The 144179-nt window shown below is 41.3% G+C and overlaps 2 protein-coding genes across 2 annotated transcripts; one reads left to right on the top strand and one right to left on the bottom strand.

The window, feature by feature from the left end:
• Positions 1 to 38019: 38019 nt before the first annotated feature.
• Positions 38020 to 96483, bottom strand: LOC126267715 (putative gustatory receptor 28b). The gene is made up of 2 exons (XM_049973017.1): positions 96369 to 96483; positions 38020 to 38633 (listed from the first exon to the last, which is right to left on the bottom strand). The coding sequence occupies exons 1-2, from the start codon at positions 96481 to 96483 to the stop codon at positions 38020 to 38022; spliced, it is 729 nt and encodes a 242-aa protein (XP_049828974.1).
• Positions 96484 to 108094: 11611 nt separating this feature from the next.
• LOC126267714 (gustatory receptor for sugar taste 43a-like) lies at positions 108095 to 108628 on the top strand. Its single transcript, XM_049973015.1, has one exon. The coding sequence runs from the start codon at positions 108095 to 108097 to the stop codon at positions 108626 to 108628; it is 534 nt and encodes a 177-aa protein (XP_049828972.1).
• Positions 108629 to 144179: the final 35551 nt, after the last annotated feature.

The raw sequence follows: 144179 nt of genomic DNA, 5'->3' as shown, positions 1-144179 counted from the left end.
TAAATATGATAGCGTGTGTGTATTTCGAGTTTATATGCGCTGAACGGTGAGGTTCTCAGCGCTCGTGCACGTACTGAAAGAAACGAATTTGGATAAAATCGCTAAAATTGTTGCACACAGTGAGAACGAAACCTAAAACATCTAAAAAATCGCGTTCAGTCACACAATCACTCTCTCTCTCTTAAACACGATTTAAAACAATGGGGAAAAGGGAAAAGGTGCCATACCAGGGAGTAAAAAGTAAGTAAACCCACAGAGGAACTTAAACGAAAGGAAATGTGACTGGCTGATCGCTCACAAAAAATGTGGGTGAGCCATTCACCCTGTTAACACATTAAGACTATCTCCCTAACATTTGACGAAACATATCGGACAATGCAGAAAATCTTAAAAGTCATATCACATTCGTTTGAAAGTCACTGAAAACAGGACAGATCTGTCGGCAAATCTACCGCAGTCCTCTTGTCCGAAAATACACAATGTTCTGTACGCCACAGACACCACACATTGCAGGGTCCCCCCTCCGGAGCAGATAGCCCTACGTCACAGAGTAGTGGTCTATGCGAAGAGAATGAGGACGACGTCAACCCCTTTTCGTGGCTGAATGGAGGGAGGTACGACGTGGCAGCGTAGTGGGCCTTACAAAACGCAGCTTATTATCTGTCACTTCCGCCCTTAGCCTTCTCACCGACGCATGACTCTATACCCAACTAGATATGATGACAAACAACTCATTTACTAGCACTAGGATAGCGGAAGATGAAGAAAAGAATCTTTCTTTTGTTAGATAGCTTCAACAAAGGCTGTACTATAATTTTCCATGTTCCTTAAACAGAGAAAGTTGTGTCTTGGCAATAAGTCTGCTTAATGTTATTCCCACAGATTCCCATTTGGAAGATAAACAGAAATCATCTATTGTGACATTTTGTAATAGCACCAAAAGTGAAGTTGCCACTTTAGATAAACTGACCGCTTCGCACAGTATTGCAATATATGTGCTCCATTGTCCCATGCTTATATTTTGTGCAATGAGCTGTATGAGTGGAATGAGTGCACTAATAATTAATTTTTCCGAAAATTAAAATGGTATCAGGAGACAAGAATTTCTGAAACAGCTAACTCATGCAAAATTTTACTTTATTCCGATTCGACACCTCATTTGGGTACATCATCCATTCATACGTATCTTTAACAGAGGGTAGCATGTACAGAAGAAGCAAGAGACGGACGCAGATTTCAAGAAAATGCAACTCGGGTTGAGAGGAAAACGTGTAATACCTACACAGTGAAGAAAATACAAGTGTTGTTAAGCCTCAAAAACAAACCTATTTGATGTACACTGAACTATTTCCTAAGACTGCTGCAAAATTCCACATTTGTTAGCACAGTCCAACCGTGATGATTAGACATCTGATTACTTAATATTTCTACTTTTGTTGTGCTCTTATGAAATGTTTCTGTATCTGTAAAAATATTTGCCATTCATAATGTGTTTTGTTGGTGCACTTAAATAAAAGAGCAAGTGAAAAAGAGATGTAATGAATTTTGTACATCACGCCTGATCTACTTGACGAGAACACCACTCCCAAAGGAAGGTTAATTTACACTGAGTAACCTCCATTGTTTCTGTACCTACTTTCAAAATTGAGATTTCTTTAGCTTCATTAATATTTTGGGTAATTTTCCAATTCTCAGTGTTTCATTTAACGATTACAGAATTTTTTGATTGATCTAGGAGCCTACAGTACAGCTTAAGGAACTCAAAGTACTTTCCATAAAATCCAGCAGCTCAGACTCTCGAGTTCGGCGCCAGTATGAGTTCACGTATATTAAACTCACGTGCTTATATCACTAGGTGACTTCTCATATTGCATATACAGTTCAACACATTCCTGCGTCCATACAAGTGCGTATTGGCATCGAGAAGTTCTTGGAATGAACATTTTGGGATAAGATTTTAGAGTACCCACAATTCTGTCATAATTGTAGGCAGAACACAATACAGTATCATCAACCCCCATTTCATAGTGGCTCAGGCTGCGTGCGACTACCGACGTTTTGGAACTGAGGCAACAAGCGGAACTGAATTTTTAAACCATACTAGATATTTCCAGTGTGAGATTTTCACTCCGTAGTGGAGTGTGCGCACACTGCACTCCAGGGTAAAAATCTCATTCTGGAAACATGCACCAGACGGTTGCTAAACCATGTCTCCGCAAATCGTTTCTTCCAGGAGCGCTAGTTCTACAGGGTTCGCAGGAGAGCGTCTGTGAAACCTGTAAGATAGGAGACGATGTACTGGCAGATGTAAAGCTGTGAGGGCGGGGTGTGAGTCGTGCCTGGATAGCTCAAATGGTGTGCTGGCACGATAGCTCAGCATGTGCGGTCAGAGGTTTACCTGCTCTATGTAATAAAAAAAACCTGAGTTAATGGATCAAAGATAAACCTGAACAAGCGTCACAGGACGTCCGCCCCAAACAACTACAACGACCCATTACGAACAAAACCAGAGCAAAAAAAAAGAAAAAAAATTAAGGTAGAGCACTAAAGGCAAAGGTCCTCGAGTTCGAGTCTCGGTTCGGCACGCGGTTTTAATCTGCCAGGAAGGATCATACTGGATGTTTTCTATGTTGGCTATGGGGAAACGACATAAATACTCTCTTCTCTCACACACTTTCATTGACAGATCTTCATAATAACAGTGACCAGAATAACCGTTTTGCCGTCTAAAAAATGTAAATGTACCTGGACGTTTATGATTGTAATCAACATTAAAATTGTTCACTTCCACCCAATCCCTGAGAGTGGTTGTACATCCATCTTCTCCCGTAATTCCTCATTCATGCTTCAGGATGTTAAAATTGTCAACAAATAACATTGGTTGTCTGACAGACCTTATTGTGGAGCATGGCAGGCTTGTGGGTATTACCCGCAGTTACTGGGAAATTCAACTGCAGGAAAAGTGTATCTACTGTTCTTAAGAGTTGCTATAAAATCTGTGTGTAGTGTATTAAGACATGTAGCACTTCCATACTGCTGCTTTTGATTCCCTCGGCAGTAGTGTAGTCATTATTTTTTCCTGTCTTCAGCAGGTGTCTCCTCAACTGGTGTTACATCAACACCATTCTCCAGATAAAGGTATGTTAGATATTCGCTCTTCCTTGGTGAGATGTACACAGTATTCAAGTAACAGATTCGTAAATTGCCAGCAACATTAAACGAGTAATGCACTGTGTGTCTGATTAGTTCTGGTGAGGACTACATATAAACGTGTTTCGTTGCGTATGCTTCACTGCTGTGAAACATCGTAGAATGGCTTGAATCCATGGATAGTGCTGTTCATAATTCACGTTGACAAATTGTATTCAGTGGCATGGCCTACCAGGTTAACGAACAAATTCATCAGGCCACACAGGAGAATGCATGAATCTATCAGAGATAATTACCATTTATTAATAGCTTTCAAATTTACATCTAAAATTTAGTCAGCAGAAATTGATAAATATTAATAAATAACATAAGAATCAATGTCTCCTTACAAGACTCTAAATTTAGTATATTTGCAAATAAATAGAATTAAAATATACAAAAATATGACTTGTAAGAAAGCAACTTCTTTCCAACCTTTAATTAGTAGCTTCAGCGAGATAGTTACTGGTGTTGTTTGACTGCGTGCAGATATCCGACAATCCAAACTGGACCATAACGACCAAATAAGTGGCAGTGGTGGCCACGGCTGGCTTCACCATTGACAGGTCCAGCGAGAAGAGCCCCGCTGCAGTGTAGCTGACCAGACTCCCAGCCAGCTGCTGGGCAAACAGCTGAAGTTCTTCAGAACAGCTGCAGTCGCCTTGTACTGGCAACAGCTGCAGCTTCTTCACCAGACGGTACGTGCGGCCAGATTCTCGTTTTACCGCCTCACTGCTGTAGGCAATGCTGCCGAGCCACCAAACATTGACTGTAACCACTAAAAAGCACAACAGTATAAGGTGAGCTCTTCCGTATGCCGACGTTGATATCTTTAATTGCATAATGTTTACCACAACTGTGTATGTGTATGACAAGCCACACACAAAGCAGCTAATTAGCTGTAGGAGATTTTGTATGCTGAAGAGGTTGTTCACATTTTGGCTAACTTCACAGAGAAGGAAGTGGACCCGCCGTAATTGTATTAGACGCATAAGACTGTTCGCTGTTGTCACTGGTGTGTGAGATGATAATTTGCTGCTACTAGTTCTTCTGATCGATGTGACAGTAGATTCTGCATTTCCAAAGAAGAATTGTTCTCTTGTGTTGGGCTTTCGGGCTCTCAACGTAGTGTGTGAATCGGAGAAATTACTAAGGGATGTTGCCACTTTTAAATCTAATTCTTCTTCTCTCGATATCCGGAATGCTTGTAACAACTTCTCATTAAGTTTCTTAAACCTCTCTCGTAATAACTGGTTGAGGGTGAAAAACTGTAGAATAGTACAACTTCTGATAGTGTCTATACCGATCGTTGGTATCAGCTTGTAGAAATTATAGATTCCTGGTAATATCCATAAATAGTTGCCATAAACTGCACCTAATAAAATATACATTCCAGTAAACATGAACCAGAGAAATGATGCAGAATCAGTGCCACGTTTCGTACGCTCTTCATACAATAAAGTATCTACTGCAGCTATTTTAACAAACAAAGAGTCTATAAGTTTCTGCTTCACTCTAAGACTGCACAGTACTGGAGCAAAAGCAGAGGCTATGCAGAGCATGTCGCTGCAAATATCAGAATATTTTGCTATACTGTCTGTATAACTATGACTATGCAAGACTGATGAAATTTCAAGATAGACGGGAACCATTAACAGCAAGCTCACAACAGTACTTAATAGTTTTCCTGCAGTAGACGCAACTAGTTTCACATTTATGTAATCGAAGGAAAAAGGAGCAATGCCTATAGCCCTGCTGAAAAGGAATAAGAACTTCAGCACATCACACATTTTATGGGATACGTCTGTTTCAACTGAACGTTCTTACACGACTTTTCTGTAATATAAAAGGCTGACACCAGCCACGACCTTACATGCGTTGCGTCAGTACATCGATTTTGTAAGCAATTATGGCTATAACTGGACGGATATTCTACGGTGTCACTTACTTATGATGAAGCAATTGGAAGTTAACGAGTTAACAATGTCTAAGCGTATTTTTTATTATTCAGTAGGGCTATTTTTCATTGAGAAATTAGCTACAGAGTGTAATTCAGAAGGAGAAACTAAAGTGTTTAAAATCAAAGTGCTTCTTTTGAATTTTGCGATCCAAAACCCGGTGCATACGTTATCGTTTTCTCAATAGTAGAAAAGACTTCTACATATTCCTCATTTGGATTCACCGTGTTATATGTAATAAATAATAGCACCTTTATTCAGCTTGTTAGAAATAATTAGATTTTTTCTCCAGTTCTGTTTTCAGTTATATAACGTACATACAAGCTTAAAAAATGTTTGTTTGCTTCAGTTAGTAGACACGACATACAAGCATCTCAGATAAAATTATTTTAGCAATTGCGCTCCTCTTACTGAAACTTATTTAAAGTCCTAATTCTTAATTTTAAGTATACTTAAACTATGTATCATTGTGTGACCGTCATTAATTACCAAATAACAGTTGTATGTAGTGTAGCAATTCTCGCTACCAAACTGTTTTTCAAGAGTTTCACGTAATTTGTTATTATAAAGAGTAATTATTCTTCCACTAAGATTCTATTTGACACCCTGAGTTTTAAAACAGTTGAATGTATGAATGCAGAAATCATGAAATGATAGTGTAGGGGTGAGCGAGTGAAAACTTTTAATCATTGAGTACTTTCAACGATGAGAGAAAGTGCGAAATTCATTTGCAGAAGTGTGCAATGATTTTATTTCATAACTTGATCATTATCTTTATTCTTATTTTTTGCCATATTCGTTGTCGTTACTGATTCGACGATTTTGTGAACAAATATGAGAAACTTTGTCTTTTCTTGTCTACACTCCAACAAGATGCTTAGCAAAATTTCTCTAATTCGATAACAGCTTACCCATTTCTTCAATAGGCACAATTCATATTTTTTGGTCTTGAAATGCAATTTCCGTTTCACTCTGAATACCAAATTTGAAAACTGTTATGCTGTATCATTTTGTACTTATGTTATATACTTCGAAAAATTTTCTATAGGGCTATCTGTGACATATTATCATAACGCGTCATTATCATCGCATGTTTTCAACCATATGAATGGAGAAATATCTGACACCGTGTTTAGAGGTGGGAACGAATTTCCATATAGTATCAAACACCCTCAGTCTGGGAGTAAGATTAAATTATTATTTATAACTTCATATGCGCCTACACTGAACATAAGCTACTTTTTTTTAAAAAAAAAAAAAGTCTCTTCGGGTTTGCTGCCGGATCCTAAAATCAACTTCTCTCGATATTTCGACGATCCAACTGTTCGCCATCTTCAGAAAATTCTGCTTCTGAAGATGGCGAACAGTTGGATCGCCGAAATATCTAGTCAAGTCGATTTTAGGATCCGGCACCAAACCCGAAGAGACTTTCAAGACTTATTACGCCGGGAAAGTCTACGTAATCAAGTCAGCTACTTTGTCTGACACAAAGCTTAATACTAAGATAAGAAGTTTTGTGGATGAACCATGATGCTACTGATGCTACAAAATTGTTACTATTGGGGTCATATTAATCTGACACATTCCTTCCTTCGTTATTGTTCTATGTTACTGGTGTACAGTTTCCAGTGGAGTTATGGTTTTTGATTTTTATTTTGTTGACAAGTTTATGTCATTAAATATTTAGGGTCTAAATATGTCACAACTCAGAGAGTCCACAGAATTTCAATATAAATTTGAATGTCAGGGAAGAATAAATTACACTGCTATTATTACATTTCACATCCAGTTCAAACCCATGACGAGACTCCAGTATCGACGTTTTCAATGATTAAAGTAATGTTGACTACGCTATCAAAATGAAATGAACTGTTTTCTCCATATTGATAAATGTTCCACATTTGGCCACAGCATATTTTTTATTTTCGACGTATTGGTTATAAAGATTTGCAAAATACTATCGCATGTGTGTATGCCATGATTTTCTATTAACTTGTGGCTTGCTCCATTTACAAACGAAACAAGATCTGAACCCAATTACGAAAAATATTATTGACTAAAGTACGTTCATGTCAAACACTTTACCAAAATCACTGGTGTTGGATACAAAAACACATGAGTAATACTTAGTTTCTTTAAAGTACGATGTGAACTTGTTGTCCCAATAATTTTATTCTGTCTTTATTTCATTGCTATATCGTGCTTTCAAGTGCATGCATGTGAAAGATTTGATGCTGTCGGCCAGATGATAGGAGCTTGACATTAAAAAACTATACTGGTGGATTGCATTCCTTATATTTATGTTATAATGAAATCTGCACCTTTCGCACGAGAGAGTTGCAAAATCCCCCGACTGGGATTCGAACCCAGGACTTCCCGCTCACATGGCAGACGCTCTATCAGACTGAGCCACCGAGTACACAGACGAGAATGCGACTACAGGGAATTATCTCTTCCACGCTCCCTGTGAGACCCACACTTTCCACCTCCCGTCCACACACTGTATTTGTAGGGCCCCTTCCCACCATACTCAATACTCACGACAGTCAACCCTTTGAGCTATGACTGCTGTTGCGTGGAACTTAAACTGACTATTAAGAGCCGCCGCGGTGGTCTCGCGGTTCTAGGCGCGCAGTCCGGAACCGTGCGACTGCTACGGTCGCAGGTTCGAATCCTGCCTCGGGAATGGATGTGTGTGATGTCCTTAGGTTAGTTAGGTTTAAATAGTTCTAAGTTCTACTGGACTAATGACCACAGCAGTTGAGTCCCATAGTGCTCAGAGCCATTTTTTGACTATTAAGATAACTGTTTTTCAGCCTAAATATTGTTATACTTGAAAGGGATTTCACCGATGAGTTCAGTGGAATAAGTAAGTATATAATTGGTGGAATTCCGTTGTTCTATGATCTGTCTATTGGTTTAAGATTCCCGTTGGGGATTTTGCTCCAAATTAGATGGATTCCAGAAGTGGAATCAGAGTTCTGAGGTTGTGGGCCAAATGTCAGTCAGAGGCAAAAGAGAAGGGCAATCCGAGGGAAACATTTTCGGAGGGGAGAATTGAAGGTCAGTGGAGTTGGCAGAGGACTGTGTGTTGTCCCAATCAGACCGAGAAGGAGAGGACGTGAAGGGGATTGGAGTGAAAGCCCCAAGAAGAACAAGGGTAGAGGAGAGAGCAGGCTGATTGCTTGACAGCCAGCGTGTGGAAATTGGTGCTGCGTGGGCCAGTGGAGTGCAGTCCTGTGTCAATGAAACCGCTGCCGGAACATACAGAGGTGACAATGGATCTGGTAATGTCAGAGCAGGGGGTGTCAGGGCAGGGGGAACTAGAGTAAAGGGCGCTGGGGTGGAATGTGCTAAAAAAGGAGGCACTACAGCAGGAGGCACTGGAGTGGGGAGCACCAGAGTGAGACATGCCACAGCAGGGGCCACCAATGTGAAGGGTCCCACAGTAGGGACAGGAAGCAAAAGAAGTGGACAAATTCACTGAACCAGAACAAGATGTGCTGGCTTGAATCAGAAACAAGGTAAAACACAAGAAGACAGGAAGCGTGGGGTGTGAGAAAGCAAAATTACGTGGTCGAGCACAATACGCTGGGAACGAGGTCCTGGAATCAAAACAGTCGTCTCTGAGACAAGAGCAAGACAGAAAGAAGAAACATTTTCCCTATTACCGCACCGTTTTGTGGGGCATGGACACTGCAAGACGATAAATGCGCCCAGGTAGCTAACAAGGGAACCTCCCCATCGCTCCCCCTCAGATTTAGTTATAAGTTGGCACAGGGATAGGCCTTGAAAAACTGAACACAGATCAATCGAGAAAACAGGAAGAAGTTGTGTGGAACTATGAAAAAAAATAAGCAAAATATACTAACTGAGTAGTCCATGTCTAAGGTAGGCATCATCAAGAAAAATGTGAGCTCACGAACGCCCTGGTCCCGTGGTTAGGATGAGCAGCTGCGGGACGAGAGGTCCTTGGTTCAAGTCTTCCCTCTCTCGAGTGGAGAGTTTAATTTTTTATTTTAAGACAATTATCAAAGTTCAGGCACTCACACATAATCAACTTCGCTCTCCAAAATTCCAGGACATGTTCCGATTTGCTTGGACACGTGCAGGATTTGACGGTCTACACACGGAAGCATTTGAAAACGTAGAAAACATATGTTTTGACAGAGCACAGGGAAAACTGTACGGCTGTGAAACTGTTGCATTGATTTGTTGCAGTTTATGTGACAAACTCTTATGTTTTCATCATTATTTGGGAATGATTATCACATCCACAAGAAAACCTAAATCGGGCAAGGTAGAAGAATCTTTTTACCCATTCGCCAAGTGTGCAAGTTAGGTGGGTCGACAACATATTCCTGTCATGTGACGCACATGCCGTCACCAGTGTCGTATAGAATATATGAGACGTGTTTTCCTGCGGAGGAATCGGTTGACCTATGACCTTGCGATCAAATGTTTTCGGTTCCTATTGGAGAGGCACGTCCTTTCGTCTACTAATCGCACGGTTTTGCGGTGCGGTCGCAAAACACAGACACTAAACTTATTACAGTGAACAGAGACGTCAATGAATGTAAGGACAAATCGTAACTTTGCGAAAATAAAGAAAGTAAAATTCTTACTCGAGGGAAGATTCGAACCTAGGATTTCTTGTTCTGCAGTTACTCACTGTACCCACGAGACCACGACGCTCCTCAACTCACATTGTCCTCAATGTTGCCTGTCTTATACATGGACTAGTCAGTTTGTATATTTTGCTTATTTTTTCATAGTTCCACACAACTTCTTCCTGTTTTCTCGATTGATCTGTGTTCAGTTTTTCAAGGCCTACCCTCTGTGTCAATTTATAACTAAAGCTGAGGTAGGTGCGATGGGGAGGTTCCCTTCTAAGAACCAATGTCACACAAAGTACACAATGATTTATAATTCTAGCTAGTCTATAACTACGTGCCACAGTAATTATATGTAGACATTTCCTCCTTGTTTACAGATTAAGCCTAGGATTCAAACGCTTCAGTACTTTATTCACGACTAACTTGGTTGTCGATTATACACAGTATTGCTCTAGCGTTCACACATGACGCAGCCACTGCAGTCTATAGTGCCACAAAGAAACATTGCAGTAGGTAAAGTGTCAGCAGTGTCTCAGGCTTCTATTGGGTGCCCTGTACTCTGACGAATATACTTGCAGACTTGCGGTGGAAGGCGTTGAGCCTGGAACTCTCACTGACTGTCAAGCAGCTGGGCGGTGCCCTATAAAAGGCCACCCAGAGGAGGAATACGGGATAGTATTCTAGTATCATCCGGCTCGCGGAAGAGAGCTCGTGCCGGCTGTATCAAGAGGATACGGCGCCCTGACATACTGCAACGGCTTTCGCAGGCGCACTACTGAGTTGCAGGCCACCTGACAGGGCAGCAGCTCATAGCAATCTCTTGTGGGTGTCTGGCTGGATCCATTCGCACCAGCCACTTGCCTCAAGAATGATATTTGTGTGTAAGATTGAATTGCTCTTTTCATACTATTAACTGAAAAGTTCTACACATGCCTTTGCTCGCGTATCATGTCGTTTTTGGAAACCCGGAATCTACTCTGTAGGAATCAACATGGATTCCGGAAACAGCGATCGTGTGAGACCCAACTCGCTTTATTTGTTCATTAGACCCAGAAAATATTAGATACAGGCTCCCAGGTAGATGCTATTTTTCCTTGACTTCCGGAAGGCGTTCGATACAGTTCCGCACTGTCACCTGATAAACAAAGTAAGGGCCTACGGAATATCAGACCAGCTGTGTGGCTGGATTGGAGAGTTTTTAGCAAACAGAACACAGTGTGTTGTTATCAAAGGAGAGACGTCTACAGACGTTAATCTAACCTCTGGCGTGCCACAGAGGAGTGTTATGGGACCATTGCTTTTCACAATATACAGGGTGTCCCAGCTACCTTGTCGACGCAAAATATTGGAAAACGACTTTCACCTGTATCAATGTAGGGCTGGGGCCCATGAATGTACATATTATGAAACATTCTAAAACGAAAGCATATGTGTTTTTTAACACAAACTTATGTTTTTTTAATGGACCTCCTATATTTTTTCTTCAGCTATCCACAGCATGATATAGCACATACACAATGGCGTTGATTGCATCGCAAAATTCCCATTACATCCCGAGATATTGAGACACGAAGTTGACGCTTGAAACACCCGACATGCGCTGCTAGCGCACGTCCTGAGGCTCAGGCGTGAACCCCAAGCTGCCCGTAATCGTGATGTGATTCACAAGTAAGTGTCCCTCTTCATAAGTATGGAGGTGTGATTACACATGTCAATCACATCGCGATTACGGGCAGTATGGGGTTCACGCCTGAGTCTCAAGACGTGCGCTAGCAGCGCATGTCGGGTGATTCAAGCGTCAATATCTCGGGATGTAATGGGAATATTGCGATGCAATCAACGCCATTGTGTATGTGCTGTGTCATGCTATGGATTGCTGAAGAAAAAATATAGGAGGTCCATTTAGAAAAATATAAGTTTGTGTTAGAAAACACATATGCTTTCGTTTTAGAATGTTTCCAAATATGTGCATTCATGGGCCCCAGACCTACATTGATACCGGTGAAACTCGTTTTCCAATAGCTGTTATTGTTCCAGAGATATTTTGGGTGGACAAGATAGCTGGGACACCCTGTATATAAATGACCTAGTAGATTGTGTCGGAAGTTCCATGCGGCTATTCGTGGATGATGCTGTAGTATACAGAGAAGCTGCAGCATTAGAAAATTGTAGCGAAATGCAGGAAGATCTGCAGCGGATAGACACATGGAGCAGGGAGTGGCAACTGACCCTTAACATAACCAAATGTAATGTATTGCGAATACATAGAAAGAAGGATCCTTTATTGTACGATTATATCATAGCGGAACAAACACTGGTAACAGTTACTTCTGTACAATATCTGGTAGTATGCGCGCGAAACGATTTGAAGTGGAATGATCACATAAAATTAATTGTTGGTAAGGCGGGTGCCAGGTTGAGATTCATTGGGAGAATCCTTCGAAATCGTAGTCCATCAACAAAGGAGTTGGTTAACAAAACACTCGTTCGACCTATGCTTGAGTATTGCTTTTCAGTGTGGGATCCGTACGAGATCGGATTGACGGAGGAGATACAGAAGATCCAAAGAAGAGCGGCGCGTTTCGTCACAGGGATATTTGGTAACCGTGATAGCGTTACGGAAATGTTTAGCAAACTCATGTGGCAGACTCTGCAAGAGAGGCGCTCTGCATCGCAGTGTAGCTTGCTGTCCAGGTTTCGAGAGGGGGCGTTTCTGGATGAGGTATCGAATATATTGCTTCCCCCTACTTATACCTCCAGAGATCACGAATGTAAAATTCGAGAGATTCGAGCGCGCACGGAGGCTTTCCGGCCATCAAGCGAACCATACCCGACTGGAACAGAAAAGGGAGGTAATGACAGTGGCACTTAAAGTGGCCTCCGCCACACACCGATGGGTGGCTTGCGGAGTATAAATGTAGATGTAGACGTAAAACTCATTGCAAGAAATCGTACGAATCCTTTTTAATCTGCCGGCGCCACAAAGAAATGCAGGTACAGGTACTTTCAGCATTAATTGGTGTGAACAGCTGCACTGGCTGGCTCCTTGCTGTATGAGTTATACTAAGGTGGTGATCGCAGAAAGCCACTGGTAGTCCATACACGCTTGTGAAGTCTACAACTACGTGCAGTGGTAATTATATGTAGACATTTCCACCTTGTTTATAAATTAAAACCAGGGTTTATAAGCTTCAACACTTACTCAAGACGAACATGGCTATCATTTATTGACAGTGTCACTCGTTTCTTCGCACGTGATGTAGCTCACCTCTTTATTCGTACTTCCTCATATCCGCACTGATACTAACAATGAATGTTACCACAGCTACAATAATGTAACGGAGTGTTGCTGGGTGCTATCTGTTATTTCTCGATAAGAGAGAATTTTGGTAGCTAAGATCGCGTGTTTAAAATATATTTATTTCCTGAATGACCTGTTTCGATAGTCTGTCATCTCTGCAAATAGTTCTGTCGTTATGGTTGTGCGATTGATGCACAGTAATATTATTTCCAGAAGATCTGAAGATGACAGCTACATCCTGTCGAAACCGATCGTTGAGGTAACAAAAATATTTCAACGCTCGATCTTGGATGAAGAAATTCTTAAATATCACCGAAGTAGCATAAATTATTAGAAATGACCAACAGTTAACATTTATACTGCCTCCAACCCAATAAAATTAAAGTTACCAGAATTCTGAGTCGCCATAACAGAGTACAGTATAACCGTGATGCGCAAAAATGTGACCAACTACACAGGATAGGTGTTTCCGCCTCTTTTGATGCTCACAACAGCTTAAATTTTTGTGCATATTGCTGTTATGGTTTTTAGCCGCTCATTGCCTTCTCGTTCCCGACATACACTACTGGCCATTAAAATTCCTGCACCAACAAGAAATGCAGATGATAAACGGGTATTCATTGGACAAATATAGTGTACTAGAAATGACATGTGAAAACATTTTCACGCAGTTTGGGTGCGTAGATCCTGAGAAATCAGTACCCAGAACAACCACCTCTGGCAGTAATAATGGCCTTGATACGCCTGGCCATTTAGTCAATCAGACCTTGGATGGCGTGTACAGGTACAGCTGCCCATGCAGGTTCAACATGATTCCACAGTTCATCAAGAGTAGTGACTGGCGTATTGTGACGAGCCAGTTGTTCGGCCACCATCGACCAGACGTTTTCAGTTGGTGAAAGATCTGGAGAATGTGCTGGGAAGGGCAGCAGTCGAACATTTTCTGTATCCAGAAAGGCCCGTACAGGACCTGTAACATGCGGTCGCGCATTCCTGCTGAAATGTAGGATTTCGCAGGGATCAAATGAAGGGTAGAGACACGGGTCTTAACACAGCTGAAATGTAACGTCCACTGTTTGAAGTGCCGTCAATTCGAACAAGAGGTGACCGAAACGTGTAACCAATGGCACCCCATATCATCACGCCGGGTGATACGCCAGTATGGCGATGACGAATACACGCTTCCAAAGTGTGTTCATCGCGACGTCGCCAAACATGGATGCGACCATCATGATACTGTAAACAGAACCTGGGCACATCCGAAAAAATGGTTTTGCTATTCGTACACCAAGGTTCGTTGTTGAGTACGCCATCGCAGGCGCTCCTGTCTGTGATGCAGCGGCAAAGGTAAGGGCAGCCATGGTCGCCGAGCTGATAGTCCATGCTGCTGCAAACGTCGTCGAACTGTTCGTGCAGATGTTTGTTGTCTTGCAAACGTCCCCAACTGTTGACTCAGGGATGGAGACGTGACTGCACGATCCGTTACACCCATGAGGATAAGATGCCTGTCATCTCGACTGCTAGTGATACGAGGCTGTTCGGTTCCAGCACAGCGTTCCGTCATACCCTCCTGAACCCACAGATTTCATATTGTGCTAACAGTCATTGGATCTCCACCAGCGCGAACAGCAATGTCGCTATACGATAAACCGCAATCGCGATAGGCCACAATCCGACCTTTATCAATGTCTTTGACGTGATGGTACGCATTTCTCCTTCATGCACGAAGCACCATAACAAAGTTTCACCAGGCAACGCTGGTCAACTGCTGTTTGTGTATGAGAAATCAGTTGGAAACTTTCCTCGTGTCAGCACGTTGTAGGTGTCGCCAGAGGCGCCTACCTTGTGTGAATGCTCTGAAAAGCTTATCATATGCATATCACAGCATCTTCTTCCTGTCGGTTAAATTTCGCGTCTGTAGCACGTCATATTCGTGGTGTAGAAATTTTAATGGCTAGTAGTGTATGTGAAGATGTTCATCAATGAACGCAGTAAATTATCTCCACTTTACAAAAATTATAATTGGATGCTAGTAATACAATAGCTTGACTGCTGTCATACAATGCTCGTTTTCATGATAGTTATATCTCTGGTGGTATTTCTACTAGGCCGTTTCCTAAGGTGAGTCTCAGCGTCCAACGTTTCGTCTCCTTTCAGAGGCTATATAAGCGTAGTTAATTGATTTTCGAACATCAAACTATTTCAGCAAGCAGAATTATTTATACGCATTCTCTCTACAGTGGGGTCGTGAAATTATCCAACGTTTAGCAAATGGTCTATAAGTGTGCAACGACTACTGCAAAATTCTTGCCAACGGCTTTAACAGTCGGCTGCGAACAAGAGGGTCAGTTTTAAGCCGGCAAAGTAAAGACGTGATCCTGATTTGGCGTCGCCACCAGAAGACGCCAATGTAGTGCTCTTCGGGCAGTCAGTTCAATGGGCCAAACCGTCAAAATCCCTGGAGGTCTTCTTAGATAAAATGCCCACATGAAAGAGCACGTTATTCATATGCGTAAGCTAAGAACCTAGCAGTAAGGGCACTCAATCCAAGACACATGGGAAATCTTGACAGTTGGTAGACTATGGTTTCTACAATTGCCAAATGAGCACTGTGACAGTCATGAAGTAAGACAGAGACGTCTGAAGAACTGAAGCTACTAGCCATGTCAGTCTACTAAAGCCCACTCAGAATAATGTAGCTAGAAGGGTGTTCCACGTTGCCTTCAATTTGGCGATAAACTAACTGCGTAACGCATCTGGTGAGTCGTACTTCTTCAACAAGCCTCAACGCTCTGCGAGAAGATTCTGTACCGGGTCTCGTCTTTCACAGAACCCTCCCTTCTGCAGCTCAGATGGAGGAACGAGGACTGTGTCCGCTACAAACAACAAGTGGCACTATTTCGTCGGTAAGCAGCGTCATCTGATGTTGAATTAACCTCAAATTCGACATGCCACCAAGACGATACCACACTAGCAACAGGTATAACAATGTAATGTATCACACATATACAATAGGTACAGCTGTCGGATGAAGTCCACGGCAAGCTCTATCTGGACTGAACGTCCTAACTTGAAGAATCATGTGTGACTCCCTGCCGTCGTTTTGGTAACAAATTCTTTGAAACAGGAATTGGAAATCTGCTGTAGACAATGAATAACAATTTCAAGGAAATTTTAATTACAAATTCGGTTATTGCTTACAACATAGAGGAAAATCATGCATGAAATATGGTGTAAAAACAAAGAGGAACGAAATATAACCGAGACTATAAGCGAAAACCAGCGAGATACGTATAACGAAATTTATGTCCATGGAGTGTCTTAGTAAGACATGAATCACCTCAGAGCGAGAAAACTAGGGTACATTCACGGTTTATAGAAAAATATTATAGGCCTTTGTGGATGAGATCAATTTAAATCCAGGTTGTTAGTACAACTATTGCATGGGGGCTTAATTAGAACGCAATAATTTTAGTAGCTGTGTATCCGGTTACGAAGTTTCGTAACCACTTGGCCCTGACTAGTATTAGAACGCAATCTGACGGCATAAAATAACAATAAAGAATGGAAGGAAGTTTCCTTTAACACAATTGATTAATTAAGTCCTCTGCAACTATAAAAGCTACGAAACAACAAAGCACAAGTGTAACAGTTCTGTATGTGGAAGTGTGATTCAACGTACATATATCTGGCACAGTTCTTCCTCAATACGACAAGATATTTTAAACACCATTTACAATGAACTAATTGAAAAACCAGAAATACTATAATTGCACATATAAACCAGAATTACAAGTCTAATTCATCAACACTAGCCAGGTGCTTTGTTGGCTGAACCTGTGATTAAGAGGCATTGTCATTAAGGAAATGTGAAATAATTTTTTTTTTACCTCCATATATATTGACGAAAAATACACTGTGATCATTGCAACATCTTCCATCTATACATTACACCAACCGAACAGCATCTACTGTCTCGCCCAACAGAGATACAACTGCACACGACTCGCTCTCACTAGCACTGCTCTCGACATCCTCTCAACAAAGACTGCCCACGGCAACCTCTGAACTGCTACTGCACCAGTGGAGGCGGCGGAATAATAATCATTGGCGCAATCTCTGGCGCTGTGGCTCAGTGTAGCCACATTTCATATGCCCCTCCTCCACGGGCTAGAATTTGATAGTATTTTTGCCAGCATTGGTGGTGAAAATACCACCAAATTCGTTGAAAAAATACAGACAAAAATAAAAAATGATATTAATAAGTAAATATCACATAAGTAAATAAATTTTGGCTTTGCACTGACCCTTCAAAGACCTAACATATAAAATACAGTAAGGAATACAAATGCTTGCATGAATGTGATTTTACATAATAGTTTACACAAGTATCATTTGTCGGAGTGGTCAAACAATTCAATCAATGGGACCAGAAATGACGAATAGGTACAGGCAAAAGTCTCATAAGATTTCATAAACAGTAAATACACAAAAAATCTGTTTACACAAATATTCACATACAGTCTTTTCAATAGTTCAATAAACAAGCAGTACTCCTCAGAGTAGTTGACAGTTCCAACAGTAGGACCCAGCAACTGTCAAGAGGTGCAAATAGCAGCCCCATAACATTTCATCAGCGGTATTTAAACAGCTCCAACAGTGGCACCCAGCAATGGCGAGCAGGCGCAGACACCAACAACTGACATTATCTCAGTAGAAGCTGTTCCATCAGTGGCACCCATCAATGGTGAGAGGTGCAAACAGCAGAAATTGACATTATCTCAGTAGAAGCAGTTCCGTCAGTGCCACCCAGCAATGTTGAATAGGTGCAGACAGCAACAAGTGACATCATCTCAGTAGAAGCAGTTGCAAAAGTGGCACGCAGCAATGTTGAACAAGTGCAGGTAACAGTCCATAATATTCACTATCAATAATTAAACAGTTCATCAGAGTTCATCAGCAGAAATTAAAGATTTCCAAGTGACACCCACTAATGTTAATAACTGTAATCACGAACAACAATTTGAATGCACACACAATTGCTTTTACAAAATTATTCTCAATGCTCTTACACTAAACATACAAATTATAATAAACACACAAATGATATCAGATAATTGTCACACAAAAATCAGTAAACCTATAATATTTAAGGGTGTCAGTGCAAATCACAACAAACAAGTAAAATAATATTTAGGAGGTAGGTCGGTACCAATTATTTGGGATTAAGAAAGGAAAACATGCACAACACACTCACTCATCTTTGTAATTGAATAGTGTTAACTGTGTAAATGCAATTCTGTCTAAATTTGATGTTCAACAAGTGTATCAAGTAGTAGTGGCAACAGTGTATAACAGTCAATAATAGTTAGTCAACATCATAGTCATCATTTCAAGACCAATGTTTGCCAAGCCAAATCAAAATGTACGGTTGCTGAAAAACTGTCAGTGTACCAAGATATGCAAATACTTCCTCTCTCCAAAAAAAGTGTATACTGCTTACTGATTTAACAAAGTGTGTGTGTAGCCAATCTTCCTTCCACTTGAGTGTTCTAGTCTGCCATCTTCATCCTCCTTGTTGCATATAAACCAACAACAACAACAAAATATGCTCCTCACTTACTTTACCTCTTATCCAGCAAAACTCCAATAATCATCAGCAACACATAATCTTAATACTTTCATAATACCTCTTATGTTGATACATATAAACCTTATCACCAATATCATTTACCTTACCTCTTGTCCACCAAAACTCCAATCATGAACTTTACACAATCGCAATACCTCAATAACACCTCTTCAATACGTCGATACATGTAAACCTTATAACCAATATCATTACATTTCCATAACTACTCTTTCCTCTAGTCAGTCTCCTCGAACAAGTACAGATAAAATCCTAGTGCAAACCTCAATTCATCATCCCATAAATCCAAAGACACAATGTCCACACACAAGCTCTGTATCCACCTGACCCAAATCATTATGAATTATAAAAGACATTTTGGTTACCTTGTCCAACATTAAGTAAAAGAAATGCGTATGTGACCTCTAACAGCCTTTAGTTTGAATAACTTTCAGTAAGTAAATGCGTGTACGGAGTATGAATGATTACATAAGACTGTGAGTGAATAAATCGTGATATTACACAGTGTGTACAGCACTTCAAGAATCATGGCAAAACAGAAGCAAACATGTGGAGAATTTTTTTGTGTGTCAAGTGTCACTTGCTATGTCAATTTCTCACGAGGAATGTAGTGTAATAACTGTCAATGGTGTAAACTTAGTGTTGGTATTTCATGTCGATAGCTTCCTTTCTATTAGCAAAAATTTATACAGCTTCCATAAAACCTCCAGCTCATGTGACTTCAATGAAGTTTCTTGTACCAATATCGTTCGTAGAATGATAGCAGTTCATTTTCGTATCTTAAAATATAAAGCACTGAGCGTAAGCAAAACATGCAATAGCGAGTAAATATACCAGTAGAGAACAGAATGTCAACCAGTGGATGTTGCACAATCCCTACAACGAGGCTTCCAAGCGAACAATCTATAATTAATAGCATAGTGTGACCTAAACTCCATGTTCGTACACCGTACATCAGCATTTCTATATACCAAATTAAAGAGTAGTTATGACAACAAAACAGAAATATGTGAATATGCAATCCATACGCAAAGCAGCAAGTATATATCTTACATAATAAACAGGTAATTAGCATCATATCAGCACAAGCAAATAAATGTTCATATGTAATCTTAATAAGTAAACATGAAGGCACAAGCAGATAAATCACAAAGTATAACTTACATACATAACCATATCAGCACATCTAATCAAGTGACAATTATAATTTAAATAAATAAGCACAGCAGGCACAAAATAAAAAAATATGACATCAGTGAAAAAGCAGAGCAGCCAAGTGATGCATAATATACATAAGTAACAACCCTGTTAATTAATCAATCATTGTCAAAATCAGTTAACACAAGATAAAAATTACGTAATCGCGAGCAGCAAATTACGTATAAAGTACATACCGAAGTAGAAATATGTTACCTGAAAAATAAACTCAAATACTAGTTGCCTTTTTCAGTTTATTACTTTCTTATTCAAAATTACATTCTTCCTGAAATTTTCTCGATAGCAAGTCCTCTTAACGTCGGACACACACAGAATTTACCTGAAGTTCTTAAATGTTTTATAGAACTGTATCCTGAAAAAACTGAACGTTAATAACATACTTTAGGAAATCACTATAGCTTTATATTGAATTTAATCGGAGAAATTAGACTGAGCGCTCGATCAGCTGTACGTACGCGTGACGTAGGAAGTAATTGTTTGCGGTCAACGACTGCCTTGTGCGACGCGCAGACTTGACTGCCGCTTTGAGTATGTGCCGCGGCCAGAACACGACACGGTATGCTTGTGTTCTCTGCGTGTTTACCTGTAACTGTTAATTTCTCAAAAGTATGTTTTTCCACAAGGATTTTAACGTTCGATATATGATGAATTCCCTTAGAGCGCCGTGATTTAAGATTTTCTACTTTGGCAGTGTTATCATGAATAATTTTGCGAACTCTATACGGACCGTTATAAAGCCGAAAAATTTGCGACACAAGCCTTTTCCTTTGTGAGACAAACGATGAGACTTAATTAACACCTTCTGACCAACTGACAAGGTTTTTAAACGACCAGGATATTTAGCTGATTTCTCTCTTCTAGCAGCCGAAGGTGCAATATTTTGTAGAGCCAGGTTGACAACATCAGAATGCCACATTTTCCGTGTAGGCGGAACAAGAACGATTTCAGAAATGCGAGTTGTCGGTGCTTTATTTTTTTAAGATCAATATAGGCGGTAAAGAAGTTGAATCATTAGGGAGTTCATTCAAAATGTTTTGAAAAATATGAAGATACTGATCCCACGTTCTGTGATTCTGATGACAATAACGACGACACAATTTATTGATTTCCTTCATCCATCTCTCTGAAGCTTTAGATTGAGCGTGAAAAATTGAAATGAAAGTTGGTTTAATCTTACGACGCCGTAGAGTACGAAGCCAAATTTTAGAGCGAAACTGTGATCCATTAACTGATATAACTTTATCAACATGACCCACTTCTCTAAGAAAATGTTTGATGAAAGCCTTAGATACTGAAGGAACTGTTGCTTTGCGTAAATGTGTAAAACACACATATTTTGATGTCAATTCCACTGCTACGAAAATGTACGCAAAACCATTACTAGAACGAACCACTGAGCCGAACAAATCGACTGCATCTCCTTTAATTTCGCTGGAATGATAGGAAACAACGGTGCTCTGTGACGAGGACCTACCGCGTCTGCCCCAGTCCGAATGTCGATTATCGTCAAGTTCACGCGCCTGGCGCTCTCTTGCTGCATCTCGTAAATGGGTAAGGTGTCAAGCAAATCCAACACCTTCCATGAAAACCCTGACATGATAAGCAAATCCAGTAGTATGTCACATAGCTCCGAACAAATCGTGATATTAAATTAACCAAAGTAATACGAGTAACGAGTGAACAAATCGAACACCACAGACTAACACAAGAATGCCTAAATGCATGTCATACCTTCCCACCGTGAGACAGACGCAGTTCCGAGAGGAGAAACGAGAACAGAAGCCGAGAGCAGAACCGTGTTAAGCTAGAAGGCCCTACGATAAGGGACGGACACCCACTTTCCAGCTGACCGCTAGGACCACCCCCGGTCTATGTTAAAAGCTAGAGCCCTCCAGAAAAACAGTATAGATCTTACGATAACACTAAAAGGGCCACCGCAGCCCCAAGTTTTAGCGTGAGACTTTTTCGCATCTCTGTTACGTCAGGACCACCCCCCAGCCCATGTTAAAAGCTAGAGCCCTCCAGAAGAACAGTATAGATCTTACGATAACACTAAAAGGGCCACCCCAGCCGAAAGTTTTAGCGTGAGACTTTTTCGCATCTCTGTTACGTCAGGACCACCCCCCAGCCCATGTTAAAAGATAGAGCCCTCCAGAAGAACAGTATAGATCTTAGGATAACACTAAAAGGACCACACCAGCTGCAAGTTTTAGCGTGAGACTTTCTCGCGTCTCTGTTACGTTGCAAACTTTAAAAACATTGCCCCACCACGAAAAGTATAACGTTTCTCATTGGATGGACAGAATTTTTGTAGGCGGAGCTTAAGGTTAACATTGAGACCCTGATTGGTCACATGAAAACAAAGCCAGATAGTTTTTTAAACCAACTTCGGTAAATTGTAGTAAGGAGAAGTTAGGAGAGAGTTGCTTCCGAGACGGCGAGATGTGAGGAGCTGCGCCGCCCTGACGCAGCCTAAACACCGACAAGGTAATGAACGCACGCGATGCCGCATTTTTGAGCGCATAAGGCTTCACTCAGAACTGCAGAAGTCTCATCTGTTACATCCCCGTTTTGTGTAATACTAGCGTCGATCGTCAGTTAAAGTTGATGGCATTCACATTTGCTACATAAGTTAAACTCCGAAACGCGATGATTTTTCTGTCATATAGTTATTGAGAAGCCACATCAGCCACTGTAATTTACGACAAGTTAGATAAGTAATTAAAGATAATTGAGGGTCATTGTAGACCGTTTTGATAGTTTTCTCTTTTGTGAAACTTAATTTAAACCTAGATTATAGATGTGATATGGCATAGGTCATCCTTCGATCCATTGTAGAATTCGGAAACCCATTCAGGGAATATTCGTTCACATTTTTGTTCAACGCAGTTGGTTTTTACCATCTTGTATTAAAACACTTCCTTATAGCAATAGTGCAATTTATAAACAATGTTTTGTGAGTAGAATAAAATTTCCAATGGTAAAATTAACTGCTTTTTCGACGTTATTTTACCAGCTAACTAAAAATAGGAAAGCCTTGAAACCCTTCCACTAAATTTAGTTAGTATTAAGATTCTTTTACAGGGAGTGCAGTGGAGCTGACGCTGAAATCATTAAGTATTTGTTTATATCATCGCTAATCTCACTGAACTCTTCTGAACTCTACATGTCATGTGTGGTCTGAGGTATCCTTATCAGCAACAGGTCGCAGGTTCAAACTAGTTAATTCCCTAAAAAACATGCTCAGAGCGTCGTTGCGCGAAAGTGGTAGGGAGACACGATATAGAACAAACAGACACCACGCACAATGTTAGAAATGAAATAAATTATTTTCTTCAAAACCCGCTGCTATCGGTGATTTCAAATATCTTCTACTGTCTTTTGCTACGATTTCGCTTTCAATTCGTTTAACTTGCTTACGTAACGCCTCAAATTCCCTTTTAACGCGTTCATTAAATTTTCCCTGATTTTCAACATGTTTATTTATATTTTGGTACTCTTCTGTTTCTGCAAATGGCAATGGAGCTATATTATCTGAATCTCTGTCTCTATTTAAACTAAGATTTGTCAATTTATCTGAAATCTCCTCAACTCTTTCCGATAAGTCACCTATTTGTTCTTTCTGTTTATTTATGTCATCCGTATGTGTCGCGTCTCGGGTTGCAGTACTGACACATTTAGTAGCTAACTGTTCATATTGTTGTGTTAGGTTATTTATTCTGTCATTTGGTACGGATTCCGCGATTCTTTCAAATATTTCTTCCTTATCGTGTGCACGTTGAAGATTTAACTCTGAAAATTTTTGTACTATTACGCGATCTCTTTCTTCCTGTTTTCTATCCTGTTCTTTTTGTCTAATTTCTATTGAAATTAATCTATTATTGTGAGCATTCAAAATTGGTTGTACTTCTTGTCTAAATTCTTTCTTTAATTCATCTTTCATGGTTTTAAAACATGTCTCTATTCGTGAGTCTAACCATGTTTCCATTGTTCCCATCTCTGTTTGTAATTGAGATCCTAACTGTGATCCCAAATTTAATATTGCACTCATCAACTGCTCCATATTAACTATTTCGAAATTCTTTTCGCCCCTAACATTTTCCTTGAAACTAACTTCCTTCGTCGTAACTATAGAGCTATCTGTTTTCGATACTATTCCAGAACGTTCTGCGGATAATCTCGTATTCTGTGAATTTTTTGACTGAGAAAATTTTTGGACTGGTTCCGGACTATTTTCCTGGCTTTTTAAATTGTTTCCTACTTCATTATTCATCATATTGTTCTCTTCTGTTGGCGAGTTCGCCATGTTAACAATTTCGTTATTCTGACTATCCATCACTTTTGCCTCTTTCATCGATCGCGTATTCATTTAGAAAACATACAAAAATCGTCACCATACGAAAATTACACACAATGTAACACTTTATCACCAACAATATCATTCACACGAAATGCTTCCCGATAAAAGCGATTAACGAACAATTAAAATCTTCATAATTGCACAAAACTGTCAAACCCGTATACAAGACATCAAAAATTAGATTTTGCAAAAGTACCATTAGAAGAATGACAGGACAACAACAAATGTTAAATTACCAAATCTACACATTCAATATAGACTACAGTTACTAAACTACAAATTACTACAACAATACTACTGTCTCCTGTTTTTACTGTCAAAAGAATTCCAAGGGACGATCCGAAGCAGCGGTCACCACGTGCATGGAGGCTTAATTATAACGCAATAATTTTAGTAGCTGTGTATCCGGTTGGCCCTGACTAGTATTAGTACGCAATCTGACTGCATAAAATAACAATAAAGAATGGAAGGAAATCTCCATTAGCACAATTGATTATTTAAGTCCCCTGCAACTGTAAAAGCTACGAAACAACAAAGCACAAGTTTAACTGTTCTGTGTGTGGAAGTGTGATTCAACGTACATGCATCTGGCACAGTTCATCCTCAATACGACAAGATATTTTAAACACCATTTACAATGAACTAATTGAAAAACCAGAAATACTATAATTGCACATATAAACCAGAATTACAAGTCTAATTCATCAACACGAGCCAGATGCTTTGTTGGCTGAACCTGTGATTAAGAGGCATTGTCATTAAGGAAATTTGAAATAATTTTTCTTACCTCCATATATATTGACGAAAAATACACTGTGATCATTGAAACATCTTCAATCTATACATTACACCAACCGAACAGCATCTACTGTCTCGCCCAACAGAACAACAACTGCACACGACATGCTCCTACTAGTACTGCTCTCGACATCCTCTCAACAAGTACTGTCCACGGCAACCTCTGAACTGCTACTGCACCAGTGGAGGCGGCGGAATAATAATCATTGGCGCAATCTCTGGCGCTGTGACTCAGTGTAGCCACCTTTCACTATAGTAAAAGGAGCGACCGCACGGGAATCTCATGTGAGAAAGATCTTGTTTAAGAACTGCCTATTTGTTCATAAGTGTAAACAGAAGGGCCACAGAGTGTGGCGGATCGACTACGGTGTGTGTGTCACACTCTTAAACTCCACGTTGACCCCTTAAGAACTACAGCTGGGTTTTAACCTGTGAGTAGTTAAGCTTGATTTAAATTGTGCTGTAGAAAGCGAAATCTGTTAAACTTGTTTGAATGTGTCATTATTCATGTGTAATTGTGAAAGGCACAGCGGCATCTGTAATGTTGCCATGAGTTGTAGTACATTCATTTATTTGAATGACATGGATTAACACGTTCTTAATAATTTAGATTACGCCTTAAAACTCCTGCATATAGTAGAACTGATATTGATTTACTTCAAGATCTTATGCCTATCTACTGGTCTGTGACAATCGACATCGTTAATAGAAGAGAGAAGCTGGATGGGTGGTTTTGGATAATGACAATAGACAGTGTTTTTGTTTATTGCAATTTAGCCACACACTATACGGTCCCAATACTGGAAAACATTGGTCACCTCCCACTGGGTTATAACAGGATCTGTCATAAGGCAGGGTTTAAGGAAGAAGCCATCTGCAGACAGTAGTTACTATAGGAGGCTGATCCTTGGCGCCAGTTAATAAGGGATAATTCTTCAACGAGGGTGATGCTACACGGGAAAGAGAGTGCAAGAGAACTTATTTATGAGCAGTCCTTTCCAGAATCAATCAAGCATAAAACACTCATCATTCACCACTGGAAACAGTTTACGTATATCACTTGAACGTTGAAAGGATTTCGTCTGAGAAGCTTCATTATCTTTCATGCTTGATGTTTCAGCATGCAGCAAATGTTACAGCAACACAGGACACTCACACCAAAGTTGAAACAGTTATATGCAGAAGAATAAGTATGTGAATGGATATATTCTCGGTGGGGCCATAGATCAAGATCAATAAGACATTGCAGTGTATGTAGGATTCTGTTTAGCTGATTATGAATTAACTTATTACGGCAGATCAGCATTTGTCTTTGATTTGGCTATAGCGAGTGTCAATACCACTGTTGTCAACATTTACAAATCTCCACAAGCCACTTGGCTAAATGTTCCCCTAAGGTCCTGTAGTCACCCAGTTAAGTATGTTGTTGATTTAAGAACCATAGAAGCATAGTCGCTTTTTGTTGTATCAGGAAGAAGTCTATTAGCCTTGTTGAGGTAATGATGCTTTTCATTTTTATTTTTGTCACTTCAACTTTTTTAAATATTTGCTTTCTCTTCATTTTTATTATGTACGATGAATAAACAATTAATATATATATATATATATATATATATATATATATATATATATATATATACATTGATTACTAGCCACAAAAATGTGAACTGTGTGGCCTATACTCAGAGAATAGACTGTAACTGTGAAGAATGAATAAATAAATATATAAATAAAAAAATAACATGCTGAAGACAACAACGGATTTATTCTAAATAAATAGATAAGTGCAATCTCCAGCTTGTGTACAATGCTGTAGATCCAAGAATGTTTTGACATGATAAATGGCTGAAAGATAATTCTCCTGATTTTTGCATGATATTGAAATGTTGAATAGCCTACACAATGAATGGTCTTCAAGTCTTTCTCACTGAGACAGTATACGCCAGTCATAATTAATTTTGGTACTTGCGACCGGAGAACGATTTTAGGAAGATCTTCACTATACTATACAGTCGATTAATGCTAGGAAATACGTTCTATAAGTGTTTCGGAAGCAGTGCGTTGCTGGATGGTCTGAAAAAAGCAATGAGCTCTGTGATGAAGAACCAGGTACTCACAATGACTCAACTGATCACTTCTTGAGAGTTGTAAGAAAAGTCAGAAGGGATAAATGGCATAAAACAACGTCAAGACACGACTTGCCAGTTCTGATGCAGACAAACTAACGAATATTGCTATAACTAAAATTTACAAGCCGCACACACTGTAGCAAATCGCATTGCAGACAGCTATCTCGATTAAATCTGACTGAATAAGACTTTGAAAGTAAGACTAAATCGCTGATGATAAGCGTCGTCTTTGTCGATATTATGCCTGTGAAAATCCGTCGGATTGCTTATTGCTGAACTACTGCAACATTGTGATTTTTCCTCTTTCATACCAGTCACGCTGATAGAAGATTGTGTTATTCCGGTACCTTGAATTCTACTGCTAAGTAATAATGCCACTTGAAATGTTTCATTATTATTCGGTAATATAATGGATAACTCTGCTTAAGAGCCATAAGCGCTCTATCGTCTTCTCATTTCAACATTTGTAAGTCGAACTTGCAATCCATGTTTTTTAAACGAAGTTTGATTATCATTATTATCATGCAAACTATTTATTTGCATTGACAATTAACAACAACACGGTTGCATGTCAATGACGACTTCTTCGCCTGTAGCAAATTGTTCCATCTGAATGAAATCAATCATGCAGTCGAAACTTCCTGGCAGATTAAAACTGTGTGCCCGACCGAGACTCGAACTCGGGACCTTTGCCTTTCGCGGGCAAGTGCTCTACCATCTGAGCTACCGAAGCACGACTCACGCCCGGTACTCACAGCTTTACTTCTGCCAGTATCCGTCTCCTACCTTCCAAACTTTACAGATTCTGCAAGGTTCGCAGGAGAGCTTCTGTAAAGTTTGGAAGGTAGGAGACGGATACTGGCAGAAGTAAAGCTGTGAGTACCGGGCGTGAGTCGTGCTTCGGTAGCTCAGATGGTAGAGCACTTGCCCGCGAAAGGCAAAGGTCCCGAGTTCGAGTCTCGGTCGGGCACACAGTTTTAATCTGCCAGGAAGTTTCATATCAGCGCACACTCCGCTGCAGAGTGAAAATCTCATTCTGGAAACAACCCCTAGGCTGTGGCTAAGCCATGTCTCCGCAATATCCTTTCTTTCAGGAGTGCTAGTTCTGCAAGTTTCGCAGGAGAGCTTCTGTAAAGTTTGGAAGGTAGGAGACGGATACAGGCAGAAGTAAAGCTGTGAGTACCGGGCGTGAGTCGTGCTTCGGTAGCTCAGATGGTAGAGCACTTGCCCGCGAAAGGCAAAGGTCCCGAGTTCGAGTCTCGGTCGGGCACACAGTTTTAATCTGCCAGGAAGTTTCATATCAGCGCACACTCCGCTGCAGAGTGAAAATCTCATTCTGGAATCATGCAGTCTCTTACAGATTCTCTTAGACGCTAAGAAAAGAGTAAAACAACCAATACCTTCTCTGTAATTTTGTAGCTACATGTTTTCTTTTCTTATGGCAGTCTGACGTGTCGTTACATTGATAACAAATTTAAGTTGACAATATCCATACTGCTGAAGAAAGGTGATAATTACACCAGTAACTGTTTTACAGGACTATTTAAAAATAATTTCGGTTCTTTTATATTGTTACGCATTGTTTTTCACGTATTAAATGGAAACTGAAAAGTACTAACGAAATCGAGCTGATGTCGAACAAAACTACATCTTATTAAAATAAACGATATTTGGTAAGAAAATTTCACTTTATGAGTAAAGAGGAAATGAATTAATTTTCTGAGATTATTTATATTTCTCACGATACAACATACGAGATGAGGACAGCATTACTTATTGCCATCGCATAGCATACCATAATTTTTGCTGCTCCCATTAATACTTCATAGCTCATTGTTTGTTCAACGTTTAAATATTGGAATTAGTTTGTAGTTTATTGCAAGATACCAAGGTGTTGCACAAGGTGCCTGACATGGTGTCATATGAGAGCGTCATGATACACCATTCCACACATTAATTTCTTGTTACTGAACAGTTCACATTCTGCATTATTATTATTATTTCTGTGCGTTATTAAATTAAAATACGTAACTGGCTCAGGTAATTTCAAGTAGTCCCGTGTTATACTAAAAATTAGAAAATACTCAAAAATGGAATCAGAAGGGCACGATGATGTAGACTCATACGCCAAAGCTAGCGAATTCGATGATAAGGCTTCAGTAAGGGAAATGGAATTTACGGCTGGGAATGAATAAGTTTTTCCACCAAACAGCCCCGCTCAAGTCTTATTTACAGTACCGTGGCAAATAAAAGCACCCACAGCCGTCCTTATGATTTTATTTTGTTTTGTTGCTACCAGGTTCGACACTTCATTGCGTCATCTTCAGGCTGTTTTGATAGGGGTACAGGTTGATATGATACTCATGCATAACTCATCAGTTGCCAGCACTACTGGATTCGCAAACAGTGTGAATAATCAGAGTGTAGGCTCTTATTTGCTAGTCATACGTGACGAACTGCAGGGAACTACACGTGATTCAGGCGATCAAAATACCATAACAAAATCAGATTTAGTTATGAGAGATGCAGGGTAGTTCTACAGGCCGAAATAATTTTGTCTTTTCCACTGTCAGTAATAACGCTACATAATGAACATTATCTCAACTTGATGATATGAGAAAATCAAATAATAAATGATTTAGAAAATCCAGTGACTCAATTAGACAATCTAATAATGAGTTTAAAAATTTTAACTACGAACTTCGTGGCGAGAGCAAGGAATCCAGTAGCAAACAGGAAGAGAACTTCAAATTGTTTTGGGATGAATTACTAATAACTTAAATCTTAAATCTGAGGAAATTTAAGAACAGTTCAAAGCTCAAGTAAGTGAGTAGCACCAGTCTGATACTAGTAATCTTGAGTCCAGATTTGATGATGTACAGCCTGTTGATATTGTTGAGATGAGACAACAGACCTCACAACAAGACATGCAAATAGAGGAATTAGCACAAAAGTTCGAGTCATTACAGTTACAGACTAACACTGAAGTTTCAAAGACGCATGATCAGTTGATGACTGTTTCAAGACGTGTCGAAGAAGTATCCCGAGAGAGTGACGCAAATGAAGAATAATTCAGGTAACTCGGTGGGTTCTGTTCCCTTATACCGAAGAATTTCAGTGTCTGCAACGTTTTAAAGAAGGATAGGTGACGATTAATCTGCAGAATAAAAGTGTAGTAAGAAAGATACATAAACAGCTTGCCAATATCAAAGAAAAGATTGGTCATGGTAACGACAGCAGTAGGTTCAGCAATTACCCAGTTGTAAAATCACAACGAACATAATGCTTGTGGAAATGGTAATCACTTCTCTCGTGAACGTGATATGTTTCCAGTACACAACTACTGGAATGCGAATTACAGTATGAGAGAAAACTCATAAGTTCTGAATAACTATGGTTCTGATTACAAACATTCTCTCGCAGTTAAATTACGTGATACATGTTACTTAAAGAAGATCTTGATGCGAGATATGAACATTGTTATTGATTTGGGTATAGAAAGCTATTGCAAGATCCGCTTGTATAGCACTCGTAAAATTTTATTTTGAAAGAAGTAGAGGATGTTGGCAAACTAATTTCTGATAAAGATCGACAATTTCGATCTAATGCAAGCGTAAAAACTTCTAGACGTAGAAGAATTAAACCAATATTTATCTCGCTTTTTATGCCATCTTGCAAGCCGTTAGAACGCATTATGAAAAAATAAGGTAAACTTTACAGTTTGTATTGTTCTCGTCAGTACAGAAATTGGGATTTACACCTATCTGATTTTCAAAGTTTCATTAACGAACTACCGATTGATTCTACAACTTTGCCTCAACTCCTTGTATTAAAGAATAAACCACAAACAGATCGTATAAACTAGTTAGTAGTCTTCCCTACAGAACGACGTTTAAGACACCGTAAAATAATTAATTTACCATTGTAAAACATCAAGAAAGCTGCAGAGAAAAGGAAGAAGCTACAGAATCCACGAGTGAACCCCAAGAATTTACAGCTAGGTCAGAGAGAGTGTTGCTCAAACCGCATCGTTTATCCCATAAAGGAAAGACTATAAGTAGCGAGTTTTCTCAGTGTATGAAGGTCCTTTCCGCACACAGCGAAGAGCACATGCAAATACTTGAACCATACGCACACGAAAATCACAAGGTCTTCAACATGTATCGAATATCAAAGTATTCAAAGAATAGCACCGTAGGGGGATTAGTGCACTTTGATAAACATATGCAGTGGCGAACATAGGTACCCCAGCTGTTGCAGTGCATTTTCTTACTAGCTTCTAGTACTGTTTCATACTCTTCAACTAATCTTATTGTCAGTCTCCTTAATAGGGAATTTTAACGAAAAGTGATGACCAATGGTTTGTGTTATGTGAAGAGAAGTACTCTGAATTTGCTAAGTATATTCTGAGAAGGTGATAATACAGTGGAAATAGACAATTCTTTGCCTCTATATTTGCACTATGACAACATGGAATGGTAAGCCATCTGAGAACAATTTGTATTGAGCTAGTATTATTCTGTGTTTTCTGGTGCAATATGTGATTAAAATATAATAGTGTTATCATATTCCATGAGATAAGAACTTTTGCTCTGAGAACTTGGTATAGCAGAGTTGACTTGGTTTTGAGGTTCTAAGGTTCTAAGATAATCATTCTTTTTCTTTAGGACGATAGTTTTCACATATAATGAAGTTTCTTGTTTCTTGTGGTAACTTCTTATGTACATTTTGCTTTGCCTTTACCAGAGAGAATGCTGTTATTTTAAGGAAAGTACATGAGATAAATTTTCCTTTAGATCGTGAATTTTTAAAGTATAACTGATTAATTTATTTTGAATAAGGGACTGTATGTGGGTGGTTCTGAATTGAGAAAGATGTTTCTGATGGGCAGTGGATTAAAAAGGAACATTTGTGACTGATGCTTGTGCTGATAGTTAGTAAGTAATTCGACGAGTGATAATTTCAGAATTGTATCCATTCACACGATGAATCTAGGCAATACTGTGCGATATACGCTGAAGCGTCAAAGAAACTAGTATAGGCATGCGTATTCAAATGCAGAGATACGTACGGTGCTGCAGTCGACAACACCTGTATAAGACAACAAGCGACTGGCGCAGTTGTTAGACGATTACGGCTGTTATAATGGCAGGTCAACAAGATTTAAATGAGTTTGAACGTGGTATAGCAGAGTTGACTTGATTTTGAGGTTCTAAGGTTCTAACATAATCTTTTTTTTCTTTAGGACGACAGTTTTCACATATAATGAAGTTTCTTGTGTCGTGGTAACTTCTAATGTACATTTTGCTTTGCCTTTACCAGAGATGGGACACAGAATCTCAGAAAGAGCGATGAAATGGGGATTTTCCAATACGACAATTTCACGAGTGTACCGTGAATATCAGGAACGGGATAAAATATCGTAGCTCCGACATCGCTGCCGCTGGAAATAGATCCTGCCGGAACAGGACGAAAACGACTGAAGAGAATCGTTCAACGTGGTAGAAGTGCAACCCTTCCACAAATGGCTATAGTGCTGGGCTGTCAATAAGTGTCAGAGTGTAAACCATTCAAAGAAACGTCAAGGCTATGGCCTTTCGGAGCCGAAGGCTCGCTCGTTTACCCTTGATGACCGCACAACACAAAACTTTACGCCTCGCTTGGACCATACGACTTCACCATTGGACTATTGATGACTGGAGAGATGTTGTCTGGTCGGACGGGTCTCGTTATAGTATCGAGCGGATGGACATGTACGGATATGGATACATCCTCATGAATCCATGGACCCTACATGTCAGCAGGGGGTTGTTCAAGCTGGTGGAGGCTCTGTAACGGTTGGGGCGTGTGCAGTTAGAGTGATATAGGACCCCTGATACGCCTAGATACGACTCTGACAGGTGACACGTTCGTAAGCCTGCTGCCTGATCACCTGCGTCCATTCACGTCCATTGTGCATTCCGACGGACTTGGACAATTCCTGCAGGACAATACGATACCGCACCCCACAGAATTCCTACAGAGTGTCTCCAGTAACACTCTTCTGGGTTTAAACATTTCCGTTGGCCACCAAACTTCCCAGACGTGAAAATTATTGAGCATATCTGGGATACCTTGCTGTGTGCTGTCGAGAAGAGATATCCAACCCTTCCCCCTTACACTGACGGATTTATGTAGTGCGCTGCAGGATTCATGGTGTCAATTCACAGCAGCACTACTACAGACATTAGTCAAGTCCATGCCACGTCGTGTTGCGGAACTTCTGCATGCTCTTGGGGGCTCTACATGATATCAGGTTGGCGTACCAGCTTCTTTGGCTGTTTAGTGTAGGTATGGAATGTGACGAACAATTTTGCTTTAGGATTGCCATGCGAGACCTTTGATCTTATTATGGCGATTCTGACATCATACAATTGTGACTCCACACGGAAAATTTCTGACATTTAACATTTGATGATATTGACCTTGTTTGATGATTACCATATAAACATCACTATGATTTAAAAAAATGAAATAGTTATGTTGTAATAATAAGGAATAACTTCTCACAAACACAGATCCATTACTCAATGACCCAATTTGTAATAATCTATGACAACTAAAATGAATATGCAGTCATATGAAATGACATTGTTTACTAACTTTCGTTGAGTGGACCTCAAGTCACATATATTTCATAAGAAGGAATTGCATGTATACTCACTTTTTTCCTTCATTGTCTACCATAGAAATTAGGTTATATGACCCTCATACTTTTATTACTTACCTGTAATTTTACTGTGTATATGAATGTATCTTTGAGCGATGATGATTTTCTATTGCGCAACAATTTAAATTACATATAACTACTATTTAGATATCAGCACTGGGATCTACGATTAACTGTAAATTTTTTTAAAATAAATATGGCACGATTAGTGTCTTTGGAAAAATCTGAATGTCATTTAATGCTGTTATATGTCACACATTTTGAATGTTGTAGATCAGAAAATGTTCTTCGTGGTATGCTGTGAACTGTACCATCAGAATACGAATTTATGTAGGACAAGTGTGCCAATATGTGATTGGCCTAGACTTCATATTTACGACTGTACTTCAAGTAACATACACATACTTACGTAATTCTCTTCTGTCATTATATTTTGAGCCATTTACTGAGCAATGAGCGTAAGTGACTATTCTCACAATGTTGACTTTTATATCCAAGTGTATATAACTTACTATTATTCACTTATTCGCTACAGTTCGTCCCTGTGATTGTGTGATGTATGAGACTTTTGGTCTGCTTTGTCAGTTAGGAGAACCTCTTATCTCAAAGGGAATGCAACATCAATGCTTTTATGATCTTCATGAATTCTTTGGTACTACAGAAGGTATTCTGGTGCCTTATATTATTACTACTGATTCTGTAGAGTGTCTTTATCTGAATTTGAAAACGAGAGTAACACTAAAGCATTATCGTGCAGTTGTTAGTGGACATGGTGTATATAATGGGTCGCTGAGTCTGCTTACACCTCAAACTTGTGTGTCATCAAATGAATATATTAACATTTATGTGTGGTTGGCAGTGGACAAAGTGTCAACTCTCCCAGAATCTGCTGCACCTAAAACTTGTGTTTCTTTATCTGATATTCGGTTGTCAGATGATGTTTACTTTTTCAAGAACTCTAAATAACATTTGTTATCTTGTGAAATGAACCATCGTCAGTGTCATGCAGATGTAAGTGCTTACCTGCTCAGTCATACTTGTATACTTATTTTCTCTCTCCTTGCACTATTTGCAGTTCTACGTAATATTAGTATCCACACAACCGAAAGACATTTTTTACACACTAGGAGAACAGCAAATTATATTTTTTTATCCTTTCAAAGGAAGTACTATCAATGTCAGATGGAGATGAGTACTTACATGCACAAGATGACACTTGTATGTTATTTTTTCTTCACTATATTTTACAGCTTATCAGTTTCCTATTATGGACATGAGTCACATAATCCTATGATGATCTTTTGTATTCTGTCACTTTTATTATGTACGAATTTAGCGTTTGATCTTTGCCAAGATGTTAGGCAAGAATCACACCACAAAATTCATAAAAGTGATGGTGGGGGTTATGAAAGTTGGACGTTAATACTTCTTTGCAGAGTTGACCACTGATTGTTGACCACTGATTCTGCTGCGATGTTCACAAACAAACTCTGAATCTGAGATACTAATATCGCGAGAAGCGAGCCAACCATACTTCAGAGGAGTCGCAAGTTGTTGGATGCAGCCTGTAGGGAAGAGAAGCCGTGCGACTTGAGAGGCTGCAGCCTGGCGTGATTGTGCTAGTAGCGCCAGAAAATACTTTGATATTTATTGAGGAGTTTTGGTAATTTGTCCTTTTGTTGCACGTAGTTATTGCTTGCTTGTGCAATGGAGGGATTTTGTAAGATTTGTGTATACCTAAATTGAGGGTAGTATTCATATCTTTGTTGTGGCCAGAGACGTGTTTATTGAGTATAGACATTGTGGATTAATTAAAATCTGTTTCAAGTTCGTCAGTGTTTGAACAATCTATTCTGTGAATATGTTATCTGAAGTCTTTATTAGTTTCTTTTCATTTTTCTTTACTCTGTTTAAAGCTACTTGATAAAATCTCTCCTGATAATTCAATTTCTCCACATAAAAAAATATGGGTGTTGTTTTTGCATTTATTGTGACCATGCATTGCGCTTTGCATGGGTAACATTAGTGTTTTTGAAATATTTTTAACATGTTGCTGATCACACTGCTGCAGTGGGAAGACGACGAAAGTTGTCCATTGCACACAGGAGCACTGCAGAACAGTTGTCAGGAGTTCTTAGAGAATATTTTAAAACTCGCAGTTAGATACTTGAGAATTTATTTCCTCATGATTTGTAGAAAGAACTATTAATTTCTGTTTTCTTCTGTTCTCAATCAGAAGTCTATTATGTCAGAGATGTAGTGTGACATGTTTCTGTACATCTTTCTCCAGAACAAATAATAATTAGAAATATATGCAACCTAAAAAATAATTACAAATCAGTTTCAACATAAAACCCAGTCTAAACAATTTATACATTAAAGGCAATCACAGTTACAACTAAAGATACAACTGATGCTGCTTAATTCAATAAAAATATGAAGCAACAGTAAGTCGCAAAGTGCGCAAGTTTCTTGACATAGAGTTTAGGAAAAATTTTAAGACCAAAATATGCAACAAATTTCAAAAAATCTAGAATCCACATATAATGTACTGAAAAATCTCAGTCCATCTTTACAAAGGTTGTCAAATACAATGAACCAGTTCAGTGAAAGTAAGAGACTACATGAGAAACACATGACTTCTCTGACGCTAATAATATTCAGTACGTAAAAAGAGACCTCACAATTTCAAAGTAAAATTAGTTAGCACATAGAGAAGAAGTATAGCCTCGCGATTGTCACTAAAAAGAAATACACCATATGCTTGAACCCTAACGACCCCACTTAAGAGTGCAACAGATAAGGAAATCACATAAGATCATAAGTCATCTATATAAATAGCCCATCATACAAACTATGACAGATACTAAGCAAAATACTGGCAGAAAATTGTACACACGAATAACAAATTTCATGAAAACACAGCATGGCATTACCTGTAGGATGAAAGCCAAAAATTTCCTTCAAAAGTCACATTATTTGTCACTAGAAACTGCCAGCTTTCCATTCATCATATATTCACAAGAAGTTGTAGCAGTCTTCTAAAGAACCTTAAAATGCTTGCATACACTGAGATTCCGAATTTATGGAACTTCTCAAATTTACCTAAGATACAATTATTTAACATTTGGTGAAAATATTTATAAGGAGCCACGTCATCTAGTAAGGGGATTGCAAACATCTTTTACCGTAGGTAACATATACAGATATTGTATAGCACAAAAACTGTTTAACAGCCAAGACCTAAGGAAAATTGTGTTTAATAGGAAATACGTAGATTACAGATTGTTCCTACTTAAAGCGGATGCCAAAGATATAGTGGACATTCCAAGCTGATTCAGTAGTTTACACCAGATAATTAAATTTACAGTGAAACATGAATAGCACAATACACAACAATACACGCACATTTAAAATTGGATGAAAAGATGCAATGAGCTACACCACAATACCTACAACATTGTGTGAGCAAAATGTCCAGTAACATTGAACAAATCGACACTTCTTACATCAACAATATCACGCCAAAAAGCCATTACAAACGAAAAACTCAAATCGAAACCATATCCACTCTATGTCGTGCAAGAGATTAATAGAAACAGCATTATAAATGACAGCTAAAACAAGTTTTTATATAAACAAATCCAAATTAATTACAAATTTAGTTTAAATATAACATCAAAGTTTATTTATATCATACAGGTCTACATTGTTATATCTTGTGAGCAAAGATGTTGCAGTGAAACTTTATCATTATTTGTTCGTGAAGTTATTTAATATTAATAAATAAATGGACTACAGCTTTGAGAGACTAATTTGCAATACAAATAACTTTTGCATTATCTTATTATCTTACAGTTCTAACAATGTTAGTGTCTACATAAAATTTTATACTGCATATGTATACCATGGATGCTATCTGCATAAATGCTGGTAATAACGGTATATGTCTACACATATCGGTAACACCACATAATTTGATAATCTTACACAATACCACATCATGAGTTTACTTGTTCTTATGGAATGGCTATAGAAATTGACTTCTACAAGTACTTACAAAGATATCACAGCGTACCGCTGCATATTACTTAACAAAGGCCCTTGCCTTCTTTACACAGATCAGATGTACCGAACTGGACGAGGATCACGAGGTAGGTGGTGACTGCAGCCACACAACTTGTGAGTAGTGACCTGTCAATGGAGAAGAGCCCTGCAGCGCTGTAGCTTACTCGGTTGTGGCTCAGCTGATGAACGAACTTCTGTAGACTGTAGTGGAGACCGCAGGTACCCGGTGGAGGCAACAACAGCAGCAACTTGGTGACCAAATATTCAGTACGGTTAGCTTCTCTGATGACTGCATCACTACTGCATGCAATGCTGATGAGCCTCAAGGCTGCCATTGTTGACCACGGCATGCACTGTAACAATAGCTCCCAGGTCGACAGAGCACTCGAGAGGGCTGCATTCCCAAGATAGTGAGACAACATTAGGTATGTGTTTGCTACAATATTAAAAAAAGAAAATGTTACTTCTGCAACATTCTGCACGCCGTATGCTGCACTGACATTTCCAGCCAACTGACGAAGGAGGCAATGAACTGTCTGTAAACGAGACACAGAAAGGCATCCTTCAGAGTCTGGCGCTTCTGGTGTAATAAATTTCACGTTACGTTTAATCCTGGGTTGTGATCTCTTGCCGTTTGCTAGAAGACGAGAATCAGAAACGATTAAATGACATGGAAATAATGAAAAATAACTTTTCGAATTTGTTTTCAGTGACACTGTTATCAAGGAGTCTAAATTGTCCTCTGAATAAACGCTGAAAACATTCAGCAAATGTTCGTTCAACTGATAAAATCGTCTGCATATAATCATATTAAGAATGAAAAACTGCAATATGACAGTATGCCTTACAAAATAGCAAAAATATACCGGAATCATCAAATCCAAATGCAATGGGGCGTTTGCCAGACATGAATATAGAAAGTACGTTAAAACAGAATAACAAATCACCGCAAACATTGCCCGATGGATGAGAGAGCCTATTTTGGAATATTCTGTGGCATCACTTTTGTACAGGAGAGCGTCAGGTGTAAGTACATTCCTCAAACAGACGTCAATGTTTCTCTCCTTCGCTGCAATACTTCGTAATAATGAAATAATGCATGTGACTTCTCCCAGAAGAATATTGCAGTTGCGAGTGTGCCACACCAGACTGTCCATTTTACCATACAGCTTTGATATTCGCCGAACAATTCCATAACACGCCCCAAGTAGGATCACTATGGCAACAGTGATACAGTAGGATATTCCACCAACAGACACAGTAAATTTCTCATTTTTCTTTTGGAAGGAAACTGGTGCAGTACCAAGAATTTTACAAAACATGAGAAAGAAGCCGACTGCACTAGGCACCTCCATCTTGACGAAGGTCTATTACGACATCCCTTCAACATAGGTATGACCAATAATAGGATTACAGAGGAATGTATAGAGCCACGGTTACTTGGCTAAATGACGTTTGGTTAGTCTAATAACAGCTTGAGCCGAGATATACGCAGTTAAGAAGTACTTTCTGGAAATCGATACAAGAACAACAAGTAATGTAAACACTTAACGTTTCGTCTTTAATTTGTTAATGGAGATTATTGAACTTGATTAGTGAGAAGAACGTTGGTTATTATTATCTGAAGCTCTCAATATAACGAGTACATAGGCCCCTGTCTCCATTCAGAAAGCAAGCAGAATGAAGCACAAAAAAAAAAAAAAAAGGTTCAAATGGCTCTGAGCACTATGGGACTTAACATCTGTGGTCATCAGTCCCCTAGAACTTAGAACTACTTAAACCTAACTAACCTAAGGACAGCACACACATCCATGCCCGAGACAGGATTCGAACCTGCGACCGTAGCAGTCGCGCGGTTCCGGACTGCGCGCCTAGAACCGCTAGACCACCGCGGCCGCAACGAAGAAGCATTAGATCAACAAATACGTAACATGTTATTGAGAACGTATATCAGAAAACAAATGCCACACGGTATTGCCAAAAAGTGCACGTTTTATCCCCAAAATGCATTGAGAGTGAGAATACGGTTTAACACAACTTTTTTCAGTGAAAAGGTAAAGGAAATTTCGGTTCCTACAGTGAAACAAAACAACACACATAAGTAAACGGACAAATCACTACGATATTCTGAGACTGATTTACGAATACGATTTCAAAGAACATCAAGAAGAAGCCTTTTACTGTCACAGTAAGTAGGAGACATCACGATGTGAGGCAGGAAACTAACAATCGTCCCAGATTGACATTCACATATGGAGTGATACCTGAGATCTCAGGCTTTGCAGTTTACATTATCTCTGTCACCTCACCCGCATGTCCAGTAACTTTAGCAGGCAGTAAATCGTTCAGCAGCATGATATCACCGCAGAGAAAACTTTAGACACAATCCAACAAATAGAAAAATGTATGTGGGTTATGTTATGCGAGGACAGGTATAAAAGTACTAGGATCATTTAACAAACTAAAATGGAAGACGTTGTCAAAACTGTGAAGAAAATGAACTCTCCAAGGGTAGGGTATCTGACCAAAGAATGGTTAATTGTTAAACCGAGAAAGTTCATTTACAAGCAGGATATACCAACTGTTTTGCATCAGACATCAGCCCTCCATTAACTAGCTCAGATGTTCTATACAATGTCATCTCATTTTCATCAGTTAGTTCCCTGATATAGTTCTATCATTTCCTGTCATTATATGTAAATCCCAAGCTACGGTCCCGCAGTGGTAGTCAATTAACAGTGTTCAAACGATTTTCGCTTTTAAGGATTGTGTTTCACTGCCTATGATCAAAACTAATCCAATACACAGATTGAACATTTTTAGACCTACATTTTCATCAGTTTTTTTCTTTCGTTTTCACTCAATCGTAGACTGAAAACTAAAACTTATTAACTGATTCTGTAGTTCAAGTTTTTATTTATTCAATTTTCTCTCGTTTGCCGCCATTTTATTTCATTTATCTATCATAGTAATTGCAGTTCAACAGCTGCATTATGATATGTTCAAAAAGCAAAGCTCTACCATATTGTCAGCAAAGCTATAGAAATTCGTATATCATCTCTTAACTTGTATACTGTCTCCTGTGTTCTCACTTCAAGCATCTGAAGAATCATCGTAGATCTGCACAGGAACGTTTTTGTGGTTTGGATTCAGATAGTTATAAAATTTCTTATAAACTCTTTCTTTTAGGTGAAGAGTGAAATTAAGGGTTGATAACATTTAAAAGCACATATAATAATCTATAATTGCGTTCTGTGTATCTAAGGGTGTTAGTTTCTTGACTGTGGGAAATCACTGTAAATTAGTGGAATTCTTAGTGATAACAATGCTTTCATCGTTCCTGGTACATTCTGTGAAACTATACAACACGTATGATATCTCATGGATGTCCGACATCAAGTAGACACATGCACATCTATAATCAGTTGTAGGCTTAGTTTCAGGATTTTCTAAACTGACAACGTTAACATAGTCGTGTCCGCTTAAAGTTCCTTGAATCTTAGTCTTTACAACTGCTTTAAAAAATCTTTTTCATTTCTTCAGTGGCACCTAAATGTAGTATAATTAGTTCCTACTCATAGCTGGACGTGTCTCGTCTATCAATTCTGTACAAGATCCCGAAAAGGCCACAATTTATCATCAACCTAAAGGTCGTTTGAGAAATAGAGCTATTCATTAATGCCAAATTGTATTTGGTTATAGAGAAAATTGACGGACTTTTATTGCACCACCAAATAAACTCAATGCTGTACACCTGATTAATAAGTTGATATCCCTTTAAACTATGACTGTAACATCCAGTCTGTTTTCAGATGGAATATTTGTGAAAAATGTAATCATTTATATAATTACTTTAGAGAGGTTAGACACTTGTAATTAGTCACAGGTGTTGTTGACGTTGTTCTTTTCAGTGCAAAGAATGCTTTCATGCAGCTCTCCATCCTACTCTAACCTGTGCAGTACTCTTTATCTCCGAATAAGTACTTCTACCTCTATCCATATGAAACTATGCACTGTATTCATCCCCTGATACCCCTCTAAAAGTTTTATCTCACTACCACCACCACCACACATTTTTCTTCAGTTATAAAGTGACGATTAACAAATATTTCAGAAAGTAACTCATTTATCAGTGAAGTTTGTAAGTAGGCTGTTTAGGTTTTCTTATTGGTAACGCCACATAGCGCTCTGTATGAAAAATCACTGGCTGTGCTGTGCGCAGTCTGTGGCTAGTTTGCATTGTTGTCTGCCATTGCAGTGTCGGGCAGCGGCAGCTGGATGCTAACAGCGCGTAGCGTTGGGCAGTTGGAGGTGAGCCGCCAGCAGTGGTGGACGTGGGGAGAGAGATGGAGTTTTGAAATTTGTAAGAATTGGTGTCATGAACTGATATATATATTATGACTATAAAGGTAAATACATTGTTTGTTCTCTATTAAAATCTTTCATTTGCTAACTGTGCCTATCAGTATCTTTTAGTTAGCTGGCAGTAGTGGCGCTCGCTGTATTGCAGTAGCTTCAGTAACAAAGATTTTTGTGAGGTAAGTGATTTGCGAAACGTATAGGTTAATGTTAGTCAGGGCCATTCTTTCGTGCGGATTTTTGGAAGTCAGATTGCGTTGCGCTAAAATATTGTGTGTCAGTTTAAGCACATTCGTGTGTAATTGTTCAAAGAGGACGTTTCACATAGACCAGTCGTGTAAAATTGTTCAAAGGGGACGTTTCAAGTTGAGCCACATATTTCTTATTGCCCAAATTCACTTCAATACCTCCTTATTAGTTACTTGGCCTACCAATGTAACTTTACAGTATTCCTCTGTAGCACCGTATTTCAGAAGCTCCTGTTCTTTTCCCGCCAGAATCGCTTGTCTTCCATGTTCCATTTCCATAAGGACTAAACTGTGGACAAATATTTTCAGAAATTGCTTTACAACTCTTAAATGTATATTACGTATTAACAAATTTCACATTAAAACAAATGCGTTTCTTGCTAGTGCCCATCTGCATTTAGTATCCTTCCTCCTTCCGATACAATCAGTTACTAAGCTGTCCAAATAGCAAAATTCAAGTACTATCTTTAGTGTATCGTTTCCTAATCTAATTACACTCCTGGAAATGGAAGAAGAACACATTGACACCGGTGTGTCAGACCCACCATACTTGCTCCGGACTGCATTTAGTATCCTTCCTCCTCCCGATACAATCAGTTACTAAGCTGTCCAAATAGCAAAATTCAAGTACTATCTTTAGTGTATCGTTTCCTAATCTAATTACACTCCTGGAAATGGAAGAAGAACACATTGACACCGGTGTGTCAGACCCACCATACTTGCTCCGGACACTGCGAGAGGGCTGTACAAGCAATGATCACACGCACGGCACAGCGGACACACCAGGAACCGCGGTGTTGGCCGTCGAATGGCGCTAGCTGCGCAGCATTTTTGCACCGCCGCCGTCAGTGTCAGCCAGTTTGCCGTGGCATACGGAGCTTCATCGCAGTCTTTAACACTGGTAGCATGCTGCGACAGCGTGGACGTGAACCGTATGTGCAGTTGACGGACTTTGAGCGAGGGCGTATAGTGGGCATGCGGGAGGCCGGGTGGACGTCCCGCCGAATTTCTCAACACGTGGGGCGTGAGGTCTCCACAGTACATCGATGTTGTCGCCAGTGGTCGGCGGAAGGTGCACGTGCCCGTCGACCTGGGACCGGACCGCAGCAACGCACGGATGCACGCCAAGAACGTAGGATCCTACGCAGTGCCGTAAGGGACCGCACCACCACTTCCCAGAAAATTAGGGACACTGTTGCTCCTGGGGTATCGGCGAGGACCATTCGCAACCGTCTCCATGAAGCTGGGCTACGGTCCCGCACACTGTTAGGCCGTCTTCCGTTCACGCCCCAACATCGTGCAGCCTGCCTCCAGTGGTGTCGCGACAGGCGTGAATGGAGGGACGAATGGAGTCGTGTCGTCTTCAGCGATGAGAGTCGCTTCTGCCTTGGTGCCAATGATGGTCGTATGCGTGTTTGGCGCCGTGCAGGTGAGCGCCACAATCACGACTGCATATGACCGAGGCACACAGGGCCAACACCCGGCATCATGGTGTGGGGAGCGATCATCCTACACTGGCCGTACACCTCTGGTGATCGTCGAGGGGACACTGAATAGTGCATGGTACATCCAAACCGTCATCGAACCCATCGTTCTACCATTCCTAGACCGGCAAGGGAACTTGCTGTTCCAAGAGGACAATGCACGTCCGCATGTATCCTGTGCCACCCAACGTGCTCTAGAAGGTCTAAGTCAACTACCCAGGCCAGCAAGATCTCCGGATCTGTCCCCCATTGATCATGTTTGGGACTGGATGAAGCGTCGTCTGACGCGGTCTGCACGTCCAGCACGAACGCTGGTCCAACTGAGGCGCCAGGTGGAAATGGCATGGCAAGCCGTTCCACAGGACTACATCCAGCGTCTCTACGATCGTCTCCATGGGAGAATAGCAGCCTGCATTGCTGCGAAAGGTGGATATACACTGTACTAGTGCCGACATTGTGCATGCTCTGTTGCTTGTGTCTATGTGCCTTTGGTTCTGTCAGTGTGATCATGTGATGTATCTGACCCCAGGAATGTGTCAATAAAGTTTCCCCTTCCTGGGACAATGAATTTACGGTGTTCTTATTTCAATTTCCAGGAGTGTATTTCACGTGACTGCGTCCCATTCCCTTGTTTTACTTTTGCTGATGTGCATCTTATAATCGCTTTTCGGGATGCTATCCATTTAGCTTAATAACTGATTCGAATCCTTTCCTGTCTCTGACAGAATTAGAATGCCACCGGCAAACCGTAAGTCTTTATGTCTTCGCCACGAGCTTTAACTCTTTCATCATTTCTCCTTCCCTTCCATCACAGCTTGCTCAATGTACAGACTGAGTACTATCGCAGAAAGGCTACAATTCTGTCTCACTCCCTTCTAGTCCACTACTTGCTTTTCATTTCTTCCTCTTCATACAGCCGCTATCTGATTGTTATACTACTTTCTGCTCTCTCCATTTTATTTCTGCTTCCCCTCCCCCCCCCCCCAAGAACCATGGATATGGTCGATAGTGGGGAGGCATTTGTGTCTCAGTGATACCGATACCCATACCATAGGTACAATCATACTGGAAGGGTAACTTTGGAGAGGCCAGACAAATGTTTAATTCCTGAAGAATGTCAGCAGCCTTTTCGGTAATTCCAGGGGCAACAGTGTGGTTGACTGACTGCTCTGGCCTTGTAACATCAACCAAATATTCATTGTTGTTGCGTTACTGCGAACTGCTGAAAGCAAGGGGAAACTAAAAACATAATTTTTTCAGAGTACATGAAACTCTACTGTATGTTAAATGACGATGGCATCCTCATAGGCAAGGGTAAAATATTCTTGAGAAAGAATAGTCCCCCATTTGGATATCTGGGAAGGAAATACATACGAGGATGTTGTCATCAGGAGAGTTTACAGTTACATATTGTGGGAGTTTCGGACGTTGGTAGGCAAGTGGAACTGGAATTTTGGTCAGTTGAATACACGGGTATAAAAACAAAATCAAATAGGGGTAATGTCGATGTAGGTTTAATAATAAATAAGAATGTAGGAATGTGATAAGTTACTAAGAAAATTCTAGTATTGTAAACAAGATAAACATGAACCCCACGCTCACCTGAGTAGTACAGGTTTTTATGCCAGCTTGCTCCGCAGATGATTAAGAGACTGAATAAATGTATAATGAATTTAAAAAAAATAAATTATTCACATAGTTAAGGGAGGGGAAAATTTTATAATGATAGGCAAATGGAATTCGATAGTAGGAAAACGAGGAGAAGGAAAATTGTAGGTGAATATGGACTTAGTGCAAGGAATGAATGAGGAAGCACAGTTTCATTAACACATGGTTTAAGAATTATAAAAAATGCGTGTACTTGTGGAACAGACCCAGTGAAACGCAGAGAATTCATGTTGACTATATAATGGTAAGACAGAGACTTAGGCACCAAATTTTACATTTTAAGGCTTTTCCAGGAGCAGATGTGGACTCTGACTACAATTTTGTGGGGGATCGAATGACTAAAACGATTAATTTAGTTACAGGTAGGAGTTTTGCGTTATTGAAGTTAGTTAGAATGTGGAGGAATATTGGGAGCAAGAAGTTGTATCCACGTTACATTCTGTTGAACAGTGGTGTGGTAACGTGACGCAAGTGTGATCAGTGGAGCCCCGAGTTAATCAACACGAAGGAGAACACTGTGTCACTGACGAGGTCTGACAAAAAGCATCTCACTCCATGCCAGAGTTTCAACATCGAGGGCAGTAACTGGGTCGGTAACGCCATCTGAGTAATACCAGAATATTCCGCAGACCTACAGGGGAGAATGAACCGCAAACATCAGTTGCAGAAAGGCGTATTTAAGTATCAGCAGCCAGTCGTCATCATCGACAATCGTGAGGCGTTGGAGTGATGCAGGGCCTGTGTCATTGGGCAGCGCCACCATTTCTGAGGCGTCACTGTCATCACAGTCAGCTTAATGGTCATCGGTGTAATGCAGGTCGCCACGGAATCCAAACTGATCTTCCCCGAGGTCGGCTTCTACTAGTTTTTTCCATTCGTCTGTAAGGAATCGGCGTTAGTATTTTGCAGCCGTGACTTATTAAACTGATAGTTCGGTAATTTTCACATTTCTCAACACTTGCTTTGTTTGGGAGTGGAATAATTATATTCTTCTTGAAGTCTGAGGGTATTTCGCCTGTTTCATACATCTTGCTCACCAGATGGTAGAGTTTCGTCAGCACTGGCTCTCCCAAGGCTGTCAGTAGTTCTAATGTAATGTTGTCTACTCCTGGGGCCTCGTTTCGACTCTGGTCTTTCAGTGCTCTGTCAAACCCTTTATGCTTATCCGACACTATACTCACATAAATCCGGTGATGAATTCTGGTGACATTTTGTGCAAAGGAATTAATGGTGTTCAGAAGGGATGGATTAAATGCAATTAATGGTGGATGAGTGTTTGTTGTGGTTAGAAGCAATTTGTCTTCTGACGAAATTGAAGTAGATAGTTGCTGTCGGTTAGTATGGGAAGAACCCGCCAGTGTGGCTGGGAGCGCTAATACGCTGCTTCCTGGGCTCGGGTAGTCGCACCGGCCTCAGACGAATCCGCCTGACAGATTAACGACGAGGGCTGGTGGGCCGGTCCGCCTGGATGTGGTCTTTAGGCAGTTTTCCACAAACCGGTAGGTGAATACTGGGCTGGTTCCCGCGTTGCGCCTCAGTTACACGGCTAGCAGACATATGAACACATTCGCACTACTCCATGGCTTACACTAGATGCAGACAGTTGTACACTAATTCCTCCAGTGGGGATCGGGTGGCGACAGGAAGGGAATCAAGACACACCTTAAAATTAACAAAATTAACATTCCACATTCAATTAACCAGCAGATCCTGAAGTCAGGATTAATGCTTGGAAATAGAGAGAGAGTTTGTATGGGAAGAGGTTATAATGACGACCAAATTAAATTAATAATTGGTTTCTCTTACAGACCCCGACACTGAGATGACATAGTTACTCAAAGATTCAAAGAAAATTTGAGTCTCATTCCAATAGGTGACTCACTCATAAAATTGTAATTTGTGGTGACATCAATATATCCTCGAAATTTTGCTTAAATACACGTTTAAAGGCTGTGGGAGACGTGAAGCGTAGATGTTCTGCTAAATGCTTCTCCCTACACTTATTTTGTGCAGTTAGTTCAGGAGCCCAACTCGAAATGTAAATGCTCGTGATGACACATTTGCCTCCTTAGCAACAGAAAATCTTGAGCAAATAGGAAGCTTCATGCCGGATACAGAGGTTAATAACGACAAAGGAAACTTGGTGAGACTGAGTACTGTAACATCCAAATCCATAAAAAATAAACGTAAAATATATATATTTAATAACACCGCGAATTGGCTTCACACCTTCGTAGGACATACTCGCCTTTCCTTCATCATTAACTATGAAGATTAACCGTAGACCAAAAGTGGCTAAAATTTAAAGATATAGTATCGACGATAGTTGAGAGATTTGTAAAAAGTAAGTTAATAAGTGAGGGAACTGCTATCCTACGCTACAACAAACAGGTCAGAACACGGTGTAGAGACAACGAAAAAAACAAAATTTAAAAGGACACAAAATTTTAAAGGTGGCTAATGTTTCACACAAGACCGAAATTTAGTACAGACTTCAGTGTGAGACAGTGTTAATCATTTTCATAATGAAACTGTCTCCCAATCCAGCAAAAAATCCAAAGGGGTCCAAGACTCAATCAAAGCCTTGGTTGCGCGGTAGGGAGTTGGAGGTGACAGTGCCACTGAAGCAGAGTTACTAAACACGGTTTCGCGAAAATCCTTCACCAATGCAGACGCAATAAATACTCCAGAATTAAAATAAAGAACAGTAGCCAACATGAATAACTTAGAAGTAGATGTCTTCGGTGTAGTGCAGTAACTTAATTAATAAAGAGAATCTTCCAGCGCAGATTCTGCTCCAGTTAGGTTCCTTTCACATTATCCTGATGTAATAGCTCCATATTTATAGTAACATGCAACCGTCCGCTCAACGAACGAACCGTACCTAATGACTGAAAAGCTGGACAGGTTACACCAATACATAAAAAAGTAAGTAGACGTATTCCACTGAATAACAGACTCATATCATTGACATAATATTTTGCAACATATAATGTGCTAGAGCATTATCATTTACGTCGATGAAAACGATTTATCGACACACAGTAAGTGCAGGAAACATTGTTCACGTGGAACACAACTAGTTCTTTATCCATACGAAGAAATAAATGTTATCGTCAGATGATCTCATGTTTATTCCATTTTTAGATTCCCAGAAGTCGTTTGATACAGTTCCTCAGCGTTTTATATTTCTGCATTCCAGAATTTTCCAAAACTTTTTATATTTCCTTCTTTCGTCGATCAGTTGAAGTATTTCTTCTGTTACCCATGGTTTCTTCACAGCCATCTTCGTTAAAGCAATGTTTTTATTCTCAACTTATGTGATCGCCCTTCTCAGAGATCTCCATTCCTCTTCAACTGTGTTGCATACTGAGCTCTTCTTTGTTGCTGTATGTATAGCCTTACAGAACTTCAAGCGTATCTCGTCATTCCTTAGTATTTCTGTATCCCACTTCTTTGCGTATTGATTCTTGCTGACTAACCTCTTAAACTTCACCATACTCTTCATCATTACTAAATTGTGATCTCAGTCTATATCTACTCCTGGGAATGCCATACAGTCTAGTATATAATTTCGGAATGTTTACTTGGCCATATATATATATATATATATATATATATATATATATATATATATATATATATATATATATATGGTGTGTCAAAAGTGACCGGTATATTTGAAACGGCAATAAAAACTAAACGAGCAGCGATAGAAATACACCGTTTGTTGCAATATGCTTGGGACAACAGTACATTTTCAGGCGGACGAACTTTCGGAATTACAGTAGTTACAATTTTCAACAACAGATGGCGCTGCAAGTGATGTGAAAGATATAGAAGACAATGCAGTCTGTGGGTGCGCCATTCTGTACGTCGTCTTTCTGCTGTAAGCGTGTGCTGTTCACGACGTGCAAGTGTGCTGTGGACAACATGGCTTATTCCTTAGAACAGAGGATTTTTCTGGTGTTGGAATTCCACCGACTAGAACACAGTTTTGTTGCAACAAGACGAAGTTTTCAAAGGAGGTTTAATGTAACCAAAGGATCGAAAAGCGATACAATAAAGGATCTGTTTGAAAAATTTCAACGGACTGGGAACGTGACGGATGAACGTGCTGGAAAGGTAGGGCGACCACGTAAGGCAACCACAGACGGCAACGCGCAGCTAGTGCAGCAGGTGATCCAACAGCGGCCTCGGGTTTCCATTCGCCGTGTTGCAGCTGCGGTCCAAATGACGCCAACGTCCACGTATCGTCTCATGCGCCAGAGTTTACACCTCTATCCATACAAAATTCAAACGCGCCAACCCCTCAGCGCCACTACCATAGCTGCATGAGAGACATTCGCTAACGATATAGTGCACAGGATTGATGACGGCGATATGCATGTGGGCAGCATTTGGTTTACTGACGAAGCTTATTTTTACCTGGTCGGCTTCGTCAATAAACAGAACTGGCGCATATGGGGAACCGAAAAGCTCCATGTTGCAGTCCCATCGTCTCTGCATCCTCAAAAAGTACTGGTCTGGGCCGCCATTTCTTCCAAAGGAATCATTGGCTCTTTTTTCAGATCCGAAACGATTACTGCATCACGCTATCAGGACATTCTTCGTGAATTTGTGGCGGTACAAACTGCCTTAGACGACACTGCGAACATCTCGTGGTTTATGCAAGATGGTGCCCGGCCACATCGCACGGCCGACGTCTTTAATTTCCTGAATGGATATTTCGATGATCGTGTGATTGGTTTGGGCTATCCGAAACATACAGGAGGCGGCGTGGATTGGCCTCCCTATTCGCCAGACATGAACCCCTGTGACTTCTTTCTGTGGGGGCACTTGAAAGACCAGGTGTACCGCCAGAATCCAGAAACAATTGAACAGCTGAAGCAGTACATCTCATCTGCATGTGAAGCCATTCCGCCAGACACGTTGTCAAAGGTTTCGGGTAATTTCATTCAGAGACTACGCCATAGTATTGCTACGCATGGTGGATATGTGGAAAATATCGTACTATAGAGTTTCCCAGACCGTAGCGCCATCTGTTGTTGACAATTGTAACTACTGTAATTTCGAAAGTTTGTCTGCCTGAAAATGTACTGTTGTCCCAAGCATATTGCAACAAACGGTGTATTTCTATCGCTGCTCGTTTAGTTTGTATTGCCGTTTCAAATATACCGGTCATTTTTGAAACACCCTGTATATATATCTTCTACTGATTCTTGAACAGAGTATTCTCTATTAGTAGCTGAAAGTTATTGCAGAACTCAATTAGTCTTTCTTCTCTCTTATTCCTAGTGTCAAGCCTAGTTTCTCGCTTAAACCTTTCTTCTACTCCTTCAACTGCAACCGAATTCCTGTCCCCCATGACTATTAGATGTTCATCTCCCTTTACATACTGAATTAGTCGTTCAGTATCCTCAAATACTTTATCTTGACGTCGGCGTGTACGTCTGAACTTTCGTTGTTGGTGTCGTTTTTCTGTCGTTTCTGATGAGAATAACCCTATGACTAAACTGCTCACAGTAACACACTCTCTCTCCTGCCTTCCTATTTGAAACGAATCCTGCACCCGTTATACCATTTTATGCTGCTATTGATATTGCCCTATACTAATTTGACCAGAAATCCTTGTCTTCTTTCCGTTTCACTTCACGTACGCCCAGTATATCTATATTGTTCAATGCTAAATTAGTAAGATAATGTATGTTCGTGTAACAGATTTCTGTATGTACAAGCAATTGATGATGAGCAAAACAAGCTTGAATTGCGTTGCATTATGTTAAAGTAAATATAAAATAAATAATTCAACTGCTTTTCTCTGCTTTAGTCTCTGCTACAGTATTGAGAGAATGTTCTTCACGTTCTCGGTTTCTTGGCAGCTGAGTGCCACTAAAAAAGCTGTAGGCATAGGCTCAAATCCCTCTCCGACAATATATTTAAAGTCAAAATTTCTCCTCCTCGACTTCTTAATGAATAAAGACCTCTAACAAGGTAAGTAACAACTTCCAACCAAACCCTTAAATTTGTACTGCAGGGCTGTGTAGATCAAAATAGTTTTTATAATCGTGCGGTGACTGATGGAGTATGCGATCTGTCGCTTTTTTATTCACAATCTTTTGAATGATGGAGCTAGAAGAATGGAAACATTGGATGATCGCCATACAGAATATTCGTATTTACCCTAAATATTTCTCTTCAAAGCAACGGCAGAATCCCCAGTCAGAAAAGCTGATAAGAAGCTGGTTAATTTAGGCAAAAATCTGAATTTGGTCATAATTTATGAGCCAACCACAGTGGGTGTGACGGGTGGGTGGAAAGAGCGGGCATGAACGATAATGAGGTACACTATAGCGCTTTTTTATCTCCTCGGTAGTGGGGTGTCAGTTCTGTGACAGAAATTATGTTGTTGGCAGGAATATGCGACTTTGCAGCGTTTTGCAACGATTAACTGGCATATACTGTGACCGTGTCGTGTGTATGGTGAGGGTTAGTGGTGATGATGCTGTTCCCGCGCTGTTGGGCAACTCTTTCACAGGTATAAATTAAGTATCGCCTATAATCTGATGTACTGCTGGTTTGGCGTTATGATTCAGCAGCATATGGACAGTCTCTGCAAACTCAAGAACCGTCTGCCCATCTGTGCCGCCGTAATGGAACTCAATAATTGCCATACGACTACTGTGGTAGCCAAGAGACGTCGTTAATATTAAAACATTAACGTCTAAATTAATAACAGTCTGCGCAAACACTGCGTAGAATCATAGTACCACGCTACGCTTGGTGAACCTATTGTTATTTCGGGTTCTGTCTGTCTTTTGCAGACTGCAAGCAGAAAAGCTCTTCAACATAGGCGCTTTTTGATTTTATCGACACAGCATCAGCAGACGAAACATTTTAATCATAAAGAGTAGATGATATGTATCTTTCTTTTAGTATATATGGTCTGAATGACAGCTTCATTCGTCGCCCTGATTAGCCGAGCGGTTCTAGGCGCTAGAGTCTGGACCCGCGCGACCGATACAGACGACGGTTCGAATCCTGCCTCGGGCGTGTGTGTGTGTGATGTGCTTAGGTTAGTTAGGTTTAAGTAGTCCTAAGTTCTAGGGGACTGCGTTGAGTCCCATAGTACACAGAGCCATTTGAACAGCTTTACTCGAAGATTGCTTATTCTAGTCATTACTGTCAGCTTTTAGTGTTCCTTGTCCCACTTTCTGATAACAACTACTTGTCCTTTCGCGTTAGCAGACGCTGGAATTGAAGTTGCACTCCATATATTCGCCAGTTTAATTTTAAACGGAATTTTGAGCACCCATTTTATGTCATTTCTTATGATTTCCTGCACAGTAACATCTCTTGATTTGGAAATTGATATCATTCGTAGCTTGTGAAGTCTCCCTGAGGATCTCACGTTTTGAAATCCGTGCTGTGTTGTTGTCTCTTAATTTGTGTGCTCCTCTTTCATGGATAGTACTGTTGAAATCGTTCTCAAGTAAAATATTTTCCAAGTCTATTAATATAAAAATGATGTCTTGCTTACTCGTAGAATTTACAGTATAATTACTGGTGACGTTCTAAAAATGAGAAACTTTTTATAATTGGCCATCAGCGAATCTGAGTATTATTAGTGACGACACTGTAGTTCCTAAAACCAGTTATGGAAACGAAAATAAGACTCATTGACACAAATTTGCATATTTTGGCGCTCGGCCGCCAAGTCTTTGAGACTTGAATTGTAGTCACTTCTTACACCGCTCATGGCTGATATTTCAAGTTACAAATATAACTGAATCTTGGTAACAACGCAGGATATGTTTGACAACCCTGTGATCTATGAGCTACGCACCGGATGACATAGAGTTAGTCTACAAAATTCATTTGATTTACTTTAATAATTTCCATTAAATGATCAGAGTGATTTTCACATAAAGTGTGAAATACAGTTTTGAGGCCATAAAAGTAATTGGACCCGGAAACTGCAGCTAATCACGTCTTTTTCTTTACGAACTTATCTCTCCTAGCCAGAACTCGAGCAGTAGGGGAGAGGGCAACGCTGCACTATTCTGCTAGCTGTGAGGTAGCAGCGTCGTTCTATAACGGGGGGAGGGGGGGGGGAGGTGATGGGGGGGGGGGGGGACTGCTGTGATTCCCGGTTCCAGTATCGATGCTGGAAACGTTTTTAGCAGTTTGGCGAAGGAGATATAAGGAATCACATCTAAAATCAATCAGGAAATTTTCTTTATTTTATTAACAAAATGTCACATTTCCAACGTACCTGTATGTGACAGGACAGAAAGTAAACAGAGATCATTTCGAAGAGAATGACTATTATTTTACTAATTCGTGCTTATGTAGGCACGCTCCTTTTAATATCCTAAGTTGTTGTTGTGGTATTCAGTCCTGAGACTAGTTTGATGCAGCTCTCCAAGCTACTCTATCCTGTGCAAGCTTCTTTGTCTCCCAGTACCTACTGCAGCCTACATACTTCTCAATCTGCTTAGTGTATTCATCTCTTGGTCTCCCTCTACAATTTTTACCCTCCACGCTGCCCTCCAACGCTAAATTAGTGATCCCTTGATGCCTCAGAACATGTCCTACCAACCGGTCCCTTCTTCTAGTCAAGTTGTGCCATAAGCTCCTCTTCTCCCCAACTCTGTTCAATACCTCCTCATTAGTTATGTGATCTACCCATCTAATCTTCAGCATTCTGCTGTAGCACCACGTTTCGAAAGCTTCTATTCTCTCATTGTCTAAACTATTTATGGTCCATGTTTCACTTCCACACATGGCTACACTCCATACAAATACTTACAGAAACGACTTCCTGACATTTAAATCTACACTCGATGTTAACAAATTTTTCTTCTTCAGAAACGCTTTCCTTGCCATTGCCAGCCCACGTTTTATATCTTTTCTACGTCGACCATAATCAGTTATTTAGCTCCCCAAATAGCAAAACTCATTTATTACTTTAAGCGTCTCATTTCCTCATTTAATTCCCTCAGCATCACCCGACTTAATTCGACTACATTCCATTTGCTTTTGTTGATGTTCATCTTATACCCTCCTTTCAAGACACTGTCCATTCCGTTCAGCTGTACTTCCAAGTCCTTTGCTGTCTCTGACAGAATTACAATGTCATCAGCGAACCTCAAAGTTTTTATTTCTTCTCCATGGATTTTAATACCTACTCCGTACTTTCATTTTGTTTCCTCTATTGCTTGCTCAATAAACAGAATGAATACCATCGGGGATAGCCTACAACACTGTCTCACTCCCTTCGAGGTCGTCTGTAAAGAATTTGCGTTAGTGTTTTGCCGCTGTGACTTATTAAACTGATAGTTCGGTAATTTTCATATCTGTCAATACCTGCTTTCTTTAGGATTGGAATTATTATATTCTTCTTGAAGTCTGAGGGTATTTCGCATGTCGCATACATCTTGCTCACCAGGTGGTAGAGTTTTGTTAGGACTAGCTCTCCCAAGGCTGTCAGTAGTTCTAATAAAATGTTGTCTACTCCTGGGGCCTTGTTTCGACTCAGATTTTTCAGTGCTCTGTCAAACTCTTCACGCAGTACCATATCTCCCATTTCATCTTCATCTACATTCTCTTCCATTTCCAGAATATTGTCCTCAAGTACATCGCCCTTGTATAGACCCAATACATACTCCTTCCACCTTTCTGCTTTCCCTTCTTTGCTTAGAACTGGGTTTCCATCAAAGCTCTTGATATTCATGCAATTGGTTCTCTTTTCTCCAAAGGTCTCTTTAATTTTCCTGTAGGCAGTATTTTCCTTACCCCTAGTGAGATAAGCCTCTACAGCCTTACATTTGTCCTCCAGCCATGGCTGCTTAGCCATTTTGCACTTCCTGTCGATCTCATTTTTGAGTCGTCTGTATTGCTTTTTGCCTGCTTCATTTACTGCATTTTTATATTTTCTCCTTTCATCAATTAAATTCAATACTTCTTCCGTTACCCAAGTGTTTCTATTAGTCCTCGTCTTTTTTCCTATTTGATCCACTGCTGCCTTCACTATTTCATCCCTCAAAGTTACCCATTCTTCTTTTACTGTATTTCTTTCCCCCATTCCTGTCAATTGTTCCCTTATGCTCTCCCTGAAGCTCTGTACAACCTCTGGTTCTTTCACTTCATCCAGGTCCCACCTCATTAAATTCCCACCTTTTGCAGTTTCTTCAGTTTCAATCTACAGATCATAACCAATAGTTTGTGGTCAGAGTGTACGTCTGCCCCTGGAATTATCTTACAATTTCAAACCTGGTTCCTAAATCTCTGTCTTACAATTATATAATCTATCTGATACCTTTTAGTATCTCCAGGGTTCTTCCATGTATACAACCTTATTTCATGATTCTTGAACCAAGTGTTAGCTATCATTAAGTTATGCTCTGCGCAAAATTCTACCAGGCGGCTTCCTCTTTCCTTTCTTAGTCCCAATCCATATTCACCTACTATGTTTCCTTCTCTCCCTTTACCTACTCTCGAATTTTAATCACCCATGACTATTAAATTTGCGCCTCCCTTCGTTACCTGAATAATTTCTTTTGTCTCATCATACACTTCATCAATTTCTTCGTCATCTGCAGAGCTAGTTGGCATATAAATTTGTACTACTATGGTAGGCGTGGGCGTCGTGTCTATCTTGGCCAAAATAATACGTTCACTACGCTGTTTGCAGTAGCTTACCCGTACTCCTATTTTCTTATTCATTATTAAACCTACAGCTGCATTACCCCTATTTGATTTTGTATTTATAACCTTGTATTCACCTGACCAGAAGTCTTGTTCCTCCTGCCACCGAACTTCACTAATTCTCACTATATCTAACTGTAACCTATCCATTTCCCTTTTTAAATTTTCTAACCTCCTGAATATTTTACCCAAGAGGTAAATAGACTTTCTACATTTCGTTTGAATTAGTATTGTGCATATTTTAATGGCGTTGTTTATCATTTTATTGAACACAACAGTAAGCATCAGAGAGAAAGTAATCAACAGGATACTCCCTTGCATTATCTGGAACAGTCCGACAATGCTCAGTTAGTTTACCGATTCCGCGTTTACCTACTGGATCTGAGTTACAGATATCGTCGAACCAGGTTTTAAGTGCATTTTATTTCAGAGAGGAATTTTCTTGACTGTTTTCCGATAAGGAGCTTGAAATGTAAAGGCTTCAGATTGGAAGAGTAAGAGCGTGATGACGAGTTTTCTAATTCCTACATAGTTTTGTTAGTGAAATAGGTAGAGTGGTTTATCCTGTAGTATCAACATGTGCTGAAATTTTGTAGGTCATTTTTCGTACACTGTGATCGATACATGCCTTAGCTGTTGGCATAAAATACCAGGTACAGCATAATCTCCCCTTGGTAGGTTTTCGTAATGCACAAAACCCTTTCTGAGTCACCACTGGAAAAAATATTATGTTTACTCTGTCCATTGTTTTGTCTTTAGATAGGGCACAGCTATTAATTCTTCTTAAAATTTAAATATTGCAGCGGGGAGATGGAATATGATCTTTCCTTGGCTCAGTGGGTGAGATGTTAGAGACGCATCGTGTCTTCTTTCTCCCTTAGAAGGACTTCCTCAGAGGACCACCTCACGCCCGTCTATCGAAGGTATTTATTCGGTATTTTTGCCAATGGCACAACGTTTTTAGGGTTGTGACTGACTCTTCAGTCGTTGATCTATGCCTCTCTTTGGGCAGAAATGTGACCAATGTTGACACACATGCCGACTTTCCAATTTTTTACCTCTGTGTCGGCGTGGTCGGGCATTGTCCAGTCATCATCTTCCGACTGTTTTAATGTTGACTCAGACACGAGCTGTTGGGCGGAAATGTTTCTGGAACTTTTTGCTATTGAAAGTGGATTAGGAAATGGAACGAATTATGTTTAAGTTTCCATTAGACTGATCACGACACTTACTGCGAGCAGATAAGTTTCCGTGACACCTCGGGAAGACTGACAACACCTCCTCCATATACTTCCGTATCCTACATTGCCACTTGGTGGATCTACATCTACATCTACATAGATACTCCGCAAGCCAGCGTACAGTGCATTGCAGAGGGTACCCTTTACCAGTATTTGTCATTTCCTTTCCTGATCCAGGAAGGAAAGAAAAACGACTGTTTATATGATTCCTAATTTCTTGTGCCATATCTTCGTGCTCCTTACACTCAATGTGCGTTGGCGGCAGTAAAATCGTTTGTCAGTCAGCTTAAAAGGTTCTCAATCTATTTCCTGCACGGAAATAGCCGCGTGAGTAACTTTGCCTCTTCTGTGTCGAGATTTTATGACATTTGCCTTTGCAGCTATTACGTTCTTACCCTCTGCTACCAAAGGCATCTTCAAAGCAAACAGATCTGATAAAACCTAGCAGAATTCTTTCTTTGTCACATTCAAGTAGCTTAAGTTCTTCATAACTCTGTTCATGAAATTTAAAGTCAGATGGATTGTCTGCATTTCCGTCGAAGTCGCACTGCGCCGTTTTACTCGGTATATCGTTTCTATTCCAAGAAAAACTTTGAAAAGTTTGGAAATTTATGGTAAGGTCTTATAGGACCAAACTGCCGAGGTCATCGATCCCTAAGCTTACACGCTACTTAATCTAACTTACACTAACTTACGCCGAGGGCGACACACCCACCGATGCCCGAGGGTGGACTCGTCGAACCTCTGACGAGGGAAGCCTTGCGAACCGCGACAAGACGTCTGAGACCGCTCGGCTACCCCTCGCGGCTCAAGAAAAATGTGACAATACAGAGAATATACTATTTCGTATGCATCTCGTACGCAGCTCGTCGATAGCATAATGGTTAAGGCGTTCAGTTTCTCATTTGCAGGTAAGAGTTTCGAATTCTGTCCCTTCTGTCAATTTTAATAGGTGGTGTTATTAGTTTAGGAGAACAACGAGGATTATTAAGAGTGCATAATTTTAAAGAATAACATCCACACCACCGCACCTGCAGCACTTTTTCCTTTATGTACTGTGATTTCTGCTTGGCATTAAAAAAAATTTACCTCTCTTGTGTGCCTTCGTCAGTATGCTTTCTCTCGACCCATAAAGCTAAATAATTTTTCATTAGGCCTAAATAAGCACTGACGTCAGGAGTCATGTGACAAAAAATTATTTTCACGTTTGTCTGAGTCTTTTTGATCAAATTTCTTAAAATAATTTAAAATCAGGAGTTTATTGAACGACTAAAAGGAGTGAAATACACAGCCTAGTTTTTACGTATAAAGAAAAGAGATAAGACAGACGAATTCTCTTATTTCTCGAGGGAGAACAAAACTTCATTTTCATAAACAATTTCTCCCTAACTACACAATAATTAAGAACCATGATCTTTTTCCGTACTCCTCTACCAGTGCATTTAGCCGTCAGGGGATAGAGGTACCAAGTTTCCGGATGAAACCTTTATTCCGTGACAACGTTTCCCATGCATCGTGAACTGCTTCGGACAGCACTGTCTTGATTGCCGATGCTGGTCTTCTTTACATAATAATTTTCTCCATCGCTGTCCATAAGTGCTCCATGAGACTAAGGTCTGCACATCTGGGAGTTCAATCCGACATCATGACGTCTCCGTTGATTTGAAACCAGTGTTTTACACAGTTCGCTGTATGGACAGGAGTATGGTCATGTTGGAAGATTCTACATCTACATCTACATCCATACTCCACAAGCCACCTGACGGTGTGTAGCGGAGGGTAATTATTCTGCCTCCAGAAAATCTTAGACAAACAGAAGGAAGCATTACGTTCTCCAGTATATTGCAGTACTGATGACCAGAAAAAGGACTGGCCAGTTGCCACAGAACGCCGCTATCATTTGCTGCAAACTAAATATTTCCCTATATTTAAGCCACTACTTCTACAAATAACCAACAAGCATTAAATGTTTCCTTCAGTCACACATGTTTTACCAACAGAATGAAGAAGTTAATAGCTGTAATGGTAGTAATAACAGAAGTATTTGGTAACTTCATACAACTGATTTGTAGGCCTACTTCTCGATCTAAGAAATTTCTTGAAATACTGAAAGCTCTGAAATGGTTTTCAGTGGCTTTTTAGCGGTACCTTAATTTTCATCTCAGAGGCCTCATGATCAATTGCCAGATAACAGAGAGCTGAATTTTTTCCACCGTGTCTAATTTGTAAGCTAAGCGTGTCATATGTTACGACACAATAATGAATTCAGCATGTTATCCTAGTTTCTTAGAGTAAGGTACAGACAGTGGCGGCTGCTGTGAAGGAGCACAACAGCATGTGAACACCATAACTTTTAATATTTTATTTTTCTTTGAATGCTGTTAAACGTAATGTAGATGCGGTTAGCTGAAATACACGTCACTAGCTTTACAACGCTGTGCTACATGTTGCTCCTCTAGAATCGGTGAATCCTGGCGTCAGGGCCGCGGGCACACCTACACTTGTGCATGTTTTAAGGAGCTTACGCAAATGGAGTTACGTAATTGTCTTACGGGCCAAATATTGTACATACGGATGTGATAATCAACGTCATGGCTAAAAGCCTGCACTGCTAGCACGGCATTACGCAACTACTCGTACAAGTTTACATCAATGCCACCAGGTGGCAGCAGAGTGCAGCAGACTTTTACCTACTTTCGCTTGGCACAAATCCCGCTAGGAGGAGCACAGTCCACAGATATGCCGATTCACTCACTACGTAGTAAAATTACATCGGACAACAGTATGTGTTATAGCTATACTGACAGATAAATGATTTTTTTGGGATTCTGCATGATATATATAGCACATTAATTTAAGGATTTTACCACATTTGATTCATTGAGAACCGTAAAGCACATCGTCGGTTCTGAGCCTGTAACATATATGCACGCTTCTGACTTCTTTTAATTTTATGGTGAGTCAGTTTTATCTGTACCGTTGCCCACATTATACTCATATCTGAATATTCACGGAAAGCTGTCTCACTGGTTTCTCTGACATTTACTTCAATATCGGTGATCGAAGAGAGTGTGCTTTTGGCCCTTATGAATTTCGGCGTCTCATTTGTGCTCCGGCCAAGCGACCTTGTTGATAGATAGTATTACCTGAATTTAATCATTTCTGCAAATGGTAGTTTGTGTTTGGAGTTGGTTGTCTTCTATGCAGGAATCGGCTTTCCTGTAGAGTGTCAGCATGAACTATGTTGAACCTGTATTAAGAGCCAACAGAAAAGAAAATTACCAGGAAAATATAGTCGCAAAGAAACTGCGGCATCTCAGAGCAGATCCGTTGTCTAAGAAAGTGACGAAATCGGCGTGACTGCAAGCGAATGTTTAATAAGGATATTTGTGCAACGTAAGAATGCCTGATATCTACCCCAGAAGTTAATTAATTAATTAGTACATGATTTAAGATTCCTGTGCATTTGCCCGAAAAAATAAAAAAGTACGAAAACCTCCACTCACACAAAAATGCGAAACGGAGAGTAGGAAAGCTTAAATATTATTTCGTTCTTGCAATAAACTAGACTTGATTAAGTGCAAAACAAAATTCCTCAAAATAATACTTCCTTTTATTCAGACATGTTAATCACATTGTTATTATTATAGTCAGCGTCTGAAGTGATATAAATATGACGATAAGCATAACTGTTGTACAGTACATGCTACTGATTTCCCACTCTCATATTTATTTGAATATAAAAAATTTTTAACACTCAGAGTATATACCTACGAGCCGCCACTGGATATGGGTTCGATTCCCCCTTCTAGCATTTATTTTAAACACACACGAACAGATCTCCTTCACGTCTAATAATGCCTATTGAAGAACGTCAGGCTGAACCGTAGTTTAGAATCCGCATAATAAACGTCATATCCTTCGCTGTCAAATGGGGCAAAGCAGGTTTAGGTTGGGCCATAGCAGAGGCGCAAGTCGCGGCAAACAGAAACTTTCTCGTCAGTGATCAATCTTCCTTACACTAGACACATTACGATATTTAATGACCCAATGGTCGTTAAGGTCACAGGGCTCGTATTTCATCTGAACGTGTGAGGTTGAAAATTTTTTGCTGGACTGGGATTGGAATTCGGATCTCCTCTTTCGTGGTATCTGACCAACGCAGAAAGAAATAGTTCGACCATTTCGTCGTTTTCCGAGAATGAAAAACGCCTCTAGGTCTCCACGGAAGGCCCATATGTGGGTTCGATTACTGGTCTCACATGGTTTCATTTCAAGCCCTTCCATCTGCACAAATAGTTTCCATTTGTAGTGTACGTTTATGTGTTGTAAAGATTAACGATAGATGCCTTGTTTCTAACCAAACATGCAGACATCTCACTACTGATGAAGAAACAACTCGCGGACAGAAAGCAACAGTGGCAAGTTCCGGGTTCGATTCCTGGTCCGGCGAAGAAATTGTATTTTCATTTCAGATTCAAGCATCTCGCTGCTTGTGACCTGATAACCAACAACTGATTTTACTTTGTTAACAATCTGATTATGTGCAAGGTTCGAGTCCCCATCACAAAATCTTATATCATGGTACTTCATTTGAAACATTTGCCAACGTTTTTTGTGTAGGTAACAGGTAGATAAGGGTCTTGATAGAATTTCGGGCAGAGCACAAACGTTGTCTTCACATTTGCTAACAGATACTGGTGAAAAAACTTCTTTATTTATCAACTGTTTATGCCTAGTCACCAACGTCAAATGTTGCTATGATCGAGACTTGGTCAGGCACAAAAGCGCTGCTTAGTTACAATGGCTACAGGTTTTGGTTTCAGTGGAGGTTCAGAACAAAAAAGTTCGTCTTGTCTTTTAAAGCTCAGACATGTGCACAAGTACACTCCTGGAAATTGAAATAAGAACACCGTGAATTCATTGTCCCAGGAAGGGGAAACTTTATTGACACATTCCTGGGGTCAGATACTTCACATGATCACACTGACAGAACCATAGGCACATAGACACAGGCAACAGAGCATGCACAATGTCGGAACTAGTACAGTGTATATCCACCTTTCGCAGCAATGCAGGCTGCTATTCTCCCATGGAGACGATCGTAGAGATGCTGGATGTAGTCCTGTGGAACGGCTTGCCATGCCATTTCCACCTGGCGCCTCAGTTGGACCAGCGTTCGTGCTGGACGTGCAGACCGCGTGAGACGACGCTTCATCCAGTCCCAAACATGCTCAATGGGGGACAGATCCGGAGATCTTGCTGGCCAGGGTAGTTGACTTACACCTTCTAAAGCACGTTGGGTGGCACGGGATACATGCAGACGTGCATTGTCCTGTTGGAACAGCAAGTTCCCTTGCCGGTCTAGGAATGGTAGAACGATGGGTTCGATGACGGTTTGGATGTACCGTGCACTATTCAGTGTCCCCTCGACGATCACCAGAGGTGTACGGCCACTGTAGGAGATCGCTCCCCACACCATGATGCCGGGTGTTGGCCCTGTGTGCCTCGGTCGTATGCAGTCCTGATTGTGGCGCTCACCTGAACGGCGCCAAACACGCATACGAGCATCATTGGCACCAAGGCAGAAGCGACTCTCATCGCTGAAGACGACACGTCTCCATTCGACCCTCCAGTCACGCCTGTCGCGACACCACTGGAGGCGGGCTGCACCATGTTGGGGCGTGAGCGGAAGACGGCCTAACGGTGTGCGTGACCGTAGCCCAGCTTCATGGAGACGGTTGCGAATGGTCCTCACCGATACCCCAGGAGCAACAGTGTCCCTAATTTGCTGGCAAGTGGCGGTGCGGTCCCCTACGGCACTGCATAGGATCCTACGGTCTTGGCGTGCATCCGTGCGTCGCTGCGGTCCGGTCCCAGGTCGACGGGCACGTGCACCTTCCGCCGACCACTGGCGACAACATCGATGTACTGTGGAGACCTCACGCCCCACGTGTTGAGCAATTCGGCGGTACGTCCACCCGGCCTCCCGCATGCCCACTATACGCCCTCGCTCGAAGTCCATCAACTGCACATACGGTTCACGTCCACGCTGTCGCGGCATGCTACCAGTGTTAAAGACTGCGATGGAGCTCCGTATGCCACGGCAAACTGGCTGACACTGACGGCGGCGGTGCACAAATGCTGCGCAGCTAGCGCCATTCGACGGCAAACACCGCGGTTCCTGGTGTGTCCGCTGTGCCGTGCGTGTGATCATTGCTTGTACAGCCCTCTCGCAGTGTCCGGAACAAGTGTGGTGGGTCTGACACACCGGTTTCAATGTGTTCTTTTTTCCATTTCCAGGAGTGTAGTTGTTCAGTCATTAGTAGCAATGGTTAGCACACTGGACCCGCATTCGGAAGGACAGAAGTTCAAACCCGTATCCGGCCATCCCGATTTAGGTTTTCTGTGACTTCTCTAAATCGCTTCAGGCAAATGAACGGTATGGTTCCTTCGAAAGGGCACGGCCGACTCCCTTCCCCATCTTTCCCTAAACCGATGGGACGGATAACGTAGCTGTTTGATCCCTTATCCCAAATCAACCAACCAACCTATCAAGCATGAGTACAGAGAAATTACTGTTCATCCGATGTTAATCTTGAGGTTTCCATAGAGTGCCGCTGTTTATCAAGTTGCTTTTAATGTTTCGTTCAAAATACAGTTTTTGACAAAACGCTCGTAACAGGAAGGAGGTTTCACAGGTGCGAGAAAACCTTCTAAAGAATAGAAATGCATCGATTTTTATAGGTTTTCACGCGTCCAGATTTTGTCAAAAACTCTCTAGTTCATAAAAATATTTAATTTTGCCTAAAGATCAATGGAATTACTTATGTGATGGAGTTAGTTAAATCAAATTCTTAAGTGTGTGGTGGGGATTTGGAAACGTCATACAACTGAGTTAGCAAGTTTTAAGGACTTTCTCACCTCTGATGATGCTTTTCCTATTATTTACAAGATCGTGCTGTTTATTTACATCTTGTTATTTTACAAAACAGTCTTCTCTAGTGATCTTTTGTGGTATCCGTTTTGCATAGTCAAACGGTTGCGCTGTAAAGAGGTTAAAGGACCTGTAAAACAGCTACGTTATGTGGGCGAATCAGGTCATTTGGATAGATTTGGGTATGACAGTACCACTGCATAATAAAGTTTCACATGTCAGAACATGTGAATTATGTTCAGTGAACCTCTGTCAATCTTCTGAATCAAATGTGTGGCTCACTCTGCCTTAATTCCTTTAGGTTGACGGCCAGACGTTTTCCTCATGTAGAGTGTGAGTTGCGACACAGAAGACATGCAAAAATCAGCCAGGATATCTGTTTTAAGATCCAGCCTTTCGAACTGTCCAGAGGTCCTCGAATCGTTAGCATCAGCTTCTGCACAGTTGGAACGAAAGTTCATCCAGAGCCTGAAGTGACCGGCTTGAAGTAGAAGTTTCCTTTCAGACCTCGTGAAAAGAATTAGGTAGGAACATAGTCAATTCTGTCTCCAACCATTTTCTCAGATAACTGCCGCAGAAAATGACTTATGGCATACCCTGGCTATCTCATTTGTTTCTCTCGGAGGCTGCTATGGTTATACGAACATTGAGACGTTTTGCTGATGAATATGAAAGAAACTCTTTTTGTGTATCGAAGACAAAACAACTCGACTTGCAAAATAATATAACCACATACCAATTAACAGATGACGACTCACGTTACGTTTGCTGCATACACCTTTCTCGTAGCTGATAACCAACTATTATGTAAGGTACAACGGTATTATGAGATTTCACTTTGACTCTAGCTGCTGCGCCACGACTGAATTGTCAGTGACATTTACACCAAGGATAAGATTGACTTTGAATGTATATTTCCTCGTAGAGGCATGTGTCCTAGTATTAAGAAATCCACCAAGCTCAAATTTCGTAACGAAATAGTTATAGAACTTCGATGAATTTACGTCACGTTTATAATAAGATATCAGGCATAAATGTTTCTTTACAGAACTGTGTGACCAAATTTTACAAACATTATACTTCGTAACAACTACTTACAGTAAACGTAGGCTCTATTGAGAACAGTGATATTAAGGAACTTCATATTTCAGATTACTGTTTCTTATTCTCCCTTTTCTTCTGTGACAGATCCAATTGCATGCTGAGTCGTCATTTTGTTCTTCGTAGAAGCAATGTTAGCTGGTGACCAGACGTCACTACTATCCTCAGTACAGAATATGTGTACCTCATCGTCGGATTCTAGAGTAATCTCATGCTTCAAGTGTGAGAACGTGTCCTAAGTGTGCGTATCACGTATCTGAGGGGCGTTGTGGCTACCAGCTGGGTACCTATTTGGATGTGCGAAATCTCCTGTAAACCGCATCCAGACTGATCAGTTGACCTGTCCTCATCGTTGGCTTATTATATACAGCAAACGACAACGAGCACCTTAGCCGACATATGCTTAGATAAAGCTACGTATTCTGAAACAGAAAAGCATATGTAATCTCTCTGGACGTTAAAACAGTATATGTGACATTGCTCCTGTGTACTGGGAACACTTAGGCTTGGTATGGTCTCCTGCAACTTAACTTGCATCCAATTAACAACTGAAATGTAGCTAACAAAAAAGAAAACGACCAAACTGTAGACAGACTCTTAAAGCCTGGATGTTCTTCGACAGCACATAATGCTGAACGGCGAACTTAGTGATCATAAATCTGGAATTACTATTCACATAAAGCAAATTATTCTGTCAGTAGTGTATGTATGCTCACCATACTGAGCTCTTAAAGATCAAAGTCGAAACAAATCACTGGGAGTAGACGTTGCTCCGTCAAAACTACTGATAGCCTTGTTAAAGCCAGTCATGACACAAATCTTTCATCTGGTGAGCAAGATGTGTAAGACAGGCGAGAAACCCTTAGACTTCAAGAAGAACATAATAATTTCAATTAGAATGTAATAATTTCAATTTCGAAGAGAGCGGATCCTGACAGATGTGAAAATTACCCTGCGATCAGTTTAATAAGTCATGGCTGCAAAATATTGACACGAATTCCTTACAGAAGATGGAAAATCAGTTTGGATTCCGGAAAAGAGTAGGAACACGCGATGTAATAATGTTCCTACGACGTATCTTTGAAAATAGGTTAAGTAAAGGCATTTGCAGACTTGGTGAAGGCTTTTGACAATGCTGGCTGGAATACTCTCTTTGAAATTCTGAAGACAGCAAAGGGCTCGCAAGAGCAGTTCCACGGAACTGCCAGTGTCTGGAAAGGACGATATGAGATGAACATGAAAAAACAAAACAAGAGTAATGGAATATAATGGAAATAAAACAGATGATGCTGGATATATTACATCGATGAGTTTTACTATTTGGGCAGGAACATGACTGATGATGGCTAAAGCAGAGAACATTTAAAATGTAGACTGGTAATGGCAAGAAAAATATTTCTGAAGAAGAGAAATTTATTAACACCGAATATAGACTTAAGTGACAGGAAATGTCTTCTGAAAGTATTTGTAAGCAGTATATCCATGTACTGTAGTGAAACATGGAACGATAAACAGTTTTGTGAAGAAGAGACAAGAAGCTTTTGAAATGAGCTGCTACAAAAGAGTGTTAAATATTAGATGGGTAGATCATGCAAGTGATGAGAAGGTACTGCACATAACTGAGGAGATGAGAAATTTGTATCACAATTTGACCAAAAGAGGGGATAATTTGATAGGACACATTCTAAAAAAAAGGATCACCAACATGGTACTGGTGGGAAGTGCGGTGGAGGCAAAAACCGTTGATGGAGACCAAGAGGTGAATACAGTATGCAGATTCAGAAGAAAGTAGGTTGCAGGATATTCGCAGATGATGAGGCACGCACATGATAGAGTACCGTGGTGAGGTGCATCAAATCGTCTCCCGACTGAAGACCATAAACAACGGCAACAAAAACTGTAGTACGTTAAAGTACTTATTCATAGGATAAGTGGTAGCGACAATATACTAAAGCAAGAATATACTTTTTAAGACCTAAATATGAATAATTAACTTCCGAGACACATCGACGGCTGAATTCTTCGTTATTCAGTTTAACTGCTCAATAATCACATCTACTTACTACATATAATTTACTTGCAATTGAGGCTTACTTCTTTTCTATTACTTAATGATCAAGGTTAGATTTCCAAGTTTTTGTTTCTACGTTTAAAAGGAAAACCAATGGTTGTTTGCTTCTTCCTGTCCAGGTACATAAGCATCTAAATATAGTTGATACGTAGGTTAGACAACATAGGCTCCAGATTTCAATGAGACACCGAAAATAAATTGGTTACGTTAATTCCTCAGGTGTTTCACTGGTGAAAACACAAAATTCAGGCCGGGTGGACGTACCGCCGTATTGCTCAACACGTGGGGCGTGAGGTCTCCGCAGTACATCGATGTTGTCGCCAGTATTCGGCGGAAGGTGCACGTGCCCGTCGACCTGGGACCGGACCGCAGCGACGCACGGATGCACGCCAAGACCGTAGGATCCTACGCAGTGCCGTAGGGGACCGCACCGCCACATCCCAGCAAATTAGGGACACTGTTGCTCCTGGGGTATCGGCGAGGACCATTCGCAACCGTCTCCATTAAGCTGGGCTACGGTCCCGCACACCGTTAGGCCGTCTTCCGCTCACGCCCCAACATCGTGCAGCCCGCCTCCAGTGGTGTCGCGACAGGCGTGAATGGAGGGACGAATAGAGACATGTCGTCTTCAGCGATGAGAGTCGCTTCTGCCTTGGTGCCAATGATGGTCGTATGCGTGTTCGGCGCCGTGCAGGTGAGCGCCACAATCAGGACTGCATACGACTGAGGCACACAGGGCCAACACCCGGCATCATGGTGTGGGGAGCGATCGCCTACACTGGCCGTACACCTCTGGTGATGGTCGAGGGGACACTGAATAGTGCACGGTACATCCAAACCGGCACCGAACCCATCGTTCTACCACTCCTAGACCGGCAAGGGAACTTGCTGTTCCAACAGGACAATGCACGTCCGCATGTATCCCGTGCCACCCAACGTGCTCTAGAAGGTGTAAGTCAACTACCCTGGCCAGGAAGATCTCCGGATCTGTCCCCCATTGAGCATGTTTGGGACTGGATGAAGCGTCGTCTCACGCGGTCTGCACGTCCAGCACGAACGCTGGTCAAACTGAGGCGCCAGGTGGAAATGGCATGGCAAGCCGTTCCACAGGACTACATCCAGCGTCTCTACAATCGTCTCCATGGGAGAATAGCAGCCTGCATTGCTGCGAAAGGTGGATATACACTGTACTAGTGCCGACATTGTGCATGCTCTGTTGCCTGTGTCTATGTGCCTGTGGTTCTGACAGTGTGATCATGTGATGTATCTGACCCCAGGAATGTGTCAATAAAGTTTCCCCTTCCTGGGACAATGAATTCACGGTGTTCTTATTTGAATTTCCAGGAGTGTATATTGTCTTTAATTAGAAGGTGTATTCTATAACCAATTCAAACAGTGTGTGTCTCTAATGCTAATGAAATACGATTGTGACTGCGACCTAGAGAAATAAGAATTAACGGTAATACATGAGTGTTTTAAAGTGATAGCAATTATAAAAAGAAGAGAGTTTACAAGATGATTTATTTCTGTCTTCAGACGTAAAACATAAGTTTTCAATAACAACATCACACTGTGAAAGCTAAGTAAACGTTTCAGATTTACAAGATTCACGTGGCACTGCCTAGTCACTGCAGCTTCTATTGCCCACTTGCATTAGGCAGTGCGAACTGAATAAGTATGATCATATATGTAGCTACTGTCGCTATAAAGGACTTGAGCATTCCCAAGTTCATCGTCACCAATCCCGCTGCACTATAGCTGACATTGCCGAGAGCCAACTGTTTGGCAAACACCTGAAGCTCCTTGCTGCGCCTGTAGTCTCCCAGCACTGGTAACAACATGAGTTTGTTGACCATTTGTTCCGTACGTCTCGCTTCACGTACGACCATTTCGCTGCTGTAGGCTAAGCTACACACGCGCCACGCATTAGGTACGATCCACGCCACAGTCATCTGCACATCTACGTACAGATCATGCTGTCCCCACTGTGTGTGCGCATCCAAGAAAATAACAAAAACATAGTACGTGAGAAACACAGTGGTCACATAACAACTCGTCAATTCAACTAAATTTTGTACGCTGTACGCTGCGTTGATAGTCTTACTAATTTGACAGAGGAGGCAGTGGATTCTCCTTAACTTTTCCAGACTAATGCGTTCGTTACCACTAATTTCTTTCGGGCCGGCACATAGCTCGCTGTTACATAACTCTTTCACTGATCTCCGAGACCAGACAATCGTTTCATTAACTACGGGAAAATTTTTTGCTGGTGGGGTTTCTAATTTTCGCGTATCGCATTTCTTGTCAGTTGTGGATACTGAAATTGCTCTCTCAAGTTCTTCCTCAGTAGATACTCCAAAGGTGAGCAGTAATTTTTCGTTCAGTCGGTGGAAGCTCCTCTGCAGCAATACATTGAACATGAAGAACTGTAGAACAGCTAAATTCCTGATGAAGTCTTGGATTAAGACCGGTGTCATCATGAAAACCCCATCCGAATAGCAATACATTGTAGAGATGTATAAATAAATTGAGAAACTTAAAATTCCTGTAAGTGTCCTCTTCAGAAATGGTGATGAAAATAAACAGTTTGTCAATCGGCTCTCGAAAAGTATCTTGTTTACTGTAACAATCTGCAAATGCAAAATATCAACGAGTCGCTGCTGTAATGTTAAGCTACAGAACATAGCCGTAAAAGTAGCGGCTGCACCAAGAATTACGGTAAAAACATCTGAATATTTCCCTACTTTGTCTTCATACTGAGATTCTCGAACCAGTTTCATAACCACAACGGAATAAAATGTCACTAGCATGGTGGCGACACCAGCGTTATACAGTTTTCTTGTATTAGTCACATAAAGCTTCTCAGTGTTGCAGTCGAAGAACAATGGCGCAGTACCTACTACTTTGAAAAGACAGAATAACACCTTCATCGCTACATGCATTTCTCGACAAGTGTGTACTTCACCACAAGTGCTAGTCTGTCACTTCACGTATACAGGTGACTGCTACTGCGCTGCCAGTGCTTGGGTAAATGGAATCGTATCGATTAGCCGTGTCCCCTCGGCTAATAAAATGTCAATTTCTAATTTACTTAAAGCTCCTTGTTACGTTTTGGGTGAAAGCAATTATATTTGTGTAATGAAATAGTGTGATCAAATCAATATGATATCGTAATTGAAAGTCTCTAGTTGCTAATTTCCGTCTTCACTCAGGAAATATTTCAGCTGTTGTCGGTAGCATAATATTGTCTACCTAGTGACGCCTGTCAAATTACGCCCCACAGCAAAAGGTCTATCTCACAGGATCGATACGAAAATTGTATACACAGTATCGTAAAAGGTGAAATACGTTCCATTGTTAATTCATTATTAATTATTAGGAATAATTTAAAACTTTGCCTCTTATATGCTTTGTGCGAGTCCCAGACCAGTCTCGTCACTCTCGTACTTGACTGTCGAATATAAGTTCAACTTCTCCTTCACATTTTCCAACACACAGGAAAAATATTTACATGAAACGAATGCTTTCTTCATAGAAAAGACTTACAACCTAACTGAACGTTATACTGTCACTGACTTAATAATTTATGTAAGTTGCATTTACGTCACTGTCAGACTCTGTGATGACCCCTAAAAATATTCAGTGAAATCAGTGCACATATGCACGGTGTACGAAATTGTAAGATGGAGCAATACCTGTGAATTACCTATGTTTCATAAATTCTGAGCAAGGCTCTGATTCTGCATGTTACTATTAGCCTTAAAGAAACTAGGCGATGTTTGATTCTATCTTGGTTCCCAAGGAGTACTGAAATCAATGGTCAAGGTTACGTAAGAGTCAGTCAGGATATTGTGAAATTTGAAAGAAGAATCAGGCAAGGACGTTTGATAGAACTAACTATGTCCGCAGTACCCTAGGAGACGTTTCCGTGTTCCTAAGCTGGGGAAAAGAAATTGTAATGAATGTTCTATTAACAAACCAGAACCACGCTAACGATATGTGTTTTATAGTCATTCTCAAGTGCATGTTGAAATGTTACAATATGTTTGACCTGTCTTTGACATGTCACTGTCGATAAATCATATCTATGGTCTTATAGACCAATTGCCGTGGTACAAGGTATGAGTACATTTCGAAGACACCCAGTCTGGCTGACACTGTGCACAGTGAACAACCATTAACGTACAGTAACAGGCAACATACTCCTGCGTCCTACATTCGTCACTTCTGTTCATAAAATTCGCCATACCGTGTGATAATGATTTTTCACTGTGTACAATGTCAGCCATACAGTGCATCCTCGATATATACATAAATTCTCTTATACAACAATGAGAAAAATGTTTGATCGACGACGATATCTCACAGAGGCGTCAGACATATTTTAACATTCCAACATGTACTTACGAATAATCGTAGAGACGAGTGCACGATTATTTAAAATAACTTAACAATTGATAGCTGGATGGCGGAAATTTTTTTCATAAATGATGTATGACTGTGGGGTATAATGAAGTTAATGTCATTACACCAGAACCACTATCGCTGAGCTGATGGCGTTGCTCTGTTTTCCAGTAAAACAAATTGTAAGTATCGTGCTCTGTGATAACAAGTCCTAAAATATTAAGATATGCCGTGTTATATGAATTTCAGCGGCCGGGTTGCTTGGCCGCTAAGGTGGATACTGGAAGTGGGTAGTTCGAGGTTAGGATGCCGGAATACTTAAACCTAAGGCGAGGGTTACTGCAGACTGGTGACTGGGTGCCTGTAAGACGCCCGGTGAGACATCGGAGAAACAGCTTTGGAGAACCATTAACTTTTTACGCAAAATACATCCATAGTGTCGTTGCCCTGGGATGCCAACGCCGAAGGGGCGTAATCAGTGAACGCGCAATCGAAGAAGGTGCCATAATCAGCACGTGACGTGCAGCCACTGGCAGGTGGCGAGGTGGTGACGTCAGTGGCACCTCAAGGCCACCGCGCCAGCACCACAGGAACACACCCTTCTGACGTCACACACTGATGGCCGGGTCTGTGTCGGAAGTCTGCTGTGACGCACCATACAGCTACATGAACCTTAAATGTTATAGCTCTACGTAAATTAACAGAACAAAACCGCTCTATGTTTTTGTTTGAAGATTTACTTAAAACATGCATTTGTAGGCCTGAAGACAAAGTGTAATTTTAGATCCTTTCTATCTCTCACCCCAGGCATTTGCGGTTTCCTGCAGTGCAAAATCATCATATGCAACAACAAACGGATTTTTTCCGTTTGGAATAATGCAGCGGTGCTCATATAGAATATAAGAATAGGTTTCCCTGGTTATTTTCGTAAAATTTCATCTCCACTAGAAAAATTTGTTGACGTTACACGATACCCAAATCATTCGATGGGCTAGGGCACCTCCTGAGACAATGTTTAATAACTCAAAAAATGCGAAAAAGTTCTATTTCCCTGTCTGTCCAGAACTGTAGGAATCTTAAACACGATCAGATAGTTTCTTCTATATCTTTGACTGAAAATCCTGTCACAGAGTGCCGTTAATTTCATCATAAGGCTCATACTTAGAAATTCTGCTTCCTACACTGCTTAATCTGTGGAACACTGAATTCATTAAAGCAACTTTCTAAGATAATCGTGGAAAATCAGTAGTCTGGTTGGAATGATAAGAAATACTAAACCTTTTCAAAGCACAGAGTGATCGGAAATTTATTCTTCAGCACAGAGTAGTAGTTTGACAGTACGAATCACTAAATCATTACAAAAATTCTGACAGATACATAAGAGTAGCAATATAGTTTGTCGACTGTCGAAACAAAGCTAATTCATTCATCAGAAAATAATTAAAATGGAGACAAAATATTTTATTTCCTGAATACTAGAAACACAAATCTGGTTAAAAATCGCTCTGCATACACTCAACACAATTTGAAAAGTTTAGTTTGTCACCATTTAGCCAATCGATCAGGATCAGGTAAAAACTACATAATTTCTTGTATCTCTCCCAAAATACACAGTGGTAATATAAAGCGATTGAAGTAATGGAGGTACACTACATATAAATCAATGACACATTCCGCTTTGAGCACACACTGTACATACTGACAGGTAGGTTATGCAAAACACTTGACACATATTTCATTGTACGGCAAGCTGCTAACGGAAGGAAGTTGTGCACAAATTACAATGCACAGTTCGTTGCAGGAAAACTATGCTCCTCTGACTTTGTGGAACATCTTACAGAAACAAACTTAGACTTTTCATCAAAATATAACACACATGTTACATACGAAAAATGGGTGTCTCGTTAAACTGTGGGTAACTGATGTGTATTATGTGTAAAAAAAAAAACATCATTTGAAAGTCACAGAAACTGAACAAAGGCTCCAAAACGGATAATAATATTACCATACTCATAATATAAGAAAAGGAGCGTGGCTATACAGCCTACATAAAGAATGGAATCAAGTTGCTAGCAGCTGTCATAAACAAGTACTGCAAGTAAGTTACTTAACATCGGACGGTCCACAGGCCTACATCATAATTTTTTTAAACGTCACCACTCAATGACAGTACAAATAACACTTTGCAGAACTAACTAGGAAGTCATTGTAAGTGCATATTCAATATTAATTTTATTTTGGATAATACAACATTAATTTGATCTGGGGTAATGTTAACTGTACTGCAAGTAGTGACTGAAACCACTGCTAACTTTCGTTTATTACCAGTTGCAGTACTCACAACTAAAAATGAGGACATAGTGCAACATCCTGATTGATAATGTATTTCTAAATCTATTTGTATTTGCTGAAACAGGTGTGAGCTCCATAGTAAATGGCTAGTCTGACTATGACAGTCACATGACAACGATAAAACATCTTCATCAGTCACGTTTTGTTGAAGAAGAGAGAACGGGCAGTTCCTCAGATCCACAAATGCTGACTCAGTTACATAATTCAGAGAGAATTTCTTACATGAACAGTGAGAAGAAATTTGCTAATCGCACAAAGGAGATGAGAAATTTATCTCCAAAAATGCTATGAATCCAGTTTAAATTTAACACAGTTCAGAAATATTTGAAATGGAAAAAGAGAAAAGGTCTCTAGCATATTTTTATAAAAGCCTAACATGTTAGTGGCAGACATGAGGCAGAAAATCAGAAATCCTTAGATATTCCCGACAAGCTACCCTACTAGCTGCCGCATATTTTATCCGAGTATTTGGAGTCAGAAAATGTTCTCTTAACGTGAAAAGTCACATAAATGATTGGATAGAACTTAAAGATATAACACAGTAACTATATATCACAAAAGGAAGTGTTCTGGATTTTTTCTTCAAACCAACTACTTTCCTCTTGTCATGAGTTGTTATTTGCATATTTTACAGGAATAGCCTACAGTAGCTCCATCTTCCTATTAAGGTATACCTTAATTTGTTTGGCAGAATAAGCTTTAGGAAACGTGATGTACCAATGAATGAATAAACACAATAAAAAACATATAGAAAATTACTCATATAACATAGAAATACCACAAAATCACCACAGCAATATTTACAGGAGCTGTAGCTTACTGTGATCTCTGACGAGAGAGCACTGCTTATGGAACTTTATTCAAAATAGTTGATCAACCTGCTGTTTCCTGACATTGTGTGTATTAACAAAATGGGTCATAAAAGGGAAACGCTAAGTTCTTTTCTAACAGCGCTATCTGCAGTGGGGTGGTAGCGTGGATTAAGAGAAATGGCTATAACTTATACATTTAAATGTGTTCTTCCTGACTATCAAAACCAAACCTGACCTTATCTTTTGACAGAAGAACAAACAGTCCTGGAAGCAATCTACAACGTAGGCGTAATATGGTGAAGAAAAACCATGGTATACTAGTGAAATAAGGAAATTAAAATGTGTTACACTGCTTTTACATAGCCACTTCAAAGCAGCAACACATCCCAGCTCAAATAAAGTGTTTTAGAGCAAATATTTAGAAACAAGAAGAAAGTGGAAGAAGGCAAGACGAAAGCAACAGTAGGTTTATCAAAGCAGCGCACAACTTAGACAAGACAGCCATTTCTGTTGCAGCATTAGTGAAAGAAACAGATTAAAAAGAACTACCAGTATTTTAACGATGTTTCCAGATTCCCCTTCTTATAACCTTTTTAATGTGGGTCTTTCAAAAATGAATTTGTTGCTACTCATAGAATTATTTTACAAATGTTCTCAGTTATATGACAGCCACATAAATCATGTAGCTCCCAATTTTTAGGCAAATTATGTAGCATCAGACTGGTAGCCTGTTGTCTTTAGTTTTGCACCAACAGGAAGTTCTTTTCACATTCAGGGCTGACGAACTTAGAAATAGTGACATAAGTTCTTTTCATATTTAGGACTAACAAGCTTAGAAATAGTGATGTAATATTTCTGACCACAAATGTTTGCTTGATTGATACATGGTATTCTACCCTTGCCAGTTGCCTGTACTTTCCAAACCCGTCCTCAGGAAGGTCAGTTTGAAATCGTCCAGGTAAAATGCGTTCCAGAGAAATTGTAATCGCAATAATACACACACCAAAAAAGTTTTTCATCACCTCAATTCAGAGAGTTCTGGAACCTGTACGGAAAAATTGTGGTAAAAATCAACATAAACATTATTTCCGCCCTTTTTGTTGCTTATAAAAACTACACATTGCATGTTGTACCACCATACAGAAAGATCTTCGGAGGTGGTGGTCCACATTGCTGTACACACCGGTACCTCTAATATCCAACAGCATGTCCTCTTGAATTGATACATGCCTGTATTCGTCGTGGCATACTATCCACAAGTTCATCAAGCCTCTGTTTGTCCAGATTGTCCCATTCCTCAACGGCTATTCGGCGTAGATCCCTCAGAGTGGTAGGTCTCTAACGTCGTCCATAACCAGCCGTTTTCAATCTATCCCAGGTATGTTCGATAGGGTTCATGTTTGGAGAACATGATGGGCACTGTAGTCACGTGATGTCGCTATCGTGAAGGAAGTCACTCACAAGATGTGCACGATGGGGGCGCGAATTGTCGTCCATGAAGACGAATGCCTACCCAGTATGCTGTCGATATGGTTGCACTATCGGTTGGAGGATGGCATTCACTTATCGTAGTGCTGTTCTGCGCCTTCCATGACTACCAGCGGCGTACGTTGTCCCCATATAATGCCAACCCAAAACAACAGGGAGCTTCCACCTTGCTGCACTCGCTGGGCAGTGTGTCTAAGGCATTCAGTCTGACCGCGTTGTCTGCAAACACGTCTCCGACGATTTTCTGGTTGAAAGCATATGCGACACTCATCAGTGAACAGAACGTGATATTGTAGTAGTCCATTTTGCATGTTGTTGGTCCCATCTGTACCGGGCTGTATGGTGTCGTGGTTGCAAAGATGGACCTCGTCTTGGACATCGGGAGTGAAGTCGCGAATCATGCGGTCTATTAAGCACAGTTTGAGTTGTAGCACGACGTCCTGTGGCTGCACGAAAAGCATTATTCAATATGGTGGCGACACTGTCAGGGTCCCTCCCAGCCATACTCCATATGTAGCAGAATCTACTGCAGTAGTAGACCTTGGGCGGCATGAGCGAGACATGCCATCCTGTCTCTCTGTATCTCCTCCGTGTCCGAACAACATCGTTTTGGTTCACCCCGAGACTCTTGGACACTTCCCTTGTTGAGAGCCCTTTCTGGCACAAAGTAACAATGCGGACTCGATCGAACTGCGGCATTCACCGTCTAGGCATGGTTGAAATACAGACAACACGAGCCGTGTACCTCCTTCCTGGTGGAATGGGTGGAACTGATCAGATGTCGGAACCCCCTCGTCAAATAGACGCTGCTCATCCATGGTTGTTTACATCTTTGGGCGGTTTAATGACATCTCTGAACAGTCAAAGGGACTGTGGTACAATATCCACAATCAACGTATATCTTCAGGAGTTTTGGGAACTGGGATGATGCAAAACTTTTTTATGTGTGTAGATTGTGTAGACAACTTCAGAGTTTCTTATTTGAATTTTCCTATACCTTCTGCGAACTCTTTTCACTAGTCTAGTGAAATTATTAAAGAAGGTGAACAGCTCGTCTGTGTATGAGTTAATCAAAGGTTCATGCATTTCATCCCTCTTCTAGAAGTATAGGCTTTTGAGAGTAGTGATTACATTAAAATTTTTCCACCACAAAGAAATAATCCTGATTAACTCTGCTGTACCTACATAGGTGATCAGGTTATTACGTGGACACAATGTCTTCAGTACTTCCATAATGCAGTCATTGAAAATTTCGACTACTAATTTCACGATTTTCTTTTTAAGGGAAGAAGGATGGATTGCTTCCAGTGAAAACCCATAACCATATTTCGCCAATTTGTCAGATTCCAAGTTGTACAGTCTTTGTGCTTCGGAGTATGAAGCTTTCAAAAGTGAATCTAAGCTCCCACCAATTCAGTTTGGAAGCTCTGCACCTCCTGAACTCTAACGTCGTATCTACACGAGAATGGGGCACCGCTACCAGAACGGTGACTTCGCCGATGGGGTACAACACACATGGACTTCCAGCATAGCTGATGTCACACAACCAGTTGTTGCGGTGCACTTATTGCGACACTTCAAACTTTGCCATGACTTTCAAGGTCTTCATTGTACCACCACGACATACACACCATCACTGGCGCCGCACCAACTGATACTACATCAGGATGTACCTCCGACGGTCCACCGGCCCATCCCTCACGTCGGTGCCACCGAATGCAAAGAAAATTCGCTGCAGAGGACAAGCTGACTGCAAACCATTTACAATACCTGGATGCCTGCGAAGGACACCACTCACTGCAACTATGACTTCAGTCACTTTCACAGGAGATCAACACGGCCTACACTATAGTCGATGCATTCAAACCTCAACGTAAAGGCCAAACTATGGGAACCACAGCGTCATTGTCGACCGCACCAGAACCGAGTCCACAGCCAACTTGGGTGTACAAGTCGACGCAGGTACGTACTTTGCACTCTGCATCACCTACCTCCCCAGCCTGTGTCATGTCCCCTCAGCGGTGTATTTGGGTACATATAGAACAGAACGGTCTGTTGAACTATCGCTACACTAAGACCTGCGGTACGACACAAGGCGCATAGTCTATATCCTCAAAACCTCAATGCTGGAAAAGAAGCAGTCAATTAAGTGATGTTGTTTGGTGTGCTTCGACAATCACACTGTGGACCTTCCAAAGAAAAGTGGTTCTGAAGAAAGATGGACTGGTCCCATGTGCAGTGTTTATCATACACTGAATGTGTGCGTGATCCGCACCCAGTGCCAAATATTCAAGACTTTACCCACAAACTAGCCGAGGTTTAGTATTTTCTCTCATTGGTTGCAAGAAAACATACTACCAGATTCTCATGCACCTGGACGATAATCAAAAAACTCCCATCATCATGCCTTTCTGTTTGTTCGACTTCTTGTTAATGATATATGGACTCAAAAAAACCACTCAGACATAGTAGTACTTCATCGACAGTGTGAATTTTAATGTCCCCAGTTGCTATGCCTACACAGACGATTTATTAGGGTTCTCCAAAGACAAATAAGGTCATGAAGTTACAAACAAGCTCTCGGCGCCTTAGACGAAGCGGAGATGGAAATCAACAAAGACAAACTACAGCTTCTCCAGAAAGAAGTCACATTTCTAGGATATACCGTCCCCGCTTCAGCAATACGCGCAGTGGACGACTGGTTGGAGCTCGTACAAAATCTTCCCTGAGCACTAACACTTCACGATCCTTGGTGGTATCTTGGCAACTTAAATTTTTACCGGAGAAACATCCCACATGCAGCAGATATCCAGCTATCCCCCACTGATACATTAAAAGGACCAAAATTGGCTTTCGCAAGTTCAGTCGACAATTTGGTTTCGGCTGTGGCTTTGGCCACACAGAATCGTCAGGACAAAAATACTTCCTCTCCTTGACTGATCATGCGACATGATGGGTTTAGGCGACACCAATGACTGATATGACAGTGGCAGCCACAGATACGGACTTCGTGCATACACTGATCGCTCACGTCGGCTGTACACTCACGATAACGACAGTTTGAGGCCTCGCTGTTCCAAGCATGATGCAACATGTTTGGCTTCGACTGCTGGCATACGAACGCTTGCCATCTGCAGAGTAATGGTCTTACCGAGAGGTGGCACAGAACAATGATTAATATGTGATGGCAGTGTATGGGCAGAAGCGATACCTTGGTTCTTGCTATGGTGCGCACTGTTGCAAAAGACGATCTACAGGCGTCACCTGCCAAATAGCTATACGGCGAGACGCTGCGACTACCGGCGGAAATATTCACGCCACCGACGCACGATGACCCAAAACCATTACCGGAACTACTACAAGCGGTACGAAGAAGAATTGAGCGCATCGCTATCCCATCGCCATCCGCCTATCTTCGTGTACGATTCGTTGGCCACGACGCGGTTCGTCATGCTGCGTGACGACACATCCCGACCTGCACTCACACCCTCCTATAAGGGCCCATACCATCATGCCTTGGGCAGATGGAGGGAATATTTTGAAGAGTTGCTCAATGTAGGTGAAAATACGATCAGCAACGTTTCAGATTTCGAGGTAGAATGGGATAGGAATGATGATGGAAATAGGATCACATTTGAGGAAGTGGAGAAAATAGTCAGTAGATTGCAGTGCAATAAAGCAGCTGGGGTGGATGAAATTAAGTCGGAACTCATCAAATACAGTGGAACGTCAGGTCTTAAATGGCTACACACTATAATTGAAATGACCTGGGAGTCGGGACAGGTTCCATCAGACTGGACAAAAGCAGTAATCACACCAATCTTTAAACATGGAAACAGAAAAGATTGTAACAACTACAGAGGTATCTCTTTAATCAGCGTTGTGGGTAAAATCTTCTCAGGTATTGTTGAAAGGAAAGTGCGAGCATTAGTTGAGGACCAATTGGATGAAAATCAGTGTGGATTTAAGCCTCTTAGAGGTTGTCAGGACCAGATCTTTAGATTACAGCAAATAATGGAGAAGTGTTACGAGTGGAACAGGGAATTGTAACTATGCTTTATAGATCTAGAAAAGACATATGACCGGGTTCCTAGGAGGAAGTTCTTGTCTGTTCTAAGAGATTATGGAATTGGAGACAAACTTTTGCAAGCAATCAAAGATCTTTACATTGATAGTCAGGCAGCAGTTGGAGTTGACAGTAAATTGAGTTCATGGTTCAGAGTAGTTTCAGGGGTAAGACAAGGCTTCAACCTGTCTCCACTGTTGTTCATATTATTTATGGATCATATGTTGAAAATAATAGATTGGCTGGGTGAGATCAAGATATGTGAACACAAAATAAGCAGTCTTGCATATGCGGTTGACTTAGTTGTGATGGCAGATTCAATCGAAAGTTTGCAAAGTAATATTTCAGAGCTAGATCAGAAATGTAAGGACTATGGTATGAAGATTAGCATCTCCCAAACGAAAGTAATGTCAATGAGAAAGAAATATAAACGGGTTGAGTGCCAATTAGGAGGAGCGTATTAGAACTGGTGGACAGGTTCAAGTACTTAGAATGCATATTCTCACAGGATGGCAACATAGTGAAAGAACTGGAAGCGAGGTGTAGCAAAGCTAATGCAGTGAGCGCTCAGCTACGATCTACTCTCTTCTGCAAGAAGGAAGTCAGTACCGAGACTAAGTTATCTGTGCACCGTTCAATCTTTCGACCAACTTTGTTGTATGGGGGCGAAAGCTGGGTGGATTCAGGTTACCTTATCGACAAGGTTGAGGTTACGGATATGAAAGTAGCTAGGATGATTGCAGGTACTAGTAGATGGGAACAATGGCAGGAGGGTGTCCACAATGAGGAAATCAAAGAAAAACTGGGCATGAACTCTATAGATGTAGCAGTCAGGGCGAACAGGCTTAAATTGTGAGGTCATGTTACACGCATGGGAGAAGCAAGGTTACCCAAGAGACTAATGGGTTCAGCAGTAGAGGGTAGTAGCAGACGGGGAAGACCAAGGAGAAGGTACCTGGATTCGGTTAAGAATGATTTTGAAGTAATAGGTGTAACATCAGAAGAGGCACCAATGTTAGCACTGAATAGGGGATCATGGAGGAATTTTATAAGGGGGTATGCTCCAGACTGACCGCTGAAAGGCATAATCAGTCTTAAATGATAATGATGATGATGATGATGATGATGATGATGAAACAGCCAGGTGAAACGTTGTTGTGATGTCTCTTGTAAGGAGGAGAAATGTGTACCATCACGTTTCCGACTTTCATAAAGGTCGGATTGTAGCCTATCGCGATTGCAGTTTATCGTATCGCGACATTGCTGCTTGCGTTGGTCGACATCCAATGACTGCTAGCAGAATATGGAATCCGTTGGTTCAGGAGGCTAATACGGAACGCCGTGCTGGATCCCAACGGCCTCGTATCACTAGCACTCGAGATGACAGACATCTTATTCGCATGGCTGTAACGGATCGTCCAGCTACGTTTCGATGCATGAGTCAACAGATGGGGACGCTTGCAAGACAACAACCATCTGCACGAACAGTTCGACGACGTTTGCAGCAGCATGGACTATCAGCTCGGAGACCATGGCTGCGGTTACCCTTGATGCTGCATCACAGACGGGAGGCTCCTGCAATGGTGTGTTCAACAACGAACCTGGGTGCACAAATGGCAAAACGTCATTTTTCGGATAAATCAAGGTTCTGTTTACAGCATCATAATGGTCGTATCCGTGTTTGGCGACATCGCGGTGAACGCACATTGGAAGCGTGTATTCGTCATTGCCATACTGGCGTATCACCCAGAGTCATGGTATGGGGTGCCATTGGTTACACGTCTCGGTCACCTCTTGTTCGCATTGACGGCGCTTTGAACAGTGGACGTTACATTTCAGATGTCTTACGACACGTGGCTCTACCCTTCATTCGATCCCTGCGAAACTCTACATTTTAGCAGGATAATGCACGACAGCATGTTGCAGGACCTGTACGGGCCTATCTGGATAGAGAAAATGTTCGACTGGTGCCCTGGCCAGCACATTCTCTAGCTCTCTCACAAATTGAAAACGTCTGGTCAATGGTGACCGAGCAACTGGCTCGTCACAATACGCCAGTCACTACTCTTGATGAAGTGTGGCATCGTGTTGAAGCTGCATGGGCAGCTGTACCTGTACACGCCGTCCTAGCTCTGTTTGACTGAATGCCCAGGCGTATCGATGCCGTTATTACGGCCAGAGGTGGTTGTTCAAATGGCTCTGAGCACTATGGGGCTTAACATCTGAGGTCATCAGTCCCTAGAACTTAGAACGACTTAAACCTAACTAACCTAAGGACATTACACACAGCGATGCCCGAGGCAGGATTCGAACCTGCGACCGTAGCGGTCCCGCGGTTCCAGACTAAAGCGCCTCTAACCGCTCGACCACTCCGGCCGGCAGAGGTGGTTGTTCTGGGTACTGATTTCTCAGGATCTATGCAGCCAAATTGCGTGAAAATGTAATCACATGTCAGTTCTAGTATAATATATTTGTCCAATAAATACCCGTTTATCATCTGCATTTCTTCTTGGTGTAGCAATTTTAATGGCCGGTAGTGTATATGGTACGCTCTGTGCTTTTGTATCGAACGGATGCTACGTATTGTGCTAAGTGGAAATAAAACGGTGTGTTCAGAACGCAGCACTAGACCAGACCGTGAAAACTCACTATACTTTCAATATCATGAAAATAGATATACTTGAAATTTTGTTTTCGCTCCCACATTGATAAGCAGAACTAACATTGCTTTCTGAAGTTATGCTGATTCCAGATGCATTCACTTTCCATGAGGCGATTCTCGGAAAGCCAATTCCGATGACAAGTAGAATAGACAACCAGGAAACACCGATGTGAGACGTCGAAGGTTGGAGATTCCGTACGGTTTTCACGTCAAAGGAGCCTGCTATCCATACAATACGTTTCATTTGGAAATGTTTGTGAGAAATCTGTAACAGTGCAACTTTTCTGTGTGTACATAGCTGCATTAACGACAAACGTTCTACAGCCATATTTGTAATAACGTCAACCTACAACGGTACAGAATTTAAAAAAAAAAAATTCGGCACATCATTCTGTACTATTTTTAAAAACAATTGACACATATGGTGCAAAGAAAAAAAACCAATTATAAATTTATCATTATTTACTTATCATTGAATGATGCGCAAGTACCAATTCATTTTCGGGTACAGATGCAATCCAGCGGTTTCTCAACTTCTCGCATTTGCGAAATCGAAACGTATGTACTTTCATGCTTTATACGGATTCATATTTTCTATGCCAAAAGGGAACGCAGCGCTTGTATCCCATACTTCGAAGAAGAACTACAGGCGAATATTGTGTGAAATGTAAAGCTTCCACGTGACACAAACTTCGAACACAACATACATGCCAATAGAAGCTTCGTCTATACACCACCAACAATTTCTGACGTCTGGTGCCAATATGGCCGTTGTGTGGGCGTCTTGTATCCTGTTTCACCACTCTGGAGACCGCGCGCCCAAGAGGCAGCTCGAACAACAGATTGTGCACAAAGCAGAAACTAGCAGCAAGAAGTTTCCCCACACAGCCAATAATGGACGGGTTGCTGCGTTTCCTGAAGGATAACGAGAGATTGCAGCTGAAGTAGGCTACATAATATGTCTAACAATTCCCCTCACATATCCCTGATTAGTGTTCCCTCCAGAAACACCAAAGATGAATGAGAGTTGTAGCTTATGGCACCTCAGACCATGAAGCCTGGAGTTGAGCTTACGTGTCTTTGACGAATGCGCTCTACGAGATAGCAGTCAACAAGTCTACATCCTACAGGCAATCGACATCACTTGTGTGCAAGCAGAAGCCGCAGTCTCCGCTGAAGACCACGGCGTGCCTTTCTATCTTCCAAGTGATGCTCTGATGGCACGAGTGTAACCGTGCACATCGACGCTATAGCGTAAACAGAAGATAGGCTAGATGTGTACGTGATCGCAGACATACTGCTTATAACCAGTCCACAAGAGTTCGTTTGACATATCTCGGGTCACAAGCCCTGTTATATGTTCTGTGATAGTGGTACGATTTGCCACTACTGTCCTTTGGATACGACTAACCTAGCGGGCGTTTTTGCTGCGTTGACGTCGAAAACAAGCCTTCTAGCTGTGGGCATTCCCTAATAAAAGGGAGATACATATTGGCACTGTGGTAGTTATGCCACAGCACTTTCCGTTGAGGCTGAAATCATTATCATTGCTTATACTATACCCCAGTTGGCATATGCCCTCATCGGGTCAAATGCAACGTCGTCAGTTTTGTGCACTACATTTTTTTCAGAAATGTGTGTACCAGAGGATCAAATCGTAAGTTAACACTCATCGAAATCTGTTCAAACGTTTAAAAAGGTGTACACTTTCAGCTCAGTACCGAATACATTCAATGAGGCTGTTTCCTCGTATTTGTAATCACTGAATTTAAACCTTGAAAGAGTAATTGGTCAAGCGCCTCAATAGATTAGAACTTAACAATGGAACCTCCACATATTACTGAAAAGAGGCTACACTAAGGATGGAATTCCTACCTTGTTTGTTCATCAGTATGACGAAGCTTGTGGCAGCAAGTGTGAGCAAAATGACTGAACGGCAACATGCACCTAGGTAACTTGTGTACGATAATAAAGAAAGAACCAAGAGTGAAATGAATCAGAGTAATGTTACAAATTATTTATGTACTGACATAAAAACAGTGCACAGAAATTACTCAGATCACATGGGTACTCAGTATAAACAACATTAAGCAAGATCCTCGAAAAAGTTATCAAAATTACGTGTTATCCAGACCAGATCACAGCAAAGCAATAAGACTTCTGTAATGCGGGAGAGATGGAAAAGTTAGAACCTACAAAACTACGAATTGAAAAGATTTTATTCGATCCTACAGTCAGCTTCCATTTCAGGAAAAAAGAGCAGTGTACAAATCCTCATGTAACCTCACACTTGGACACTATTTCATGTTATAAACCACTGGAAGTTCTGTATGTGGAATGATTTCAGAATATTCACATGACTGAAGTACTCCATACATTGCCTGTTATTCTCCACATCAAGTAACTCGGAAGATTTGACCCAGAATCTCCAACATTACAGTACACCAAATCAGCATGACTCGATCCCACAACACACCAGATTAAGCAGAAAGCAGAACACAGACAGAATAAAATTAATCGGAGTGGCCTGAGTCCTTTTCAACTTCGTTGTTTCGTGGTTTGACTCACGAAAGTTGTAACCATACTCCAGTGCAGAAACGATGAGATAGATCAAAGAGATTGCCTCGAGTAATCAAAGTTGACCATAGAATGAACTTAAGAAACACTCCAAATTTAATTCGCTGTTTTATAGAGGAAAAATACAATTGACAAGAATGGAAGTTCAACTAAACAGGCTATATTCAAGATAATCTTCAGCATTATATGAAATACCAATACTTAAAGTATCTTCATTTTATTGGTATCATTGTATTATTTGCACTAATAAATATAAATTTCAACAGTAAATTAGAGATCCTAATGGAGAAAATTTGAAAGAGTCCAAGAAATCCTTAGTAATTAAATTAATCTAAAAACTGTGTTTACACCTGGCTATGCAACAAATGTGTATGCATCAGAGGTATTTGTGAGAATTCTGCTGGATGAGCTGCTACCCAGAAACGTAATGAACTAACTGTTGAAGGAAAGAAAACGAAATTTCTGGCATATACAAAATACACTATATATAGCACATTTGTAAAAGAGTAAGAAGTCGGTCAGCTTTCAAGAAACTTGTAAGTTTAGAGGGACTGAAATGATAAAATTTGAAGAAAGTGGTTGTAAAGATTCCAATGTTATTTGCCTAAAAATCGAAATATCAAAGAACAAAAACAATAATTTCCCTTTCATCAAACGAACGGTCAAAATGCAAAATTTAATCACTTTATTATGACGAACGTTAGTATTATGTATATAGTCATATTAGGGATACTAAATACAGCTGAAAGAAGAATAGAATGAAATATTTTGAGGACCATGAGCATATATTAAACATATGTTCTCAAATAAATGATAGGTGAAGCATGAATTAACTATGACATCCATTAAGATCTAAAGTCGCAAATCAGCATACATATCAACCTTAATCTAAGTCATTTATTACCTTGACTTTAATGCCAAAACAAGTTCAGATCAATATCTTACATTGCAAATATGGTAATGAATTTATCGCTTACAGAGTACAAATGTGAAACTACATAGACAGATACTCCCCTAAGGTATTGATGAATAGATGTCCAAGTAGTGTTATGAAGAACATTTATTCATAATATAAGTATATATGGATAATGAACATTACTTGCAAGTCATAAATCTGACTGTACTTTTCTGCTTGCAAGGTCAGAAAATAACTGTTTAACTAAATAATATATACTCCCTGCGTTTTCCCCTAAAAGTATGTTATTATCTTAAAACCTAAATTTGTGATATAGGACATCTAAGACAAGAAGTTCTTGATAAATGTATATCTTCCTAAATTGTTATTTAATATATTAGTGTTCATTTGGCTCGTTTAACTTTATATCTTTGATTTTTCGAAACTGGTAAGAAACAATGATATCGTTTACATCTGTTTTATGAGCGTAGGAGATGCACTAAAATTCCTCTACACAGGCTTAGGACTTGTAGAGAGGACTGAGTAGACCATTTTTGAATTGGAACCCATATACATAAACGTACCATGTCTGTGCTACAGTCGTTTGAAAAAATGTTTGCTAGGTAGGTATGCACCAGGCTAGTAGTGGTGTGTAGTGGTGTGGTGTCAGGTCGACTGATGTCATTTGACATCTGTCCTGTCTTCTGACCTATTTAGATCCTCAATCATGTGTTTGCAAGTGTTAGGGCAACATGGTTGAGTATAAGTTTGCAGAAAACACCGACAGGAGCCTTCTGGAAGGCGAAGCTGACAGTAATGGAAGAGCAGTTGTCAACTTTATCCGATTGTTATCTACAATGTCCGACTCCTTCGCTGCAAATACGCAACGGATTCGAGAAAGGGGTACCTTCACTGTCAGCTGGCGTCACTGTTGTGCTGGAAGAACACACTACGCACCCTATTTGGAAGTGGCCGTACTGCATCAAGATGAAGAGAACCAGTCAACGAGTAGTTGATCAAATGCGCTTGCAATGGGTGTTGCTCCCAGTATAACTTGCATGGTCAGCATGACCAACAACTACGTCCGTAGCATCTTCTAACTCTTCATTCGACCAAAGAGGTCCTGTTCAAGTAACTTTATTTTGACATCGGTAATGTCGGTGTGCGAGCAAGAAGTCTCGTTCGCGTGAGATCTATGAACTATGATCGAAGCATTAGTAACTTTATGTAGTTACTGTACCGGACGTACGCCTGTCATACTGGAGGACACTGGGCCTCGATAAAATATTAATCTCTTACCTGAATTGTATGTGAACTATTTACAGGAGTACCAATTCAGCCCCCCCCCCCCCCCCCCCCCCCGAGTGTTACTTGGGTATCAAATTCGTTCACAGAACTTGTATGCTGGTGTGACACGTGCAGGGAAGAACGGGTGAATATGACTGGTGGAGAATACGCAGTCGGTTTTCGAAGTGGCGGAACCGAAGGGTAGGCCTGCTATTCACTAGATCCAAGCGACCCTATTAAACATTCGGATCCAGGTACAGGCAGTTTCCATTCGATAAATTAGTGGATATGGTTATGAAATTTCTTTGTTTTTTTCTGTTAGGAAACCGATGTGTTTGGTTTGATTTGGCAGTAACAATTAATCGAGTATAATTCAAGTAACATACAGAGGGTTAATGGAAAAGGTTAGGCAGTTGTTTGTGTCAGAACTCTTTCTCCTCACTTTCGTTTCCTACATTTAAACCCCTTTCGGTACAGCATGATTAACTGCAAACAAAGCGTTGCCATTAGGAGATGAATAAGACCCCTCCAATAATACGGCATCTCTTCAAGGTAAGAATGTAAACGGGTAAGTGTTGGGATCCATTAACAAGGTGTTATAGCTGCTCACTACTCACAATTGTGGCAATGATACACTGAGGTGTCAACAATCCACGGGATACCGATACGAACAAAAACGAGTGGCGGTAGTGGAAAATCGCTGAGGCAATAGCAGTACGGCTGGTGAATGTGCGGCCACGGAGAGTGTCTTTCATTGTTCAGGTGAGTAGGGAGCATGAGGAATCACTTCCAAGTTGTTATCACGAAGAAACTGATGGGTAACGTTAGCTCGATGTGCGGGTGCGTTGTCTTGGTGAAACAGCACACGCGCAGCCATTCCCGGACGTTTTTGTTACAGTGCAGGAAGGAATTTGTTCTTCAAAACATTTTCGTAGGATGCACCTGTTACCGTAGTGCTCTTTGGAACGCAATGGGTAAGGATTACGCCCTCGCTGTCCCAGAACATAAACACCATCATTTTTTCAGCACTGGCGGTTACCCGAAACTTTTTTGGTGGCGGTGAATCTGTGTGCTTCCATTGAGCTGACTGGCGCTTTGTTTCTGGATTGAAAAATGGCATCCACGTCTCATCCATTGTCACAACCGACGAAAAGAAAGTCCCATTCATGCTGTCGTTGCGCGTCAATGTTGCTTGGCAACATGCCACATGGGCAACCACGTGGTCGTCCGTCAGCATTCGTGGCACCCACCTGGATGACACTTTTCGCATTTTCAGGTCGTCATGCAGGATTGTGTGCACAGAACCCACAGAAATGCCAACTCTGGAGGCGACCTGTTCAACAGTCATTCGGCGATCCCCCAAAACAATTCTCTCCACTTTCTCGATCATGTCGTCAGACCGGCTTGTGCGAGGCGGAACGAACTTCCGACACATCCATAACTCCATCACCACATGTCTCCTTCAACTGCCGATGAATTTCCATTGGTTTCACACCACGCAAATTCAGAAAACGAGTGTTTGCACGCTGTTCAAGTAAGGAAAACGTCGTCATTTTAATTATTTAAAACAGTTCTCATTGATCGCCGCTGGCGGTAAAATTCCATCTGCCGTATGGTGCTGCTATCTCTGGGACGTATTGACAATGAACGCTGCCTCATTTTAAAACAATGCGCATGTTTCTATCTCTTTCCAGTACGGAGAAAAAAAATCGGAGGCCTTGAATGCACCTCGTATTATGCAAGCTGGCGGTGCTCCATAACGGTGCGGGCTGTGTTTGCATGGAATGGTCTGCGTCCTCAGGTCCAACAGAACCAGTAATTTACTGAAAATGATCGTGTTTGGCTACTTGAGGAGAATCTGCAGTCAAACAATGATGGATAATTCAGCGGATGGTTTGACCACCCATATCATTGAACATGAACCGTATCGAACATTTATATGCAAGTAACAATGCTTTAAATAATCGCAGATATCAACGTGGGGCGTGCGACGAACGTGTCTCTCAGGACAGTGCGGCGAAATCTGGCGTTCTTTGCTACGGCAATGTAATGAAATGTAAGGTATTGGTCTGTACTTGTTTCGACATTGAAGTCAAGCTTATGAATGACTTAGATTAAGGTAGATATATATGCTGATTTGCGACATTAGTTCTTAATGGATGTTGTGGTATTCATCTTTCACCTGTCGTTTTTTTAAGAAAATACGTTTAAAATATGCTCATGTTTCTCAAAATATTTCACCCAGCTGTATTTAGTATCCCTACTATGACAATACACATAATACTAAACATTTATCATAATAACGTGATAAAATTTTTCATTTTTACTGTTCTCTTTACCGTTCTCTTGTTCTCTCTTTTACTGTTCTCTTGTTCATTGAAATTTAAATTTTTAAGCAAATAACTTTGGGATCTTTACAATCGCTTTCTTCATTTTTTATCATTTGAGTTTCTCTAAACGTACAAGTTTCTTGCAAACTTACCGACTTCAAATCCTTTTACAAATGTGCTGTATATAAATTATTTAGCACATATCTTGAAATTCCGTATTCTTCATTTCGACAATTAATTCATTACTATCCTGGGTAGCAGCTCATCCAGTAGAATTCTCCTAAATACCTTTGTTCCATGTACATTTGTTCCATAGCCCGGTGTCAACCCAGTTCGTTTTAGACCAGTTTGATTACTGTTGATTTCCTTTGGACTTTTACAAATTTCTCCAAGAAATTTATGCTTCTTAGTGCAAATAATACATTGGCATAAATGAAATCGAGGTACTTTACGTATCGGTCTTTCATTTAATGGTGAAGTTTACCTTTACTCTTGCCGGTGTTGTTGAACTTCCATTCTATTTTTCCTCTATAAAACAGCGAATTAACTTTGGAGTGTTTTTTAAGTTCATACTGTGGTCAGATTTGCTTACTCGAACCAATCTCTTTGAGGTAACTCTTGGTTTCCGTACTGGAGCATGTTTACAAGTTTCCGGTGTGAAACCACGAGACGACGAAGTTTAAATGGGCTCACGCCACTCCGTTTGATTCAGTTCTGTCTAGGTTCTGCTTTCTGCTTAATCTGGTGTCTTCTGGAATCGACGAATGCTGATTTGGTGTACTGTAATGTTGGAGATTCTGGGTAAAATTTTCAGAATTACTTGTTGTGGCGAATAACAGGCAATGTATGGGGTATTTCTGTCATGTAAATATTCGCACATTCCACATACAGAACTTCCAGTGTTTTATAACATGAAATAGTGTCCATGTGTGAGGTTATATGAAGAGTTGTACACTGCTTCCCGTGAAATGGTAGGTGATTGTAGGATCGAGTGAAATCTTTTCAATCCTTAGTTTTGTAGATTCAAATTTTTCATTCTCTCTTGCATTATGAACGTTTTATAGTTTTACTGTGATCTTGTCTGGATCACACGTAATTTTGTTAACTTTTTCGAGGAACTAGCTTATTGTTGTGTACACATGAGTACCCATGTAATCTGTGTAATTTCTGTGCAACGTTTTTATATCAGTACCTAAATTATTTCTAACATTACTCTGATTCGTTTTATTCTGACTCAGTCCTTTCTTTATTATCGTACACAGATTACGTTGGTCCACGTTGCCGTTTCGCCATTTTGCTCACATTTGCTGCTACATACTGTTTATATAAGAATATATAGCATACAGCTGCAGGTTAACATTATCGTTTACCTAGGTTTCAACGTTACTAATAACGTCTTCTTCAGAATCTGCAAAAAGTTAATATTATAATGTGCTAGAAAATTGTATTAGATATGGTCATCCTACAGGTTGCAACGTGTAGTACTTACATAAAATGTTATTTAAATGTTTGCCTCAAAAAAAGCCATGCGGTAAGTCAACTGTATAAATATGCATAACCATGAGGTTCTGTCACTTCTATTAAACAAACTGTACCAAATTTACTTTAAGCCCGTTGTATGGGCCTCGTCGTGTGACTAGAGACTGCGGACCGCCAGGGCTTCACGGTCTGCCTCACAGAAGGCGGCACGCATGCGCGAGACGTATAGAATCAAACTCTTATTACGCACGCATCAGATAACATTTTTGCTGTGAATTAATTTTATACTTTACTATTGTAAGTAGCATGACTAAGTTTTACATTCTACTACAGAGCCTTATAAACTGACCAACAAATCTCGTATGAACATCTGTAGGAAATGTTCTACTATTACAGAACTGTAATGGTCACTTGCATTATGAATTATTGTAAACCTAATAGAGGCTGGAAGCCTTCGAAGCATGCACTATTTTTTAGATAGAGTTGATCGTTTAGTACATTGCCTCTATCTGTAATGAGATGAGCATAAACTTGTAATTCCTCAAGCGTGTCGAGTCTATATCCCCTAACTTCATGATGTAGTAGCTCTATGTCACGTAAAGATTTATGTGTATGAGCAGTAAGCACCACATGTTCCGCAAAGGCTGACCCCCTGTTCCTATGCCCTTTATTGGAAGATGTTCTTTAAACCTTACTGCTATAGCTCTGCCTGTTTGACCTATGTAATAACATGGGCAGTCATCACACATAATCTTATAAACGCCTGATTTCGCTGACTTATCACAGTCTTTCTCAAGGGAATGAACCAAATTTTGCCTTAAACTATTACTCGTCGAGAAGGAAAAAGACGTTATTACTGACGTTGAAACCTAGGTGAACGATAAAGTTAACCTGCAACTGTAGGCTGTATATTCTTATATAAACAATATCAGCTGCTGTCGCTTCATAAAAATGTTAAAAATTATGAAATTCGTCATACTACTCAACAATCAAGGTAGGAATTCCATCTTTAGTGTAGCCTCTTTTGAGTAATACGTGGAGGTTTCCTTGTTAACTTTTGATCTATTGAGGCGCTTGACCGATTATTCTCTGAAGGTTTGAATTCAGTGATTACAAATACGAGAAAACAGCCTCATAGAACCTATTCGGTAAAGAACTGGTAGTGTACACTTCTTTTTAACATTTAAACAGATTTCGATGTGTGATAATTTAGTATTTCATCTTCCGATACACACATTGCTGAGAAAAAATAGCGCACAGGATAGACGACGTAGATTTTGACCCGATGACGGTATATGCCATCTGGGGCATAGTATATAGAATGATAATGATTTCAACGTCGTCTGTCAACAGAAAGGGCTGTGGCATATTTTTACCACGGTGGCAATCTGTATCTACCTTTTATTAAGGAATGCCCACAGTTAGAAGGCTCAATGTTTTCGACGTACACGCAGCACAGACGTCCGCCAGGATCGTCGCATTGTAGGGGCAGCAGTGGCAGATCGTACAGCTACCGCAGCACAGAGCAGTGGAACTGTGAGCCCAAAGATGTCAACACCCACCGCTGCGACCCGGTTATTAAGCAGTATGTCTGCGAGGACGTACACATCTAGCCTATCTTCACTTTACGCGATGGCGTCGACGTGCACCGCTAGACTGGTACCGTCATAGCACCCATTGGAAGATACAATGGCGCGTCGATCTCTTCAGCAAAGACTGCGGAGTCTGCTTTCACAGAAGTGATGACGTTTGCCTGTAGGATGTAGACTTGTTGACTCCAATCTCGTAGAGTGCATTCGTCAAAGACACGTAAGCCCAACCCCAGGCTTTATGCTCTGAGGTGCGATAAGATACAACTCTCATTCACCTTTGTTCTTTATGGAGAGAACACCAATCAGGGATATGTGCAGAGAATTTTTAGGCATGTTATTTTGCCTCATTCAGCTGCAGGTCTCTGGTTGTCCTTCAGGAAATGCACCAGCTGGTCCATCATTGGCTCAACGGGGAAATTTCTTGATGCCAGTCTCTGCTTTGTGCATAATCTGTTGTTCGAGCTGCCTCTTGGGCGCGCGGTGTCCAACGTCGTGATACCAGACACAAGAACTACCCACAACGGCCATATTGGCACCAGACGTCACTAACGGTTGGTGGTGTGTACTACGAAGCTTCAGTTGGCGTGTGTGTAGCGTTCGAAGTCTGTGACAAGTGGAAGCTTTACATTTCGCACAATATTCGCCTATAGTTTTGGTTCGTAGTATGGGATACAGGTGCTGCGTTCCCCTTTGGCATAGAAAATATGAATCTGTATAAAGCATGAAAGTACATATGTTTCGATTTCGCAAATGCGAGAAGTTGAGAAATCGCTAGATTGCAGCTATACCCAGGAAAGGAATTGGTACCTGTGCATCATTGAAGGATAAGTAAATAATGATAAATTTAGAACGGGTTATTTTGTTCTTTGTACCATATTTGTTAACTGTTTTCAAAAGCATACAGAATGATGTAGCAAATTCTTCTTTTTTTAAATTCTGTACCGTTGTAGATGGACGTTATTACAAATCTATCTGTAGAACGTTTGTCGTTAGTGCAACTATGTTGACATAGAATAGTTGTACTAATTAGTGTTAAGGTGTTACAGATTTCTCACAAACATTTCCAAATGAAACGTATTGTATGGATAGCAGGCTGCTTTGACGTGAAAGCGGGACGGATTTCAACTGTGAATCTCAAACGACCAACGTCTCACATAAATGCTTCCTGGTTGTCCATTATACATGTCATCGCAATTGGCTTTCCGGGAATCGCCTCATGGAAAGCGAATGCATATGGAAGGGGTGAATGAATGTGTTAGTTCTGCTTATCAATATGGGAGCTCAAATGGCTCTGAGCTCTATGGGACTCAACTGCTGTGGTCATCAGTCCCCTACAACTTAGAACTACTTAAACCTAACTAACCTGAGGACATCACACACAGCCATGCCCGAGGCAGGATTCGAACCTGCGACCGTAGCAGTCTCACGGTTCCGGACTGCGCGTCTAGAACCGCGAGACCACCGCGGCCGGCGATATGGGAGCGAAAACAAAATTTCAAGTATAGCTCCGTTAACAGAGAGGGGGGGGGGAGGCATAAGATCGACTTTTCTTCGTTCTCGACTGTCATCAGCAAGACAGACACCGTAATATTTGATAACACTGAAAGAACAGGATCTGTACATCCTTTATGTTATTCTGTTGTTATTAACGAACTGTAGGATGTTTCAGTTTTTGAATAAAGGAATATCAGTGAATAACCTACCGAACAGATACCCGTTCCCTATGAAAATAAATGATTTTCATGATATTGAAAGTGTAATGAGTTTTCGCGGTCTGGTCTTGTGCTGCAGTCTGTACACTTCGTTTTAGTTCCACTTGGCACAATACGTAGCATCCGCTCGATGCAAAAGCACAGAGCGCGCAAAATATATCTCCTGAAGAGCTCATATACATCGTCCTTCGGCGATGTTATTGTTCAGAGTCACCACAGACTCCTTCCCACATAGATTGCGGGGTGCAGTCGGTGGCTCTATCACTGCGATGAATGACTGCCAGCGCCTATGTGAGTCGGTATTCTCTGAATATGTCGCGGAAGGCTTCTTGGTAGGCCGAAGACGTAGATGGGAGGTGGCGCTTCGTTGTCCACTCTCGTCGGCTGTTGCGTGGGTGATGCCGTTCGTCCACATCTGCCAACGTGGGCAGCGACGACGAAAGTGGTTTGGTGTCGGTGAGGAGATCTTCCAGAGCTCACGTCTGCTTCAAACGGTTGACGGCCACCGTTGTAGGTTTTGCCGCTGACCTCGATCCGAAAGGTGTTGTTGCTGCGGCTGATGGTATGGGCCCTTGTAGGAGGGTGTGAGTCCAGGTCGGGAAGTGTCGTCACGCCGCATAACCAACCGCGTCTTGGCCAGAGCCTCGTACACGAAGACAGGCGGTGCTGTGGCGCTTGTAGTAGTTCCGGTAATGGTTGTGGGTCACCACTTAGTTGACTGCTTCTTTTCCTACGTTGAGGTTTTGAGGATATAGTCTATACGCCTTCTGTCGTACTGCAGGTCCCAGTGTAGTGATAATTCAACAGACCGTTCTGTTCCATACGTAGCCATATACACCGTTGAGGGGACATGACACGGGGTGGGGAGGTAGGTGATGAAGAGTGCAAAGTACGTACCTGCGTCGATATGTACACCCAGGTTGGCTGTGGACTCGGTTCTGGTGCGGTCGACAATGAGGCTGTGGGTCACATAGATTGGCGTGTACGTTGCATCGACTATCGAGTAGGCCATGTCGATCTGTGAAAGTGACTGAAGTCATAGCTGCAGTGAGTGGTATCCTTCGCAGGCATCCAGGAATTATAAGTGGTTTGCCGTCAGTGAAAATTTCCGCCGGTAGTCGCAGCGTCTCTCCGTATAGCTATTTGGCAAGTGACGCCTGTAGATCTTGTTTTGCAGCAGTGCGCACCCTAGCAAGACCCATGGTATCGCTTCTGCCCACTCACTGCCGTCACATATTAATCATTGTTCTGTGCCACCTCTCGGTAAGACCATTACTCTGCAGGTGGCATGCGTTCGTATGCCTGCAGTCGAAGCGAAACATGTTGCATCATGCTTCGAACAGCGAGGCCACAAACTGTCGCTATCGTGAGTGTACAGCCGACGTGAGCGATCAGTGTATGCACGAAGTCCGTATCTGTGGCTGCCACTTTCATATCAGTCATTGGTGTCGCCTAAACCCATCATGTCGCATGATCAGTCAAGGAGAGGAAGTATTTTTGTCCTGACGATTCTGGGTGGCCAAAGCCACAGCCGAAACCAAATTGTCGACTGAACTTGCGAAAGCCAATTTTGGTCCTTTTAATGAATTAGGGAGGGATAGCTGGATATCTGGTGCATGTAGGATGTTTCTCCGGTAAAAGTTTAAGTTGCCAAGATACCACCAGAGATCGCGAAGTGTTAGTGCTCATGGAAGATTTTGTACGAGCTCCCACCAGTCGTCCATTGTAGGTATTCCTGTAGGAGGGACGGTATATCCTAGAAATGTGACTTCTTTCTGGAGAAGCTGTAGTTTGTCTTTGTTGATTTCCATCTCCGCTTCGTCTAAGGCGCCGAGAGCTTGTTTGGTGCCTCATAACCTTATTTCTCTTTGAAGAACCCTAATACATCGTCTGTGTAGGCATAGCTACTGGGGACATTAAAAAGCACACCGTCGATGAAATACTACCAGGTCTGCGTGGCTTTTGTGAGTCCATATATCATTAACAAGAAGTCGAACAAAGATAAAGGTTTGACGATGGGAGTTTTTTGAATATTGTCCGGGTACATGAGAATCTGGTAGTATGCTTTCTTCCAATCAATGAGTGAAAACACTGAACTCCTGCTAGTTTGTGTGTGAAGTCTTGAATATTTGGCACATGGTTCGAATCATGCACAGTTTGAGCTTTCAGTGTATGATAATTGCACCACATTGGACCAACTCATCTTTATTCAGAATCACTATTATTTCCAAGGTCCACAGGCTGATTGTCGAAGTACACCAAACAGCAACGCTTAATTGACTGCTTCTTTTCGAGCATTGAGGTTTTCAGGATATAGTCTATGCGCCTTGTGTCGTACCAAAGGTCTCAGTGTAGTGATAATTCAACGGACCGTTGTGTTCCATATGTACCCAAATACACCGTTGAGGGGACATGACACGGGCTGGGGAGGTAGGTGATGCAGAGTGCTAGGTACGTACCTGCATCGACATGTCCATCCAGGTTGGCTATGCGCTCGGTTCTGGAGCTGTCGACAATGAGGCTGAGGCTGTGGGTCACATAGATTGGCGTGTACGTTGCATCGACTATAGAGTAGGTCATGTTGATCTGTGAAAGTGACTGAAGTCATAGCTGCAGTGAGTGGTATCCTTCGCAGGCATCCAGGAACTGAAAGTGGTTTGTAGTCAGCTTGTCCACTGCAGAAGTTTTCATTGCATTCGGTGGCACTGACGTAAGGGATGGGCCGGTGGACCGTCGGAGGTACATCATGATGGTGTAGTATCAGTTGGTGGGACGCCAGTGATGGTGTGTATGTCGTGGTGGTACAATGAAGACTTTGCAAGTCATGGCAAAGTTTGAAGTGTCGCAATAAGTGCACCGCAACACCTGGTTGTGTGACATCAGCTATGCAGGAAGTCAATGTGCGTTGTACCCCATCAGCGAAGACACTGTTCTGGTAGGAGTGCCTCATACCCATATAGATAAGTCGTTAGCGGCCAGGAGGTACAGAGCTTCCAAAGTGAATCGGTGGGAGCTTAGATTCATTTTTGGAAGCTTCATACTCCGAAGTACAAAGACTATACAACTTGGAATCTGACAAATTGGTGGAATATGGCTATGGATTTTCGCTGGAAGCACTCTACCCTTCTTACCTTGAAAAGAAAAACGTGAAATTAGTAGATGAAACTTTCAATGACAGCATTATGGAAGTACTGCAGACATTGTGTCCACGTAATATCTTGAACACCTATGTAGAAGGGGGTTCGACATCCGATCAGTTCCACCCATTCCACCAGGAAGGAGGTACACGGCTCGTGTTGCCTGTATTTCAATCATGTCTAGACGGTCAATACGGCGGTTCGATCGAGTCCGCATTGTTACTTTGTGCCAGGAAGGGCCCTCAACAAGGGATGTGTCCAGGCGTCTCAGTGTGAACCAAAATGATGTTGTTCGGACACGGAGGAGATACAGAGAGACAGGAACAGGCGATGGCATGTCTCGCTCATGCCGCCCAAGGTCTACTACTGCAGTGGATTCTGCTACCTAGGTAATATGGCTGGGAGGTACCCTGACAGCAACGCCACCATGTTGAATAATGCTTTTCGTGCAGCCACAGGACGTCGTGCTACGACTCAAACTCTGCATAATAGGCCGCATGATGCGCAACTTCACTCCTGATGTTCATTGCTAGGTCCATCTTTGCAACCACGACACCATGCAGCGGGCTACAGATAGGACCAACAACATGCCGAATGTACGGCTCAGGATTGGCATCATGTTGCCTTCACTGATGAGTGTTGTGTATGCTTTCAACCAGAAAATTGTCAGAGACGTGTTTGGAGGCAACTCGGTCAGGCTGAACGCCTTAGACACACTGTCCAGCGAGCGCAGCAAGGTGGAGGTTCCTTGCTGTTTTGGGGTGGCATTATATAGGGCCGACGTACGCCGTTGGTGGTCATGGAAGGCGCCATAACGGCTGTACGATACGTGAATGCCATCCTTCAACCGATAGTGCAACTACACTCCTGGAAATTGAAATAAGAACACCGTGAATTCATTGTCCCAGGAAGGGGAAACTTTATTGACACATTCCTGGGGTCAGATACATCACATCATCACACTGACAGAACCACAGGCACATAGACACAGGCAACAGAGCATGCACAATGTCGGCACTAGTACAGTGTACATCCACCTTTTGCAACAATGCAGGCTGCTATTCTCCCATGGAGACGATCGTAGAGATGCTGGATGTAGTCCTGTGGAACTGCTTGCCATGCCATTTCCACCTGACGCCTCAGTTGGACCAGCGTTCGTGCTGGACGTGCAGACCGCGTGAGACGACGCTTCATCCAGTCCCAAACATGCTCAATGGGGGACAGATCCGGAGATCTTGCTGGCCAGGGTAGTTGACTTACACCTTCTAGAGCACGTTGGGTGGCACGGGATACATGCGGAAGTGCATTGTCCTGTTGGAACAGCAAGTTCCCTTGCCGGTCTAGGAATGGTAGAACGATGGGTTCGATGACGGTTTGGATGTACCGTGCACTATTCAGTGTCCCCTCGACCATCACCAGAGGTGTACGGCCAGTGTAGGAGATCGCTCCCCACACCATAATGCCAGGTGTTGGCCCTGTGTGCCTCAGTCGTATGCAGTCCTGATTGTGGCGCTCACCTGCACGGCGCCAAACACGCATACGACCATCATTGGCACCAAGCCAGAAGCGACTCTCATCGCTGAAGACGACTCGTCTCCATTCGTCCCTCCATTCACGCCTTTCGCGACACCACTGGAGGCGGGCTGCACGATGTTGGGGCGTGAGCCGAAGACGGCCTAACGGTGTGCGGGACCGTAGCCCAGCTTCATGGAGACGGTTGCGAATGGTCCTCGCCGATACCATAGAAGCAACAGTGTCCCTAATTAGCTGGGAAGTGGCAGTGCGGTCCCCTACGGCACTTCGTAGGATCCTACGGTCTTGGCGTGCATCCGTGCGTCGCTGCAGTCTGGTCCTAGGTCGACGGGCACGTGCACCTTCCGCTGACCACTGGCGACAACATCGATGTACTGTGGAGACCTCACGCCCCATGTGTTGAGCAATTCGGCGATACGTCCACCCGGCCTCCCGCATGCCCACTATACGCCCTCGCTCAAAGTCCGTCAACTGCACATACGGTTCACGTCCACGCTGTCGCGGCATGCTACCAGTGTTAAAGACTGCGATGGAGCTCCGTATGCCACGGCAAACTGGCTGACACTGACGGCGGCGGTGCACAAATGCTGCGCAGCTAGCGCCACTCGACGGCCAACACCGCTCTTCCTGGTGTGTCCGCTGGGACGTGCGTGTGATCATTGTTTGTATAGCCCTCTCGCAGTGTCCGGAGCAAGTATGGTGAGTCTGACACACCGGTGTTAATGTGTTGTTTTTTCCATTTCCAGGAGTGTATACCGACAGCGTATTGGGTAGGCATTCGTCTTCATGGACGACTATTCGCAACCCCATCACGCACATCTTGTGAATGACTTCCTTCAGGATAACGACATCAGTCGACTAGAGTGGCCATCATGTTATCCAAACATGAACCCTATAGAACATACCTGGGATAGATTGAAAAGGGTTGTTTATGGACAACGTGAGCAAACTACCACTCTGACGGATCTACGCCGAATAGATTTTGTTGAGTGGGAAAATCTGGACCAACAGTGGCTTGATGAACTTGTGGATAGTATGTCACGACGAATACAGGCATGTATCAATTCAAGAGGACGTGCTACTGGATGTTAGAGGTTACGGTGTGTACAGCAATGTGGACCACCACCTCCGAAGATCATTCTGTATCGTGGTACAACGTGCGATGTGCAGTTTTCATGAGCAATGACAACGGCGGAAATAATGTTCAGGTTGATTTCTATTCCAATTTTCCGTACAGGTTACAGAACACTCGGAACCGAGGTGATGAAAAACTTTTTTTGATGTGTGTATTATTGCGACTACAATTTACTGTATACATGAACTTTCTTTGAAATACATTTTGCCTGGACGATTTCAAACTGACCTTTCTGAGGACGAGTTTGGAATGTACAGGCAACAGGCAGGGGTAGAATGCAATGTATCTATCAAGCATACATTTTTGGGTAGAATTATTTTATCACTTTTTCTAAACTTGTTACTCCTAAATATGAAAAGAACTTATGTCACTATTTCTAAGTTTGTTAGCCCTGAATGTGAAAAGAAATTCCTGCAGGAGCAAAACTAAAGGCGACTGGCTACCAGTCTGATACTAGATAATTTGCCTTCAAATTGGGAGCTACGTGATTTATGTGGCTGTCATATAACTGAGAAAATAATTCTCTGAGTAGCAACAAATTCCTTGAAAAACTACAGCAAAAAAATAAGCACAGCAGACCCACATTGAGACGGTTATAAGAAGAGGAAGCTGGAAAAATCGTTAAAAATAGTGGTAGTTCTTTTTAATCTGTCTCTTGCACTAATGCTAGAACAGAGATGGCAGTCTTGCGTAAGTTGTGCGCTGTTTCGATAAACCTATCGTTGCTTTCTTCTTGGCTTCTTCTACTTTCTTCTTGTTTCTAAATATCTGCTCTAAAATATTTTATTTGAGCTGGGATGTGTTTCTGCTTTGAAGTGACCTTGTAAAGGGAGTACAACATATTTTAATTTCTTCATTTCACTAGTATCCCATGGTTTTTCTTTATTGCATTCCGCCTAAGTTGTCGCATCGCATGCTTGCAGGACTTTTTCTTCTTCTCTCAACAGATATGGTCAGGTTTGGTTTTGATGGTCCGGAAGAGCTCTTCAAATGCATAAGTTACTGCCATTTCTCGTAATCCAGGCTGCCACCCCACTGCAGACAGCGCTATTAGAAAAGCACTTATCGTTTCCCTATTTATGACGCTTTTTGTTAATACACACAATGTCCGGAAACAGCAGGCTGATTAACTATTTTGTATAAAGTTACTTAACCAGTGCTCTGTTATCAGAGATCACAGTAAGCTACAGCTGGTTTAAATATTGGTGGCATGATTTTCTGGTGTTTTTATGCTATATGAGTAATTTTCTACATGTTTATTGTTGTGTTTATTCATTCATTGGTGCATCACGTTTCCTAAAGCTTATTCTGCCAAACAAATCAAGGTATACATTAACAGGAAGATGCAGTTACTGTAGGCTATTCCTGTAAAGTATATAAATAACAAATCATGACAAGAGGAAAGTAGTTGCTTTGAAGAAAAACTCCAGAACACTTCCTTTTGCAATATATAGCTGCTGTGTTACATCTGCTCAATTCTTGTCCGGCATTTATGAAACTTTTTACATTGAGAGTACATTTTCTGACTCCAAATACTCGGTTAAAATATGGGACAGCTGTTGGAGTATTTTGTTGGGAATATCTAAGGATTTCTGATTTTCTGCCTCATGTCTGCCACTAACATGTTAGGCTTTTATGAAAATATGTTAGAAACCTTTTCTCTATTTCATTTCAGATATTTCTGAACCGTGTTCAAGTAAACTGGATTCATAGCATGTTTGGAGATAAATTTCTCCTTTGTATGATTATCAGATTTCTTCCCACTGCCCATGTAAGAAATACTCCCTGAATATTATTATATTTGTGGTTCTGAGGAATTGCACGTTCTCTCTTCTTCAACAAAACGTAATTGATGAAGACGCTTTATCGTTGTCATGTGACTGCCCTAGTCAAACATGCCATTTACTATGGAGCTCACGCCTGTTTCATCAAATACATATAGATTTATAAATAAATTGTCACTCAGGGTGTTGCACTATATCCTCATTTTTGGTTGTGAGTACTGCAACGGGTAATAAACGAAAGTTAGCATTGATTTCAGTCACTACTTGCAGTACAGTTAACATTACCCCAGATCAAATTAATGTTGTATTGTCCAAAATCAAATTAATATTCAATATGCACTTACAATGACTTACTAGTTAGTTCTGCTAAGTATTATTTGTACTCTAATTGAGTGGTGACATTTAAAAAATTTATGATTTGGGCCTGTGGATTATCAGATCTAAAGTAACTTAATTGCAGTACTTGTTTATGACAGTTGTCTTCAGTTTGCTGCAATTCTTTATGTAGGCTGCATAGTCACGATCGTTTCCTGATATTATGAGCATGGTAATATGATATTATTATCTGTTTTGGAGCCTTTGTTCATTTTCTGTGACTTTCAAATGATGTTTTTTTTTCACTTAATACACATCAGTTACCTACAGTTCAACGAGAAGGCCATTTTTCGTATGTAACATGTGTGTTATATTTTGATGAAAAGTCTGTGTTTCTATAAGATGTTCCACAAAGTCAGAGGAGAATAGTTTTATTGCAATGAACTGTGCATTGTAATTTGTGCACAACTTCCTCCCGTTAGCAGCTTGCCATACAATGAAATATGTGACAAGTATTCTGCAAAACTTGCCTTTTAGTATGTACAGTGTTTGCTCAAAACTGAATGTGACATTGATTTATTGTAGTGTACCTCCATTACTTCAATTCCTTTTTAGTAGCACTGTGTATTTTGTGAGAGATACAAGAAATTATGCAGTGGTTTCTTGATCCTGATCTATTGGCTAAATGGTGACAAACTAAACTTTTCAGATTGTGTTGAGTGTGTGCAGAGTGATTTTTAACCACATTTGTGTTTCTAAAATTAAAGGAATAAAATATTTGGTCTCCATTTTAATTATGTTCTGATGAATGAGTTAGCTTTGTTTCTAAAGTCCTCAAACATCAGAGTACCTTGTACCATATTTTTACTCTTATGCATCTGTCTGAATTTTTATAATTGATTAGTGGTTCAAATTGTCATACTACTATTCTGTGCTGAAGAATAAATCACCGTTTACTCTGTGGCTAGAAAATGTTTAGTAAATTCTTATCATTCCAATCATTCTACTGATTTTCCATGATTATCTTAGAAATTTTCTTTAATAAATTCAGTGTGCCACAGGATTAAGCAGTGTGGAAGCAGAATCTTGAAGTATGAGCCTTATGATGAAGTTAATAGCACTCTCTGACAGGATTTTCATTGAAAGATATAGAAGAAACTATCTGCTCGTGTTTAAGTTTCCTACAGTTCTGGAGAAACAGGGAAATAGAACATCTTTTTCGCATTTTTTGAGTTATTCAACATTGTCTCAGGAGGTGCCCTGGACCATCGAATGATTTCGGTATCGTGTAACGTCAACAAATTTTTCTAGTGGAGATGAAATTTTACGAAAATAACCAGGGAAAGCTACTCTTATATACTATATGAGCACCGCTGCATGATTCCAAACGGATAATTTCGGTTTGTTGTTGCATATGATGATTTTGTACTGCAAGAAAACGCAAATCCCTGAGGCGAGAGATAGAGAGGATCTAAAATTATTGTCCTCAGGCCTAAAAATGCATGTTCTAAGTAAATCTTCGAACATAAACATAGAGCGGTTTTGTTCAGTTACTTTACGCAGTGCTATAAAATTTAAGGTTCATATAGCTGTAGGGTGCGTCACAGCAGAGTTCTGACACATACCCGGCCATCAGTGTGTAACGTCAGAAGGGTGAGCGCAGGCCTTTTGTCCAGGGGGTACTGGCCACCCTCGCCTAGGGTTTTTAGCGGCTTCTTGTCGGCGCGGTCGATGGTGTGTTCCTGTGTTGCTGGCGCAGTGGCCTTGAGCTGCCACTGACGTCACCACCTCGCCTCCGGCCAGTGGCTGCACGTCACGTGCTGACCACGGCACCTTCTTCGATTGGGCGTTCACTGTTTACGTCCCTTGGGCGATGGCATCCCAGGGCAACTATGGATGTATTTTGGGTAAAATGTTAAGGGTTCTCCCAAGCTGTTTCTCCGATGTCTCATCGGGCGTCTTACAGGCCTTAGGTTTAAGTATTCCAGCATCCTAACCTCGAACTCCCCCCCCCCCCCCCCCAATGAACCATAGAACTTGCTGTTGGTGGGGAGGTTTGCGTGCCACACAGGTGGCCGTCCCATAGATGCAACCACAATGGAGGGGTGTCTGTGGAGAGGCCAGACAAACGTGTGATTCCTGAAGAGGGGCAGCATCAAACCAGTCTCAGGATTGAAGACCACAACAACAACCAACCTTGAACTAACCACTTCCAGTATCCACCGTATCGGCCACACAACCCGACCGCTGAAATTCATGTAATACAGCATATCTTATTATTTTAGGACCTGTTATCACAGAGCATGCACCTTACAATTTGTTTTACTGGCAAACAGAGCAACGGCATCAGTTCAGCGATACTGATTCTGGAATAATGACATTAACTTCAGTATAGCCCTCATTCATATATAATTTCTGAAAGAAATTTTCGCCATTCAGATGTCAATGGTTTAGTTATTTTAAATAATCATTATTTCGTCTTTACAATCGTTCTTAAGTACATGTTGGAATGTTAAAATACGCCTTTGTGAGATATTGTCACCGATAAAACATATTTTTCATTGTTGTATAAGAGAATTTAGTACTTATTGAGGATGCACAATATGGCTGACATTGTACACAGTGAAAATTCATTAACACACAGATGGCGTATTTTATGAACATAGCAGACGAATGTAGTGTGCAGGAGTATGTTGCCTGTTACTGTACGTTAATGGTTGTTCACTGTGCACAGTGTCAGCCAACATGTGTGTCTTCGAAATGTACTCATACCTTGTACCACGGCAACTGGTCTATAAGACCATAGATATGATTTATCGACGGTGACTTGTCAAAGACAGGTCAAACATATTTTAACATTTCAACATGCACTTGAGAATGACTATAAAACACATATTGTTAGCGTATAAAGTAAATGAACAATTAACAGACAAATAGGGAAAATGTCTATATAAAAAGTGGTTCTGGTTTGTTAAAGGAACATCTATTACAATTTATTTTTCCCAGCTTAGGAACATGGAAACTTCTCCTAGGGGGTACTGTGGACATCGTTAGTTCTATCAAAAGTCCTTGCCTGATTCTTCTTTCAATCTTAAATTTCACAATATCCTGAATGACTCTTACGAGAGGATGACCATTGATTTCAGTACTCCTTTGGATACCACGATAGAACCAAACATCACCTAGTTTCTTGAAGGCTGTTAGTAACATGCAGAATTTATGAAACATAGGTAATTCACAGGTATTGCTCCATTCTATAATTTCCTACATCTTACATATGTGCACTGATTTCACTGAATATGTTTAGGCGTCGTCACAGAGTCTGACAGACATAAATGCAGCATAAAGAAATTACTAAGTCAGTAACAGTACAACGGTCAGTTAGGTTGAAACATTTTCTATGAAGAAAGCATTCGTTTCATGTAAATATTTTTTGTGTGTGTTTGAAAATGTGAAGGAGAAGTTGAACTAATAATATTCGACAGTCAAGTACGAGAGTGACGCGACTGATCTGGGACTGGCACAAAGCATATAAGAGGCAAAGTGTTAGATTATTCCTAATAACTAATAATGAATTAACAACGGAATTTATTTGACGTTTTACGATGCTGTGTATCCAATTTTCGTGTCGATCCTGTGAGAGAGACCTTTTGCTGTGTGGTGTAATTTGACAGGTGTATCAGGGTAGACAGAAATTAACTAGCAATCAGAGACTCTCAATTACGATACCATATTGATTTCATCACAATATTTCGTTACATATACATATAATTGCTTTCACCCAATAAGAAACAAAGAGCTTTAAGGAAATTAGAAATTGACATTTTATTCGCAGAGGGGACACGGCTAATCGATATGATTCCATTTGCCCAAGCACTGGCAGCGCAGTAGCAGTCAACCGTATACGTGAAGTGACAGACTAGGACGTGTGGTGAAGTACACACTTGCCGGGAAATGGATGTAGCGGCGAAGGTGTTGTTCTGTCTTTTCAAAGTAGTAGGTGCTGCGCCATTATTCTTCGACAGCAACACTGAGAAGCTAAATGTGTCTAATACAAGAAAACTGTATAGCGCTGGTGTCGCCACAATGCTAGTGACATTTTATTCCGTTGTGGTTATGAAACTGGTTCGAGAATCTCAGTATGAAGACAAAGTAGGGAAATACTCAGATATTTTTAACGTAATTCTGGGTGTAGCGGCTACATTCACGGCCGTGGTCTGTAGTTTAACATTACAGCAGCGACTCATCGATATTTTACATTTGCAGATCGTTACAGTAAACAAGATACTTTTCGAGAGCCGATTGACAAACTGTTTATTTTCAACACCATTTCTGAAGTGGACACTAACAGGAATTTTAAGTTTCTCAATTTATCTATACATCTCTACAATGTATTGCTATTCGGATGGGGTTTTCATGATGACACCGCTCTTAGTGAAAGATTTCATCAGGAATTTAGCTGTCCTACAGTTCTTCATATTCAATGTAATGCTGCAGAGAAGCTTTCACCGACTGAACGAAAACCTACTGCTCGCCTTTGGAGTATCTACTGACACAGCAATTTCACTTTCAGTATCCACAACTAACAAGAACTGCGGTACGCGGAAATTAGAAACCCCACTAGCAAAACATTTTCCCGTAGTTAAAGAAACAATTGTGTGGCCTCGGAGATCAGTGAAAGAGTTTTGTAACAGCGAGCTATGTGACGGCCCGAAAGAAATGTGTGGTAACAAACGCATTAGTCTGGAAAAGTTAAGGAGAATCCACTGCCTCCTTTGTCAAATTAGTAAGACTATCAACGAAGCGTACGGCGTACAAAATTTAGTTGAGCTGACGAGCTGTTTTGTGACCACTGTCTTTTTCACGTACTATGTTTTTGTTATTTTCTTGGATGCGCACACACAGTGGGGAGCGCATGATCTGTACGTAGATGTGCACATGACTGTGGCGTGGATCATACCTAATGCGTGGCGCGTGTGTAGCTTAGCCTACAGCAGCGAAATGGTCGTACGTGAAGCGAGCTGTACTGAACAAATGGTCGACAAACTCATGTTGCTACCAGTGCTGGGAGACTACAGGCGCTGCAAGGAGCTTCAGGTGTTTGCCAAACAGTTGGCTCTCGGCAATGTCAGCTATAGTGCAGCGGGATTGGTGACGATGAACTTGGGAATGCTCAAGTCCTTTATAGCGACAGTAGCTACATATATGATCATACTTATTCAGTTCGCATTGCCTAATGCAAGTGGGCAATAGAAGCTGCAGTGTCTAGGCAGTGCCACGTGAATCTTGTAAATCTGAAACGTTTACTTAGCTTTCGCAGTGTGATGTTGTTATTGAAAACTTATGTTTTACGTCTGAAGACAGAAATAAAGCATCTTGTAAACTCTCTTCTTTTTATAACTGCTATCACTTTAAAACACTCATGTATTACCGTTAATTCTTATTTCTCTAGGTCGCAGTCACAACCGTATTTCATTAGCATTAGAGACACACACTGTTTGAATTGGTTATAGAATACACCTTCTAATTAAAGACAATATATAACATAAGCAAACGACAATGTTGAATATTAAATATTCAAAAATATATTTGATGCGGTATGGTTACGGCTATCTTAAAATTAAGACGATATGTCTGTTGCAATTCTCAAAGAATACAAATCGGTCTTGAATACCTCATGCAACCAGTAACATCCGTAAACTTGCAGAGCCTTAATACAGTTCAGAGTGTCTCTTACTCAACACGTCATTAAATATTAAACATGAATGTGATGTATCAGGAAATGATGTCGTTAAGCAGACCAGCAGTATGTGAAACTGAATGTTCACTCGTTTGAATATAGAATCTTTCATGAGTATTATCGAAGAGTTAAACATTCTTTTTAGAGTGTCACATCACGTCTCGGGCAAATCTTAACAGACCTACTCTCTGACGTATTCAGAAAGTAATGTATCTGAAGATGCACAGGTAAACTATCTAATTACATTCTGTAGAAAGGTAACAATATAATCATGAACGTCATATGTCAATAAGTGATATCGTTAAGCTGAATATTATAAAGAGTTATGAAATAGTAACTTTTCTGAATTTTGTGTTTTCACCAGTGAAACACCTGAGGAATTAACGTAACTAATTTATTTTCGGTGTCTCATTGAAATCTGGAGCCTATGTTGTCTAACCTACGTATCAACTATATTTAGATGCTTATGTACCTGGACAGGAAGAAGCAAACAACCATTGGTTTTCCATTTAAACGTAGAAACAAAAACTTGGAAATCTAACCTTGATCATTAAGTAATAGAAAAGAAGTAAGCCTCAATTGCAAGTAAATTATATGTAGTAAGTAGGTGTGATTATTGAGCAGTTAAACTGGATAACGAAGAATTCAGCCGTCGATGTGTATCGGAAGTTAATTATCCATATTTAGGTCTTTAAAAGTGAATTCTTGCTTTAGGTCCAAAGGTTTTGTCGCTGTCACTTATCCTATGAATAAGTACTTTAACGTACAGTAGTTGTTGTTGCTGTCGTTTATGGTCTTCAGTCGGAAGACGATTTGATGCACCTCTCCACGGTAGTCTATCCTGTGCGTACCACTTCATCTGCGAATATCCTGCAACCTACTTTCTTCTGAATCTACTTACTGTATTCACCTCTTCTTCTCCCTCTACGATTTTTACTCCCCACCCCACCCTTCCCCCCAGTACTAAGTTGGTGATCCTTTTTTTCATAATGCGTCCTATCAAATGAACCCCTGTTTTGGTCAAATTGTGCCACAAATTTCTCGTCTCCTCAGTTATGTGCAGTACCTTCTGCTTAGTTGCGTGATCTACTCATCTAATCTTCAACACTCTTCTGTAGCAGCTCATTTCAAAAACTTCTGTTCTCTTCTTAACTAAACTGTTTATTTCATGTTTCACTACAATACATGGCTATATTGCAGACAAAAGTTTTCAGATGACACTTCATGTCACATAAAGATATTTTCAGTATTAATAAATTTCTCTTCTTCAGAAATATTTTTCTTGCCATTACCAGTCCACATTTTATGTGTTCTCAATTTTATCCATCATCAGCCATTTTGCTGCCCAAATAGTAAAACTCATCGACTGCTTTAAGTGCCTCGTTTCTTAATCTAATTTATCCAGCATCATCTGTTTTAATTCTACTATATTTCATTATTCTTGTTTTGCTTTTTCATGTTCATCTCATACAGTCCTTTCAAGACACTGGCAATTCCGTTGAACTACTCTTCCGAGTCATTTGTTGTCTATGACCAAATTGCAAACGTCAAAGATTTTATTTCCTTTCCAGTAATTTTAATTCCTACTCCAAATTTTCCTTAGTGCTTGTTCAATGTACAGATTAAATAACATCGGGAACAGGCTACAGCCCAGTCCCACTCCCTTCGCAACCACTGCTCCCCTATCAGACCCCTCGACTCTTATAACTGTCGTCTGGTTTCTGTACATGTTTTAAATACTCTATCGCTTTCTGTATTTTATCCCTGCTGCCTTCAGAATTTCAAAGAGAGTATTACAGTCAGCATTGTTAAAAGCCTTCTCCAAGTCTACAAATGCCTTTCCTTAACCTATTTTCGAAGATACGTCGTAGGATCATTATTACGTCGCGTGTTCCTACACTTCTCCGGAATCTCAACTGATGTTCCATCTTCTGTAAGGAATTCGTGTCTATATTTTCGAACCATGACTTATTAAACTGAACGCTGCGTAATGTTCACATCTGTCAGCACCAGCTCTCTTCGAAATTGAAATTATTATATTCTTCTTGAAAACTGAGGGTTTCACTCCTGTCTTACACATCTTACTCATCGGATGGAAGATTTGTGTCATGGCTGGCTATACCAAGTCATTCAGTAGTTTTGACGGAACAACGTCTACTCCAAGGGCTTTGTTTCGACTTTGATCTTTAAGAGCTCAGTATGGTGAGCATACATACACTACTGACAGAATAATTTGCTTTATGTGAATAGTAATTCCAGATTTATGATCACTAAGTTCGCCGTTCAGCATTATGTGCTATCGAAGAACATCCTGGCTTTAAGAGTCTGTCTACAGTTTGGTCGTTTTCTTTTTTGTTAGCTACATTTCAGTTGTTAATTGGATGCAAGTTAAGTTGCAGGGGACCATACCAAGCCTAAGTGTTCCCAGTACACAGGAGCAATGTCACATATACTGTTTTAACGTCCAGAGAGATTACATATGCTTTTCTGTTTCAGAATACGTAGCTTTATCTAAGCATATGTCGGCTAAGGTGCTTGTTGTCGTTTGCTGTATATAATAAGTCAACGATGAGGACAGGTCAACTGATCAGTCTGGATGCGGTTTACAGGAGATTTCGCACATCCAAATAGGTACCCAGCTGGTAGCCACAACGCCCCTCAGATACGTGATACGCACACTTAGAACACGTTCTCACACTTGAAGCATGAGATTACTTTAGAATCCGACGATGAGGTACACATATTCTGTACTGAGGATAGTAGTGACGTCTGGCCACCAGCTAACATTGCTTCTACGAAGAACAAAATGACGACTCAGCATGCAATTGGATCTGTTACAGAAGAAAAGGGAGAATAAGAAACAGTAATCAAAATATGAAGTTCCTTAGTATCACTGTTCTCCATAGAGCCTACGTTTACTGTAAGTAGTTGTAACAAGCATAATATTTTTAAAATGTAATCTCACAATTCTATAAAGTAGGCTTTATGGCTGAGGTCTTATTTTAAATGTGACGTAAATTCATCGACCTTCTATAACTTTCTCGTTACGATATTTGAGCTTGGTGGATTTCTTTATACTAGGACACATGATTCTACGAGGGAAATACACATTCCAAGTCAACCTTATCCGTGGTGTAAATGTCACTGATAATTCAATCGTGGCGCAGCAGCCAGAGTCAAAGTGAAATCTCATCATACTAGTATAGTTATCATTGACGAGAAATGTCTGTGCAGCGAACGTAGTGGGAGTCGTCATCTTTTATTTGGTATGTGCTGATATTATATTGCAAGGCGATTTGTTTTTTCTCTGATACACAAAAACAAAAGTTTCTTTCATGTTCATCAGCAAAGCGTCTCAATGTTCACATAACCATAGCACCCTCTGAGAGAAACAAATGAAACAACCAGCTTATGTCCAATACTATTTTCTGAGTAAGTTATCTCAGAAAATGGTTGGAGACAGAACTGTTTTTAGCTAATTCTTTTCACGAGGTCTGAAGGGAAAGTTCTACTTCAAGCCGATCACTCCACGCTATGGATGAATTTTCGTTCCAACTGTGGAGAAGCTGATGCTAATGATTTAAGGACCTCTGGTTAGTTCGAAAGGCTGGATCTTAAACCGGATGTCCTGGTTGAGTTTTGCAGGTCTTCTGTGTAGAAACTCACACTCTACATGAAGAAAACGACTGGTCGCCAACCTAAAGGAATTAAGGCAGTGTGAGCCACACATTTGGTTCGGAAGATTGCCAGTGGTTCACTGAACATAATTCATACATTCTGACATGTGAAAGATATTCTGCAGTGGTACTGTCATACCAAAAACTATCCAAGTGACCTGATTCGCCCTCATAACGTAGCTGCCTTCAAGGTCCTTAAAGTTCTTTACAGCGCAATCATTTGACTATACAAAACTGATACAACAAAAGATCAGTAGAGAACACTGTTCCGTGAAGTAACCAGATGTAAATAAACAGCACGATCTTGTAAATAACAGGAAAAGCATCATCAGAGATGAAACAGTTCTTAACACTTGCAAACTCAATTTATGACGTTTCCAAACCCCCACCACACTCTTTAGTATTTGAGTGAACTAACACCGTCACATAAGTAATTCCCGCGATCTTCTTTAGACAAAATCTGGATTCGTGAAAACCTATAAAAATCGATGTATTTTTATTCTTTATAGACAAAATCTGGATTCGTGAAAACCTATATAAATCGATGTATTTTTATTCTTTATAGACAAAATCTGTATTCGTGAAAACCTATAAAAATCTATGTATTTTTATTCTTTAAAAAGTTTTCCCGAACCTGTGAAACGTCCTTCCTGATACGAGCATTTGCTAAAAAACTGGATTTTGAACGAAACATTAAAAGAACAGCGACGCTATCGGTGCCATCGGTTTAGGGAAAGATTGGGAAAGAAGTGGGCTGTGCCCTTTCAAAGGAACGTGCAGTGTAAGGAAGCTCACTGGCGACAAAGTTTCTGTTTGCCCTGACTTCCGCCTCTGCTATGGCCCAACGTAAGCCTGCTCTTCCCCATTTAACAGCGAAGGATATGACGTTTATTATGCATATTATGAACTGCGGTTCAGCCTGAAGTTCTTCATTAGGCATTACTAGATGTGAAGGACATCTGTTCGTGTGTGTTTAAAATAAATTAATTAGTTGTGAATACATATGGGAGTGACAGTGATCAATGTGTTACAAATATTTACTATTAAAAACAGTCTTCATCACAATTTATTATGGTGTCCGGTTTCGATCACTACTGTGGTCATCTTCAGACCAATGAGTAAGAACCTCCTTCTGCTAAAATAGTGATTCTCCAGCAGAAGGAGGTTCTTACTCATTGGTCTGAAGATGACCACAGTAGTGGTCGAAACCGGTCACCATTATAAATAGTGATCAAGACTGTTTTTAATAGTAAATATTTGTAACACATTGGTCACTGTCACTCCCATAATGCATTCAAAAGTAATTAATTTATTGCCAAGTTAGTTATTGGGAGATTACAAGACGTTTAGAGGGTTACGCGCTAAAGTTACGAAACTTAATTCCAAAATATCTTTTTCTTTAATGAATCATGTGATTTCTGTTTACGTAATAATTAGTTTTAATACCACATCAAATATAGAAAAAATTTTACGACAGAAGGGTAGCATTCTAGGGATTAGATGTGAAATTAAAGATGCATATAAAGAAAAAGATGCATTAAATCTTGAAATGTATAATTTACACTTAAAAATTAGCAATCAGTTGTCACCATTAATATTTTCACAGTTACTAACTTTACAGATGACAAAATTAATGCAGTACGAGAAACTATTTTCAATAAGCATACTAAGAAAATTGCAGCACTTGTTAGTCACAAAATGTGTGTTCACAAGATGTTTCACCAAATGTACATAACTTTTATCCAAGAGTAACCAATATAACCAAAATTACTTGTAATCCTACTGAGACAACACTTTTAAACAAATGCCTAAAATATAATTTAGCTCCAGAATTGAGCAATGCAAATATTATGTGTGATTGCTGATGTAAAGATTGGTTCAAAACATGCACAATTTAGTAGGTCTGAAATATGAGCATTGCATGTAAAACTGAAAACGTCATTACTAATGAAAAATATAAAAATAAACATATTAATGAAATAAAACTTGTAAAACAAATCAACCAGAAGTTAGTTAATAATTAATACCAAATGCAATCAAGTCAGATAAAGGAAATAGTCTTGTCATTGTTAGTGAAGATGATTATGTTTCTATGACTTTACAATTTTTTAACACATAGATCTGAAGACGACCACACTAGTGGTCAAAACTGGCCACCATAGTAAATAAATTGTGATGAAGACTGTTTTTAATAGTAAATATTTAAAATAAATGCTAGAAGCAGGATTCGAACCCATACCCAGTAGCGGCTCGTAGGTATACATTCTGAATATTGAAAAAAATTTTAAATTCAAATAAATATGAGAGTGTGAAATCAATAGCATTTGCTGTATACAAGTTATACTTATCGACATATTTATACCACTTCAGCCGCTGACTATAATAATGTGATTAACATGTCTGAATAAAAGAAAGTATTATTTTGAGGAATTTTGTTTTGTACATAATTAAGTACACAGCAAGAACGAAATAATCTTTATGCTTTTCTACTCTCCGTTTCGCAGTTTTGTGTAAGTGGGTGTTTTCGTATTTTTTTTTTCATTTTTTCGGACAAGTGTACAGGATTCCTAAATCATATATTAGTTAATGGATTGACTTGTGGGCTAGATACCAGGCATTCATACGTTGCACCCACACAAAACCCTACGCTAATTACACACATCCTTATTAAATGTTTGCTTGTAGTCATGCCAATTTTGTCACTTTCTTAGGCAACGGATCTGCTCTGGGATGCCCTAGTTTCTTTGCGACTATAATTTCCTGGTAATTTTCTTTTCTGTTGGCTCTTAATAAATGTTCAACATCGTTCATGTTGACACTTCACAGGAAAGCCGATTCCTGCATAGGAGACCACCAGATCCTAACACAAACTGCCATTTGCGGAAAGGATTAAATTCAAGTAGTACTATCTATCGATAAGGTCACTTGACCAGAAATCAAATTAGACTCTGAGATCCATAAGGGCCAAAAGCACGCTGTCTTCGATCAGCGATATTGAAGTAAATGTCAGAGAAACCAGTGAGACAGCTTTCGGTGAATACTAAGATATACGTATAATGTGGGCAACGGTACAGATAAACCTGACTCACAATAAAATTAAAAGAAGTCAGAAGCATGAATAAATGCCACAGTCTCAGAACCGACGATGCGCTTTACGGTTCTCAACGCATCAAATGTGGTAAAATCCTTAAATTAATGTGCTATATATATCATGCAGAATCCCAAAAAATTCATTTTTCTGTCAGTATAACTATAACAAATACTGTAGTCCGATCTATTTTTACTACGTAGTGAGTGAATTCGCATATCTGTGGAATGTGCTCCGCCTAGCGGGATTTATGCTAAGCGAAAGTAGGTAAAAGTCTGCTGCACTGTGCTGCCACCTGGTGGCATTGATGAAAACTCTTGTACAAGTAGTTGCGTAATGCCGGGCTAGCGGTTCACGCTTTGAGCTATTCACATTGATTATCACATCCGTATATACATTATTTGGCCCGTAAGACAATTACGTCAATCCATTTGCGTAAGCTCCTTAAAACATGCACAAGTGTGAGTGTGCCCGCGACCATGACGCCAGGTTTCACCGAGTCTAGAGAAGCAACATGTAGCACAGCGCTGTGAATATAGTGACGTGTATATCAGGTAACCGCATCTACATTACGTTTAACAGCATTCAAAGAAAAATAAAATAATAAAAGTTACGGTGTTCACATGCTCTTACACAGCAGCCGCCACTGTCTGTACCTTACTCTAAGAAACTAGGACAACATGCTGAATTTTATGTGTCGTAACATATGACATGCTTAGTTTACAAATTAGACACGGTGAAAAAAGTTCAGCTCTCTGTTATCTGGCAAGTTATCGTGGACCTCCTTGGTGGAAATTGAGGTACGGGTAGAAAGCCACTGAAAACCATTTCAGAATTTTCAGTATTTCAAGAAATTTCTTAGATCGAGAAGTACAATTGAAGTGTATGAAGTTACCAAATACTTCGATTATTACTGCAATAAGTGCTATTAACTATTAACTTCTTCATTCTGTTGGTGCTACGTGTGTGACTGAAGGAAACATTTAATGCTTGTTGGTTATTTGTGGAAGTAGTGGCTTAAATATGGGGAAATATTTAGTTTGCTGCAAATGACTGCGGCGTTGTGTGGCAACTGGCCAGTCGTTTTTCTGGTCATCAGTACTGCGAAATACTGGAGAATGTAACGTTTCCTTCTGTTTGTACGATACGTAAATGCCATCCTCCGATCGACAGTGCAAACATATTGGCAGCATGTATGCGAGGCATTCGTCTTCATGGACGACAATTCGCGCCCCCATTGTGCGCATCTTGTGAATGACATCCTTCATTATGACGACATCGACTGGAGTGGCCAACATGTTCTACATACATGACCCTATCGATCTTGCCTGGGATAGATTGAAAAGGGTTGTTTATGGAGGAAGTGACCCTCCAACCACTCGGAGGGATCTACGCCGAACCGCCGTTGAGGAGTGGGACAATCTGGACCAACAGTGCCTTGATGATCTTGTGAATAGTTTGCCACGACTAATTCAGGATTCATCAATGCAAGAGGACATGCTACTGGGTATCAGAGGTTCCGGTGCGTACAGCAATCTCACTTTTTCGTCAGGATGTAGGTCAGGAGCTGGGGGCGTTGTGAAAATGAAAAGTAATTAAGTTCGAATGGACCCTGTTTACTCATGTAACGATGGCACATGGGTGCCTACGTAGGGCTGAGCAGCCCCAAGAGGGGTGGCCGTCTGTTTATCAGGAGGTCTGAGGAGAGAGGCAGAGGCTAGAGGAGTGACTACTCGGAGCCGAGGTCTGAAGCTAAGAGAGTGCGGAGCTGTTGCCATGCCGCCCGCGCCGCTCCCGGCCGCGTCCGCATGTGATCACACGACAAGTCTTTGATTGGACGGTTGGTTCCGTCAACGCGCCTTGCCAGTAGCGTACCCTCGTCAGCGCAACCAACCCGTAGGACTGGAGCCTGACCGAGGAGCAGGTGGCAGGAATGTGCCGACCACGGTCTTCCGACCAGCACCTTCCACCACCGTAAGCCCAAGACGCGTACGGCCGTACACTATGAATGGAAAGATTATTTAATAAAATTTTATCGGCAATGATAACTCTTTGGGGGGGGGTCTCCTCCCTGCACACACTGCATGGTGGTACAACATGGAATGTGTGGTTTTCATGGGCAATAAAAAGGCCTGTAATGATGTTCATGTTCATCTCTATACCACTTTTCTGTACAGGTTCCGGAACCGAGGTGATGCAAAACTTTTTTTGATATGTGTATTTGTACACTGTGGCAGGTCCAAATTTACCACTTTGATGCTATATCCCTATGGCGTTTATGAATCAAAACGTGAGAGCATGTATAACAACTTCCTAATGTCACCTACTAGAGAACCCTATAAGATTCCTCCAATAGATCTAAAACAAATACCACATCGGTGATGACATCCGACTTTTATGTTCCTTAACTCGCCTCTAGCGACTTCTGTGTAAAGTTTCTGTCATTTTGCAGACAGTCATTCGTATCAGCAGAAGAGCAGATTCTTGCGTATGCAATTTGATCATCAAAGAACAGCTGGTTTCACGTAATCTACTCATATTTCGGGCACAACACTATCATTTCTAGGTTCCACAACGAGCAATTATTCATGTATTGTCTACTTTATAATCAGAGGTTATGAAGTACGAAATAACGCAGGACTTGAGGTAACATCTATTTTTAAACATCCAGTCCTGACGATAATAATAAAACAGTCGGGATTCCACATGTACAGGTTCTGTCGATTGCTGTTAGTTTTATGAGAAAATAAGTGAAGTTTGAGAGTATTCGGTGTGTTCAAATTACAAGTTGTAACACACACAGACATCACACTCATTGTAGATCTATAGTGCAGATCAATAGTGCAGATCTATAGTGCAGATAGTGCAGATAGGCTAAGAAAACACAGTCCTATCTTTATAACATTTACAGACCTAGAGAAAGTTTTTGACAATGCTAACTGGAATATTCTCTATGAAATTCTGAAGGTTTCAGGGGTAAAATAGAAGGAGAGAAAGGGTATTTACAACTTGTACAGAAACCAGGCGGTATTTAGAAGCATTGAGCGGCATGAAATGAAAGCAGTGATTGAGAAGGGCTATCTCTAGTGTTATTCAACTGCACTTCGAAAAAGCAGGAAGGGAAACCAAAGAAAAATATGAAGTAGGAATTAAAGTTAGAGGTGAAGAAATAATAAGTTTTAGGATTGCTGATAAAGTTTTGAGGCAGCAATGAACTAGTCAGCAATGAACTAGGGAGAGCAGTTGAACCGAATGGATCGTCTCTTGATAGAAGGGTTTAAGATGAATATCATCAAAAATAGACAAGGATAATCGAACGTAGTTCAGTAAAATCAGGTGATGCTGAGGGACGATTTTTGTTATTTTGGCAGCAAAATAACTGAAGATGTCCGAAGTAGAGGGGATATAAAATGTAGACTAGCTATGGCATTTCTGGAGACGAGAAATTTGTTGACATTGAATACAGATCTAAGTGTTAGGAAGCCTTTTTTTGAAGGCATTCGTCTGGAGTGCAGACATGTATGGAGGTGGACTACGGGCGATAAACAATTAAGATAGAGAGAATACAATCTTTTAAAATGTGGTGCTATAAAAGAATGTTGAAGACTATATTCGTCGATCACCCAACTAATGAGGAGGTACTGAATTTGGGTTACAACTTGACCAAAAGTAGGGACCAGTTAATAGCACACATTCTGAGACATCAAGGGATCACCAGTAGATTATTGGAGGGACGTGTGGAGGGTAAAACTCGTAGAGGGAGACGAAGAGGTGAATACAGTAAGCTGATTAGGAAGGATGTAGGTTACAGCACATTTTCAGTGATGAAGAGTCTCGCTCAGGACAGAACAGCATGGAGAGTTGCATCAAATTAATCTTTGGGCTGAATAACGCAACAGAAACAATGATATTTATAAACAGTGTCATACTCTCACATTTGTATCTGGCATACCCTCAGGTTTCTGATACACTGCTGATATGTGGAATATGCACTTTGAATTTATTGTCACTTCTTGTAACGTGAGTGTGCATTATGGTTCACGTTGTTGTGGTCATGTAGTGAATAAAACATCATGGTTAGCCTACAAGGAGTATCAGTGCTATTTTACTTTGGCTCGCTCACCAGGCTATGGACCCAATCAGAGAATTCGAGTTTTATGTGTTGTAAATGAAACGAAATGCCGGGCATGGTCTGAAATCTGTGTGAGAAATATGTTTTGAGATTATTTCCGCAGTGTGCAAATGAAAATTTAACATTTAAATGATGGAATGCAATATGACAACGATTACAAAGCTGAAAGACGTCGGTAACTGACCGGCTAAGAAGTTTCAAGTGAATATAACCTTCAGTGTTATGGGATGGGAGCATGAAATAATATCACAGGATAGACAATTAAACCAGTGCATAGTGATGACATAAACACAGCACCTGTACGGGCATAAGAAAAGGCTATTACATCATGAAAAATGATAGACAATGCAGCTCAGAAAATTTACAAAATGGCAGTAGATGAAAAGCCACTGCTAGATATTGTTCTTTGTGACTATTCAGATTCCATCTGAATCAAACAAACCTTAGTTTACGATCAGAAGGACTATGTAAGCATTTATATACTCCAGGTCCACTGGTACAATTTAAAAAAGGATTTTTCAAGTGATATGGCTACATATATCACACATTTAGAAGACCAGGTACATCGCTTGTGAAATAAAGGATAAAATCTTTCCAAGTCTGTGGTGATCACAGAACTGTTCATGACTTTGCCAACGTCATGTAGTGATGTTCTGACTTCGTGGGAAGCAACACACCCTGATCAACAAATACTAGCAAATCTCAAGATTTGGTGATCGAAGGAAACCGCCCAAATATCGATGAAGATACGCAGCGGGAGGCTTGTAAACAACAGAGGAACAACCACATGAAGAATAACACCCATCTTGAAGATAGAAATTCTAGAAACCAGGTAAATCCATCAAATGTAATAACTGGTCATTTGGAAACATATTTCAGAACGTTTGCTTGAAATATAATAAACCTGGCCATTAATTTAAAATGGGCTGGAACTGGAAACGTGTTTCAAACAATTAAGGTCCGAATCATTATTACCGGGGGGGGGGGGGGGGGCTGTTGAAAAATCTTTTCGTCAGTTGCAGAGCAAGAGGACCCAGTCCATTCCGTGTAAACAAACACAGCTCACGCCATTATGTCACCACCAGCTAGCACAGTGCTCTGTTGAGAACTTGGGCCAACGGTTCTTGGAGTCTGCGCCACACTCGAACCGTACCACCAGCTCTTACCAAATGATATCTGGACTCTCTTGACCAGGCCACAGTTTTCCAGTGGTCCAGAGACCGAGTGATATGATCGCGAGCCCAGTAGACGCGCCACAGGCGATGTCGTGCAGTTAGCAAAGGCACTCATATGGCCTTCTGCTGCTGTAGAGCATGAACATCAAATTTCGCCACACCTTCCGCCTGATATATTCGTCGTTCGCCCCACGATGATTTCTGTGGTTATTTCACGCAATGTTGCTCGTCTGTTAGCAATAACAACTCTAAGAAAACGCCGCTGCTCTGCCTTTAGGTGAAGGCCGTCAGCCCCTGCATAGTCCGTTGTGAGGGGAACTCTTGAAATCAGGTGTTCTCGGCACGCTCTTCACCCTGTGGAGCTCGGAATATTTCATTCACAAACGATTTACGGAATGTAATATCTTATTCGTATAGCTTCAAGTCCGTTAACTGCCATCGCATGACCCATCCGTAAAAACAGCTACATAATCGTGGTACTCAGATAAAATGGCAGAAAATGCTACATTAAAAACAGTGGCAGGAGTGCAATCTCTCCTGTACTGCAATAAATCTAAAATCACTCCGGGCCTCTTCAGTAAGCAGGGTGGCAGGCGGTTAAAACCCAGGATTTGGGGTTGTGCAGACTCCGCACCGAGGGACTCTAGCACACGTTGCACACGGATCCCAAACGGCGACGTAGCCCAGGGACCGTGGGGAAAAAGGCGGTCCAGAGGTGGATGAGCAACCAGATGGTGAGCAGGCGAGGTGGGAGCTGCAAGAAACTTACAAGCCTGGCGCACCAGCAGGAGCTGCCGCCGGACGGTAAGTGGCGGTTCCCCAGCCTCAGCACAGAGGGTGGGTATGGGACTGGTCCGATAAGCACCCGATAAGTGTGTTTGTGTTCATTTTAATCGTTCTCGTCGTCTTTTTACTTTGTCTGCCATGCATATGGTGGATACTGTCCTACATTTTCGAGACACTGTGCGGTTTCTGGGCCTAATTTTTGACTCCAGGTTGTCATGGCTACCATACCTACGCGACTTGCAAGCCAGAACCCTGAAGGCACTGAAAATCCTCAAGTGCCTCAGCTACAGGTCTTGGGGAGCGTCTCCTTCTGTTTTATCGAGCTTTTGTGCGTTCACGGATGGACGATGGGTGCACAGTGTATGGGTCAGCGAGGCCGTCTTATTTGCAGATCCTGGATGCTGTCCACCATGCTGGGATTCGAATGGGGCGAAACAAGGGGATTCCGTTGGTTGCTCTGTTGTTTTTGCGGATAGTGTCCTCAAGGTCCGACTGCCTCAGACTTTTACTGTCTCCTGGTCTCCTGGGTTTTTGACCATATCGATTAGACGAGAGACGAACGGAAAACCGCGGTTTGATCAGATGAGTCCCGATTTCAGTTGGTGACAGCTGTTTGTAAGGCTCGACTGGGGCGCAGACCTGGAAGCCACGGGCCCCACTTGTAAACAAGGCACAGTGCAAGCTGGCGATGGCTCCATAACGGTACGGGCTCTGTTTGCATGGAATGGCCTGCGTCTTCTGGTCCAACTGAACCCGTAATTTACTGAAAATGATCATGTCTGGCTACTTGAGGAGGACCTGCGGTAAAACAATGGTGGACAATTCTAGCGGACGATTTGGCCACCCATACCGCTGGACATGAATCGTACCGAACATTTATGAAGCGTTATCAAGACGTCAGTTCGCGTACAACATCCTGCACTGGTAACATTTTCACAATTATGTAGGGGAATGGAGGCAACATTGCTCAGTTCTTCTGCTGGGGATACCCAACGACTTTCTGAGTCCATGCCAAATCGAGTAGCCTCACCGTTGGTTGCACAGTAAACACATACAGTTAATTTAAGGAAATAATTTTTTAAGAAAAATAATAAAAAAATGACTGCAATACTAGCTACACTGACGGCTGAAGGCCTTAGTAAAAGAGAATCCAAAATTATTTGTCAGCTGAAGGCCATAAGCAATACTTCAGAACAATTAACGGCTGAATGCCTGAATCACAACTGAGGAAGAGAATTACACGTTAAAAATAACAAAATAATTTTTGAAAAATCTATTTTTAGAAAAATTGGCTGTAACTGAAGCTACACTGTCGGCTGAAGGCTTATTAAGAAGGATTCCAAAATAGAAGAATTAGCAGCTGAAGGCCTGAATTACAAGTGAGAAAGACAACCACACGTTGAAAATACCAAAATTATTTTTAAAACAATCTTTAAAAAATCGGTTGTATCACAAGCTACACTGACGGCTGAAGGCCTTATTAAGGAAGAATCAAAAATTATTTGTTAACTGAAGGCTACATACAATACTTCAGAACAATTAACGGCTGAAGGCCTGAATTTCAATTGAGGAAAACAACTAGACGTCGAAAATATTAAAATAATTTTTAAACAATCATTAAAAAATTGCCTCTAACACAAGCTACACTGACGGCTGAAGGCCTTAGTAAGGGAGAAATCAAAATTATTTGTCAGCTGAAGACCACAAGCAGTACTTCACAACACTTAACGGCTGCAGGCCTGAGTCACAAATGAGGAAGATAATTATATGTTAACAACACCAAAATAAATTTTTTAAACAATATTTTTTAAAAACATTTACTGTATCACAAGCTACACAGACAGCTGATGGCCTTATTAATAAAGAATTCAAAATTATTTGTCAGCTGAAGGCCACAATCAATACTTCAGCACAATCAGCGGCTGGAAGGCCTGAATTACAAGTGAAGAAGGCAACTACTCTTTGAAAATACTAAATAATTATTAAAACAATCATTAAACAATTGACTGTAACATAAGCTACATTCAAAGCTGATGGCCTTATTAAGAAGAATTAAAATTATTTGTCGGCCTAAGGCCACAAGCAATATAAGTAATTTAAACAAAATATTATTTTTAAATAATGGACAAAATGAGACCAAATACAAAAAGGGACTGATCTACAGGCAGTGCTCCCAGGATCGGCCTGAGAAAAGTCCCTACAGCTGCGTAACCAGTGAGTCAGGCAGCCAAGAGTTATGGACGTTCTCAAACGACAAACAGTTTAAAGACCGATCAATCATCTTACCAAATACAGCTAACGTGTGATTACGAGTACAACGATGGAATAATTGAAGCGAGGGCGAAGTGACAGACAGCACTGCATCTTCAGAATCCAGTGTTTGAATCATCGAAAGGCAGAAGGAACCACTACAAAAAATGGCTCTGAGCACTATGGGACTCAGCATCTGTGGGCATCAGTCCCCTAGAACTTAGAACTACTTAAACACAACTAACCTAAGGACATCATACACATCCATGCACGAAGCAGGATTTCAACCTGCGACCATACCGGGCATGTGGTTCCAAACTGACGCGCCTTGAACCGCACGGCCACAACGGCCGGCGAACCACTATAACCAAGGTTGTTGTTGAGGTCTTCATTCCTGAGACTGGTTTCATGCATCTCTCCATGCTACTCTATCCTGTGCAAGCTTCTTCATGTCCCAGTACTTACTGCAACCTACATCCTTCTGAATCTGCTTAATGTATTCATCTCTTGGTCTCCCTATACGATTTTTACCCTCCACGCTGCCCTCTAATGCTAAATTTGTGATTCCTTGATGCCTAAGAATATGCCCTACCAACCGGTCCCCTCTTCTTGTCAAGTTGTGCCACAAACTCCTCCCCTATTCTATTCAATGCCTCCTCATTAATTACGTGATCTACCCATCTAATCTTTAGCATTCTTCTGTAGAACCACATTTCGAAAGCTTCTATTCTCTTCCAGTCTGAACTATTTATCGTCCATGTTTCACTTCCATACATGGCTACATTCCATACAAATACTTTCAGAAACGACTTCCTGACACATAAATCTATACTCGATGTTAACGAATTCCTCTTCTTCAGGAACGCTTTTCTTGCCATTGCCAGTCTACATTTTGTATCCTCTTTACTTCGGCCATCATCAGTTATTTTGCTCCCCAAACAGCAAAACTCATTTACTACTTTATCGTCTCATCTCCTAATCTAATTCCCTCAGCATCACCCGACTTCATTCGACTACTTTCCATTATCCTCGTTTTGCTTTTATTGATGTTCATCTTATATCCTCCTTTCAAAACACTGTCCAAGTCCTTTGCGGTCTCTGACAGAATTACAATGTCATCGGCGAACCACAAAGTTTTTATTTCTTCTCCATGTATTTTAATAGCTACTCAGAATTTTTCTTTTGTTTCCTTTACTGCTTGCTCAATATACAGAATGAATAACATCGGGGAGAGGCTGCAACCCTGTCTCACTTCCTTCCCAACCACCGCTTCCTTTTCATGCCCCTCGACTCTTATAACTGCCATCTGGTTCCTGTACATATTGTAAATAGCCTTTCGCTCCCTGAATTTTAGACCTGCCACCTTTAGAATTTGAAAGAGAGTATTTCAGTCAACACTTTCAAAAGCTTTCTCTAAGTCTACAAATGCTAGAAAAGTAGGTTTGGCGTTCCTTAATCTATCCTCTAAGATAAGTCGTAGGGTCAGTATTGCTCACGTCTTCCAACATTTCTGCGGAATCCAAACTAAGGTCGACTTTTACCAGTTTTTCTATTCGTCTGTAAAGAATTCGCGCTAGTATTTTGCAGCTGTGACTTATTAAACTGCTAGTTCGGTCATTTTCACATCTGTCAACACCTGCTTTCTTTGGGATTTGAATTATTATAGTCTTCTTGAAGTCCGAGGGTATTTCGCCTGTCTCATACATCTTGCTCACCAGATGGTAGAGTTTTGTCATGACTGGCTCTCCCAAGGCCGTCCGTAGTTCTAATGGAATTTTGTCTACTCCCGGGGCCGTGTTTCGACTTAGGTCTTTCAGTGCTCTGTCAAACTCTTCACGCAGTACCGTATCTCCAATGTCATCTTTATCTACATCCTCTTCCATTTCCATAATATGGTCCTCAAGTACAACGAACTTGTATAGACCATCTATGTACTCCTTCCACCAAAAGAAACCACAGTCCACACCGCAATCGAGGAGGCTGTCGATGCTGGACAACATCGACGAGGAAAAGTACACTGCTGCAAAAATACGCTAAACTCGAGGGCAGGTAACTGGGACGTTAGTGGCCACTAGACAGTAAAATACCGCTGGTTGCACTTCACCAAACAATAACACAAAATTCAAAAACTAATAACAGGCAGTAGAAGACTGCTAATAGATTCCGCCAACTAGACACGCTCACCTTGCTGCTGTTCGTCTCACAGCGACCCTCGAGCAGCAACGCACGAACAGACGGTGTATCGCCAAAATGGAGGTTTCACTACTGGATTAATGTTCACTCAACGTGCTGGGTGTTGGCGGAGAACGAGGTTATGGCTCTTGCAACTACAGACCCTCCATCCGACAAGAAATAAGGGGGGCGAGAGCATAAACAGATGTAGAAGGCCTAATAACACCTTGCTCGAACATTTTGGGGGTCTTTTCTCTTAGTACTTTCATCTTGGGCGGTGTGAGAGAATATGGGGACTGCCTGACAGGAGTATTGTCAGATAGATGAAAATTGTATTGAAGAACATTAGTAACACCCAGTTTATCACAGAGAAACTTGGGGAACTTTTGCAACAAATACCTTAGTTCAAAGGTCTGCTGTGAAGACAGATGAGTAAGATCAAACTCATTAATCATTGCATTAACAGCCAGCATTCTGGCATTTCGATGCACCTTACACTTAGCACATTCACAGAAACCACACTTATGAGCAGAAGCGAACTTCAAAAAGAAGGTGTACCCGGAATAATCCAAGAGAAGACTAGTTTTGCTGTTAAAATCACATCCCAAAATAAAATCGACCGGCAGCTTCTTAACCAAAGCGTAAGACACGGGCCAGAAGAGATCCCCAACCGAGATACTCCCTCGGAGCCAACCATGCAGAGGCAATACCTGCCCAATGGCAACCCGACATCACTGCACCGAAGAAGTGACCGATTTAAGTCTCGTAAGAGGACCAAATTCAAGAAACTATTCCAATCTCAACGATGAAAAGGAGCTACCAGAATCCAAAAGGGCACAAATAGGTTCGCCACCTACTCGAGAACAAATGTAAGGCAGGGGAGGTGATGATGGAGCAGCGACGCCGGCACACCAAGGTTTAAAGGCTCGATCCCGAGGTCGCTGCCCAGCCGGGCGTCATTTATCGTCTCTGGGTGCGCGCGGTTGAACGCAAGAACGAACTAAATGACGTGTCCGACCGCTCCTTAAGCAACGCCGTGGCTCCATTTTAGCAAACTCAGCCGATGTAGATAATCAGGAGTTGTCCTTGATAACGCCCGCAGGCTGAACTTTAACTTCACGGCATGGATAGCCCGCGAGCGGTAACGCAGATATTGCTACAACAGCGGCACGAAGCTCTTCCCAGGTGGAGGGACGACCACGATGAACAAAGTGCGACTTATCCGCATTCCCTTCAGTCCACATATTGATGTAACTCCTCCTTATCAAGCAGCATCTGCCAAATATAGCGACACTCGAACTGTTTGCGAACTCCCATCCTCCTTCGTTAATTACAAGCTCCCTCAACCGCCACAAGGAAAACCCCTCTGCCATGGAACTGGATACCAGGGTCCTCAATTCCCCCCTGGCTGACGGATACAACAGCGACAAAACTACTTGATGCGAAACGCCAAAGGCATCAGCGTGGTGCTAAAGGCAAACCAATAACCATAATAACCTTTCAATTAGCTCGAGTCGGTCTCTTACTACTTCTGCGATGTCCCGAAAGAGATGCACCAAAGAATTAGGCAATTTAGCAAACGCTGCATCAAATCTCTCGGGAGACATAAGTGCATCATTCCTGGGCTGGCTCCCGCACCCTCCGAAAGACAGCAAGTCCTGCTCGCCAGTTCTCTTCTCATCAAGCTCTAAACATGTATCTTAAATTTTAATTCATTATTAAAGGACCCCAATTCAGCGTTTGATTCCTTATAGCAGGCCGCTGTGGCCGATCGGTTCTAGGCGCTTCACTCCGGTCGCAGGTTCGAATCCTGCCTCGGGCATGGAGGTGTGTGATGTCCTTAGGTTAGTTAGGTTTAAGTAGTTCTAAGTCTAGGGGACTGATGACCACAGATGTTAAGTCCCATAGAGCTCAGAGCAATTTCAACCATTTTTTTTTATTCCTTATAAAGATTCTCTAACTTTAATGTCCTTAAATGCGCTATCCGGTTGGTTAAATGTACTAGTTGTGCCCGCACCCTGTCTAGCTGACTGCCACTAGGTCGAGTGCTTTCCAGAATGCTAATGGTGTCCTCAAGGCACCTAACAGCCTTACACAAAAACTCAATGGCTGCTTCTGCCTCACCCACAACATCCGGTGTGACGTCAACCGGCTGAAGAACGGTAGCACGCAAACGGGCTGCAAAGTCCGGGACACTACGGTCAATAGGCTGGCGCCTTATCGCCAGCTCATAAATGATGTGGTCCTTCCTCAACAGGTCGATCTCGGGGCACTGCCTGACCGCCATTAGAATTGGTCACCTGAAACAACCAAGTAGCAAAGATAAATATCGTGTAACACTGACACAGTTACAGTTTGAACCAAAGGTAACTGTAATGGTAGTATTACAGTCGTAACCACGCTCTGCCAGCACTGGGATGTGGGAGTTAGGGAAAGCAGGAAAAAGTGTGGACGGCGCCTTATCAGTTACCATTGGTTGCACAGTAAACACATACACTTTTTTTAAAGAAATAATTTATTAAAAACAATCATTTAAAAAAATGACTGCAACACAAGATACGCTGACGGCTGAAGGCCTTATTAAAAGAGAATCCAAAGTTATTTGTCGGCTGAAGGCCACAAGCAATAGGAGTAACTTAAAAAAATATTATTAAACAATTGACACAATCAGACCAAATAAAAAAAGGGATTGATCCATAGACAGTGTCCCAAGGACTGGGCTGAGGAAAGTCCCTACCACTGGCTAAGCAGTGATACAGGTAGCCGAGAGATATGTTCACCTAACAGGATGGCAACTCAAACTAGGGACAGTTTAAACGCCGATCAATCCTTTTACCAAATCCACTTAACATGTGATAACCAGCACAATGATGGAATAATTCAAGCAAATTCGAAGTGACAGACAGCACTGCATCTTCAGAATCCGGTGGTTAAAACATCCAAAGGCAGTAGGAAGCACTACAACCAAGGTAGAGGAAAGAAACCACAACCCACATCGCAATCAATGAGTCTGTCGAACTACACGTCATGCCGGACAGCATCGTCAAGACGAGGAAAAGTACACTGCCACAAAAATACGCTTAACTCCAAGGCAGGTAACTGAGGAGTTAGTGTCCACTAGGGAATAAAATATCGCTGGTTGGACTTCACAAAGTAACAACACAAAATTCAAAAACTAATAACAAGCAATAGAAGGCAGCTAATAGATTTCTCCAACTCGACACTCCACTTGTTGCTGTTTGTCTCACAGCGACCCTCGAGCAGCAACACACGAACAAATGGTGTAATCACAAAAATGGAGGATTCACTACCAGATTGCTGGATTAATGTTCACTCAACTAAACGTGCTGGGTGTGGGGACACAGCGAGGTTGTGGCTCTTGCAAATACAGCCCCTCAATCCGGCAATGCCTGAGTGCCGCCAGCTGCCCCGGCATGTTTCCGCACTGCAGGACCTCTCTGCTGCTCCGTCCCAACCGAACTACAGACACACCCAATCCAGACAACCCTTCACGTCCTTCCAAAGATGGTAAGGGTAATAGATATTGACGAATGCTGCTGCCACTCGCGAACCGACAATGCTAGCAAGTGTAGTGCAGCCAGTAAACAGAAGAAGAAAACGAGAAGCCACTACCTCTATTTCACGTTGCCAACCTACCAACACGGCTCACACGGCTCATCCACAACACCCAACAAGTTCATGTAAAAGCTGTATGTGACATTAGACTACAAGCCGTCAGGAAACGCGGCTTTCGTATCTCCCATTGGAGCATCAGCTCAACAACACGCAGTCAGAGTTTTCCAACAGGTGCAGCAGTGAATCGGAAACTACTTGGAACCATAGCAATGGGGGTAGTAGTTGACAAATCCAGTAACCCCACTGCTCATAACATTTGATAAGCCCCATAAGTGTTCAGAAGACGTGGTGAATCTGTACTGAAACTATCCAGAATTGTCCTCACACATACATATAAATTGATGGCCTACAATCTCATTTAGTGCAGCAAAATTGTCTTGAGTTATAAGTACAGCTTCGAATGAGTCTCAGTGATCAGCGAAGACGTGTCTGATGTAACCTATCAGCAAAAACAAAACAGAAAAAAGAAAAGAAAGAAATGAAAACTATAGTAGAATTTTATCATTCCACTTGATAAAAAACAAATTTTCATTAATGGTCCCATTTGTAAAGCATTTATTTGCGATGACCGGTTTCGGAAAACATTCCTACCATCATCTGATCTGTAAACAGTGTACGTCAAATGTAAAACATTTGCCTTTGACAGACTCACGAGTTCATGTCAGTGCCTCAGAGTTTCAAAGTGTCTGCTATTTTATGTGGTACAAATAACTGTTGTGATAATAAACGCTCTGGAAAAAATAAATGCTTCGAACAGCTACAATGCAATTTCTGGGAGTGTTTCCCTAAATAATTCATATCCTGTATTGTGTGTTTCTGTTCGGCGTCAGACGCACTGAATTTCACTGCGAATTCGAGGAATTAAATTGAATGGGTGTACATATTTCACCACTATTGATGATATTTCAGCGTAATGCTATCTACTAAACAAGGTTCCACAATGTTTGTCCTCTTCAGGGCTCAAATTAAATCGAGGAACACCCTTCACGGAAGGCGATCGATGCATTGTATAACGGTAAAGGCGGAAATTTTCTCAGTCAATATACTTACTTTTGCTGTAAATTTAAAAGTTCGCCTGTCAAAGGAGACACAGAAATTAATTTTCTGTGGTATTTTAGTATCTCCTCACACTGTTCATTTTCTTATCTCAATCCCTTTGGATGAAAACATAGAATTTTTGAGTAAATGCCTAGAAGATGTCACAGTTTGTAGTTTGCTGCAAATACAGCCTTTCTTCGGGATAACTGTAGTTTTTCCAGAAGTTATCAACCACGTTAGCTACCTGTTGACTTATATACAAATATGCAGTCCAGCTCCCAAAATTCTTATACACATCATTTCAATGTTCGGAAGCACAAGTGCGAAAAACTTTGTTTCGTAGAATCTAACGAAAATGACTTACTTTTACGTTTACTAGCTTTGATACGCCACTTTTGTGTGTGTTTCAGGCTGCCAATTAATGTATCATTTTATCAGAGAATAATGATTGTACTGTAAATCACTGCCTATATCAAGATACCAAGAAGAAAATATGAAGCACTTAATTAATGTACTGTCCAAATACTAAACTTACTTCCTGACTATGAAGGTGGTATCTTCCTTCTTTTGTATTTGGACTAGAGGGAATATTTCACACGCTCCTCACATTACAAGCGTATTTTCATCTGTTACCATACAGAAGAGATTGGAAATCCAAGTGGACACACAGGTTCCACTGACTATATACCAATACTGAAGAAGCAGTACATCGTTCTCCCTCCGTCTGAAGGTAATGGTAATGGACATAATTAATGTGGGGCCTGCTGTGCTGTCAGTTAAGATACATGTGACCTACCGCCCCAGTGGAACTATTCTTCGAGAACAGCCGCCACCTCAGTCAGTGGCAAGCTCAATCATTATGCTCAATGGCCTTTTGAGTATTTCCTTGTCCAAATTGATTAGCTGCACAGCTAACTGCGAAACGCACCCCATTTTTCACACGTAATCTGTAGAAGTTACCTTACATTGTAATACACCACTGTTGACACTCGATTAGGTCAGTTGAAGGGAAAAGGGAGGAAGATTGGGTTTAATGTCCCTTCGACATCGAGGTCACTAAAGACGGAACACAAGCTCGGATTGTGCCAAGATGTGTCAAGGATCGGGAAGAAAGTCGGCTGTGACCTTTCGAAGGAGTCATCCCGGCATTTCAGTGAAACGAATTTAGGTAAATTACGAAGAACCTAAATCCGGAAGGCCAGACGCAAGTTTGAACCCTCGTCCTCCTAAATGAAAGTCCAATGTGCTAATCACTGCGCCACCTTGTTCCGTAATGTCAGCTGGTGGTCACACTCTATTGTACTTGAGCGATGCAGTCTACATAGCCCTCAACCGGCTTTCTGATCTCTCCCTGTACACTGCTCAACCATCCGTTGTAAACGTCATGTCCTACGCCCTTAACTCAAAATATCCTAACGAAATGTTTTAATGTAGTTAACACCATTAAATAAGAAGCGAAGAAGAGTCTTTAGAGGGGATAAAAATCATTGACTCTTGCGTGTTCTGTGGTGAAATACGAATGTATACAGATGGATAGAGTTTCAATGGCCATGTATTGTATGTATCAAATTCCTGACGAATAGTGAGTTTAATCAGGCTTTTTGAAGTGTTCAATCGTAATAAAATACAATTTATCTTAATGTTGGATGAAATAATACACGGTCCACTCACGTTATTGTAATATGGGATAACCACTCACTGACGGCAGTGGTTTCACTAGCAGTGGAATGTACGTAAAGCCCGTCGGGGGCGGGGTTAGGGGACGGCACGCGAACGATCAGTGCAATCGTTGTCGTAATGCGGAACCGGAGCGATTGATTGGCGTCCATAATCACTTGATGATTGGCTTTTGGGCTGAAGGTGGAAATATTTCCGTAACGGGAAATTTGTAAACGGTTCGCGTGACGTGATTAAAGTACACTTTTCTCGGCCAAATGGCGCTATCCAAACCCAGAGTCAAGGCAACGGTGTTGCTCTGTGGGCCACAGAAGACGGGGCCGTACGACGGCTACGGATATGTGTACGGGCGAACAGAAGTGCAAAGTTTGACCAACTGACCGCGTCTATGAACCAGGGGGCTATCAACAACGTCTGAACGATGGTACAATGAACGTTGTTGCGTGTGAACCTCTGCAGCAGGCATATGGTTCACAGACTCACGCTGACTGCCGTTCATCGGCGACGAACGCTGGAATCGAAAACCGCAACTGAGTGAGGATAGGTGAACGTTTTAGATGAATTACGTTTTATGCTCCACCTGACAGGCGGCCATTGGCGTGTACAGCACGAAACGTCTGAAGGTAAACGGTCCAGACTGGAAGAGGGAGCCTAATGGTCTGGGGAACGTTTTCGTGGCGTTCCCTGGGTGATACCGCCATTCCGGAAGGCCCAGTGCATCAACCGAAGTATGCGTCGGTTACTGGGGACAATTTTTACCCCACATACCATGTTGTTTTCTTCTGGGAGATGGCATGTACCATCAGGAAAATGCAAAGTGCCAAACAACTCGCAGTGTACGGGCGTGGTTGGAGCAGCGTCAGGCTGAGTTTGCCCACTCCCGTGGCCACGGAGGTCAGCCCGATAGAGAACCTAAGGCACCATCACGGCCCGTTTGTTCGCGCCATGTACCATCAATCCTGTAATCTAGCGTAGCTGGCCAAGGCCCTGAAGTCGGCCTGTATCCACATCCCTTTCGACACCATCTAGAACCTCACTGGCTCTCTTCCTGCATTTCTAGCAGCGGTCTAGGTTGTCGGGTGTAAACACCGTCTTCATGATCACTCTATTTATTCTTGTTTAAGCACATGAAATATCTCCCTATGGGCCTATTCACACTACCTTACCTCCGTTTTGATTGAGATTTACACTGCCGTCGGGGACGGTCGTTTATGAACGACGTAATTACGAAATTGTCCGCCTTGGCATCTGAGTGGTCAGCGCGACAGGATGTCAATCCTAGTTGCCTGGGTTCGATTCCTGGCTGGGTCGGAGATTTTTGCCGCTCAGGGACTGGGTGTTGCGATGTTCTGATCATCATCATTTCATCCCCATCGACGCGCAAGTCAGCGAAGTGGCGCCAAATCGAAAGACTTGCACCCGGCGAACGGCCTACCCGACATTAAATCCGAGCTTCAGTTTATAATTTTACAAGCGGGTGCACATTTTATGCACACCCGCAACCCCTGTAGTATGGTGGCTCAGGCTGAACTCAACGTGCGAAAATTATAGGCGGGAACGAAACAGAGCCCTGCTGTATAGAATGGGACATCATCGATGGTACTCCACACAGAAGTTGTGGGTAAGGGCAGCTTCTATTTGGCAGATACACGATCGATGTCTGCACCCTTCCAGATGCGGCTCTTCGGAGGCACGAAATGATGTTAATTCGCTTCATTCAATTAAAAACTATACAATTTATCAATTTTGTTCTTATAAATACAAGAATACATCTATGGTGTTTTCTGAAGAATTCAGTTAAGTTACTCGGCGAAATACTGTTAGATGTGTGACCGTAACAGGCACAAGTATTTTATATATACTGAACAACATTTGATTTCACACTGAAATGACAAAAATCACGGCATACGACCTCATATCGTGTCGCACCTACTTTTGCTCGCCCTACTGCTGCGGTTCTACGTGGCAGGGACTCAACATGTCGTTGGAAGTCCCCTGCAGAAATTTTGAGCCATGCTGCATCTATAAGCTTCAATAATTGTGAACGTGAAGCCAGTGAAAGAATTAGTGCCCGATTCGACCCTTCGATTATGTCGCAAAGAAGTTCAGTGGGATTTATATCAGGCAAACTAGGTGGCCGAATCATTTCCTCCAACCCACCAGAATGTTCTATACCAATCGCTGACACATGTGGACAGATGACGTGGCGCATTGAGAGCCATGAAATTCCGTCGTTGATGGAAGTCCATGAATGGCCTCAAATGGTCTCCGAGTAGCTGAATACAACCATTTCCAGTCAATGATCGGTTCAATTAAACAAGAGGATCGAGTAAATTTCTGGTAATCACAGCCTCCTTCAGTTTACATGTACAGCCACATCATTATGGGGCCAATACCAACTTGCACAGTGCTTTGTTGAAACTTGGGTCTATGGCTTCGTGGGATGTGGAGCACACTCAAACCCTACTGTCACCTCTTACCAACAGAAATCGGGACTCATCTTGTAAGACGTAGTTGTCTCCTAACCTACATTGCTTACATATTCCGCCCTCACAATCATATTCCGCACATCAAGACGCTTCGTTCGAACCCAAACTCGATAAGATAGAGTCAGTGTTGTATGAATTCATGTAAACGATTTGCAAATAACAAATAAGCACACCGTGGTTGAAATACTAGACGGTGGCGTACACACACACATTCCAGACACGACAGTCACAGGAGCTTTTAGTTCAGGATAGTAACCGCACGCCAGGAGGCCGGTCATAACCTATGTACGTCGGCCGATGACCGTCCGTAGAGCAGACACCGTTTGCCCGAGTGAAAGGACGACCCCGTGTTCAGCTTAAAAGCGAATTCCGCTACATTGTGTGGGAGCGCCCAGCCTACCCATTCTTTACAAATATAGCACAGAGTTTCAGAGATTTTCACAGGGAGTCAGCAAACGCCAAACGCCGATGCTACAGATTTCCGGATTAGTCGCCTTGAAAGAAACGTAATTCTCCCATTTTAGGAGAGCAATGCTTATTGGCAGACGATATTCTTGACGCCTTCAGCTGAAGGAGTAATGGAAGAGACCGAAAGATATATCCCTTCACGTCTGCCGTGGAGAGGGGCTGTTCCGTTGTCGCTCTTGGAGCGAGAACACATAACGAGAGCGTACGAGCTCGTATGTGTACTCAAAGAGCGAGGAACAAGTCTCTCCCTAGCACTTCACTGGGAGAGCATCTCTGTCGAGAGCGAATCGGAGTGCGACTGTATATTTAGTCCTTGCGATTAAGCGTTGTTCACTGTGTTGGCCGTCACACTCATTGTGCGGTGTCAACGGACAGAGTTATAGTTAACGCGTGCGAGTGAATTTTTGAGTGGCATAGCGGTGGACTGGATATCTGACCGGTGTACCACGCCAATAGTTAGACTAGGGTCGAATAGGAGTCCTTGACTTCATCAAGGCATAGGGAGAGTTTGATTGGCGATGATCAATCCAGAAAGAACGAGAGTTATCTTATTTGTCAGCAGCGATCGGCGCAGACACCGCAGCTTACGGTATTGTGCGCTACAGCTCTTGCGAGCCCCATATTTCCTCGACAACACTACACTTCACTGCATTTCACACGCAACAGCCTCGACTGTACCTAGCAACATTCTAACGGATAATTATTCAAGTTGAGTAGGCGCGGCTCTCAGCCATTCTGCCAAGTCAATAACAATCTTAAACTTTGTATAGAAATTTCATTAGCGAATCCTATCCTTAAGACGTAACTTCACATTCCGAAAAGAACCCGGAAATAAGTTGTTCAGTTCATAACTAAAGGTGCCATTGTGATTTCTCAGAATTTTTGCAAAATAAATAATAAGATCGTCTGTCTGACTTCTGTAGTAATGTGGGGGTGGAAATTGCATCTTGCAGGAGTCACAGGGTAAAGGGTACATCTCAGATTAATCCGTTGGGCAGAATGACAGAATAGCAGCCACACTTTCACAGTCTGACCAGGCCAAGGTTTTGCAATCGTTAGGGTCCAACCGATGTTGTGAAGAGGCTAGGGGAGGCGCTGCGGGCGACGTCGTGCTGTTAGCAAAGACACAGACTTTTAATGCCAGATTTCGCCGCACTTTCCTAACTGATACGTACGACGTATGGTCCACATTGATTTCTGCGCTTATTCACGCAGTGTCGCTTGTCTGTTAGCACAGACAACTATATGCAAACGCCATTGCTCTTGACCATTAAGTGAACGCCGTCGGCCACTGCGTGGTTGTTGGTGTGAGGCTATGCATGAAATGTGGTATTCTCGGCACACTCTTGAAATTTAAAAACACGAAAAAATGGAGTCCTGAATGATTTACAAATTGTAATGCCCCATGCTTATAGCTCCAACTACCACTCCGCTTTTAAAGTCTGTTAATTCCCATAGGCCGTAATCACGTCGGAAACCTTTTCACATGAATCATTACAAATGACAACTCCGCCAATGCACTGACCTTTCATACCTTGTGTAAGCGATACTGCCGCCATTTGTATAAGTGCGTGGTGCTATCCCAGACTTTTGTCAGCACAGTGTCTCAAAATTAGAAAATGGTAAATTATTTCTACTTGATGAGAAAAAGGTTAATGACTTCATAAAGCATCTAATAATATGTAAGTTCATAAACATTGTGAAACTCCTAATTTTATAGCTGCTAAAATAAAATGGAGAAAAGGCACTTGAAGAACAGTGTTCTAGTAGACTTAATAATATACAATTCTTTCATTGTTCTGATTCTCTCTAATGCTTCTTATGTACAGTTCAGGTAACGTAAGAGGACGATGTGATTTTGTAATTCCTGCTATAATTTTCTGTTTCAGATGGGTGAGATTTTCTAAGTGACCAAACCGAGGTCAGTGGTCACTAGACTAATACACTACTTAAACTAACTTACTCTAAGAACAACACACACTCATGCCCGAGGGAGGACTCGAACCTCCTGCGGTAGGGGTCGCGAAGTCCGTGACATGGCTCGTCAAACTACGTGGCTACTTTTTTTCCTTTTTTTTGTATATGTTCTCATTTGAAATGCTTTAAATTTACTTCACATTCAAATCTTGAGTGAATTAAACCTTATCTATGGTTCAAATGGCTCTGAGCCATTTAGATCTACTTAAACCTAACTAACCTAAGGACATCACACACATCCATGCCCGAGGCAGGATTCGAACTTGCGACCGTAGCAGTCGCGCGGTTTCGGACTGAGCGCCTAGAACCGCTAGACCACCGAAGCCGGCAAACCTTATCTATGAAAGTTGTAGTATGTTACAATATTGATTCCCCTACAAAATATTAGGAGCCTCTCTAAATTCAGCGTACCTCTATCTAAATTTTCTAGTTAAATTACTTCATAGTACCTTAGTGGTTTTTTCTTGTTTCATTTGTGGAGTGTATAAAAATTATATTTTTGTTTGTCTTAACGAAACTGAATTTTACACGTGGAACTCACTCTTACGTATTATTTACTACGAATTGATGTGCCCTGATTATTAAAATTATCTACAGATTCCTATGCCGTTATTTGCCATTTAAAGGCACAAGTCAAATCATTATCGGACTGCCCATCGTGGCATCGGATACCGCGTGGTAGCGGTGTTGGCACGTGACACGACAACAAAAGTATGTAAACGAAGGAGACACGGAAGTGATATCACCTTAGCGAAGTTATGGAATGCAAATGGGGAAATCCATTGAGTTAAGCGTCTCTGACAGAGGGCTGTGTATTACGGAAAAAGGTAGAAGGCGCTAAATGGTTGGACGTTTATGATTCTTCCAGAATGTGAGGTTCGGAAACTTGTCTACTCTCTGAAGTAGGGTAGATGGTAAGCTGTGGCATCCCTGCTGAAAGAGCACAATTCTGGTACACGCATAAGTGTCTCGAAGCACACGGTTCATCTTACTTTCTTGAATATGGAGTTCGCAGCAGACCACCTGTACCTGTTCACATGTTTACTCAATGACAACATCAGTTACGACTCTAGTGGACACGGGACCATCGGGATTCGATCGTAGGTCAATAGAAACGTGCCAGTCTTCGGATGAAACACATTTTTACTACACTAGGTCGATAGTCGTCTTCATAACCGCCGAGATCGTTGTGAACGACGCCTCAAAACTTGCAGCGAGCCACATACTCAGGCTGATGGGATTCAACGTTGTCCTGCCCTTGTCTGGGACAGGTGGTAGTGAAAGACACGCTGACAGCTATGAACCGTCTGCATCACTTCATGCTTGATGTCTTCCCCTACGGCGCTGTCATCTTTCAGCAGTATACACTCCTGGAAATGGAAAAAGGAACACATTGACACCAGTGTGTCAGACCCACCATACTTGCTCCGGACACTGCGAGAGGGCTGTACAAGCAATGATCACACGCACGGCACAGCGGACACACCACGAACCGTGGTGTTGGCCGTCGAATGGCGCTAGCTGCGCAGCATTTGTGCACCGCCGCCGTCAGTGTCAGCCAGTTTGCCGTGGCATACGGAGCTCCATCGCAGTCTTTAACACTGGTAGCATGCCGCGACAGCGTGGACGTGAACCGTATGTGCAGTTGACAAACTTTGAGCGAGGGCGTATAGTGGGCATACGGGAGGCCGGGTGGACGTACCACCGAATTGCTCAACACGTGGGGCGTGAGGTCTCCACAGTACATCGATGTTGTCGCCAGTGTTCGGCGGAAGGTGCACGTGCCCGTCGACCTGGGACCGGACCGCAGCGACGCACGGATGCACGCTAAGACCGTAGGATCCTACGCAGTGCCGTAGGGGACCGCACCGCCATTTCCCAGCAAATTAGGGACACTGTTGCTCCTGGGATATCGCCGAGGACCATTCGCAACCGTCTCCATGAAGCTCGGCTACGGTCCCGCACACCGTTAGGCCGTCTTCCGTTCACGCCCCAACATCGTGCAGCCTGCCTCCAGTGGTGTCGCGACAGGCGTGAATGGAGGGACGAATAGAGACGTGTCGTCTTCAGCGATGAGAATCGCTTCTGCCTTGGTGCCAATGATGGTCGTATGCGTGTTTGGCGCCGTGCAGGTGAGTGCCACAATCAGGACTGCATACGACCAAGGCACACAGGGCCAACACCCGGCATCATGGTGTGCGGAGCGATCTCCTACACTGGCCGTACACCTCTGGTGATCGTCGAGGGGACACTGAATAGTGCACGGTACATCCAAACCATCATTGAACCAATCGTTCTACCATTCCTAGACCGGCAAGGGAACTTGCTGTTCCAACAGGACAATGCACGTCCGCATGTATCCCGTGCCACCCAACGTGCTCTAGAAGGTGTAAGTCAACTACCGTGGCTAGCAAGATCTCCGGATCTGTCCCCCATTGAGCATGTTTGGGACTGGATGAAGCGTCGTCTCACGCGGTCTGCACGTCCAGCACGAACGCTGGTCCAACTGAGGCGCCAGGTGGAAATGGCATGGCAAGCCGTTCCACAGGATTACATCCAGCAACTCTACGATCGTCTCCATGGGAGAATAGCAGCCTGCATTGCTGGGAAAGGTGGATATACACTGTACTATTTCCGACATTGTGCATGCTCTGTTGCCTGTGTCTATGTGCCTGTGGTTCTGTCAGTGTGATCATGTGATGTATCTGACCCCAGGAATGTGTCAATAAAGTTTCCCCTTCCTGGGACAATGAATTCATGGTGTTCTTATTTCAATTTCCAGGAGTGTAACTGTCCGTATGTCGGAGCCAAAATGTGCTGCAGTAGTTTGAGGAGCATTATGGCGAACTGACGTTGAAGGCTCGGCTATCAAATTCACCAGATTTACCTGATGTGAATCCCATGAAACTCATATGGCTCGCTGTCGAGTGCCATCACCGAAGACGCAAATCAGTGGCGCGTTGTTTACGCGAATTACGTAACTTGTACGTAGACATCTAATGCCACGTAACTTCATAAAGCTACCAATAAACTGCCGGTTCCCAGATACGCAGAGCCGGCCGGTGTGGCCGAGCGGTTCTAGGCGCTTCAGTCTGGAACCGCAAGACCGCTACGGTCGTAGGTTCGAATCCTGCCGCGGGCATGGATGTGTGTGACGTCCTTAGGTTAGTTAGGTTTAAGTAGTTCTAAGTTCTAGGGGACTGATGGCCTCAGATGTTAAGTCCCATAGTGCTCCGAGCCATTTCAACCCAACCAGATACGCAGAGTCAGTCACGTATTTTGTTCCAAAGTCGGACACACAACCTATTAAGCAGTTGGTCACCATGTTTTGGCTCATCAGTACATACTTTAGGAAGGATGAAGGTGAATTTTAAGAATCAGGCTTCGCGTGAACTATCGTCGTCCCCTGCAGGTTTGTATGAAATAATATAATTACTGTTGCTGGTTTATGTTAGTTATGCCGTTCCTTTTAGTATTTTATAACTTTTGGTACTTAAAAGTAAGTGGGGTAACGGCACACTAGAATTTATGAATATTTCGTGTAAGCTTCAGAAAATGTTAATAGTTCCACATATTCAATTTTTCTGTAAAATTTGAGGTATATCTCGATAAGAATTGCTCATAGTTGACTTTCATCATTTTTTGTAGTGGAGTTTCTGTATATGCCATTGACTTAAGATATATTTTCCTTAGGTGCACGAGAAAACACTGTTTTATTATGATCCACATTTGTTAGTTACCTGCAGCGTGACTAGTAACTGTCTGTCGTTATTAACCTCTATGTGCATTACATTGGTTGTGGTTACTGATGAGCTCTCCGGGTTTAGGTGAGTCGTAGTATCCATAAATCACTTAAAGCCAGTCCAAGGATGGTTGCTTGAAAAGGAGATCACCATATTTCGTTTGCCACCCATATTTGTATTAATTCTGAAATTACCTCAACTTTTGTACTACGTTCACCTCTTTCGCTGTATAGTAATAGACATTCATACATACAAATGTCATCATTTTAGGACAGAAGGACATGTACCGCTATGATTTTCATCCCTCAATGGAAGCGACGCCACGGAACTCTACAAAGAATTTAGTTACTTTATCTTAAGAATATTTCAGCACTGTTTATGGCATATTCACAATTATGTTGTTGATGTACAATCCATTCTTCCAAACATTTAAATCCAACTAACTTTACATAAGCTGGATTCATGAAATGTTACTTCCCACTTTAATTAATTAGCACTTCCAACTTTAATAATTAATCCTGCTTTCATTTTGCAGCTAAGTTGCTCCTCGACACTGCTTACTATGTTTCATCATCTAGTACTTCTCAGCTGTAAAATTCTACTGGGCCTCATTACAGCTATCAGGTACCTAGCCTTGGTGGAGTGTCATGCTTCACACATGCTGTAACTTAAAGGATGATCTGTAGGTGTGAAAAAACACTTCTAAAACAACTGGTTGATGTAAGGAAATTTACACTCTGTTACTATAATATGAGATAGGAGAGCAGAAAAACGATTGAGGCTGTGCTAGCATGAATACAGCCATTTCAGTACTCGCCATCTTTGACGCAGTCCGACAGACTTCAGAGTTATAAACGTATAACTTCTATTATTGTAATGTTGTGTAGTTTACTTATTTATTGCGTTTGATATTCTCCAGTGCTTCAGTCTTCTGTATCCCAAGATCTAGGTTAAATTAAAATTTTTGGTCTATTAGGTTAGTGCCCAAGGTTGAATATTTTATAGTCTTCTTCTATGTCACATAATGTAGCATGATCAACAGTGTCAGTATTTGTCAACATTATTTTCTCTTCATTGTTACCATTTATGTACACTATTTCCCTCAGATATTTCTGATACTACTGTGACTGGATACACAAGTATTACATACAACTATGTACCTGGATGTCTCATACAGATTTCAGCAATAGTACTATGCACGTAGCATTCTACCCAATGCTTAATTATTTTTATACCGAAGTTTTGGTTAAATGTATTTTGTGTCTGAAATTACATAGCCATTGACGAGCCTTTGAGATATAAGGTATTTAACGATACAGTTTGTGGTTGTTGTATGATGACTACTTTTTCATTTTAGTATACAGTTTCATCTTTTTTTATATTCTATGATACTTGCGGTGTATACATTGAAGTCAACTGTATGTAGAGCTATAACGAGTCAGATGGGTAAGTCCCTGAGGTTTATTTTTTAGATAATTGTTGAGATATGGATCTTTCACATTTGTAGAATGCAAGTTGTGTTGGCTGTAAGACGGTTACATAGACATTTCAACATCTTTGCATACTGATGACACGATACCACTTCGTATGTCATCCATACACCAAAGCCACTGTTACTGAGGTAGTGCCTCGGATGTAGCGATATAAGAACATTGTGTATGCAATTACAATACATATAACAGGTGTTGTGTATTACTCTTCTTATGAAGTATAGCACTAACGATCTATGTCAGGCAGTGACAGAGGCGTTGGTTAATCGATACGCATAATTCAAATTTATTGCTTGCAAAGGTATATATCAGATAATTACTGTCTAGTTCTTTTGATTTACGTTGATTAACGTCACTGTTCGTTAGTATATGCTGTTTGTCAATGGTTTCGTTCCCTATGTATCAATTATTAAATATGTTTTGGATATATTCATACATGGTAGCTTACACAAAGTACGATTAAAGAACCTTGCAGTTGGACTTGCACTTTTGCGTAAACGACGTGCCTTTGCGATGTATATGTTAGGTTACCAGGGTTTGTGTTGACAACTTGGAAGTCAGATAACATTTGGTTTCTATATCTACATCTACGTTTATTTATACACACATAATCCGTAAGCCACCGTACGATGTGTGGTAGACAGTATCTCTACCAAAGAGCGAGGGACAAACGATTTACTATATGCCTCCAGTCTCCGTGTTCCTGACGTGAAATGTCCGCTGTTGGCAATAGAATCGTTTTGCAGCCAGTTCCGATTGCCGGTTCTCTAAATTTTCTCAAGAAAAACGTTGCCATCCAACAGGAATTCCCACTCGAGTTCATCTTCGACCCATTTCACTTTGCATATTGTTTTACATGTATATATCTTTTACTTAGTGACGACGTGCTTGTTTTCCTGCATGTTATAAGTCTTCATAGGGTTGACGAAATAGTCAGAACGTAATATGATGTTCTTCTAAGGTATATTTTATTGCTTCTATAATTCTGACTGTTGACTGTATATTTCTTCATGTGTAACCTATATCACATATGGTGAACCATACTTTGCATTGTGTTCTACGGGGTTCTTTTGAAACGTGTTGTTCTCTAGTCAACTCTGATCATTGTTTTTGCTTGTTCCTTCACGACAGAGCGAGGTGGCGCAGTGGTTAGCACACTGGACTCGCATTCGTGAGGACGACGGTTCAATCCCGTCTCCGGTCATCCTGATTTAGGTTTTCCGTGATTTCCCTAAATCGCTTCAGGCAAATGCCGGGAAGTTTCCT

The sequence above is a fragment of the Schistocerca gregaria genome, chromosome 4, assembly GCF_023897955.1.
Source record: "Schistocerca gregaria isolate iqSchGreg1 chromosome 4, iqSchGreg1.2, whole genome shotgun sequence".
NCBI lineage: Eukaryota > Metazoa > Arthropoda > Insecta > Orthoptera > Acrididae > Schistocerca > Schistocerca gregaria.
Note: the sequence above shows the minus strand (reverse complement) of the source record. Positions and strands in the feature narration are given on the sequence as shown.

Excerpts from the sequence above, each read along its gene's own strand:
- LOC126267715 (XM_049973017.1), bottom strand. The coding sequence starts at position 96,483 with ATGGCCTACTCGATAGTCGATGCAACGTACACGCCAATCTATGTGACC. Across the intron at positions 38,634-96,368 it reads GGGTGTACATATCGACGCAG|CAAACGGCAAGAGATCACAA; the intron begins GTACGTACTTTG and ends CTCGTCTTCTAG.
- LOC126267714 (XM_049973015.1), top strand. The coding sequence starts at position 108,095 with ATGTGTGGTAACAAACGCATTAGTCTGGAAAAGTTAAGGAGAATCCAC.